This window comes from Capsicum annuum, chromosome 8 (genome assembly GCF_002878395.1).
Source record: "Capsicum annuum cultivar UCD-10X-F1 chromosome 8, UCD10Xv1.1, whole genome shotgun sequence".
NCBI lineage: Eukaryota > Viridiplantae > Streptophyta > Magnoliopsida > Solanales > Solanaceae > Capsicum > Capsicum annuum.
In genome coordinates, this window is record NC_061118.1 from 13,003,901 (window position 1) to 13,148,079 (window position 144,179).

The 144,179-nt window shown below is 34.8% G+C and overlaps 1 protein-coding gene and 1 pseudogene across 1 annotated transcript; one reads left to right on the top strand and one right to left on the bottom strand.

Moving 5' to 3' along the window:
* Positions 1–899: 899 nt before the first annotated feature.
* On the bottom strand, positions 900–27,664 carry LOC107838961 (annotated as a pseudogene).
* Positions 27,665–40,714: 13,050 nt separating this feature from the next.
* On the top strand, positions 40,715–52,911 carry LOC124886560. Its single transcript, XM_047395382.1, has 4 exons — positions 40,715–40,733; positions 40,863–40,977; positions 41,536–41,732; positions 52,427–52,911. Exons 1-4 carry the CDS (start codon positions 40,715–40,717, stop codon positions 52,909–52,911), a joined length of 816 nt encoding a protein of 271 aa, XP_047251338.1.
* The last annotated feature ends 91,268 nt before the right edge of the window (positions 52,912–144,179 follow it).

The following is a 144,179-nucleotide window of genomic DNA, read 5'->3' on the forward strand; positions in this document are numbered from 1 at the left end:
TTTTCCTTCATTTCTCTGGGTAGTCCGTTACTTGTAGTTTCAGACTACAGGTTGGCTTACCTACTGGTGGATTATAGTATGTGTCATCATAACCTAAGAAATTGGGTTGTGAGACGAGACATGACGCGACTTCAAATTACAAAGAACATGATCTTAGCTAGGAGGGTTTGGAGGACTCGTATTTGGATAGAAGGTTAGTAGGTAGTGGAGTTTTATCTTGCTTCTCAAGGGCTTAGGTTGGTTGGTTTGTGTTGGTCACTTTAACCACACGATTGTAGTTCTTTTTTTTATATATATCACTGTTTAGTGTGTTTTAATCACCACATTATTTTGTTGTTTTTTCTTGTTCCTTTTTTATCTTTACTATTTTCTAATTCTTTGTACTTGAATCTGCTACACGAGCCGGGGGTCTTTTGAAAACAGCCTCTACTTCCACGAGGTAGTCATATGTTCTGCGTACTCTACCCTTTCCATACCCCACTTGTAGAACTTCACTAGGTATGTTGTTTGGAAAATTTGTTGTTTGGAAAATTAGTTGGGGGGGGACAAATCAAGGTAGGTAGTTTGCTTTTAGGGGTATTTTATGCAGTGTTCCCTTGATTTATTGCTTCGTGTAATGCAAAACAACTCAATTCGAACACGAAATCAATGAATAGAAAATATCTAGTAATCTCCCAAGTCAAATAAGAGGAGAAGGGCAGGCGGAGCAGCCTGTCTGAAGTAACCTAATACTAGGTACCAACTAAATATTTTTTTAAAAAAAACGTGGGTATAGGTCAAAATGAAGGCAACCAAATAGGGGATCTCACAAAAGCCATGAATATCGCGATGGTGAAGATTCTTAAATAGTGTGATAAAGTACAAATTTGGTACTGCCAAAGGGGAAAAGAGTGAGGAGCTTGAGAAAAAAGGCGAGAGCAGGCATAGGCCAGCAAACACAAAAGTAAATTGACAGAACAGTCGAACCGAAAAGGTTATTGGTACACAGAAGAGTCTTCATTCCTTTTTTGCTTTTTTCCACACAGATAAACCCAATATGCTAAGAAGATATTATTTTTAAAGTAATATGATACGTAGATTTACAGATGTCTGCGAAATCTTCCTTGCAGTTTACTTTTCTGCTCATTAAGTCACTCTATTGTTCTCCCCTGCTTTGGGTTCCACAAGTACTTTTGGGTCTCCACGGATGCGCTTCTGCAGATGCTCCAAGCTAGCCACTCGTTGCATTGAAGATGTTCTGCCAATCTTGTTGGCCTCGATTGCTTCTGTTGCAGAGTTCTGGTGTACATTTCCTATAGGAGGGATATCTAACATGGCGTTTTGCATTCTAGAATCATGGTTAGGCATATGACTATTGTCTGGCGCCGGATAGTAGTGACATTTCAGGTCATCTTGTTCAGGAACACCAGCATCTGCTGATGAGTCAAAAGGACTACCAGTGAAAGATGGCAACATTATTGTCGATATCTCAGTCATAGCTTGGAATAGCGGATTCAACCCAGTAACTCTTTTAACAGTTTCCTCAGCCATCTTCACCTACACATCAGTACATGGAGGAATGTTATATAGGTTTCTAATAGCAAGACTTCAACAATGAGGAAAGAGTGAAACAGAGGATGATAGCACTAAGCCATAATACATGAGCTTGCCCTTTTAACTTGGCCTCAACTTGCATCTATGCCTGCAACTTTGGGTAGTGCATAAGTAGGTACTTACACTTGTATAAAGTTGAACAAGTGGACACACACGTCCTATGTGGAATCTACATGGCAATCACACGCGAATTGCCACATAGATGCCACATAGAACACGTGTGTTCACTTGTGCAACTTTATGCAAGTTTAAGTACCTACTTATGCACAACCAAATTGGAGGGCATAGATGCAAGTTGAGGCAAAGTTAAAAGGCACAATTATGTATTATGCCTAGCACAAATGACTAAAATTCTTTATCCCCAAATAAAATCCCAAGAAGCTTGATCTATCTACTCCACGTTCTCTTATTTAGAAGAAGGAAAAGAAAAACTAACACGGATGGAGTATTCTTCTGAACAACTACTCTAGTCTCTATATCAGTTAGGTTTTCCTAGGTAGGTGCCAGTAATACAAGATAAGCTTGTGTCCAAGTGTAATTTAAATAAGCCAGGTAGACTTGATTAAGAAGCACATGAGGCATTTCACCATCTCGAAACATGGAATGGCAAACAAGAAGAAGTGTAGCAGGAATTTTAAACTCGTTTAACTTCTGATCAATTGATAAAATTGACCACACCATAAGGTATCCTTTTCTACTATGTTTACCTCACTTTTCTCCAACACAAACAAAAAGAATTTTGTTGAACCTGCTTTCTCCAAACACTGAAAGTAGCCTACCTTTGCTCTCAATGTCTCAACATCTGCTTTCAATACTCTATTGTCAACTGCTGCTTCATTGTGTTTCTGGCTTATGTCAGTCAAGCGTTTCAATAAAGAGGAGTTCTCTACTCTTACTTGAGAGACCTAACATGAATAAATTTTCATTAAACAAATAGTTGAAGAAAGTAAATACTAACTGAAAGCATGACCCAGAAACATGCCTGTGTCTCTAATTCTGTCAGATGGGCCTGCTTTCTTCTTCTAGAGCGTCTAGCTGATTCTCTATTGGACAGCATTCTGTAAATGTGTTGGTACAAATTATTAGGATTATAGCCAGTTAAACTCGCCAAAAACATATCAAGAATAAGCCCAAAGAATTTGTTACAATCGACATGATTTTAATTAGAAAAATATTACTAAACAAAATCAAGTCCAAACAAATATTCGTGACTCCACCCCTAACCATATCATATTCTGAGGACTTCAATATTCATTCTGCATAAATCAGAATAGTAATCTTGTCATAAATGACACCTTCTCATCGAAGCTCTTTCCTACAGAAGCAAATCAGAAAGATCCATTTGTCTGTGGCAGCTGCAATTGGTAGTTTGATTCTGTGTTCTCTGAGATGGGTACAACCTGTGCTTCAACCCAAGAACATCCTAATTGAACTTCGAGCTTTTAGGCCTTTGGCAAGGTCAAAGTATCTCCGTGTACCTCTTTAACTCTACGTCTTCCACTTGAACTGTAGACACAGGTACTAACATACCCGGTGAATGGCATTTTTCTTGTTCTAATATACAAGAACTGAGGATGCAACGATAAGGACAACTTACCAATCAGAAAAATAGTAAGGGACAACGTGACAATGTTACCACAACATCTGAGGATGCAAAGATAAGGACAACTGGACCATCAGAAAAATGTAAAGATAAATGTAACATCGCAGTATCTTACCTTCGTACTCATTCACTATATTAGCAATTCACCGAAATAACATGTCTTAAATTGAAGTCATTGGAAGTGTATAATTTATTTTCACACAGTAACAGAGGACTCTACAGTTACGTCATATAGTAATGCAGTTGACCTCTCAGAGCATCGTGTCCTCATAAATTCATAATTCTTTGAACAGGCAAGAAGTGATTATATTGATAGAAAAAAAAATCTAGCACTAAGTTGCTGCTGGTGCTTACAAAATTAGAACTCCCTAAATCCAGCACTAAGTTGCTGCTGGTGCTTACAAAATTAGGACTCTCTACACAGAACAAAAAGAAGGATTCTTTCTATACAAGTTCCTGTACACAACTTCAACTCTAGTCTCTAAAAATTTAATATATTGAAGATTTAAGTTGTTCGGATTCGGGTGGGGATCTAGAGGTCGGATCCTTCATGATCTCAATTTTTAAGATTCGGAGATATGGATCCAGGTATGGATACGGGTGTGGGGATTCGGTTAAATAATTCAAATATCTAAAAATAGAGTTGCAAAACCTAAATTATGAGATATTATGTGGAAAACTTAAGGAGAAAATATTGATCAAGAGGAGAATCCAATAAGGAGAGAAAAGGAAAATATGTGACATAGAAATTTCTATATGCAAGGTATTCCATTTTCTTCAGTTTTTATTCCATTTTCTTCAGTTTTACTTTAGTTTTTGTTTTGATTACAGAAATCATTAAATATGTTAGGACTTTCCCGGTCAAAGTACCCAAAATTGGTTGACACTTCCGTGTATGAATCCCACACCCATGTTGTGTCAACATGGCATCGAAAGTGAAGAGTCCGAACAACTTTGTTGGAGATGGTGAAATTATTTTCCTTGAAACTGGTAACCCCTTGTATTCATAACTATGTAGAAAAGTAGTACAAGGGTTGTACTACAACGGTATTTACATAATCCTATGATCCCACGTCTACAATGAATCTAGAACATCAATAATGGAGACAGCATCATTAGACCAAATCTGATTACACCAAATGCACCGAGTCAAGATACAATTTAACTTGATTTGATGTATAACTATTCTTTAAATTCTCAAAACACCTAGCATTCCTCTCCCTCCATATAGTCCACCATTTACTAGCTGGTATGATTCTCCATCTACTCCTGTTTTTAGCCAGTATCCCTATCTCTTCCCAGCTTTTTCTGTGTGATATTACCTGGCATGGACCAGGAAGTACCTCTCAAGTTTAGAAACAACCTCCAGAATTGTCTTGTAAACTTACGGTGCAAAAAGAGGTTGATTACAGTTTCTGCCTTCTCCCCACAAAACAAGTACCTCCGGCATAAAGTTATCCCCTTCTTCATCAAGTTATCCTGGGTAAGAACTGCCTCTTTGGACAAGAGCTGTACAAAACATACCACCTTGTAAGGAATTTTAATCATCAATATGCTCTTCCATGACCAGTTGATGCTCTGATTGTAGGGGAAGTTTAGTTTCTTGTAAGCTTTGCCAACCTCGAAAGAACTTTTCTCACTGCTCTGCCGCCATAGCTATCTTCTCCCTCTTGTGTCCCATTGAACTGGCCAATAATGTTGAAAAATTCTGCCACTCTTGCAATCTCCCAATCATTGAATTGTCTCCTGAATGTGATATTCCACCCTTAAAGTTTCCACAGTTTTGCAATTGTATTGTGTTGTTGTAGTGCTATATTATAAAGGCTTAGAAATAGATTTTCCGAGATGCCTGTCTCATGTCACTCCTCTTTTCAAAACCTTTCCTTTCCCCCATTTTGTACTTTGATCTTGGTGTTACTCTTTAATTCATTCCACAGAATTCTGATTGCCCTCCATAGATTTACTCCTGATGGTGTAATAACCTCCTTTGTCATCCACATATTCTCTTAGACGTATTTTGCTTCAGTAACTTTCCCCCACGGTAGTTGTTTGTCATTTGTATACTTCCACAGCCACTTCATTCTAAGTGCCTTGTTATGATTCTTCAGGTTCTTTATTCCCATTCCTCCTATCTCTTATCCATAATCACCTCCTTCCACTTAACATGATTGTACCCCTTTCCTTTATTAATTTCCCTGCCATAGAAATTTTCTCCTAATTTTATAGAGTCTGTCAAGAATCGAGTTGGAAATAATGACATCATGTATGTTGGGATGGAATCTAGCACAGAATTGATTAGTGTGACTGCCTCCAAAGGGACAATTGATTATTGTTCCTTCCGTTAATTTCTTCTCACATTTTTCAATTACACTATTCCAAATCTCAAATGATTTGGATTTGGCTCCCAAAGGCATCCCCAAGTATGTGGTTGGGAAGGAACCCACCTGGCCACCAAGTATTGTATTCAACACCTCCAAGTTATCCACATTGTTTATAGGATATAGGTAACTCTTTCTCTAATTGATGGGCAGCCTCGAAATCCCTTCAAAAAGCATCAAAATCACCCGCAATTACTTGAGTTGCTCTTCTGCAGCCCCACAGAAAATGAGACTATCATCTGCATATTGTAGATGAGTTACTTCTAAGCTTTTTCCTTCCCACTCAAGCCATATCAAATCCTCTGATCCAACAATTAGTATTAGCAGTCTTGACAATGTTATTTAAACTCTCCATTACTTGCAGAAAAAGAAAGAAGAGAGAGGGTCCCCGCATCTTAAGACCTCTTTGAGCTCTAAAGAAGTCTGCAGGTGCCCCATTAACCAACACTGAAAAGCTTACTATTGAAACACAGTATTTTATCCAGTATCCACCTTTTGCCCAAATCCTATCCTCTCCAGGACTCCCAATAGATAGCCCCAGTTCACATAATCATAGGCCTTCTCTATGTCTAGTTTATACAAATTCCTGTTTTTTTTCTGACCGAGTCTTGCTCCCACTGTTTCATTAGCAACTACAACTGCATCCATGATTTGTCTATCCTTGATAAAGGCCATTTGTTGTGAATTACTGCCTTCTCCATAACAACTTTCAGCCTTTAAGTAAGTACTTCGGAGAAAATTTTATAGACACCTCCAATCAGACCGATTGGTCAAGGTTATTGCATCTTTTGTGAGCATTTGCCACTGTGGAAGAATTTAGTGTCCCTATCCCCTCCTTCAACCATAGGGCCCTTGATCTTTGTTTCCAAGCCACTTCTTCTCTTTTGAGCAACTCTTCATATTCCAATAGCTATGCACCCTTTCTAGAAGTCTCATACTCTGTTAGTATCCTGCCTCTCATTACTGGTTCAACCTCAAATCATTTTCTCTAGCAATCTTTTCTCTGTAAACCCAAGTTCCTTTGTGTACTTCTGCTCCATTCCTTGAGTTGACTTTTCAAAACTTTTATTTTTGCCAGCCAAAATGAAGTCAGGCCTTCCCTCAGATTTGAAACTGTTCCACCATTCACTAACTTTATCAGTGAATCCTTCAGTATCTAGCCATCAGTTCTCGAATTTGAAGTACTTTCTATTTACGTTCCAAGTACCTCCCTGTAAGGCAAATAATTCTTTGCAATTAGATCTGTTTTTAAATTGTTGAAGCTTTCATCCCATTCCTCAAATATCAATATTCTGTCAATTCAAGTTGTTGCTTCATGGTTCTCCTTTATACCAGGTGTATGTTGCATTTTCCATTTGGAAATCAATTAGACATAGATCTTAATTAGAGATTTCTTTCATCTCTTTTGCCCAGACCCCACTAGGTGGGAATACACTGGGTTTGTTGTTGTTGTTTCATCTCTTTTGTTCTTCTCAAACAGTTCCACTTTTCTGATATGAACCTGCAGACATTAAAAAACCCACAAACTGCCCATGGCCCTAATTGTTGGTAACTAAAACATTAACAAGAAAGCTCAAAAGTATTGGCATTGACCAAAAATACGTAAACCACTTGAAGGTAGGGAAAGAAAACAATCAACCAAGAGGAGAAATCAAAAGATTTTAATAGTGCTATCGTAAGGTGAAAGTCACCTAATGTACTTGACAATATTATAAATTTATACATTTGTAGGGTATCCACATTTAATATAATAAAAGTTTGAAAATAAGTCAAATCTCCATATCAAGTGGTTGAGGTCTGAACTCCAGCAGAGAATACGTGTCAAGACGCGTTTGCTACAACACAACACGGGTCGATATGCATAACGCCTAGTATCAATCATTTACGGCTAAGGACGATTGGGTATCTAATCCCATTCACTTCCCTAACTTTTGTCTATCTGTGTCAGTGTCAGCCCATCAGAGTGTGTTCGTCGTTGATGTGCTTTCTGATCACCGCTCCTCCAGAAATTCCCTCTGCCCCTACTGTACTCCATCTTGCTAGTTTCCACCGCATGTGAGACAGCAAACTTGAAAAGCCTCGTACAGACGTTTCACGCCGAATCATTCTAGACAATGCTTGCATCCTCGCATTACCACGGCTACTAGCATAGAGTTAGTCGATGCTTATTCCCTAGACTAGATACCTTCATTGCTTGTTCTCCAGGAAAAGAAGTCCACCACCCATACTCTAGGGATTACATATTGTGCCAACTTCTTCTGCTACCTCGCTCTACAACAAGATAGTTTTCATGGCACTAGTTGAATTACTTGGAACCCTAAGAAAGGATAGATTCTCTCTCGCTTTACTATACCGGTAAAGCAAACACTTCTCTCCAGTATAAAACATAAAAAAAAAATCATAAATATATCATGTATTTACATTCTTAAATATCTTATCCAATACAAAGCACCCAAAGAATTTTAATCTGTTATATTTACCTAGGTAGTATGGAAATACTAATTTGTAAGTTGGATAGATTTTGTTCAGATGTTGTTCCCTTGCAATTTAAATCTTAAGTGTTAGAGACTATTAACTGGTAGAATCTTAGTTAGGGGTGGGCATTTGGTTTAGTGATTTAATATCGGTTCGATTTTTCAGTTTTCGGATTGACGAAAATGACAACCGTAACCAAGCCGAAATAAATTTGGTTTGGTTCGATTTCTATAAATTCGGTTCGATTATTTTGGATTTTTATTTCAATTTTGAAGATTAAAGTAGTGAGTCATTCTTTGTCATGACTGGGCATTTAAAATTGGTGATTTTTTAGAAAAACTATTTTTTTAAACCTATTTTTTATTTTCAAATAGAAATAACTCAACATGGATGAAATGAAATAACCGAAAAATATTATTTCTACTGAATATATAAAATAAAAAATATATATCTAATTTATATATATAATAAAAATATAAATGTTATTTATATAATTTTGATTTTTCGGTTTAACCGAATTTTTTTTTGAAAACCGAAAACCGAACTGTTTAACCGAATTTCTAAAATTTGAAACCGATCCAAAAAACTGAAAATCCAAAAGCAAAATTAAATTTCGATTTAATTTTTCGGTATTTTCGGTTTGAACCAAAATATGCCCAACCCTAATATTAGTAATAAAGAGCTACCTACGACCAGGGAAAAATTTAAAATAAGTTGCCAATTGTATTACCTCCTCACACGTTTCACATCAGTTGGATCCGTTGATTGAATTGTTTCTGCTTCTCCTTCAGCTTCATCATCATCTGACTGCTCCCCAGATGAACCACTGGTTGTTGACCTTACCTGCATACCAGGTTTCTTCCGCACTGCAGGCAATGGGGGTATTCCAACTGGCTCAGCAGCATCCTTATCTTGAACTTTTGTCAATTCTTGCCCAAATCCTACCCAAAAGAAAAAAAGGGGGAAACTGAAGAATGAAGATACAACCTCGTTCAGCATACATGTATCATCTCTTTTTCCCTGGAATTGAATGGATATCTATGTTCATTAATCATCTTGTTTATTATCTGCACATAACATGCTTTGGTGCTGATGAGATGCTTGCGTTCTTTGATAAAGAACCCTAGAATAGAATTTCTGGTCCTTTAATTATTGAAAAGTTCAAATTTTGTTTTTCCTATACTTTAAGTATATTTGAATTTCAATTAATTTTGATATGTGCTTTTGATCCCTCCCTCCGCTGATGGACTCCACAGATCTGTTGGGTTCTTATTGGATGAACCATAAATTCAAGGAAAATATAACGTTTAGCTGATTTTCCCTTATATTTGGAGGAAAAGAAGTTTTATTCTAATCACATTATATGTAAAATATAAGAATATAAGTACTGAAATAACACTCAATCAGCATAAAATATGATAGTTGAGTGAAACTATTAATAGAGGGAACAAAGGCACATATTTCCTTTAGTTGAATTTAATTATGCCTACCAAAATAAGAGCGTATCAAAAATGGGGACACCAAAAGCACAATTTTTCCTAAGAACTAGGTCATATGAACTCATAAGTAGTTAAGCACATTGAGGAACAGAAAAGAGAGGGAATGGAGAGGAGAATCAAGCTGTGCATTAGTTTGTCAATCAACTAATAGGGTGGAAATGAAGATCGCAGATGAAGAGAAACTAACTGGAAAGCTTTTGTTTTTTTTTTTTTTTTCAGAAATAGAAACTAACTAGAAAGCTCTTGCATAGGTTTTTATGAGTTAGGGGGTGTGTCGATTGGCTTTTAAAAAGTAACTTACAAGCTAAAAGCTAAAAGCCAAAAGCCATAAATTGGTACTACCCTACTTTTGGCTTTCGACTTATTTTGACACTTTTTAACTTTAAAATAAGTGCTTAAAAGCACTTTTTTACTTTCCCAAACACCACCAAAACTAAAAAAAATGCTTAAAAGGCAAAAGCACCTAAAAATAAGCCAACCCAAACACCCACTTAGACAAGCCTCTCTAGCTACTAGACATGAGAAGCACAAAATCTTAGAGGATGCAATAACCTTCCAAATCTGTTTCCATGGTCATTATCGACCCTCTTGGTTATTCCCCATAAAAATTGTATAGGCACACAACCGCAGCTTTTATGGGGGAAAATAGAATCTAGCTGCAGTCTTACGATATCACCAGGCTTGCAGCCAGAGCTGAAGTTTGGTTTGAATGGGTCGAAAGAAGGCAGAATCTTATGGGCAGAACAACTTTCAGCAAGAAAACAATGGAATGGATAGTCTTTGTACCACGAGAAGCCTCAAAAAACACTGGCACCCATATGAGAAGGTGGAAACAAATGAACAATATTCAAATTTCTTTTGTTCCAGAAAACACACCAAATTTGGGAGATTTATAAGCATTGTAACAGTACAAAGAGGGAACAGATCGGTCATTATTATCCCAGAAGTTACATTTAATGCAGGATGGAGAGACATAGCATTTACGATTGATAATTTCATCAAAAAACATAAAGGAACATTTATTACAAATATTGATAGGAGGGCAAATCCAAAGGTTCCTTATGCAGAATCAGTCAGGGCTAGCAAATGGCAATCAAAAGAAGAATCTGAATCTCTGGTCAGCAACAAGATGTCCCCTGATTCAAGGCTACTCAGAATATTTAATTAAATCCATACATGTTTGGACTTAAATAATTAAATTCAATTATATTAATCGCATATTTAGTTGGGACTAATATATTTTGAATTTAATATAATCCTAATTTCGTATGGACTTTAATTTAATAAAATTTCGTTGCACACAAGATGTCCCCTGATTCAAGACTACTAAGAATATTTAGATATTTGTAGACTAGTGTAGGGAATTACTAGGTGGGGGTTTTATTCCTGTTATGATTCCGTGTCCCGTGTTCCATGTTTCATTACGAATCTGTGTGCTTTCCTCTGCTCTCCTCTGTTTTATATTACTTATGGGTGCCGTATTTATGTTATGTAATCTGCTTCTGTGCTTTACTATGTGTTTGTGTGGTATCTCATGCCTTGAGTCGGGGGTCTATCGGAAACAGCCTTTCTACTTCTTTAGAGGTATGGACTGCGTACATCTTACCCCTCCAGACCCCACTAGGTGGGAATACACTGGGTTTGTTGTTGTTGTTGTTGTTTGTAGACTAGGTTTGAAGTATTAACAAACCATTGCATTGAATTTGGTGTGTATAAAAATTGTTATTACTGCCAAGGATTCCATTTACTACAAATAGTTGACTTTTTTTTTTAACCAATTGTAGTAAAAACAAATAGTAGTAATATATATATACTGCTGATGTAGCTGGAAACACGACACTTTTGATGCTTAAAACCGTGAATTTATGTGTGAACTTAGGGTTTTTTTTAGATATGATGCACTTTGGTGTGCGTTGCAGGTAAAACAGGTTTATAACAGTATTTGAATGAAAAGAGGAGAAAAGACCAACTCTGATCAGTATACGAGTCTGCCCTTGAATCGTAACCATTCGTCACGACTCGTATGCTGAATCGTATGAGGAACAAAACCAAAAGCCAAATCAAGAACCCAAGTATGAAGAAGATACGACTCGAGTATCCCAGTCGTAAGCTAGGGTACGAGTCGTATACTGAAGTCGTGAGCATAACAAAACCCAAGCTACTACCCAGGAATTGAAGTATCAGAAGGATACAAGTCGGAAGTCTGAGTACGACTCATATAGGGATGTCGTATCCCAACCAGTGTTCAAGACCTGAAAAGACTGAAGTCCCAGGTGAATACGGATCAAGGGCACGAGTCGTATACGTAGTTACGACTCGTAAGATGGAGTCGTAAGCTGATCAGAGAGTTGAAGCTGTGGGAAGATTAGACACTGGACTGGTTAAGACAAGGCAGGGTACGACTCGTAAGCTGAGGATACGAGGTGACGACCGAGTCGTACCGACTGCCGACTTAACTTTACCTTTCTCGTTTTTGATAGGATTTTTATGTTATTTGAGATACTATAAATACCCTAGGGTTTATCTTTTATTAAGTGATGCATTGTGAAATTAATTTGCACGCAATTACTTATTACATTATTTCTTAAGATTTTAAGGTTTTATTCAATTAAAGACTTTGGAGTTTATTCATCTTCTTCTTGTGCAATTGATTTTATGTATTCTTCCATTGATAACCATGATTTCTTGCACAAAAATGAGCGGCTAATCTCCTCAACTAGGGTTATGGGAAACCTGGCGGATTAGCTACGTAAAGGAAGTGGGAGATTTAAGTGTTCTAGGGTTTCTGTATGTATCTTAGTTCTCCTTTGTATTAATTAGCCTCAAGTAGCTGCAGACACTTGAGATAGCCTGTATGTATTGGTATCCATTGGATAACCAAGAAGCTTGCGATTGGGTAGCGGGAATTAAGACAGTTGTACGATAACCAAGTATGACTGGGGCCATAACAAGGGGCAACAAGGCGACACTTTGAGACGATAACCAAGTCAACAAGTGAAATTTTTCGTTTGGTAATACCTAACTTGTAAGCTTTGCATGCAGCACAATAGAATAATTGGGTTGAACACAAGAAATTTACGTAGTTGAAAAGCCAGGGGAACACATTCCTAGCTTTCGTCTTATATTGATTTCTACTAAACAATACTCAAGAGTTGGTTACTACTTGCTACTGATAACAAAATTCCCCCATTTACTTTCCTGTACTGCTTGTGGATTACATCAAGTCTAGCAACTGTTCACGTCTTCCCTGTGGGATCGACCCCAACCTTGTTGGTTTACTATATTTGCAATCAACCGCATTATACTTCTAGTGAGGCGTAGTTTTGGGCCACATCAAATTTTGGCGCCATTGCCGAGGACAGACGGTTTGAACTGTGAATTGAATTGGCGAAGTTCACGGGTTTTTAATTTTTCAGTTTTTTATTTAGGCATACGGCGGTGTATGCCAAGCACAAGGAGTAAAGGCAGTCCCTTACTCGGCAGTCCCTTACTCCCTTTTGATCCAGAACCGGAGAGAATCCTTCAAACACTAAGAAGGATGGCAGAACAAGTTCATGACGGGGTGCAAGATCCCCCACCTGTGGATCCAAACGCGGTACTCCCGCATGTTCCAATTGATCCACAACATATGGCAGACTTACAGACACAGCAACTGTTGGAGCAAAAACGCAGAGAAGCCGAACAAGCTAGAGCTGCTGCAGAGACAAGGGTAGCTAGATTGTTGATCGTCGAGTTCAGAGAGGCAAAGCTCCGTTTGTGCGGGCACAACAGTACTTAACCATATGAGGACGAAGATGATGAAGATTTGGGTTATCTTGAGCCTGCAGAATGGGGAGCCATTGTTCCTCCAGTGTTAGCCCCTAATGTGCAGTTCGATATTACTAATGCTATGATCCAATTGCTAAATCTGAAGGGTGTATTTTCTGGTGCAGCTAAGGATGACGCAAACATGCATCTTACAAACTTTGTTGGGATCTGCACAAACTATAATATTCAAGGGGTTAATCAGGAGGCATTGAGATTAAGATTGTTCCCATTTTCTTTGACGGGAGAAGGATCTTTATGGCTAGGAGAACTTCTTAGAGGATCTATCACTACTTGGTACGAGTTGAAAAGACAATTTCTAAACAGATTTTTCCCTCCTGCACAGATATTACAATTGAAGGACGAAATTTACAATTTCAGACAACTACCTGCAGAGTCCATGTATGAGGCATGGTTTCGGTTCAAGAAGAAGCTGAGCGTGGTACCAAATCATAGAATCAGAGGATCTCACTTGCCTGAGTTCTTCTACAGATCGTTGAATGAAAGTTCAAGAGCTATGATAGATACAATTTCAGTAGGAGCATTCATGCGTCTTCGTTGGGAAGCTGCACAGGAAATGCTTGATGATATTGCGGTTACCAACAGAGGATGGCATACTCGAGATTCGGAACGTAGTGGTGGTACATATGCTATTGGTGCATCAAATGCGCATGGAGCAGCAAATGACATGGTAGCTCAGGAGGTTGCACAGCTTCGTACAAATATCGGGTTGCTGACAAAACAGTTTGCTTCAATGAGCGCTGAGAAAGTGAAAGTAGTTGCTACACAGGGGACAACATCCAAACCATTTGAAATTGAATCTGAAGAAGAGGCAAATTTCCTTAATCGTAGGTTGGCGGATTTCCGAGCTCAAGGGCAGGGAAATCAAGGGATATAGAGATAAAGATGGTGATTGGCGGTGTAAGGATGACTATAAGGAGAAAAGTGACAAGTATATTCCACCAGGAAGTCAAGATACAGAGTCCAGAATGGAGGAGTGAAACACTCCTGGCAAAGCTGGTCAAAGGGCAAGAAAGTCATGAAAACTGCTTAAAGGATATCAAACCAGAAAGTTGAGTCACATGCTACAGCAATCAAGCAGTTAGAGCAACAATTTGGTCAAATGTCAGCCGCAGTGGATCAGAGACAGCCTGGCACTCTTCCAACCAATACAGTGGTAAATCCCAGAAATAATAGTCAATGCCATGTCATTACCACTCGGAGTGGTAAGGTTACTACAGATCCACCTATACCCACAGCTGATGAGCAGAAAAGTGAGGAGGAGCCGATTGATGTGGGGAGCAGCAGCAAGCAGAATGAAGAAAAAGAAAAGATTCCAGAACCTGTGTTGAAACCCATTCCAAGACCACGTCCTCCCTATCCGCAAAGACCGAAAAAACAACAAGAAAAAGGTAAGTATCAGAACTTTTTGTCTATGCTAAAAGAATTAACTGTCAACATACCACTTGTAGAGGCATTAGAGCAGATGCCAGGATATGCAAAATTCATAAAGGATTTGATCACCAAGAAAAGAGCAGTTAGCTACGAGCCAGTAGATAATATTCATCATATGCAAAATTCATAAAGGATTTGATCACCAAGAAAAGGGCAGTTAGCTACGAGCCAGTAGATAATATTCATCATTGCAGTGTTGTGGTTACTAGATCTCTGGTAGAGAAGGAGGACCCTGGCGCGTTCACAATACCGTGTACAATCGGGTCTTTCAACTTCACTCGAGAACTATGTGATTTGGAGGGTAGCATCAATCTCATGCCCTTGGCCGTATTCAAGCAGTTAAGGTTGGGAGCTCCCAAACCAACCACTATGAGATTAGTTATGGTTGACAGAACAGTAAAGAAGCCTGTTGGTATCCTTTATGATGTTTTGGTAAAAGTGTCTTTTTTATATTTCCTGCTGATTTTGTTATATTGGACTGTAAGGTGGACTTTCAAGTCCCTATTATCTTGGGAAGACCGTTTTTGGCTATAGGTAGGACGTTGATTAATCGGGAGAAAGGACATCTGATGCTGAGACTCAATGACGAACAGGTGACATTTAATGTATGCAAATCTATGAAGCAGCCTGACAATTTAAGAGTGATGTCTGTGATTGATGTGGATGATGAAGAGGCAGATTCATTCCATGATGTTGATGATGGTTCTAATGCAGTTGTTCCTATTGAAGAAAGATTAGGTGTTAAGGCACTTGCAGCTGTGATCATGAATTTGATTCTGAAAGTATTGAGGAGTATGAGGAGTTGGTAGGTGCATTGCAAAGGAGTGGTTATAACTATGCACCAAAGAAGCTTGATTTAGATTTGAAAAATAGAACTACTTCACCAGCTCGTCCGTCTATTGAAGAACCACCGGTGTTAAGAGTTGAAAGCCCTCCCATCTCACTTGAAATATGTATTTTTGGGGGCCAACAACACCTTACCGGTTATTATTCAGCTGATCTGAGACAATCAGAAGTTGAAGCATTGTTGTCAGTATTGCAGAATTTCAAGAAGGCAATTGGATGGTCCATTGCAGATATTGTTGGTATTCCACCTGGTTTGTGTACTCACAACATTCAGCTTTAACTGGATTGTGTTCCGTCTATTGAACACCAGCGTCAACTTAATCCTCCTATGCAGGAGGTGGTTAAGAAGGAAATCATCAAGTGGTTAGATGCTGGTGTGGTATTTCCTATTGCAGATAGCAAGTGGGTTAGCCCGGTTCAATGTGTTCCAAAGAAGGGTGGAATAACTGTCGTGCCTAATGAGAAGAATGAGCTAGTGCCTTTAAGACCAGTCACTGGATGGAGAGTATGCATGGATTATAGAAAGTTGAATGCTTGGACTCAGAAGAACCACTTTCTGATGTCGTTCATGGATCAAATGTTGGACCGGTTAGCAGGCAGAGGGTGGTATTATTTTCTTGATGGGTACTCGGGTTACAATCAAATCACTATTACACCGGAAGACTAAGAGAAGACCACTTTTACATGTCCTTATGGGACTTTTGCATTCAAATGAATGCCATTCGGGCTATGCAACGCCCCAGCCATGTTTCAGAGATGTATGATGTCCATTTTTTTCCGATATGGTTGAAGACACCATTGAAGTTTTTACAGATGACTTTTCGGTTGTGGGGGACTCTTTTGATAGATGTCTAAAGCACTTGGCAAAAGATTTACAGAGGTGTGAAGAATGCAACTTGGTACTTAATTGGGAGAAGTGTCATTTCATGGATAAAGAAGGAATTTTGCTTGGGCAAAAAATTTCAAAGAGAGGCATAGAGGTTGATCGAGCAAAAGTGGAGGTGATTGAAAGATTACCTTATCCAATTTCGGTAAAAGGAATTCGGAGTTTTCTAGGACATGCAGGTTTTTATAGACGATTTATCAAAGACTTCTCGAAGATTGTTAGTCCACTTTGCAAGCTTCTTGAGAAAGAGGTAAAGTTTGATTTTGATGAGGCATGTAAGAAGGCTTTTTTATTACTGTGTGGGTGTCTTATCTCTGTTGTGCCATCTTGTTTCATGCTTTTATTATGAATTTGTTTATTATTCTTTGTCTTGAGCCGAGGGTCTATCGGAAACAGCCTTGCTACTTCTCTGGAGGTAGTGTTATGGACTGCGTACATCTTACCTTCCCCAAACCCCACTGTGTGGGTTTGTTTTTGTTGTTGTTGTTGTATGTAAAAAGGCTTTTGAAAACTTAAAAGAGAAGGTATCTGCTCCAATCATTGTGTCTCCGAATTGGCCTTTACCTTTCGAAATTATGTGTGATGCCAGTGGATTGGCCTTAAGGGCTGTACTAGGCCAAAGGAAAAAGAGGATCCTTCATCCCATCTACTATGCTAGTAAGGCACTAAACCCTGTTCAAAAGAACTATACAGTGACGGAGCAAGAGTTATTGGCAGTGGTTTTTGCTTTTGAAAAGTTTAGATCTTACTTGATTGGGACAAAGGTGATTGTGCACACCGATCATGCAGCACTGAGGTATTTAATGGCTAAAAAGGATGCAAAGCCAAGGCTTATACGGTGGGTGCTGCTGTTGCAAGAATTTGATTTCGAGGTAAAGGGCAGAAAAGGCACAGAGAATCAAGCTGCGAATCACTTCTCTAGACTAGATGAGGAAGCTATGCAGAAGATTGCTAAGGGTTTGGAGATTGATGATAGCTTTCCAGACGAACAGATATTGGCAACTTCCCAAGATTTGATTCCATGGTTACTTATAGCAAGTGATCTAGTCCCCGAAGAGCTTTCATATCAGCAAAGAAAGAAGTTCATGCACGAGGTAAGAACTTTTTCTAGGATGAACCTTATCTAAAGATTTGTGCAGATGGAATCATTCGCAGATGCATACCTAAGGTGGATATGATGAGCATACTTGAGGCGTGTCATTCATCACCAGTTGGGGGTCATCATGGAGGGGCCCGCACCGCTCATAAAATCCTGCAATGCGGATACTATTGGCCTACCATATACAAAGATGCTCATGACTATGCAGCTGCTTGCGATCAATGCCAACGACAAGGTACTATTACTAGGAGACATGAACTACCTATGACCCCTATCATAGAATTGGATGTATGGGGCATAGATTTCATAGGACCTTTTGTGAGTTCGTGTGGCATGAAGTACATACTTGTAGTTGTTGACTATGTGTCGAAGTGGGTGAAAGCAATCGCACTTCCTAACAATAAAGCAAGAAGTGTCACAACATTTTTGAGAAAGAATATCTTTTCTTGATTTGGTATGCCACGTGCTACTATTAGTGACGGAGGGCCACATTTTTGCAATCATCTATTCAAGAGTCTGCTTGCAAAATATGGAGTAAATCACAAGGTGGCAACACCTTATCATCCGCAGATTAGTGGATAAGTTGAAGTATCCAATAGAGAAATCAAGTCCATATTGGCGAAGATCGTGAATGCCAATCGAACCGATTGGGCAAGAAAGTTAGAAGATGCGTTATGGGCTTACCGTACAGCTTACAAAACCCTCATAGGTGCTTCACCCTACCAGCTTGTGTATGGCAAAGCTTGCCATTTACCAATCGAGCTTGGGCATAAGGCACTATGGTCGTTGAAGAAGCTGAATTTTAACGTGGAAAGATACAGCCAAATCTAGGTTGAATGGCATAAATGAGTTGGATGAATTCCAGCTTCGGGCATACGAAAGTTCAGCACTTTACAAGGAAAAGATGAAGTTGTATCATGACCGAAAGATTGAGGAAAGGGTATTTGAAAAAGGTGACAAAGTGCTACCGTACAATTCTAGACTTCATTTGTTTCTTGGAAAGCTAAAGTCTGAGTGGCATGGTCCATTTACTGTGACAATAATGTATCCCTATGGTGCGTTGGGAACAATGAAGGATGGCTCAAATCCATTCAAGGTAAGCTGACACAGAGTAAAGCAATATATAGGAAATATGAAACAATTAAAGGAGATAGCTGATATTGACCTTCATGAAGTCTGAGTAATCAAGGCAATTACGTAGTGCCGCGACGTTAAATCAAGTGCTGCATGGGAGGCAACCCATGAGGCTAGTTGGTGAAATCTGAGTAACCAACCTAGCTACATTGTGCGACGACGTTAAATCAAGCGCTGCGTGGGAGGCAACCCATGGTTTTGTACTTATTTAATTTATAGGGTAATGTGTTTGTTCAATGTGCAGGACTAAAAGAAAGCAGCTAAAATCCAGAGAAGATAAAAGGGTATCATACGGACTCTTTACAAGTCATATCTATACGGTACGACTCGTGAGTAGAAGTCGTAATGACCTGGGAGATCAATCAGAATAAAAAATTAAGTTCTGAAATGAATACGACTCTCGATACGAGTCGTAGCCTCTGGTTACGGGTCATGATCAAAGAATTGTATCCACTCTAAAACCCAGGTAAGCTTTCAGGCAATACGAGTCATAAAAATGACCCGTAAGCCTGGGTACGAGTCGCATACACCACTCGTACCCTGGCTTACTAGGTCAAGTCTCGAGTTTGACCCGGCCCAGACCTATGATTTAGAAAAGGGAAATTAGACCCGATAGGTCACCCGAGAACCCTAACTCGTACACGCAATTTTCCTCCAAAAATTTTGAACTTCAATCTGCAAAATCAAGTTGTTCCCAACTAAATCTAAGTACCAACAACTTCGAATCGATCACTTGGTGCGATTTTTAACTCGAATTTGAGGCCACTACGATCGAAAGTTGAAATCCTCCATTCTACACTGACAAGTAAGTTTTCAACTTATTTTTTAGGCATTACAAAGTAAATTGAGTAGGCTATGTTATGGTATTCATGGGTAAAGTACAATTTATGCATATATTGGGTGGATTGATAGCATAATTTAGATATTTGTGTTGAAACTTGTAAATGGGAATGAACTAAGGTTTAGAAATGGGTTTTTAGGTGTTTTAAGTATTGAAAATGTTGGATATAGCTGAATAAAGTAGTGGGTAGATTGGGGATTTCATCGGAGTCAAACTTTGAAAGTTGGACTTCTATGTTGCAGTGGATACGGGACTCCTTACGACTCGTACCCACTGGTACAGGAGTCATAATGAGACTCGTACCCACTGACAACATGGAAATCTGACAAATTCAAAGTTCTAGAATGGATACAACTCAACCTTACGAGTCATATACAAACCTTACGACTCATACATATATGTCGTACCCACCTGGGAAGAAAATAACTTGAACAAAAGTTTCTGACCAGCTTACGACTGTTGGACACGAGTCATAACCAGCCGCTACGATTGGTGAGGAGTCATAAGCTAGCCAGTAAACAATGATCATGCACTGTTTAGTTTACGACTTGTGTATACGAGTCGTATCCAATGGATACGACTGATACCCACACTCCTACCCAACTGAAACAAGGCACATTGAATTTTCATTTTGAATTTTGCTTTTCTTAGTTACTAACTTTAGTATATTTGCAAGAAAAATGCCTCCAAAGACTGCGTCTTCATCCAAAACTGTGGCAAAGAAAGGAAATAAACAAAAGCCAGTGGAAAGTGAAGAAACCAGCGTATCCGTAAGCTGGACTGAAAGCAGCGGGGAAGAATATACTGGGACTACATCCAAGAAAGTTGCACAAAAAGGAAAAGCAGCAGCTAGATAAGGGGAAGAAAGCAGCTCCTCAAGATTCTGATACTCCACCACCTTAGGGTCTGCGACGAAAGAACGCAACTACCTCCCCACTGCACACACCACAGCCTGAGGACGATGATGAGAAAGCTGAATCAAGTTCAGCTGAGGAGAGTTCAGATGAGGGTCAAGGTCCCGAGGTAGAGGCCACCCCGATAGCCAGACAGGACCCCCCACTCGCACTAGCCCCTACTCCGGTGCCTATTTTAGAACGATGGGGTTACCCCGGCACGCAAGCGACGTTTAAAACAGGGTTGTCCCAGCTACCGGGTGGAAAGATTAAGAGTCTTATACGAGGAGAGACGGATGACTACTACGGGCACGGCTGAATTGCCTGAATTCGCAGAACGTTTCAGACAGTATGGGTTTGACTGGATGATGAGAGCTCCGGGATGGTACAGTGAGATGATAGTCCGTGAGTGAGAGCTTCATTGATAGAGTGAGAGGAAAATTCCGACTAAGATAGATTTGTGTGAGTAAAATTCAGAGTTGGATTGCAAAGTAGTCTGGGTTTCCCTTCTTGAGAGTCTGCTTCATCTTATGCTTCTGATTCTGTAATTACCGAAGCACTGACCATAGAACTTTGTGGTTCATCTTCTTCTAAAACCATCAATGGTATAGAGAGGGCATTAAATCTATTGTAATATGGGTTCGTCTTGTGGCCCACTACTTTCCAGATGGTCTTTCCTTTTAAAAGCTTTGACTCCTTTTGGGCTTTTCTAATTGGGCCTTTCTTATAGAAGGTTTTGTCTAAAACTTGGTCGAATTGTTTATTATTTCCCCTAGGAGTAGCCGCCCTATTTTTATCTAATGGACAATTTGGCAATCCAATTTTCAAATTATAGATGTTGCCCTGACATCCCACGTGCCTCTAAGACATGTCTACAAGACTTTGAAAAAGTCGAGGTTTTTGCTATGTCAGATGGTTGTTGCTCACATTGTTTTACATCCTTACCGCTGATGGGTTTTTCGATTGATCTTATGGTAGCATGGTTGTCTTCATAAATCGAAATTTCGAAGACCTAATCTCCTCTGATGATGTCTCTCTTTGCTGGCAGTTCATTCATGGAGTTCCGAATGCAAATACAAACCCAATAGAAGTGTGTCTGATGCTTCGTGTCTTCATCAGTGTCTATGAATCCACCACATTTATCACCGATGAATTTAAATGTTTCTGGAGACCATGCATGAAGAGGGATGCCCAGTGCTTTGACCCACTTATGTTCTGGAACTAGGCCTCTTGTCTTGGTCCCTGACACAGGAGACCACCATTCCAATGTAAGCTTCCTACCATTCCAGAACTCACCGGCTTTGACCCTTTCCGCCTCTTGCCTGGATGGGAGATCAAATAGGAACAGGCTGTGATTAATGGGCGTGACTTTAAGGCCGGCAGTGACTTGTCATCTAGAGACGAACCATTTTGGTATTATTTTTGGCTTAGGGCTATGGTGGAAAGGGTCATTGAACCGCCCAATAAGACACTTTGAAAGGAAGTGTTCGTTGCCGAGTTCCTTTGGGTCTGAACCTCCTGCCCCCTTACTGGTGTTAGACCTTGCATTTATTGGCCATTATGGGATCTTTGGAGCATCTGTATACGACCTAGAATGATTTGTGTATACATTAAATCTTGAATTGATCCCCTTCCCCAGAAAACCTTGTATCTTTGTTGCTATATTACTCCATCCCTTGTTGTAGCTTCCTACTGGAATAATGACTGTTGATTTCTTGTCGCCAAGGATAGCTTTTATTCTTATGAATCTCCCATAACTATTAAAATTTTGGAACACCCTAAAGGTGTATGTCTGGACTTTTCTTCCCCATCTTCTGCATTTGTTACCTCTTCCAAGTGAAGCCTGATGAAGCGCTTCACAAACCCAATGTAAATTACAATCATCAATTTTGACGCTGTTGTTGAACCGCCTGCTGCTTTCTGTAAGGACAAACCATCTAACTGGCCCTCTGTTAGCTAAATAACTCAAAAGACTTATCCCCCAAATAAAAAGAGAGTTTCCGGTCCATGATTTTTAAGAAGAAAAAACATTTACTGAACATGTATCATGTGCCTCACAATAGTTATTGGGTAGTGGTTAAGAACGGGTTGTCTCGAATAATGCCTTTGCACTTCCTGGATGGTGAACTCCTTTCCCATATCTTGGAAGCTTTATGTTTTGCACCTAAATCCAAACTAAGACAGGTAGTTGGCAAGATGCAAATCACGCATGTCAGAGTGCCTGCTAGGATGTGTAATTGAAGAACTATGTCTATGGGAAAATGTTGGCTTTTTGCCGGATGCCACGAAGGGTTGGAGTGCCTTCAAAGGCGGTGAGGATTACCCGGAAGTGTTCCAGTTGCTCAACTTTAGATTCACACAGATAAGAGAGTCAACAACATCTAGTAGATAGGATAAGTTTGGTTTGCAGCCAGGACTATTAAAAGCCTTGAAGCCACATATCCATCCATTTACCCTGTCTAAGACCTTTTTAAGGAAATAAGTCCTCAGGAGAGTCATTTATCAGTCCAGAGAACCTAACAGTAACGATGCAAAACCAGATCCAATTTAGACCAATTACTCCCAAAATCCACGTCCTTCGTAGTTTTGATCAAATACTTCCAACTGACACTGACATGGTCAAAATCCTTCTCTAAATCTAATTTACATAGAATTCTAGGTTTGTGACTCTTCTATCTAAAGTCCAGACACTGATTTGTTATTAGAGTTGCATCCTGAGTTGTGGGGACTCTTCACGTTTGATGCCGCACCCGTGTCGAATCTCCAAAAATACACTAGTTGTGGAGAATCCGACACACACCAATTGACATTTTTGATGAGTCCGAGCAACATAGGTTGCATCCAATATCTGCCTCTAGTTAATGAATGCAATTTGTTGCTCATGAACTATTTAATATATGATTGTTTTAAGCCTGAGTCAAAATCTTAGAAATGATCTTGTACACACTTCCAATGAGAGAGATTGGTCTAAAGTCCCTTAGCTCCTTTCTTTTGCATTAATACTTTCCTCGAGGCGTTCCTAAGAATAGAAACTTTTCACTGTCTTCATTCTGTCAGTCTCCCAGCATTTGTGGAAAAAACCCCATGGAGTACCCATTCGACCTATGTTTGGCCTTTGTTTGGGTTGGAGTCTTTCCTAAATGGGGCTTAATATGGTATTTACTATATATACCCCTTTACTAGTAATTTAGTTAGATTATGGATGAATTTAGACTTAGGAGATTTAAAAAAACTTTTGTAGATCTTGAAGAACATCTTAGATTATAATTGAAATAGAGTTTCTCCTTATAGCAATCCTCTATCTTTCGTATCTTTTAATCTATGGTTTTAGCTAGGAATTTTATGGAGGTGATAAGTTTCATATACTAACATCTGCCTTATTAACCAAGCCAGGGTCATAGATCATCTCAATTTCTCTTCCACCCATTTAATTTTTTTCCTCTTCTACTATCTCTTTAATTACTGTAATTGTGTGTAACCCGGCTGTTATAACTTTGGAACAACCAAATATACAGCAAACAAGTTCATAACCATACCGCGGATTATTCATACTTGTAGGAGACCAAGACCAAATGATTAGGAGATTCTGGAAATTTTCACAAAAGTACCATCTGTTACACAAGTTAAGACACCCTTCATAAAATCATCTTGTGTTAAGCACACTTCTCGGTAGCAACTCATCCAGAAACAAGAAGCTTTACGAGAGCTTTTGTTTCCTAGATCAGGTATCATGGCCACTTCTCTTCAGTTTCTTCTCCTCTGATTAGCACTATGGAGTAAGACTGACCATGAACCTTCCATCATTTCTTGCTTTCTTATCAAGTTCAGCAATCAATTTCCATAGACCACTTATATATCAAAAGAACTGAGCCACTCTTTATATTTTACACGGTCCACTTTTGTCTTTGAACTATGCAATTATCGCTTCATTGGTCACACCAAAGAAATTACCCACCAAAACCTGATAGTTCTTCCATTCCCCACTTTTCCACTTAATTAGGTTATAAAAGACATCCTTGCAACTACTTAGAGCCAATATTATAAGCAGTAACGTATTTGGTGCTCCATTGACCTTCCATCTCATATTTAGTACATAGTACCAGCTTAATTGTCTTTCCTGAACAAAATTGAACCTCCCATTTGAGTAGATGGCTTTCGCTCAGTACTTTAAGATTTTTAACCCCTAAATCTCCATTTTGCTTCATTTCTGACTATGGTCCAGTTCACTAGGAGAATATTGCTCTATTCTACATTGTCATCTCTGATGGAAGTCTCTTCTCAGTTTGTTTAATTGCTTTCAAATTTTGTATGCATTTGTATCAAATGTATCATATCACTATCCTCACTACAAGAAGAAGAAAGCCTTTAGTGTGCCATTTATTTGGAATATCTCATTGTGTTGATGCAAATCTTGATCCATGTTAATCATCATTCCTCAATCCTCAATCTTATTTGACAATGGGCCTCAAACCCCATAGTTGCCATTGTTTTCCGTAGGAAATACAAGGTCATAATCCTCTCCCGTTTGAGTTTACGAATCATTCCTTGTCCCCCCTCATGAATTCAATCGCCTGTTTGCAACAAAACATTTATGGTTCATTTGCTGGTATGAAGGCATTTTCTGAAATTGGTATTACCTTCCCCATCACTTTCTTGTATCTTTCATGTAGAACTCTCCAAGATAGTGTACCAGCTACTTACAAGGTTAACATGTCTAAAATCCTTTCAAACATGTGGCTTTTTCTTGACAATGAGAGGTGCATTCAAACTTTTTTCTAGAATAGCCTTCCAAAAGTAAGTGTTTAAACTTGGCCATCATATCTTGTTCAAGATAATTTAGCAACTCTAGACAAAGGATGTACAAAAACCTCTCGCATTACTTTTTATCACCAACTATACCTCCTCTTCGCAAACCTCTATAATCATTCACTAAGTTTTGTAGAGACGGTAGTATTTTCTTGAAACATTCATAGAATTTTCAGGATCGTCAGAGATTTACAACCAATCGATGTTGTATCTTCGATTTCTATTCATTGCCTTCTGGAAAATTCAGTATTTACATCCCTCTTCCATGGCCATGAACATGTTGATCTCTGTATCCAATCTCCTAGTATCTTCTAGTTTCCCAATCTCCTCAAACAAACTGACTTCTCTTAAATTCCCAAAACCTTAATATTATTCTGACAGCCCACAATTTATTTGCCAAAACTACATCATCCTTGTCCTGAACATTGTAGGAGGTCCACCACTCTTTTAGTTGGACCACAAAACCTTCAAAATTTAACCATATATTTTCCAATGTAAACCATGAATTTATCTTCAACTCCAACCTACAATATTAAAGGGTCGTCACAAGATTTTGAAAAGCACCCTTTGCTTTAGCAATTTGAAAGAATCGTACCATTCTGTTGAAACCAGAAGTTGATAAATTCTTTAGGCATATTGGTTCAACGTTCCTCTGAACCAAGTCAAGGTACCTCCATGCAGTGGCAGATTTAACAATTCCATAATCTTAGGTCTATAATTTTCTTGAATTTCAAGGTTCTCTAGCGATGTGAAGTGAAGGGGAGCCTTGGAGTAACTGGTAAAGTTATTGTCATATGACCAAGAGGTCAGGGGTTCAAGCCTTGGAAACAGCCTCTGGCAGAAATGCAAGGTAAGGCTGCGTACGATACACCCTTGTGGTGGGGCCCTTCCCCGGACACCGCGCATAGCGGTAACTTTATGCACCGGGCTGCCCTTTTTTTCTAGCGATGTGAAGTAGATACGAAACCTGAGAATGCTAACTTGCAGAAAAGACCAATCAGTGGCATTGACATTATGTAATACGCACAAAATTTGCCTCATCCATGGAATTACTGAAGTTATTGGTGTTTGCAGAACATATGCAAGCAACAGTAATGATCACCAGCAATTAAAACCAAAACACACTCATCTCAAACAGCAAAAAACTATCAACCAAAAAACACTCATATCAAACAGCAAAAAACTATCTTACAAACATTTTATAGCTCTTTGGACATCCACCGTGTTTTTTTAAGTGATATATGGCTCACTCCTAAATATCTATAGACTGCATACTGTTAGACATAAACCAATGCTAGAAATATCATCCGTAATATAGTCACTAGAACGCGGTGACACCAGCATCTGAAAACCAGCGTGATTCATCAATGAAAAGAAAAAAAAACAACTGGAAAAGGTATTTGGCTAATCGGTAAGACTAACCTCTGGGGGGAACCTGAGATGCAGAGACCGATGCATTAGCTGCCAGTGATCCTTTTTCGGGTGGCAAAGAAGCCGAATCTTGAGATCTTACATAGTTTGCCTAAGGAAAAAATTGCAATTTACTTTTTTATTAAATCCTAAATGTGGAAAAAGTCCAAAAATGAGATGACGTAACAAAAGCCCCCCCCCCACACACACACACAAAATAAAAAGTAAAAATCCCCTTGCAGTCTCCAAATCACTAGGGATTGGGTCCAATGATTCAATTAAATTAAAAGACAAAGGAGTTGGTTTGCAGGTTTCGTAATCACTTTTGAGATTGGAAGCGAACATATGGAATTTAAATGAATAAGAAATATAACATACACGAGTCAAAGCAAAGACAGCACACGCCAAATCAAGACGTCTTTTGAGGAAAGCCTGGTACTCATCGGAATCAATCGGAATATTGGAAGGAGGTTCAGAGGCAAACGATGCGGTATTAGACATAGGCTCGGATTGATCAGCAATTAAATTATGATCCTTGATCTGCTGAGAAGTAGTATCGGCTTCCTCAAGGAAACGCTGAAAAGCCCACTCCGACGAGCTCCTGTTCATCATCTTCGACGACGAAGTGGCAGAGGTAGAAGAATCCAAGTCATGAGATAAACGCATCGGCGGCGGCGATGACCATAATTGATCGGCAATGTCGTCCACCGAAAACACGCTATCCATTCTTTCTCTCTCCTCCCTAGTTAGAGAGAGCCTGAAAGAGTTAAATTGCTAATGAGTCTTTCAGGCAAAGAATTAAATTGCTAAATCTGAGAGTTCTGACATACATCTATGCTCCTATGGGATGGTTTGTTAGAGCTATTAAAATTAAGACAAAAGCGTTGTCGGAGTTGTTATAATTTACTTGAACACCTAATGCAACAGAGCTTTGTACGAGAAAACGTGGCAAATAATAATATATATCTATATCTATATATGAGTCTATAGTGTATTATGAAAAGTGTGAAGAGGTTAAAAGTCATTTGAACTTTTTGGTCTTCTTTTAAAGTTTGATAAAATAATTTTTTTAATATTTAAGAGTTAAAAACTAATTAAATATATTTATGGTAAAATCTTTTCTTAGTATCGTCTTTTCACTATTTTTCTAAAATTTAAAGTTAAAAATTAATTAAATATATTTATGGTAAAACTTTTCCTTATTAGAAGTTATCAGAATTAATGATCACTAAATACTTTTTTCATTAGTTTAAAAATTTGAATAACTAAATTTGATTTTAAGAATATTTGAAAAATTTATATCTATATCTATACTAGTCATCCATACGTACCCGTGAGATGCACGGATAATATCAAAATATTATTTCTAATAATTCATATTGAAAGGTCTTATTCGGACATGTTTGATCAAATTATCTTTTAAAAATTCAACTATCATATTATTTCTTTAAAAATTCAACTATCATATTATTTCTCAAAGAAATGCGAATAAGAATAAAAAAGAAATATTCTACCCACCCACCATCTCCAAACCCCATCCCACTAGCCCCCCACCCCTCTTCCTTCAATTCTTTTAATAAATTCTAGCATGTTGAATTCTATTATGCTGACAAAACAGTGAAAAAGTTGAGGGTTAGAAAATCAAGCATCTACCAACCTAGACATGCAATCGAATCAAGTTAGATGAGCATCAATCATATTCTCCTAATAGGCAAACCGGTTTGTTCTCTAGTGTAACGTACATCTCAATATTTATAGAAGTATTTCCTTAATAGAGTCATATTTAGGAGTACTATTCTAATTGAACAGTAGAAAGAAAAATATTAAGTAATTCACCCACCATATATTTTAGAAGCCTCATATATTTTAGGAAGTTTAGTAGAAAGGAAAATATTAATTAATTCTCCTACCATATATTTTAAGAGTCTCATATATTTTAGAAAGTCTAGTTATACCATTAACAAACTGGAAAGAAAGCAAAACTCATATCCCATAACAAATATCTCCCTATTCCTGATATTAATTAGACTCCTAAAATATATGGGACTCTTAAAATATATGAAAGAAGAATTAATTAATATTTTTCTTTGTACTGATCAATTAGAAAAATATTCCTAAAATAGGATTTTATTGAGGAAATACTTCTATAAATATTGAAATAAACATTAAACTAGAGAAGTAACTGATTTACTTATTGGGGAAATATGATTCATGTTCATCTAACTTGATTCGATTGTATGTTTAGATTGATGAATGCTTAATTTTCTAACCCTCAACTTCTTTACTATTTTTGTCAATATAATAGAATTCAACGTGTGTGTATATATATCTTTTTTATTTTTATTCAAGTCAAATTTTTGCTTAGACAAGAATTATTTCATCAAAATTGAAGCTTTGTGATCAGTATTGTATTATTTTGTTGTAGTTTACTGGTCGTAGATCAATTTACAGGTGGTAGATGAATGTCAGTCGGTTTTGAGAAATTTTTTTAATTGTATTGTTTTTATATCTTTATTTTGAGATTTTTTTGGGTGTAAAGATAAAGTTTAGTTGTATTATTTTGATATCTCTGTTGTCATATTATTTTGTTATAGTTTATAGGTGGTATATGAGTGTCGGACGACTTTGAGAAATATTTTTTGTAAAGGTTAGATTTAATTATATTGTTTTAATGTCTCTATCATTGTATTGTTTTGTTGTAGTTTAGAGTTGACAGATGAATGTTGATCGAATTTGAGAATTTCTTTTGGTAAAGGTTAGGTTTAATTGAATAAATTCTCCAAAAGATATTGAATTTAATTATTGTATTCATCTTTATTATCTAAACAAATATTCTAACATTTGAACTCAATAAAGTGAGGTACACGCGCGAGACGCGTATCAAACAATGAAAAATTACGAACAATAGAACAAACTTTAAAATTTTAAAATAAAATAAAAATCGTATGTGCTTAGTTTTTGAATTGAGAGTGGTGAAATTTAAAATTGAAATTAGAAGTTTTGTAGTTGATACAATTAAATACTTTTAGTGTTTGAATTGAAATTCAAAATTAAATCTTTTAAGAAGAGTGTTGTTAGTTGTTGCGGTAGAATCGATAGAGAAACTAATTATTTACCTCCTTAATTTCGTTTTGACTGAATTTAATTCCCCCTAAAAAATGGAGAACCACAAATACAGTGGGAGGTGGTTTACACGCCTCTCCACGTGTCAATTTTTTCCAAAAATATTTTCTAAAGTTATTTTTTTTCTTTTTCATCCATCAACTTCAATTTTTTCTTTTTCATCCATCCATCAACTTCAATTTTTCTTTTTCATCCATCAACTTCACGAGAATACACACCCAGATACACTCCTCTCACCACAGACCTACACAGACATATACTCCCCCAATTTCCATGGAAGAGGTAGAGAGCAACACAATACACACGACACATACATACGCACAAATATTGATATATACACACACAGAACAAAAGGAAGAAAGGAGTAAGCTGACTCACTCATTTTATATACACAGAGAGAATTCATTCACTCACATAACAATAGGAGAATATGCACACACCAAAATTTGAAGAAAAATAATCAAGAATAGTGGTAGATAAATATTTGGGTCTGATTTTCCTGTGAAATCTAGCCGAAAAACGTCATCCCACAATCACCCATCATTTCTTTCCAGTCTGAGTTCACCGGTGAAGCTCACCAGAGCTCCACCATAGTCAAATCCATCGAAAAATGTCATTGACAGCGACCAATACCTCAAAAAGGTAAAATCGACGAATTCCACCAAAATTGGTTCCATCAGCAAGGACTGGCGTAGTCGATTTTATCAACGCACCATTGACTACTCTTTATCTTCTTCATCATAACTACCACCAACTCACAAATCCACCACCACTCTTAAAACCATATTTGTGGTCGTTATCTTCATATTACCTATCACCAAGGTCCAAGAGCAATACAACCTTCATCTTCGTCAATTTCTAAATCCCCACCATCATCGTTAATATAATTCACCCTCGCTGACAATTCCATAATACCCAACAACAACAACAACGACAACTAGAATTAAAAGAAATTAAAGAACAATAGCAGGAGATGGAATGTAGGTTGTGAGTGAAAAGGTTTAACAGTGCCGCCACCGATTTCATTAAATTCGCATCAAATCGTTCAATTTTCTCATGAATTAAATTTCAACTTCTTCATGAATTGAATTTTAATTTCTCCATGAATTAAATTGAATTTTCTCATGGATCGAACATCTTCCTCGGAGTCTTAAGATGTAATAATTATATTCACCTCTATAGACACCTCCGACAAGTAATTTGTCCTATCACCTATGTCAAGAAAATCCGGTGGAATAGAAGATGTGGGGTTGGCGATGATGGAACAATGAAGGATGATATACGGTGGTGGGTGGAAAAATAGTTTGTGATAGAAAAAAAGGGTGGAGAGAGAAAAAATATAAAAATTAATGAATAAATTGGAATTTTTTAATTTTTATTAATTTTTTTGTTCCTGCACACGTGTTTTGGAGAGTGAAAACACTCTCCTTATTAAAGGAGGTGTTAAATTCACTTAAAACAAAATTAAGGGGTTAAATAATTATATATAAAGTTAGAGTGCTAAAGTAAGTTGGAGTGATAAGTTTAGGGGGGGTTTGATGCATTTTCTTTATTATATATATACATATACATACATACATATATGTATAGCACTTGAAGTTTTAATGAATCATATTGCCGTAATCAAATTCATTTACAAGTTGAATTATAACAAATTTCTGTGATATATTCTATTTTTTACATAAAATATGTTGGCTCAAAAATATCACCAAGGTCAATAGCGTAATAACGGAATGATTTTCAAAATTTAATAGTAGTGTTAGTATGTAGTAGTAGTAACATAACATCAACGAACTTTTACTACTTTTATAAATGTATATTTTCAAATGCTGCATAATAATAATAACAATAATAATAATAATAATAATAATAATAATAATAATAATTATTATTATTATTATTATTATTATTATTATTATTATAATAACAATATCTCTCTATATATAAACCAAAACTAAAAGCAAGACAAGAAGCCAAGTGACAAGATATTAAAATGCCACGTGGCAGTTTTTAGGATAAGGTTATAAACATTGTAATAAAAAATTGAATTAAAAAGATTAAATATTTGAATTTGAAATACATTATCCTTTTTTTAAAAAATTATTATCTTTTTTTTTGGTCACTGGCGTAATAACGATATTAAAAAGCCATATGGCAGTTTTTAGGAAAAGGTTATAAACATTGTAATAAAAATTTTGAATTAAAAGATTAAATATTTGAATTTGAAATACATTATCCTTTTTTTAAAAAATTATTATCTTTTTTTTTGGTCACTGGCGTAATAACGATATTAAAAAGCCATATGGCAGTTTTTAGGAAAATGTTATAAACATTGTAATAAAAATTTTGAATTAAAAGATTAAATATTTGAATTTGAAACACATTATTTCTTTTTTTTTTTAAATTATTATCTTAATAAATAGAAACCCATAGTTGAAGAGTTGTAATAGGCTTTTACTTTTTCAAACCTATATCTTATAAAATTTAAATATTATACATTGATCGATTTAAACCTATAACAATTTTAAATAGCACTTGAAGTCTTAACTAATCATATTGCCGTAATCAAATTCATTTGCAAGTTGAATTATAACAAATTTCTGTGATATATTTTATTTTTTACATAAAATATATTGGCTAAAAAATATCACCAAGGTAGCTGGCGTAATAGTGGAATGGCTTTCAAAAATTTAATAGTAGTGTTAGTATGTAATAGTAGTAACATAACATCAACGAACTTTTACTACTTTTCATAAATGTATATTTTCAGATGCTGCATACTACTACTACTACTAATAATAATATTAATAACAATAACAATAACAATAACAATAACAACAATAATAACAACAACAATAATAATAACAATAATAACAACAATAACAACAACAACAACAACAACAAGAAGAAGAAGAACAACAACAATAACAAGACAATAATAATAATAATAATAATAATAATAATAATAATAATAATAATAAAATAAAAAAAAACTAAAAACAGACAAGAAGTCAAGTAAAAAGATATTAAAAAGTCACGTGGCGGTTTTTAGGATAAGGTTATAAACATTGTACTAAAAATTTTGAATTAAAAGATGAAATATTTGAATTTGAAATACATTATCCTTTTAAAAAAAGTTATTACCATAATAAATAGAAACCCATAATTGAAGAGTTCTAATGGACTTTTATTTTTTCAAACCTATATCTTATAAAATTTAAATTATACACACACACAAAGATATATATATTGATCAATTTAAACCTAGATTTATTTGAAATAGCACTTGAAGTCTTAAAGAATCAAATTATCGCAATCAAATTCATTTACAAGTTGAATTGTAACAAATTTTTGTGATATATTTATTTTTTACATAAAATATGTTGTCTCAAAAATATCACCAGGTCACTGTGTAGTAGCGGAACGGTTTCTAAAAATTTAATAGTAGTGTTAGTATGTAATAGTAGTAACATAACATCAATAAACTTTTACTACTTTTCATAAATTTATATTTTCAAATGTTGCATAATAATAATAATAATAATAATAATAATAATAATAATAATAATAATTATAATAATAATAATAATAACAACAACAACAACTTTAAAAAATTACATAGCTAAATTATATCCATTTGTGGTGAGTATTCAAACCTCACATTTACTTGCAATTATTTTAAAATTAAATATAAATTTTAAATTATCTAAATTCAATTTATATTTACTTTTCAATTCATTTAGATACCTAAACTGCCAATTGATTTTCAAAAGCACACTTTTGGGCACATCTTGATTTAGAAAAAACAAAAAATAGAAAGATAAAAAAGAAACATTGTCTCTTATTATTTTTCAAAAATAATTAAATTAATTAAATGAGTTGAGCTCCTAATAAAATGTTAATTGCTTGTGTTCTTCAAATTTGAAAATGATAAAACTACTCACAATAGGAATTAGCATATTACGTATTAGCATTTTGGTAAAATAATGATACAATTTATCTTTCCTATTTTACCAAAATAATTAAATGCTTGAGTTGCCAATAAGATGATTATAATTAAAAATATGCTTGAGCATATTATGAAAAGAAGAAAAAACGAGAAAAAGAGGGGGCGCGAGGTGGTGTAGGGTGGGGGGCATAGGATTTTGGTAAAATAGGAAAGATAAGGACAAGTAACAATTTACTCCTCTTTTGTTGCTTTATTGTTAACTACAAAAAAATATTTGAATATACATGTTATAGGAAAAAGTCACGTTGCATTTTAAAAGAATTAAGGATAAGAAAGATTAAAAATTAGATTTTCTTTAATAAATTGATACGATTTTTGAATTTCAATTTGAATAAAATTTGAGTTGGAATGAAATTCAAACTCCTAAACCTCTCTTATATATGCCCTACTATAATCTTCAATTTTAAGCATCCTTCTCCACACTTCTCTCTGTCTCTCCCTCTCTTTGTTTATTGATGTGCATTTCTTTAAAGAATTCTTCGTGTATTTTCTTTTCTACAAATTCTTTTTAATATATTCATGTTTTGTACACAGATGAGTGATGGCCGTATTACAAGCTAATTTTTTTATACAATATTTCACTCTTAATTCAAGTAAGCAATATTTTTCATTCTGAATTATTTGTTTGATTATTGATAAAAATAAACATATTCAATCATGGAATGAAAATAAAATCAACGTTTATTCAAAAATTTAGTCAAGCCTTTACCTTTTTAAATGCTAACCTTTTTTTGGTACCAGTTTTATATTATTATTTATTAAAAAAAGTGTTCATTATATTTTATGTGCTTTCTACTCGGCCAAGATAAATCTCTATGATTTCGAAATTTAGTTGTTTTGACATGATATATAATTAGATATTATCCTCTAATTTGTGTATTATAATAAATAATTTAAATATCTTGTTAGGATATTGAGTTGGAATTGATGACAACGGAGGAATAACTGTCATTTTAAACTTTCTAAACGGAGGGGCAGAGGGAAGAAGATGAGCTTGGGGGAGAGATGGTCTTTGCCTTATCAAACAACATAAACATTGTTATGGATTGAATATTTATCAGAACAGCAAGAAAGCTTTATGCATTACTAGCAATACACTTTATTTGTTTGGTCGTGAATTTGGAATATGCATGGTATTTTTAATTTCAAGTTTATATGTGTGTGTGAGAGAGAGAGAGAGAGAGAGAGAAAGAGAGAGAGAGCTTGGGGGAAAGATGATCTTTTCCTTATCAAACAAGATAAACATTGTCATGGATTGACTATTTATCAAAATAGTAAGGAAGCTTTATGCATTAGTAGCAAGACATTTTGTTTGTTTGGTCGTGAATTTGGAGTGTGCATGGTATTTTAAATAGGAGCTATGTAATTTGAATATAAATAGGAGATGTGTTGTGTTTAATATAAATCGATCTCCTATAATAGATACTATTTTTTTACTATAATGATGAAAAAACTATATGAAGTTATCATCTTTAGCAATCATTCTACTTTTGTACTATGTCAGGTTATCTAAAGATATCGATACAGGACAACTTTACTTCTCTGAGATAAGAAAACTCAGTTGCTTATACGTGTAACACACAAAAAAAAATTCATTTAAAGTCAAATTAAAATAAAGTAAAGTAATTAACAACCCAATATCTTTGAATTGTGAATAATATAATAAGAAAAAATATGAAACATAAAAATATTTTTACAGCTAAATTATTATTTTTTCGTATAGATTTGATTAGAGGTGGGAGAAAGATCGGCGAGGATGGAGGCGTGTTGGGTGCGGGGTGGCAGTGGTGGTGTGCTAGAATTTATTTATTTATTTTGAAAATTGAAGAAAGAGGGGTGGGGGCTAGTGGGGTGGGAGGTGGTGGCGGGTGGGTAGAATATTTCTTTTTATTCTTATCCACATTTCTTTGAGAAATAATATGATAGTTGAATTTTTAAAAGACAATTTGATCAAACATGTCCGAATGAGACCTTTCAACATGAATTATTAGAAATAATATTTTGATATTATCCGCGCATCTCGCGGGTACGTAGGATGCTTGATTTTCTAAGTCTCAACTTCTTCATTATTTTTGCCAGCATAATAGAATTCAACATGTGTGTATATATATATCTTCTTTGTTTCATTCATAATCATTCTTTAGAGTCAAAATTTTTGCTCAGACAAGAATTAGTTGGATCAAAATCGAAGCTTTGTGATCATTATTATATTTTTTTATAGTTTACAGGTCATAGATAAATGTCGGTTGACTTTGAAGAATTTCTTGTGTAAAGGTTAGGTTTAATTATATTGTTTTGATATTTTTCTTATCTTATTGTTTTATTTTAATGTACAGATGCTAGATGAATGCGGTTCGGCTTTGAATTTTTTTTTTAGGTAAAGGTTAGGTTTAATTGTATTATCGTAATATCTATATTAGTTTGTCATTTTGTGGTAGTTTACAGTTCATAGATGAATCTCAATCGGCTTTGAGAATTTTTTGTGTGTAAAATTTAAGTTTAATTGTATTATTTTTATATCACTTTTATCGTATTATTTTGTTGCAGTTTACAGGTGATAGATAAATATTGGTCGACTTTGAGGATTTTTTTTTATATAAAGGTAAGGTTTAGTTGTATTATTTTGATATTTGTATTATCATATTATTTTGTTATTGTTTACGGGTGGTAGATGAGTGTCAGACGACTTTGAGAATTTTTTTGTGTGTAAAGATTATATTTAATTGTATTATTTTGATGTCTCTACCATTGTATTATTTTATTGTAATTTACAGATGGTAGATGAATATCGATCAACTTTTAAAAATATTTTTGGTAAAGATTAGGTTTAATAAATAATTTTTCAGCTTTACATACTCAAAAGATATTAAATTTAATTGTTATATTCATCTTTATTATTTAACAAAAATATCCTATTTAATGTAATGTTTGAACTCATTAAAGTGAGGTACACGCGCAAGGTGTGTACACCTAAACTAGTAAATATAAAAGCGTTACAATAAGAAAAAAATTTAAGAAGTACCAAATTTTTAAAAGTTTTAAGTACGTACTACGAATGTAATGAATAATTTTGTAAAAAAATTGACTTTAAAAATAAGGAAAGATTTTAAATATTGAAAAAAAAGAAAGAAAAATAATCGTACTACAAATATGGTTCAAATTGATGTGTCCCTCTTAGTCTCTAGCAGTAAGAGAAAAAGCTACTACATGACAAATGCAAAATGTGATAATTCATCAACCACCTGAAACTTTTAATGGTAAAATATACACGTGCTTATACTAAAATACATGTTTATGTTTACATTATTATGCTAAAGTGTAAAGGATCTTTGGAAAGTGATTTGAACTTTTGCACTTCATTAAAAATCGTAGCAACAGATAAAATCATTTAATTTTAAATAATTAAATGTTACACGTGCGAGGCACATGCAGTTAAAATAGTATATGTATATATATATATATATATATATATATATATATATATAAAGCAAGACAGGAAGTCAAGTAACAAGATATTAAAAAGACAAGTGGCAGTTTTTAGGACAATGTTTAATGTTATTGTAATAAAAAAATTGAATTAACATATTAAAAATATTTAAATTTGAAAATACATTATCAGTAACTTAAAATAAATTATCCTATTATTATTATATTATTGTTCTTACTATTATTATGATGATAATGATGTCTAACTAATATATATTTTTGGTGTGTATCCAAACCTTACTCTTACTTGCAATTATTTTAAAATTTTAAATATAAATTAAAATTAAAATTCAACCTATATATCTACTTGCAATTCCTTTATATATCTAAGTTATCACTTGTTTTTTATAAAAAAAATAAATGATTTTTTGACAAACAAACAAAAGAAATGAAAAAAATAAAGGAAAAGAAAACGTAGAAAAAAAAAAGGAAAAAAGTAAAGAAAATCAAGAGTAATAAATTGTTAATTTTAAGTTAAAAATAATCTATATGTAAAATTACATATTAGAAGTGGTTAGTTATCACACTTAGAGCTCTAATTGAATTCTTATTGCTGTCTAATAAATCCTATAAGATATTGTCTATTCTATCAGTTTTTTTTTTTAAATTTGAATTGAAGATACAATATCATCTCAAAGTAAACTTATAATTTTTTTTAAAAAATTAGATGTGTTTATTCATAATAATAATAATAATTAGTAATAACAATAACAACAACAACAACAACAACAACAACAACAATAATAATAATAATAATAATAATTAGTAATAATATTAGTATTAGTAGTAGCAACAACATCAAATTATTAACAACGACAACAATAATCGTAGTAGTTTAAATAGTAATTATAATATAATAATTACAATAGTGATAATAATGAAAACAATTCATACAATATATTTTATGATTATTATATTATGTGGTGTAATGGATAAAGTAACTATGTAAAATTTCAAATAGCAATTTCAAATATTTTATCTCAATCAAATATGAATTACAAGATAAATATGTATTGATTTTTTTTTTTTAAAGTATGGATATGAAGAGTAACAACCTAATCTTTTTATAATAACTGATATGATATTTAAATTTGAATTCAAAAGAATTTGAGATGGAATTAATTTCTATCTTCTTAACCTCTGTTATATACTCCTACAATAATAGGTGATGTTAAGCTTCTTTCTCTTCTTTTGTTATTGATCATTAGCTTACCGCCAGCTCTGACAGATCCTGTAATTGGTATCAGAGCCAAGGAACTTTCATGGCTATTATGTAATAGATCTAAAAAATTTAGCATAGATATAAAATTTTCCTACTCATGGAAATGGGAGATGTGAGTACTAAGAGTACTCGACTTGAAGAGGTAGATATACCTCAAAATCTTGACTTGTTAAACAAGTGAACTATTCTAAAAGTTGATATAAAAATCATTTATGATTATGGTTAGTTTGATAAAGTTTTTTCTAAGCAAATGATAAAGACAACTAAACAGTCTTTAACATTAAATTCTTCTGAACAAACGATTCATTTATTAAATAAGCGAGAAATTAATTTGCATAAGAATCATTATAATTTTACGCACATTGGATTGGTTCAAATTGCCTTTAAACCTTTAACTCTTAAAGGGTTACCAGAGACATTTTTAGCAGCTTTTAGAGATGCTAGAAATCTGAATTTCAGACAGCCTCTAATGGGTTTGATTGAATCCATTGTGGCCTATGGTCCAGTTTATTTTAATACTCAGCCAAATTTACAATTATCTTTGACTGACGTAAATATATTTGATGCTTTAACATTAAATGTGAAAACGCATAGTTATAATTATACACCTGGAGATGGACTTATTTGTCTATCAAATAGAATTTATTATAGATTATTAACTACTTTAAATTCTCGATGTAAGTTATACGATACATCGGATTAGACTATATTAGTCGAAACTAATTTTGCAAGGTCTAAGGTCACCACAAAGAGACCTATTAAATGGGATGAGATTTATTTTCCACTACTTGGACCTTAAATTCGGTTATATCTCCGAATCAAGTCACTGATGATTTAACTAATAGTGAATTATCGCATGTGACTCAAAATCCAGATGGTAGGATTTGTATTCAATTCGATGAAAGGTCTACTGTTTATAACAAACATTCATTCTCCACGCCTAAATTATTACCTACTATGCATCATATTTCTCCTGTAGAACCATTATATGGTCCATCTAGAAGTTGTATAGCTTCTTTGCACACAATTGACTCAGCTTCTACAAGATTTGTAGAGAAAGTTAAAGTCAATCCTCGTACAAATATTGTTCAATATAATGACAATATTTCTGGTAAAGATATTCCTACTGCTTCTAAAATAAACTTTGATCCGAATGATATTTAATGATTCCACATCAAATCAATTTTAGTCCTGGATCCCAGGCAAGAAATTATATTAAAAAATTTTTTTGATAAAAAATGAAATCGGTTTAGAACTTGGTTTTTTGAGACTTATAGTCCTGATGAGATGAATAATATTTCTCAAGAATTCTATGAAACGTGTGTATTGCATAATCAAATTATGTATTTTGTGCCTTGATTTATAACCACATACTTTCCATTGTATGTTAAGGTGCTTGAAATATCATATCAAGATAATAGTGGTAACATTGTTAGAACTGTTTACCCTCCCCAAGCTTCTTTTATTTTGCCAAATAATACTGGTATTACCTTTTCTGCATTTCAAAAAATCATTGATAATGAAGTTGCTAAGGTAACTATTGCAAAAATTAATAATTTGATTTCCCAAAATAATTATTTGAGCTTATATGTGAAAGTTTTAGACGAACATATTTCTTCTCTTGATAAAAAACTTGATGAGTTAACTGATTTGATAAAAAACTGAGTATTAGTTCAAACTTTACTGATATTGCTTCTTCTTCAAAAAGTAAGAGAGAAGATTTGACGACTAAAACCAGTATTCAAGGGCCCCTGGATATTGAAGGATTTCAACTTAATCGCCTTTGCATGATTTAGAACTTCTTCTTGATAAAAAGCTTTTTGGTTTAAATACTAGACCTATTGATTTGTCTAACGCCTTTGATGATAGCCTAGAATCCACTCCTGACTTGAAAAATTAGACCAAATTAGAGCTTAATAAGCTTAAAGAAATGATTAGAAAGCAATCGGGTAAAAATCCCAGATATGCCAATTTACCCTGCATGCAAACTTATTACTATCTGCGACACACTCCTTAATATGTTCTAATAGAGGAAAGGAATTGGAATTAGACTAATACGTCTTATAGCGGAGACGATATTTATGAATGAAACCTTGATGGCTTAACTGAGAGGTAATTAACAATCCTCGTTCACCGCATTATGATGTATTCAATGGTGTACAAAGCCACTGGTAATAGAGAAAATAAAATAGATAAAGTTATCTATAAAATGATAGTTGCTGATTTTACTGGCCAACTTTGTGGCTGGTGGGACAATTTTTTGACTCATGAGTAAAGAGAGTCAATTTTTAATGTTGTAGCTACTGCTCCAGAGGTTGATAACCTAGGAAGAGCCCTAGTTGCAAATAGGGAAGATGCTGTTTATACACTTGTTCTTATAATTTTAGAACATTTTAATGGTAGATTCACCAATCAGTAAGAAAACATCTGTACTCTCTTGAATGGGCTTAGATGTAAGACCCTAGGAGAATTTAGGTGGTATAAGGACACCTTTTTAAGTCGGGTTATGGAATTACCCGAAAATAGATATGCATATTGGAAGGCTAAGTTTATAGATGAACTTCCTCCATTATTTACTAAAAGGGTTAGAAAAACTCTTAGAGTCTCATTTGGTGAAATTCCTTGGGAAAAGTATACCTATGGTCATTTGATAGCATCTTGTACACAAGAAGAGTTAAACTTGTGTAATGAGTTAAAATTGTCTAGACAACTTAAGCTTGATAAACTTAGAGAAACATCTCAGATAGGAGATTTCTGTAATCTGTTTGGTATACTTGAAATAGCTTCTATTTCCAGGAAAAAAAGGATATAGATATTCCAAAAGTGAGCAGCGTTATAGAAAAAAGAGATCTAGATATAGGTCCAAAGAAGAACGTGAAACTAGAAAAGCTTATAGGAAATCTACTAGATTTACCAAAATAGGTCTAAGCAAGATCTTGCTAAGATTAAGTGTTACAGATGTGGTAACTTTAGGCATATTTCTCCAAATTGTAAGCTTCAAAAGCTTAAATCTTTAGGTCTTGCTAATGATGTGCCTGATCAAGTTTATGGTTTGTTATATACCTCAGGTTCAAAATCTGATTATAATGCTGAATCTGAATCAGAAAATGATATTGAGTTGCCTGATTTATCTGATAGTGATAACACTAATGCTTGTTTGGATTGCCAAGGTGATACCTGCACTTGTGATGATACATATTATAATTTGCAATCTCAGTTTAAAGATTTAAATATTCAAACCATTACTTTTGATAATGTGTTAGAACTTTTGAAAGAAGTTTCGAATGAGAAACTATGGAAAAAGATTATTAATTTATCTACTAGTTCAAAACCAGTACTTCTAAAACTGCTGATATAACTTTACTCCTAAAACTGCTGATAACAATTATTTTATGCCTTATTCTATATCAGAGGTTAATAGATGTCTTGCTATGAGTTATGCTCCTGGTAAAGATACTTCTTTTGATGATTTAAAATTTGAAGTTGAAAACTTAAAAAAATAGATTAAATCTCTTAAACAAAATCAAATGATTTTTGATAACAAAATTTCGCAAATTGAGAAAGATATTTCTCCCACACATATTTTTAAAGGAAAATAAAAATTTTTCGAAGAAAGTGATATAGATGATATTCAAAATTCCCTTGATTTAAAAAATAATTATTTTTTTGGAATGATGCAAATTGTTACTGCTCATAAATAGTATATTAAATGTACTCTTTTGATTGATAATCATTTTTCAGTAACTAATATTGCTATGATTAATAGTGGAGTAGATGTTAGCTGTATACAGGAAGGGTTAGTCCCTACAAAATACTTACATAAAATCACTCATGTAGTTAAATCTGTATCTGGACAGGCTCTTGATATAGAGTATAAATTACCAAACATTCATATTTGCCAGAATAAAATATGCATACCGCTTTTCTTCTTTTTGGTAAAAAATCAGTTGTACCCACCAATTATACTTGGAACTCCTTTTACAAAGGCTATTTATCCTTATACTCATATTGATGCAAAAGGATTTTCTGCTACTTACAAAAATAAAGAGATATCTTATTCTTTTGTTACAGACCCTGTAACTAGAGATATTAATGCTTTATATGATTTGAAGCAAAAACATGTTAATTTTTACAACTTGAATTACTTAGCATGAATATTTGTGATACAATAAAATTTGCTAAGGTACAGGAAAAAATTAAGTTAATTTTCCAACAACTGGCTGTTGATATTTGTGTTGATCACCCTAGTGCTTTTTGGAATCAAAAGGCATATTGTTACTCTTTCTTATGAAGATAATTTCTGTGAGGATGATATCCCAACGAAATCACGACCTTGTTAAATGAATGCTGAATTAGTTAAATTCTACAAAAAAGAGATTGATAATCAGTTGCAAAAGGGTTTGATAAAGCCTTCAAAATCTCCTTGGTTATGTACTGCTTTTTATATTAATAACGCAGCAGAAAAGGAACGTGGTGTTCCTAGGCTGGTGATAAATTATAAACCTTTGAATAAATATTTAAAATGGATTAGGTATTATATTCTAAATAAAAAGGATTTATTATCTCATTTATACGACGTCAATATATTTTCAAAGTTCGATTTGAAATCGAGATATTAGCAGATTCAAATATTTAAAGAGCATACTTATAGAACTGCTTTTAATATTCCTTTTGGGAAATATGAATGAAATGTCATGCCGTTTGGTTTGAAAAATGCCCCATCAGAATTTTAGAAGATAATGAATGATATATTTAATCCTTATATGGATTCCATCATCGTTTATATTGATGACATTCTTGTGTTTTCTAAAACATTTGAATTGCATATAGAGCATCTTGATATTCTTAAGAAAATTATAATACAAAATGGTTTGGTGATATCTAAGCCAAAAATGAGTTTATTTCAAACAGATGTTAGATTCTTAAGACATAATATCTGTCAAGGGAAGATTACTCCATTCAGAGATCCATTGATTTTGTTTCTAAATTTCCTGATGTTATAATTGACAAGACTCAATTGCAGAGATTTTTGGGAAGCTTGAATTATATTTATCCTTTTTATGAGAATTTATCTCATGATTTAGCCCCGTTATACGATAGGCTAAAAAAGGATTATAAAGGATCATGGATGGATAGTTATACAAATCTTGTTAAACGTATTAAACAGAGTGTTAAAACTTTACTCTGTTTAACTTTAGCTAATCCTACTTGGCAAAAAATCATTGAGACAGATGCATCTAATATTGGTTATGGTGGAATATTGAAACAAGTTACCCCATAATAAAAATGAATACTTGATAAGATTTTATTCAGGTAAATGGACTGATAGTCAGAGAAAATATAGTACGGTAGCTCATAAAATGCCATTGTTAAATGCGTTCTAAAATTCCAGGATGATCTTTATAATCAGAAGTTTTTGATAAAAACTGATGCTCAATCTGTGAAGTATATGTTTGATAAAGATTTTAAACATGATGCTTCAAAGTTAATATTTGCATGGTGGCAAGCCCAATTAGCCCCTTTTGATTTTGATATTCAGTATAAAAAAGGAATTGATAATTCCTTCCTGATTTCTTATCTAGGGAATATCTCAGTTAAAATAAATTTTTATACATCGCTTCTTACTGTAAAAACTTTAATTACCATTTTAAAGGTAATTCCATTATACAGAGACATTCAAAATCTCATAATTGATAAAGTCATCCATGATATGGTTGAAGAAGAATTTTCTATCTTTAATTATTGAGTGGTATGATTTGGAAATATCTGATTGATTGTGCTATTTGCAGTATGGTTACTGACCCTCCATAGAAGATGACCAAAAGAAAAGGACAGGGTAGATCAGGAGAAAGATTAGCCTCCGGTGGAAGGGGAAGATCATCCCCAAATAAATCATATTCTCAGGGATCGTCATACGGATCCTCATCTAATTCCCCCATTATACAAATAGGAAATAGGACTTTGATAAACTCCAAGGTATCACAGAAAGGCGAATCTTCATTACCTACTTCTATCCATCTGGATGATGTTCTAGAAGATAGTCCATTATACGGATAATTGCAAACTTATTTAGCAGCTCAAAAGCAAAGTGATGCATTTTCTTCAATTGCAAAGGATAATGATAATATCAAACCTTATGAAAGGCTAGAAAATAAAGAAATGATATTTCTTATTGAAAACTCTGAGATTCAGAGGCGAAATAAACTGTGGAAGATACACCACAAAGATTTGATGAACAATTTATATTTTTCGAGTGAGTCATACAAAATCCGCACTTATTATAAAACCATTCTCAGTATCACAGGTAGTACAGAATGAGAATATTTCTCAAGTTATAACTGTGAAAAGAATGTTTATAATTTCTCTAAAATTGTTATTAAATGGATTATATCCGTAGAATATTGGGGAATGACCACTATGGAAGAAAAGCAGATATTGCTCAAAGGTTCCAAAATAAATTTCGCTTATTGGGACTATATTCAGACCTTTGATAAAGTCCTTTATTATAATAATGATATACATAAGCATACTTGGTTTATAAAAGTATGTGCAAAGACCTTTGCAGAACCAATTCCAAATTGGTTTTTAAAATGGTGGTCCTATCATGGTCCAACCATTCAAATATTGCCAGATCTATTTTTAAAGTTCTACAAAGAATGGGACAAAATTTTTCCTCAGTTAAACGAATTATATTATGCAGATCATATCTGCAATCTGGATAAAATTGATCAAATATATTTCTTCCTTGATTTCTCTATTCCTTGGATTTTAAATGGGCTCCGAAATTTGGATTCATAGGAGAACAATGTTTATACAAGGTATTTTATAATAATTTTTAGGACAAATTAATGAGAAAGGATCCCAAAACAAAAATATTGCATGGACAGAAACTCTTGGACTCTATTCAAAATAAGGTTCAAGAATATTCAATAGCCCCTCGACAAAATATTATCGAGAAAAATTCACTAAAACACATTGCAAGGAGAATCGCGTACATGACGGCGACAAAAATGAAATGATAGAAAACTATTTGGAAGAAGTCTGAAAAAATCTGATGAAATCAGTTGATAGTTGTAACAAATCAGACACATTAATGAAAAGTATAACCAACGATGATATTGCTGAAGAAGATGTTGAAGACTCACAACCTACCCCTTCATATAAACCTCTGTTAGAAGATGCTATTGCCAGAATAGAGGAATTTTTTAAAAAATTAAAAGGGAAGAATAAAGTATGATATACTATTCCCATATGCCTGCATAGTAAATTCACTATGCATGGGACCCGGATATAGAGTACTATTGGCAGATTCCTACACAGTATATCCATTGTGCATGGGACCCGAATGTAGGACCCATTTTACTAATAGTAGATTCTTTTTCTTTTCTATAAATAGGTGCCTTCATTTGTTAGGGGAGGCAGAAGGTTTTCATTTTTTCTTTTCTCTCTTAAAGGCTCTCTCTCTCTAGTTCTTCATCTCTCTTGTATAATATTTTCAAGTTTGAAATAAAGTCTACCATTAATTACTATTCAGGCCTTGCATCCAGCTAATTAAGGTAGTTAGTTTTTCTTTTAATTTGAGTTCTTTAATACTTTCTCTCCCTCTTCGACCATGACTATGTCTGCCTAAATAATTTTTATATATATGCCGAAGATCTAACTTCTCTTGTATAATAGCCATGAAAGATCCAGATTTTATCAAAATATAAAGGAATTTCTCTATAGTTTGTTGACTTGGTTCCAAAATGGTGGTATAGTCGAAGTTGGTACTGCTTTTGTTGGCTTTATCTTAGTGACTACGTCTAATAAGTTGTGAATCTTTAAGCCCGTTAAAATTAAGGAAAAGGGCGTCCTTCTTGATGGTTAGAACTGCTAAACACATGGGCTCAACTCAAGTATGTATTAAGTTCTGACAGGCCCTTTGTTTGGGTAAAACTTCTATACAGTCAATAAGCTATATGAAATTTTTATATATTTCAGTTGGTTTTTCCGATATTAACTTATAGGTTTGGATGACTGTGTGGATTACCGTCAGTAGTGATAGATCCTGTAATAGGTTTGGATGGCCGCGCGGATTACCGCCAGCCCTGACAGATCCTGTAATTGTAACAACCTAATCTTTTTATGATAACTGATATGATATTTAAATTTGAATTCAAAGGAATTTGAGATGGAATTAATTTCTATCTTTTTAACCTCTCTTATATACTCCTACAATAATAGGTGATGCTAAGTTTCTTTCTCTTCTTTTGTTATTGATCATTAGCTTCATTTACTGTATTTTCATGTTTTTCATTGTTTAAGTTTTTTTTTGGTTTTAATATTTTTATTTTTTATATCTAGATTAGTGATAATCGTATTATAGACTATTTTTTTCTACTATATCCATCTTTAAATTCAAGTAAGTAAATAATTATTTTGATATTGAATTTCAATTTTAAAAATAGTTGAATTGAAATAAAGTTTTATCTTCTTAACCTCTTATATATATATATATATATATCCGATATTGATATATAATTTTAAGTTTTTTATTTTTGTGTTATTTATCATTATATTCTTCACTTTTTAGTTTTTTTTTTAACTTTTTACTATTATATTTAACAGGTTAATTTTAATCTACTGTATTCAAGTCTAAATTCAAGTAAATGATATTTTTACTGTATTCAAGTAAATGATATTTTTTAATCTAATTTTGTTCGTTTGATTTTTGCTAAATATAAATAAATTTGAAAACATAAAAAAAGATCAACTTTATAGAGAATTTTCGTCATGTTGACGTTTATTGAGAAATTAAGCTTCTTTCTTTTGTAATTTGTTTCAAACTTAATATTTTTTAATTAAAATTAATAATTTTGAATTGTATATTAAAAAAAACAGTAAATATATCCACTGGGTAAGAAAATATACCTATTTCCACAAAGAATAAGAATTTTTAAAATAAAAAGTCATAAAAGAGAAGAATCTTTAAAAAAAAAGTGCAACATATACGTTGAATTAATTGGTGGTTGGGTAGTAGTAGTAGAGGATAGGGGAGGAGGATTTGAGAGATCTTAGTTGAATTAATTTAGAAGATATAATAACAAGTATAAATAAAATGCTTAAAATATATTAATAATAAAATCAAATAATGAAAAATTACGAACAGTAGAACAAACTTTAAAAATTTAAAATAAAATAATAAATCGTATGTGCTTAATTTTTGAATTGAGAGTGGTGAAATTTAAAATTGGAAATTAAAAGTTTTGTAGTTGACACAATTAAATACTTTTAGTGTTTGAATTGAAAATTCAAAATTAAATCTTTTAAAAGAGTGTTGTTAGTTATTGAGGTAGAATTGATAGAGAAAAAAAATTAAAATTTGAAATCAAAGGGAAAGATTGCAATTACATGTTTTAATTGATTAATATAAATGTAAATGTCCAACAACAAAATTAATAATTATTTAATATTTTTAAAACTCAACTAATGGAATATAATTATAGAAAATATTAATATTATTATTTTAAAACAAAACATCTAAAATAATTGTAAATTAATTAATTTTGTTATTTAAAAATGAATAAGCTAACATTTGTTAATAAAGATTTTAAAAAAAGGTTCTGCGCATCGCGCGGGTTACCTATACTAGTATATATAAAAGCAAAACTAAAAGTAAGACAAGAAGCCAAGTGACAAGATATTGAAAAGCCATGTGACAGTTTTTAGGACAAGGTTATAAACATTGTAATAAAAATTTTAAATTAAAAGATTAAATATTTGAATTTAAAATATATTATTCCTTTTAAAAAAATTATTATCTAATGAAATAGAAACCCATAATTGAAGAGTTGTAATAGGCTTTTACTGTGTCAAACCTATATCTTATAAAATTTAAATTTATATATATATATATATATATATATATATATATATATATATATATAATATTTAGATTTGAAATAGCACTTGAAGTCTTAAAGAATCATATTATCGTAATCGAATTCATTTACAAGTTGAATTATAGCAAATTGTTGTGATATATTCTATTTTTTACATAAAATTTTTGGCTCAGAAATATCACCAAGGTCACTGCGTAATAGCAATATTAAAAAGCTATGTGGCAGTTTTTAGGACAAAGTTATAAACATTGTAATAAAAATTTTGAATTAAAAGATTAAACATTTGAATTTGAAATACATTGTTCCTTTTTTAAAAAAATAATATTATCTTAATGAATAAAAACCCATAATTGAAGAGTTGTAATAGACTTTTACTTTTTCAAACCTATATCTTATAAAATTTAAATATTATATATATACATACATACACATATACATATATATATATATATATATATATATATATATATATATATATATATCACTTGAAATCTTAATGAATCATATTGCCGTAATCAAATTCATCTACAAGTTGAACTATAGCAAATTTCTATGATATATTCTATTTTTTACATAAAATATGTTGGCTCAAAAATATCACCAAGGTCACTAGCGTTATAGCGGAATGGTTTTCAAAATTTAATAGTAGTGTTAGTATGTAATAGTAGTAAAATAGCATCAACGAACTTTTACTACTTTTCATAAATGTATATTTTCAAATGCTGCATAATAATAATAATAATAATAATAATAATAATAATAATAATAATAATAATAATTATTATTATTATTATTATTATTATTATTATTATTATTATAATATCTCTCTCTCTATAGACCAAAACTAAAAGCAAGACAAGAAGCCAAGTGACAAGATATTAAAAAGCCACATGACAATTTTTAGGATAAGGTTATAAAAATTGTAATAAAAAATTTGAAATAAAAGGTTAAATATTTGAATTTGAAATATATTATCCTTTTTTTTTAAAAAAAAATTATTATCTTATTTTTTTGGTCACGGGCGTAATAGCGATATTAAAAAAACGGATGGTAGTTTTTAGGACAAGGTTATAAACATAAGGGTTCAATTGAAACCACTGTGGCCTATAGTCTAGTTTATTTCAATATCAGCCAAATTTGCAATTATCTTTGACTGATAAGAACATACTTGATGCTTTGACATTAAATGTAAAAACGCATAGTTATAATTATACGCCTGGATTTGAACTTATATGTTTGTTATACAGGATTTATTATAGATTGTTTTCCACTTTAAATCCTCGATGTAAGTTATACGACACATCAGATCAGATTGTCTTAGTTGAAATAAAATTTTCAAGGTCTAAGGTCACCACTAGGAGACCTATCAAATGGGATGAGATTGATTATCCCACTATGTGGACCTTAAATTCTGTTATATCTTCAAGTCAGGTTACAGATGACTTAACAAATAACGAGCTCTCTCATGTTACCCAAAATCCGGATAGGCGGATTTTTATTCTGTTTGATGATAAGTCTACTATTTATAACAAACATTCATTTTCTATGCCTAAATTATTGCCGGCTCTGTATCATATTTATCCTATAGAGCCATCATATGGTCCAGCTAGAAGCCGTGCTGCCTCTTTGTATACAATTGATTCTACTCCTACAAAATTTGTAGAAAAAATCAAGATCAATTCTCGAACAAATATTTTTCAAGATAATAATAATATCTCTGATAGAGATATCCCTACTGCTTCTGAAATGAACTTTGATCCAAATTATTTGGATGATTCCACATCAAATTAATTTTAGTCCTGGATCCCAGGCAAGGAATTATATTAAAACATAATTTTTTAATAAAAAATGAAACCAGTTTAGAACTTGATTTTTTGAGACTTATAGTCCCGATGAATTGCATAATATTTCTCAAGAATTCTATGAAGCTTGTGCCTTGCATAATCAAATTATACATTTGTTCCTTGGTTTATAACCACTTATTTACTTTCATACATAAAGGTTTTAGAACGATCTTATAAAGACATAAGCGGTAATATTGTTAAAGCTATTTACCCGCCACATGTACCTTTCATTTTACCTAATAATAAAGGTATCACTTTCTCTGCTTTTCAGAAATTCATTGATAACGAAATTACAAAAGTAAGCATCACCGAAATTAATAATCTAATTTCTCAAATAATTATTTGACCTTATATGTTAAAGTCTTAGGAGAACATATCAGTTCTCTTGATAAAAAACTTGATGAATTAACTAATTTGGTTAAAAATTTGAGTACTAATTCAAAATCGGCTGAAATTGCCTCCTCTTCAGGAAGTAAATCAAAAGATTTAACAACTAATACTAGTATTCAAAGGCCTCCTGATATTCAGGGATTTCAAATTAGTCCGCCTTTAAAGGATTTAGAAGAGCTTCTTAATAAAAAGCTTTCTGGTTTGAATATTAAACCTATTGTTTATCAAATGATTTTCCTGATCAATTAGAATCAACTTCTGATTTAAAAAACCAGACTAAATCAGAGCTTAATAAGCTCCGAGGGATGATTTGAAAACAACCGGGTAAAAATACCAAATATGCTGATTTACCCCATATGGAAACTTAATACTATCCAAGACCGACTCCTCAAGATGTTCTGACAGAGGAAAGGGACTCGAATCAGACTAATACGTCTTATAGTGGTTCTGATAAATATGAATGAAATTTAGATGACCTAACTGATAGGCAATTAACTATTCTTATGCACCGCATGATGATGTATTCAACAGTGTGTAGTGCGACTAGTCAAAGGAACACAAATAAAATTATTTGTAAAATGATAATGGCTGGTTTTACTGGCCAACTTCATGGATGGTGGGATAATTTTCTAACTACTGAAAAAAGGTTGCTTTTTTCGATGCCAGAGCTATTGAGGTAGGGGTTGATAATCTAGATAAAACCCTATCAGCAAATAGGGAAGATGCTGTTTATACTCTCGTTCTTACTATTTTAGAAAATTTTAATGATAGATTCACCAATCAGTATGAGACTGTCTGCACCCTCTTAAATGGTCTTAGATGTAAAACTCTAGGGGAATTTAGGTGGTATAAAGACACCTTTATGAGTCGGGTTATGGAATTACCCGAAAATAAGTATGCTCATTGGAAGACTGGACCATAGGCCATAGTGGATTCAATTGAACCCATTAGAGACTGTCTGAAATTTAGATTTCTATCACCTCCAAGAGCTGCTAAAAATATCTCTGGTAACGCTGTAAGGGTTAATTGTTTAAAAGCAATTTGAACCATTCCAATATGCATAAAATTATAATGTTTTTTTTTATGTAAATCAATATCACATTTATTTAATAAACGAATCGTCTGCTAAAATGAATTTAGTGCTAAAGACTGTTCAATCGTCTTTATTATTTGTTTAGAAAGAATTTTATCAAACCAACCATAATCATAAATGATTTTTATATCAATTTTTGGTATAGTCCACTTATTTAATAAGTCAAGATTTTGAGGTATATCTACCTCTTAAAGTCGAGTACTCTTAGTACTCACGTCTCCTATTTCCATGAGTAGATAAATCATATCTACGCTTAATAGTTCATATCTATTACATAATTACTATGAAAGTTCCTAGGCTCTTATACCAGATTGACAGGATCGGAGGGTTGGCGGTAATCCTTCTAGCAATATGCTTAATCGCACTGTCCTAAAGTAGATTTCTTTTAACTTCTTCAAAGTATTTTTCTATAATTTCAATTCTATCTCCATCTAGGTATGATCATTCGAAGACTAAATTTATAGACAGACTTCCTTCATTATTTGCTGAAAGGGTAAAAAAGGCTCTTAGAGGTTCTTACGGTGAAATCCCATAGGAAAATTAAACCTATGGTAAATTAATAGGAGTATGCACACAAAAAAGATTGAATTTGTGCAATGAATTAAAGTTATCTAGACAACTTAAGATTGATAAGCTAAAGAAACGATCTTAATTAGGAGATTTTTGTACTCAGTTTGTAGTACCCGATCCAACCATTTCCAAGAAAAAGAGTCATAGATATTCTAAGGATGATAAACCTTATAGGAAGGAGAGATCTAGATCTAGATCCAAAGAAGAACATGAAGCTAGGAAAGCTTATCGCAAATCTACCAGATTTATGCAAAATAGATCCAAGAGAGATCTTGCTAAGATTAAGTGTTACAAATGTGGTGAGTTTGGGCATATTTCTCCAAACTGTAAGCTTGAAAAGCTGAAGTCTTTAGAACTTGATAAAGACCTTCATGGTAAAGTTTATGGATTGTTATACACCTCAGGATCAGAATCTGATTATAATTCTGAATCTAAATCAGACAATGAAGTTGATTTGCTTGATTTATCTGATAGTGATAAAAATGTTGATACTACTTGTTCTGATTGTAAAGGTCATACCTGCACTTGTGATGATGCATTTTATAAATTGCAATCCCAATTTGAAGATTAGAATATAAAAACCATTACTTCTGACAATGTTTTGGAACTCTTAAAAGAAGTTTCGGATGAGAAACTACGTGAAAATTATTAATTTTTCCACTAATTCAAAACCTAGTATGCCAAAGACTACTGATGGCAATTTTCTTGAACTAGTAAATAATTCTGATTATTTTATACCCTATTCTTTAACAGAGGTTAATTAGCATTTTTCAATAAGTTCTGCCCCTGGTAAAACTACTTCTCTTGATGATTTAAAAACTAAAGTTGAAAACTTGAAAAGAGAGATTAAATCTCTTAAACAAAATCAAATGATTTGTGATCACATGATTTCGCAAATTGAGGACGATATTTCTCCTACTAAAATTTTAAAAGAAAAAGAAAAAATTACTAATAAAAATGAGGAAAATGATATTCTTCAAAAATCTCTTGATTTAAAAAATGATTACTTTCTAGGTATGATGCAAATTGTTACTGCTCATAAATGGTACATTAAATGTACTATTTTAATTAATAACTAGTTTTTTATAATTAATATTGCTATGATTGATAGTGGAGCAGATGTTAGCTACATTTAAGAAGGGTTAATCCCTACTATATATTTTCAAAAGACTACTCATTTGGTTAAATCTGCATCTAGACATGCTCTTGATATAAATATAAAATATCGAATGCTCATATTTGTCAAAATAAAACATGCATTCCGCATTTCTTTTTTTTCGTGAAAAATCAGTTATACCCTCCAATTATATTTGGAATTTCTTTTACTACTGCTATATATCCTTTTACTCATCTTGATTGTAAAGGATTTACTGCTACATACAAGAATAAAGAGATATCTTATTCTTTTGTTATAGATCCCGTAACTAGAGATATAAATGCTTTAATTGATATGAAGCAAAAACATACTGATTCTTTACAGTTTAAACTTCTTAGCATGAATATTTGTGATACAATGAAATCTACTAAGAAATAGAAATAAATAAATTAATTTCTGAACAAATGGCTGTTGATATTTGTGCCGATCACCCTAGTGCTTTTTTGAATCGAAAAAAGCACGTTGTCACTCTTCCATATGAAGATAAATTTTCGGAGGATGATGTCCTGACCAAATCACGGCCTTGTCAAATGAATGCCGAATTGGTTGAATCTGCAAAAAAGAAATTGATAATCTGTTATAGAAGGGTTTGATAAAACCTTCGAAATTCTGTTGGTCTTGTACTATATTTATGTTAATAACGTTGTAGAAAAAGAGCCTAGTGTTCCTAGGTTAGTAATAAATTACAAACCTTTGAATAAATATTTAAAATGGATTAGGCATCCTATTCCAAACAAAAAGGATTTACTGGCAAGATTATATAACGCCAACATATTTTCAAAATTTGATTTAAAATCTGGTTATTGGCAGATTCAGGTATTTAAGGAATATACTTACAGAACTGCTTTCAATGTTCTTTTTGGGCAATATGAATGGAATGTTATGCCATTTGGTTTGAAAATGCCCCTTCTGAATTTTAGAAAATCATGAATAATATTTTTAATCCTCATATGGATTTCATCATAGTTTATATTGATGATATTTTAGTATTCTCCAAGACATTTGAATTGTATATTAAGCATTTAGGTATTTTAAAAACATTATTGTACAAAATGGTTTGGTGATATCTAAACCAAAAATGAGTTTGTTTCAAACAGATGTTCGATTTTTAGGGCACAACATTTTTCAAGGGAAGATTTCTCCCATACAACGATCCATTGATTTTGCATCTAAATTTCCTGATGTTAATACCGACAAAACTCAATTGCATAGATTCTTGGGAAGCTTGAATTATATTTCCCCTTTTTATAAAAATTTATCTCGTGACTTAGCCTCTTTATATGATAGGCTAAAAAAGGATCATAAAGGTTCTTGGACTAATAGTCACACATATTTTGTTAAACGTATTAAACAGAGTGTTAAAACTTTGCCCTGTTTAACTTTGGCTAATCCTATGTGGCAAAAAATCACTGAGACAGATGCGTCTAATATAGGTTATGGAGGAATACTGAAACAAGTTAATCCCAGGACAAATTTGAATACTTGATAAAATTTCATTCCGAAAAATGGACCAAAGCCCAGAAAAAATATGCTACTGTGGCTCATGAAATGCTTACAATTGTCAAGTGTGTTTTAAAATTTCAAGACGATTTATACAATCAAAAGTTTTTGATAAAAACTGATGCTCAATCTATAAAATACATGTTTGATAATGACTTTAAACATGATGCTTCAAAATTGATATTTGCAAGGTGGCAAGCGCAATTAGTCCCTTTTGACTTTGAAATTCATTATAAAAAAGGAATTGATAAATCCCTGCCTGATTTCCTATATAGGGAATATCTAAATTAAAAATAAATTTTTATACTTCTTTTTTTACTGAAAAGACCATGATCACCATCTTAAAAGTAATTCCGTTATACAGAGATTTACCAAATCTTATAATTGAAAAAATTATCCATGATATGGTTAAGAAGAATTTTATGTCAATGATTTTGAGAGGTTAGAGAAATGTTTGATGAACATGGATTCGATATATCTACCTAAAAATAATTATTTTATTTGCTGTATGGATCCTCCATGGCAATTGGCCAGAGGAAGAGGAAGAGGCAAATCAGGAGGAAGAAAATTCTCTAGGGGAAGATCATCCCCAGGAAAATCATATTCTCAAGGATCGTCATACGGATCCTCATCTAATTCTCTAGTTATACAAATGGGAAACAAGAGTTTGATAAACTCTAAAATGATGTAGAAAGGCAAATCATCGTCATCTCCTTTAATTAATCTGGAAGATATTCCAGAGGACAGTCCGTTATACGGACAGTTGCAGGCATACCTAGCCTAACAAAAGTAAAGTGATACATTTGCTTCTATAGCTAAAAAAAGACAATAATGATATCAAGTCTTACGAAAAAATAGAAAACAAAGAGATGATATTTCTTGTTGAAAACTCTGAGATTCAGAGGAGATATGAACCACGGAAGATACTCCAGAAATATTTGATGAATAACTTATATTTCCTGGGTGAGTCATACAAAACCTGTACTTATTATGAGACCATTCTCACTTCTACAGGTAGTGTAGATTTTGAGCACTTTACTGGGTATAATACAGAAGAGAATGTTTATAAATTATCAAAGCTTATTATTAAACGAATTACATCCATTGAAGATTGAGGGATGACCACAATGATCGAAAGACAAATCAATCTTAGAGGGTCTCGTATAAATTTTACTTATTGGGATTATATACAGGCCTTTGATAAAGTTCTTTATTATACTAATGATCGACATAAACATACTTGGTTTATGAAAATATGTGCAAAGATATTTGCAGAACCAATTCCTAACTGATTTTTAAATTGGTGGTCATACCGCAATCCAACTACCAAGATATTGTCGGATCAATTTCTTAAGTTATACGAAGAATGGACCCAAGTTTCTCCAAAGTTAAACGAGCTATATTACGCAGATTATATCTGCAATCTTGAAAAAATCAATTAAATTAACTTTTTTTTTATTGAATTTTCAATTCCATGGATACACAAATGGTCTCCAGAATTGGGATTCACCGAAAAGCAAATCCCTTGTCTATACAGGGTATTTTATAATAATTTTTGGGACAAACTAATGAGGACAGATCCCAAAACAAAAATTTTACATGGACAAAAACTTCTGGACTCTATTAAAATTAAAGTTCAGGAATATGCAGCATCCCCTCGAAAGGATATTATTGAGGACAGTGCGATTAAGCACATTGCTAGAAGGATTTTCGTGCAAGACGGAGATAGAATTGAAATAATAGAAAAATACTTGGAAGAATTTAAAAGAAATATATTTCAAATCGTTAACCAATATGACAAGTCAGACACTTCAATAAAGAGTATCACAGTGATAATATCACCGAAGAAGATGCCATTAGATGAATGGAAGAATTCCTTAGGAAATTAAAAGGCAAAGACAAAATATAAGTTATACTATTTACACAGTAATTACACTTTGCGCGGGACCCAGATGTGGGACCCATATTACTGTTCATACTATTTACACAGTAATTACACTGTGCACGAGACCCGAATGTGGGACCTATATTGCTGTTCATAGATTCTTTTCTTTTCCTATATATAGACGCCTTCATTTGTTAGGGAAGGTAGAAGAAAAAAGTTTTTTTCTAAGAATTCTCTCTCTACTTGTAAATTGCTCTCTTATTTTGGAGTGTGAATAAAGATCACTGTTAAATACTATTCCGGCCTTGCTTTCGGCCATTAAAGGTATTTTATTTGTCCTTTTACATTAAGTTATTTACTTACTCTCTCTCCCTCTCTGGCCGTGACTATGTCCGACTAAATAGTTTTTATATCTATGCTAGAGATCTAACTTCTCTTACATAATAACTTTGAAAGATCAAGACTCTATAAAAATATAAAGAAATTTCTCTATAGTTTCTTGGATTGGTTCCAAGATGGTGGCACAGTCGAAGTTAGTACTACTTTGTTAGCTTTGTCTTAGTGACTACGTCTAGCAAGCCGTGACTTTTAAACCCGTTAAAGAGAAAGAAAAGGGCGTCCTTTTCACAGTTAGAATCACTAGACACATGGGCTTAACTTAAGTATGTATTAAATTCTGATAGGCCTTTTGCTCGGGTAAAAGATTAATCCTTCCATACAGTCAATAAGCTGTAAGAAATTCTCATATATTTTGGTTCTTCCAATAGTATAGGTCTGGATGGCTGCACGGATTACCGCCAGCCCTGCGATCTTGTCAATCTAGTATTAGAGCCTAGCACTTGAATTCTTAATGAATCATATTGCCGTAATCAAATTCATTTGCAAGTTGAATTATAACAATTTTTTGTGATATATTCTATTTTTTACATAAAATATGTTGGCATAAAAATATCACCAAGGTCGCTGGCGTAATAGTGGAATGATTTTCAAAAATTTAGTAGTAGTGTTAGTATGTAATAGTAGTAACATAACATCAATGAACTTTTACTACTTTTCATAAATGTATATTTTCAGATGCTGCCGCTACTACTACTACTGCTACTGCTACTGCTGCTGCTGCTGCCTGTTGCCTGTTGCCTGCTGCCTGCTGCTGCTACTGCGGCCGCCTGCTGCTGCTGCCGCCGCCTTCTGCTGATGTTGCCGCCGCCTTCTGCTGCTGCTGCCGCCTGCTGCTAATAATAATAATAATAATAATAATAATAATAATAATAATAATAACAATAACAACAACAACAACAACAACAACAACAACAACAACAACAACAACAACAATAATAATAATAATAATAAGAAGAAGAATATCTCTCTATATATTAACCAAAACTAAAAGCAAGACAAGAACCCAAGTGACAAGATATTAAAAAGTTGCGTGGCGGTTTTTAGGATAAGGTTATAAACATCGTAATAAAAATTTTGCATTAAAAGATTAAATATTTGAATTTGAAATACATTATCCTTTTAAAATTTTTTTATTATCTTAATAAATAGAAATTCATAATTGAAGAGTTCTAATAGAATTTTATTTTTTCAAACCTATATATTATAAAATTTAAATATTATACACACATAATATATTGATCAATTTATAGATCAATTTAAATAATAATAATATATAGATCAATTTAAATAGATCAATTTAAATATATATATATATATATATATATATATATAGATCAATTTAAACCTTTATCAATTTGAAATAGCACTTGAAGTCTTAAGGAATCAAATTATCGCAATCAAATTCATTTACAAGTTGAATTGTAACAAATTTCTGTGATATATTCTATTTTTTATATAAAATCTGTTGGCTCAAAATTATCACCAGGGTCACTGGCGTAGTAGCGGAACGGTTTCTAAAAATTTAATAGTAGTGTTAGTATGTAATAGTAGTTACATAACATCAACGAACTTTTACTACTTTTCATAAATTTATATTTTCAGATGCTGCATAATAATAATAATAATAATAATAATTTTAAAAAATTATATAGCTAAATTATATCCATTTGTGGTGAGTATTTAAACCTCACCTTTACTTGCAATTATTTTAAAATTAAATATAAATTTTAAATTATCTAAATTCAATCTATATTTACTTTTTGATTCATTTATATACCGAAACTGCCAATTGATTTTTAAAAGCACACTTTTGGGCACATCTTGATTTAGAAAAAACAAAAAATAGAAAAAAGAAGAAGAAACATTGTCTTTTATTATTTTTCAAAAATAATTAAATTATTTAAATGAGTTGAGCTCCTAATAAAATTGTTAATTACTTGTGTTCTTCAAATTTGAAAATGATGCAACTACTCACAATAGGAATTAGCATATTAAGTATTAGCATTTTGGTAAAATAATGATACAATTTATCTTTCCTATTTTACCAAAATAATTAAATGCTTGAGTTCCCAATGTTAAGATGATTACAATTAAAAATATGCTTGAGCATATTATCAAAAGGAGAAAAAATGAGAAAAAGAGGGGGCGCGGGGTCGGGTGGGGTGGGGTGGGGGCATAAGATTTTGGTAAAATAGGAAAGATAAGGACAGGTAACAATTTACTCCTCTTTTGTTGCTTTATTGTTAACAACAAAAAATATTTGAATATACATATTATAAGAAAAAAGGCATGTTGCATTTTAAAAGAATTAAGGATAAGAAAGATTAAAAATCAGATTGTCTTTAATAAATTGATACGATTTTCGAATTTCAATTTTAATAAAATTTGAGTTGGAATGAAATTCAAACTCCTAAATCTCTCTTGCATATGCCCTACTATAATCTTCAATGTTAAGCATCCTTCTCCACACCTCTCTCTCCCTCTCTTTGTTTATTGATGTTCATTTCTTTATTGAATTCTTCATGTATTTTCTTTTCTAGAAATTCTTTTTAATATATTCATGTTTTGTACACAGACGAGTGATAGCCGTATTACAAGCTAATTTTTTTTATATAATATTTCGCTCTTAACTCAAGTAAGCAATATTTTTCATTTTGATTTATTTGTTTGATTATTGATAAAAATAAACATATTCAATCACGAAATGAAAATAAAATCAACGTTAATTCAAATTTTTAGTCAAGCCTTTACCTTTTTAAATGCTAACCTTTTTTTAGTTCCATTTTGTATTATTATTTATTAAAAAAGTGTTCATTATATTTTATGTTCTTCCTACTCGGCCAAGATAAATCTCTATGATTTTGAAATTTATTTGTTTTTACATGATATATAATTAGATATTATCCTCCAATTTGCATATTATAATAAATAATTTAAATATCTTGTTAGGATATTAAGTTGGAATTGATGACAGCGGAGGAATAATTGCTATTTTAAACTTCCTAAAGGGAGGGCTAGAGGGGAGAAGATGAGCTTGGGGGAGAGATGGTGTTTGCCTTATCAAACAACATAAACGTTGTCATGGATTGGATATTTATCAGAATAGTAAGAAAGCTTTATACATTACTAGCAAGACACTTTATTTGTTTGGTCGTGAATTTGGAATGTGCATGGTATTTTTAATTTCAAGTTTATATGTGTGTGTGTGAGAGAGAGAGAGAGAGCTTTGGGGAAAGATGGTCTTTTTCTTATCAAACAACATAAACATTGTCATGGATTGACTATTTATCAAAACAGTGAGAAAGCTTTGTGCATTAGTAGAAAGACATTTCATTTGTTTGATCGTGAATTTGGAGTGTGCATGGTATTTTAAATAGAAGATATGTAATTTGAATATAAATAGGAGATATGTTGTGTTTAATATAAATAGTTCTCCTATAATAGATACTAATTGTTTACTATAATGATGAAAAAATTATATGAAGTTATTCTCTTTAGCAATCATTCAACTTTTGTACTATGTCATGTTATGTAAAGATATCGATATAGGATAAATTTACTTAGCTGAGATAAGAAAACTTAGTTGCTTATACGCGTAACACACACAAAAAAATCATTTAAAGTCAAATTCAAATAAAGTAAAGTAATTGACAACCTAATATCTTTGAATTGTGAATAATATAATAAGAAAAAATATGAAACATAAAAATATTTTTACAATTAAATTATTATTTTTTGTATAGATTTGATTAGAGGTGGGAGAAGGGTCGGCGAGGATGGAGGCATTTTGGGTGAGGGGTGGTAGTGGTGGTGTGCTATAATTTATTTATTTATTTAAAAATTTGAAGGAAGAGGGGTGGGGGGCTAATGGGGGTGGGGGGTGGAGGTGGCGGGTGGGTAGAATATTTCATTTTATTCTTAGCCATATTTCTTTGAGAAATAATATGATGTTTGAGTTTTAAAAAGATAATTTGATCAAACATATCCGAATAAGACCTTTCAATATGAATTATTAGAAATAATATTTTGATATTATCCGTGCATCTCGCGAGTCGTATACTAGTAACATATTAAAAACTATCGAAGCTATTTACAAATATACTTAAAGAATAAACCCTAACTCATTTTTTTTAATTTCAAATTACCTTTTTTCTCTCTCCAACTTTTTCCCCCTCCATTCTTACTAAAAGCTTATTGTTTCTTCAACTTTCTCCTTTTTGAAGCTAGTATTTATTGTAATGCCTTGGGTTTTTGGTCCTCAATTTTTTTTTGAGTTCTGACCTTTCTTCCCTGGCAACGACTCATCTAATGAGTCGTAATATGTTTTGACAGGTCAGGTGACCCTAGTCGTAAGGTGCATATTGAACAGTGCTTGAGTTATTGTCCTGAGTACGACTTGGTGGTGCAAGTCGTTAGAAGTCTTGACGAGGCCTATGGACCCAATCGTAACCACATAAAAAATTAAGTGGCTAAGTTATGCTTTGAGTACGAGTGACTTACTATGATCTGTAAGGATTTGTTACGAGTTGTTGGGTTCAAATTGTAGGATGTCCTCTATTTACCCAATTGGGTTCTGTGTTGACTACGACTGGACCCTACGAGTCATAGGGTCTCATTACGAATTGTATCAGTTGAGTCATAGGTTCAACAGTGGGTTGGGTCCTAGAGGCTATCTTGGTTACGACTCGCAGTGACGAGTCATAAGGAGTGGCTATGAGTCAACGGTTGACCCGTAATCAATGGCGGTACTTTTTCAGCTTTTAAGTTAAGGGCATTTTGGATATTTGCCCTCTTACCCAAATTAAAACCCACGTCTTAAAAACACTTTAGGGTGTCACTAGCACTATGAAACAAATCTAAGTAACTTCTTAAACACTCCAAAAGACTTTCTAAATTCCCTTAAGCAAGTCAAGCTAGGGTTTTATCAAGTTGGTCATCTAAGGGCTCAAGGATCGATTTCTCTCCAAATTTCTTGGTGTTTAAGACATAATACTCTTTCCTCATTGTTAATGTGTTAAAAGCATATATTTTAAAGTATGATTCATGAGATATTTATGTTGGTTTTGAAACAAGGATTGAGGGTTTTTGAATGCTTCTTGTTGAACAATGTTTTCCCATGGTTTACATGTGATTAATCATGCTTTAATTATGGTTTTGAACTTGTGGGTGCATGGGTATGGTGAATGAACTAGGGAAATTGTGTTTTTCCCAAACTTGTGACTTTTGAAGTGGTTATGACCCCAATCCTATAATGTGAAATTAATTTTTAATTATGAGAAATATGAGAATTTGTAAAATGAAGCAAAGGGGGTTGTGAATTTTCCCCAAGTAATGTAATTATTTTGGCATGTTTTTGTTACCTTGTAAGTGCAGTTGGTATAACGATACCAACAATGTATGCCTAAATATGTATTATGGTTCAATGAATGAGATTGTATGATAAATGTTTTAATTAAGCTGTAATGGGGGTTATGTAGATGAGTCATGAAAGTGGAGGTCCGACTGACCGATAGTGGAAACCGCATTTGCCAATGCAGGGGTCAAACTGACCAGAGAGGTTCGAGTTCCCCTCATTATTATTACATGATTAGGGAGGTTTGAGTCCCCAGTAAATCTTCACATAATTGGGTGCTTAAGTCACCTCAGTATATGATCCCTATACATATATATGAGATTATTCTCTAGTTCATGAGGCTACATGCACTCGGGCCTGACCAGGGGGTGAGAGCTGGGGCTCACATAGCCCTAGGGTACATGTTATGACGGTTGAGATACACAAGCCAAGCTAAAGTTTGAAGCGCATGTTAAGCCTTGTTCCCTATCCCGGCATGTAATTTATATATGTATATGCATTTGATTATGTGCATTGGTTTTGAATTATTTTGAATTATTGACTATGTCATTATGTTAACTTTATCCCTGAGTTTCATGCTAGTGCTCCAATCGCTAACCATCTTCGAATGCTGTATCCCCATGCGATCCAGGAATTAGTTATACTTCTACTCCTCCTGCTCAATGATTAGGATTCGAGATCAGCTCATGAATTGACATTGAAGTGGTGAGCTTTCATACATTGAAAGTCTACATTTCATGTTTTGGTCTCTAATGTCTTAGACTGTTTAGATTTATTTTTGGCTATAGTCGGGGGCATGTCCTGACACTTTATTGATATTCAGTTTTGGTTCTTTGTTTAAAAGGCTTTGTTTGGATTAATTTGGATATTAGACGGTGTCGGTTGATGTGCTATAGAAATATAGCACTTTCGATGCTTAAAATGAGAAAAATATGCAAGTTTCTGAGGCCTTTTTGTTAGTTATGAACCGTTTTAAGTATGTTTTACAGAAAACCATGATTTGGATGATAAGTTCGTGAAAATGGTGAAAAAGGTATTTTGGCTACTTTTGGAGTGATTATGGATGATTAGGATGTTTTCCAGCTTGATCGTGATCAATGCATGTTTGCGATTCAAAGTAGAGTTGAAAAATTGACTCTCGGTACCTACTAAGTCAACCTACATACCAGGTGTTGACCTATAGACCGCATATAGACAAAGTGGGTAGCAGAAAGTCCAAAATACTCAGAGCTAACTTGCATGAAATTTCCCATCCGGTACTTGCGGTTGGTACCTGCGCCCGGAGCAGACCACAGGTACAACATGCGACCATGACTAAACCGCAGGACCAAGAAGCGGGTGGCCACTGACCCTGTTTTCTCCTATTTTTGTTTGGGCTTCATTTTTAGGGTTTTCTCTTGTACTATAAATACCCCTTATGTACTTTTTCGTAGAGGTGACACACTTTTAACACTTAGAAATATATTTTGATATCAAGATCCGTCTTTGATTTTGGGATTCCATTATATTGACTTTGATTGATTATTCAGTTTACGGTTGTGGGATTTCTTTCATCTTTATCATTGTGATTTCATCTTTGCTTTCCAATTGAATATTATTGATTTCTTTACAATCATGAGCGGCTAAAACCCATAACTAGGGTTGTGGAAACCTTGGCAAATTGATGAAGTAGGGGAAGTACGATTGTTGATAGAAACCAATACCCATGGCATGCGTTGATTTATCTTCGATATGATTGATTTCTTAATGGGTGCACACATTAGTATCCCACCTAGATATTATTGCTTGCTCTAAAAAAAGGGTAGTAACTAGGAAAAGATAAAAACAACAGTAATTTGGGAGCTAATAGTCGATCTGCTGCAACACAATGGTATATCTGAATGATTATTAGCCTTTATCTAATAACTTGAGACTTAAAAGATGATAGTTAACTTGGACCAGGGTAAGGGTTAGTAACGCGACATCTTGAGACTCAATAGGAAAAAGGTAAAATCCTTTGACTTGTCCCAAAAACTGTAAGAGGTACATAACTTATTGGTTCTGCATGCAAGGTATTGGGTTGGTTCAACAATGCACAATAAACCTATAGAGTTAAGATGCAAGGGGGAAACAATCCTAGTGTTCACTTACGATTGATTTTCAACCAAGTTAATATTGTTCTATGTTCTAGATGACTATGAAAAATCCCCCCATTTACTTTCCTGCGTTACCCATAGACTACAACCACTGAGATCTGTCAAACCACGTGATCCCTTGGGATTCGACCCCAACTTTAGTTGAGTTACTATATCTTGACAACGACCGTACTACCATCTAAAATGAGGTGTTGCTTGGACGTCATCAAGAAATTAACGCCGTTGTCGGGTAACACGGTGTTGATTTATAGATTGAGGTTATCACAATTTTGGGCTTTAGTTTTTCTTTTTTTTTCTTAGATGGACATATGCCGGTGTATGCCTAGAATACAGAGTAGAGGCAATCCCTTACTCCCAATAAATCTGAATCTAGAGAGGATCCTACAAACACCTGGTAGGATGTCTGAGCCAAAAAGAGGTGATAATCTTGAAGGGATTCGTGATATCGTACCTCCTACTGAATGGGTACAAAATATTATTGAGCGTCAAACTGGTGAGCTTTTAGCTCAAACTGAAGCCGATAGGAGAGCAGCATGCTCAGAGGATAGCTAGGGATGCAGATCTAGCTGAACAAAGACAAGCAACAGACCACCAAGCAGTACTCAGTGGGAATCAAAATAGAGCTAGAGGTGATTGTGTTCAAGTTATCCCAGCATATTAGTATGTGCAACTATATATTGATGATGAGGAAGATATAGGATATGTTGAACCGACAGATACTGGATCCATGATACCTCCTGCTTTGCCCCAGGCATCAAATTTGACATTACGAGTGCCATGATCAAACTTCTAAATTTGAAGGGACCGATGATGCAAACTTGTACCTTGCAAATTTACTTAGGATCTATTACTCGTATACCAATCCAGGGGTAAATTCGAAAGTACTTGGCTGAGGCTTTTTTCCTTTTCACTTTTCGAAGAATCATCTTTATGGTTAGGGAAATTGTTAAGAGGCTCTATCGCGACTTGGAACGAGTTATGCAGGAAATTCTTAAACATGTACTTCCCTCCGTTAAGGATGTTGCAGCTTAAGGACGAGATCTATAAGTTCAGGCAATTGTAGTCAGAATCCATGTACGAGGCTTGGTTCAAGTTTAAGAAGAAGCTGAACTTGGTGCCCAATCATCAGTATTTAGGAAAAACTTATTTGAGATATTCTACAGAGCCCTGAACATCAGTTCCAGAGCCATGAAAGACACCATTTCTGGAGGAGCTTTCAGGAGACTATGTTGGGAGGCAACTTTAGAGATGTTAGATTAGATCTCATTCACTAACTGAGGGTGGCAAACTCTGGAGGCTGAGAGGGGATCTGGTACTTATGTTATTGGTGCCTTCTGTGACCTAAGGTCAGCTGATGATGTAGTAGAGAAAAGTTGCATTACTAAGAACTAATTAGGAGTGCTAGCAAAGCAGTTGGTAGCAATAAGTTCTGAGAAAGTGAATGCAGTAGAAGCACAAGGGTCAGCTTCTAAAGCATACAGTCTTATTTGGAAGAGAAAACTAATTACCTGGATCGTCAGATGGAAGATTTTTTAGTCCAAGGGCAAGGGAACCAAAGTTGGAACTATTATGATAGGTAAAGAGACTATATCAGAGAGCGAGATAGTAACTGGAGGAAGAAGGATAACTATAGAGAGAAGGGAGATAGATATATTTCACGTGGTAGATGCGATGCAAAATCTAGAATAGAGGAGATGCTAGCTAAATTGGTGAAGGTTCAGGAAAATCAGGAGACCAGCCTTAAGTAGATTAAGGCTGATATTTCAGGATTGACCCAGAAGGTTGAGTCACATGCCACTGCTATCAAGCAGTTGGAGCAATAGATTGGGCAGATGTCAACAACTCTAAACCAGAGGTAGCCAGGTGCCCTTTCGAGCAACACAATGAACAATCCAAAAAATAATAGTCACGTAATTGCTATTACCACGAGGAGTAGTATTACTACTATGGATCCCCCAATGTCTGCTATAGAAGTTATTGATATTGAGACACTTGCTATTGAGTCTGAGAAGAGAGCAGATGATAAAGGTATAGTTGCTAAAGATAAAGGTAAGGGTTCGATCATTAAGCCAGAGGTAAGATGAATTTTGATACCACCCCTACCTTTTCCTCAATAACTGATGCATAAGAAAGAGGAAGGTATGCTCAAACAGTTCATTACAATACTGAGGGAATTGAGTTTAAGCATACCTCTTCTTTAGGCCTTAGAGCAGATGCCTGGATATACTTGGTTTATGAAATAGTTAGTCACAAGGAAGAATGAGCAACTTTTGAGGATGTTGAGGCTGTGCAACACTACAGTGCAGTCATGACTAGGTCCTTGGAGCAAAAAAAGGGTAACCCCGGAGCGTTCACTATACCAAGCCCTGTTGGGTCATACAAATTTTTCCGAGCCTTATGTGATTTAGGGGACAACATTAATTTGATGCCACTAGCTATGTTCAAGCAACTAGGATTAAACCATTCAAAACCGACTTCGATGTGACTATTGATGAATGACCACACAGTGAAGAAGCTTGTGGGAATCTCTTATGATGTGATTGTTAGGGTGGAGAAATTTAGTTTCCCAATTAACTTCATCTTCTTAGACTATGAGGTTGACACCGAGATGCCCATTATTATGGGAAGACCATTGATGGGCATAGGTAGATCTTTGGCTGACATGGAGAAGGGTGAGCTGAAATTCTAAGTCAACAGTGAGGAGGCAAAATTCAACATCCAAAAGTCTATGAAACAGCCAACCGACATGAGGGTAGTGTCGATGATTGATTGTATTGATGACCCTGGTGGATATTTCTATGGGTATCTTAATGAATTCTGAGTAGTCAAGATACTGCATCATGCCACGATGTTAAATCAAGCGGTGAATAAGAGGTAACCCATGGGTTTGTTGGAAAGTATGAGTAACCAACATAGCTGCGTCGTGCCATGATGTTAAAACAAGCGCTGAGTGGAAGGCAACCCACTATATTTTAGTATTTACTTTTTTTATTAATTTTGTTTTTGTAGGTTTGTAGCTTTTGAACCTTTCATGGAATATGACAAACATTGCTACATTCATCGATTTCTAGGTAAGGGGACTGTGTGATCAGCCTAACATGGTCACAAGTTCCACACAGTAAGTTGAGTAGAAAGCTGAAAAGTTGAAATTTTGAGGATAAAAAAATGGTAAGTTATGGTCTTTGGCAACAAATTTTACTTTTGGGACCTTAAACTTGGGTTGTGGGACCATAAGTATCTAGAAAAAAAGTTAATATGCCAAGTCCCAGTTGTGAAAAATCCCAGCACCTACGGGCCGCAGGTGCTACCTGCGCCCAGGACCCGACTGTGGGTATAGGGCACAGATACAAGCCACGTATAGGTCAAATTTGTGCCCACTTTTTAATTAAAATTTTGGTCCCACCAACATTAAATATGACCTATTACAACCCCCACCTATATAAAAACATTCTAACCCTCATTCTAACTAATTATAATCCTCAAAACTTCAATTTTCTCTTTGAATTCAAACTTTCTACTTTAAACATAAACCAACTCCACACTTAAGAAAAGACAAAACCGACACTTGTTTGAGATACCGACTTGTCCAAACACGCTAGAAACAAGTTTCAACTTTGGTTTTGCTTGAGATCTTTATTATTCTCTTCCAAATTTTCATATAAGAGGTAACTTTCTTGGCTCCTAATGGTAGTATAATGTTTTATCAATTGTTAAAACAAGTTGATATGTGTATTTAATTGCTAAAAATTTAGAAACTATCATGCTTGTATGAGGGAGCCTTGAAATAGCCTAAAATCATAATGTAGGGCCTTGTTTCAAGCTAAAATTCTAATTCAGGCCCTAGCCAAAAGTTGAACTTGAATGAATGAAAGTAATGCCACGAGTTGAACATGTTTGTTTGCTTTGAAATTCATGATTCTTGGGTACTGTGTATACATTGGACTTGTTGGGATTTCAAATAGGTTATAGGGGTGTGAAAAGTGAGGACAAATTTGAACTTTTTAAATTTTGAGTTTTTCTTCAACTTGCACTATCCCTCACTTTTTTTGGAAGCTAACAACTAGTTTTTCAGGTGTACATGGCACCCAAAGCAACAAATAAGAAAACAGCTAGTACTTCAAGAAAATGATCAGGTCTCTTGAGCTTAGTGGTTTGGTGGAGAAGTATCCGAGACAAATTCATGTTGATGCTATAGTTGCAGTAACACATAGAGTCATGTAAGGATAGACTCGCCAGGTTTCTTAGTTAGCCGCAGCTCGAACGAGGATGAAGTCCGTGAGGATATCACTATCACATACTCCTCTACCCAATGATGATGATAATAATGAGGAGACAGAGTTAGAAACAACTCCACAAGCTGATACACAGGACCCCAGTCTAAGGAGGGATCCTAAGATTTTTCTGAGGAGATTGAGCAGGAGTAGTCATCAGTGATACCCCAGTCTAAGGAGGGTACCACCACTTGTACAAAGCAGACAGAGGTACCATAGTCAGAGGAGGGTACAACACAGGCATCCCATATTGCACAGTAGGCACCCATACCCGCATATTCCCCAGATACACCTCTCGAGGAGGGACATCTGAGGTGGTGTGTGGAAGAGATATGATATATCTATGAGCTTGATAGCACTATCTAGAAGCTAGTCATACCTACACGATGTATCTATGAGGAGCGTCGGATTGACTTATCGAAGCTGCAACAATTACGAGAGCTGAGGTCAATATTTATCAGGTATCATCTTGGGTAGATGACTAGGCCACTCAATTCTTATATCCCGACTATAGTGAAGGAGTTTTATGCATCTTACAGAGCCACCATAGTCCTTCCCATATGCCATCATCCAGGCTTTATTAAATTTACATGGTAGCCACAACTTGATCACACAATAGTTAGAGGGGTCAGAGTTGATGTCAGAGAGGAGACTATCTGTAGAGTCATATTTGGGCCAAATTATATTACTCCTACATCTATAGTAGAGTACGACCATAGATTGAGGATCTCATGGGATTGTCATATTATTCGAGAGGTTGAGCACCAGACTGAGAGGCTCAAGATGGCCAGGTAGATAGCCAGTTATATTTCACCAAATAGTGATGAGGCCCCATGGATTTAGGGGCCAACTGTGATAAAGAAGGGCCTATTGACACTAGAGGCCTGCATTGGTTGCCTGCTTGATGGATGGTTATGATGTTGATTTGTTGCCATTCTTAAGTTTGAGCTACACAATAGAGCATTTGGTGGGCTGAATAACCTGCTATTTACTTATATGATCTAGAGGCTATGTGATGAGGCAAGTGTGCTTGAGTTACCAGATATTGATGAGAATGTGACTGTTACTGCTACTACACAGATGAGGAACCTGAAGGGTCTGACATGTTCAGGAACTTCTAGGAGACCTAGACAGCAGTACCACAGGCCCAAACTGAGGGCCCGACAGTTTCCACAATACCTGATGAGGCACATATAGATGATGCGGGTGTTGGTATAGATATAAAGAAATGGGAGCAGAGAGATGCTCCAAATTTGAGTACTCAGGGCAAAGGGACACATGCTACTTTTTCTTCAGCCCCGACTTTGACCTCAAAGCTGATTGGTGCATCTATAGAGACTACTGTATCCAGTGAGTTTTTGCACAACCTAGTGGATAGCCAGAGAGCTATAACTACTCGGTTGAAGATTATTGAAACTGAGATGACTACACTCTTTGGGTAGGTAAGATTAAGGATCAAGACTATATTTGAGTAGGCCAATTCTAGATGAAAGGCTTCTCAAAGAGCCACACCATCAGAGTTGCATATCGATTTTTAGACATAGATTGATAAACTGGAGAGAAGGGTTACATCTTGATATATAAAGATAGGTATGCCAGATTTAATTTAGATAAGGGAGGATTTTAATATCCAAAGAGCAAAGGTACGCTCTCTTGTAGAGAGAAGTATAACATATACTCTCTCTATGATATCCTTTATAGTCTAGATATTATCTTTGCGTGCACTGAGATAGTTTGACTTCTTCACAGAGGATGATGAGGTGGTCTTAATAGTTGGGACCAGGAGAGGTCACTTACATGATTTGCAGGATCATGTTTTGACAGAGAATGAGGTCCTTAAAAAGGCTAGACATGATTTGTAGGAGACTACATTCATAGATAGGCAGAGAGGTGATACTATAGCTGCGGGTGCATCATTCAGTAGTACATCTCCATCAACAATGCCTTCGCTAGATTTTATGCCCCTATTTAAGAAGGCTCCTGACTCAGGTGCTTAGTGCGTCCCAGGTATGTTCTCACTTCCCTTTGTGTTGTTATGTTTTAGCGCATTGAGGACAATGCACAATTTTTAGTTGGGGGTGGGCATATTATGTAGATACAAATTTTTGTTACCATGCTTCTTTTTCTATCGACCGCGATATAGTTGTAGAATCGATATGTGTAGGATAATTATATATCATATTGTGTTTTTTTGTATTGTGATATTTTGTGTAATTAGGTGATTTTGAGTATTTAGGGCAGTAGTCAAATTTTGGCTGATTTTGATATCCCTCCAAAAATTTATGTTTTAGAATTGTGATAGATGAACATATGTGTAAACTTTATGGATCTTGTTTTGACATTAGTGTTAGGGACATGATAACCATTTGTTAACAATTTCATGAACTGAATAAATAACAGTCAATGATATTGACTCTGTGCTATGTAAGTGCGAGATACTGCTTAGTTTTTTTTATATGTTAAATTTAGAACTTACTTGGTTAGTCTTTCTTAGGTTGAATGATAGTCGGTTAGGAAAGGATCACAGGCAGTTTTTGGTTTTATTTAACTTTTAGCTCGATTGACCTTCCATGTGCAAATTGTATCCCTTGATCCCTGTTTTGAGCCTTGTAAGCCTATTTTCTTGTTTTCACCATTCTCCTTCCTATTTGTGTTACAATTTACCTATTTTGGCCCTGTTCCTTCTTAGGCAGTATACACCTTAACATAGGTAAAAAATCTAAGTTAAAGGTGGCTATCATAGAGGTGCATAGTATAGAATAGGATGGAGAAGGGTAAAATAGGAGAAAAATAAAGTAGGACCAGGTGTGGTGAAAAGAAAAAAAATGAAAAAGAAAGAACAAAAGAGAGCAAAAAATTGTGAAAAAGTGAAAAAGAAAGAATAAAATACCACACCCAGCCTGAATGTTCATAAAAGAATAAAAGAGAGAATAAGGGTGGAGGAAAAGAAAATTGGCTAGTAAGTGAGACCCCAAAAGTTAGTGTAGTGCAAAGGAGGCTTAGTCACTTTAAATGTCCATATCTATCATACCAACCCCTAAGCCTACATTACAAGCCTATAAAGTCCTATAGTGATCCTGACTTAACTATCTGAATGCTTAGGTAAAGAAAATAAGGGCAAGCCTATGGTATTTGACATGTATTGATTGGAAATTCTATGTTTGAGTATGAGTGTCTCTTGACCGTCCCTGCATTGACATGCATGATTTCATATGAGTTAGTGGGACATTCTTGTTGTGAGGGCACTTGAGTCATGTTGCTAGCTATATGCTTGTTTTGGGTAGTGTAATTTGTACATATGAGTGGTTGTAATTGCTAATGTAGTTGCCATACCTTGATTCCTTTGTGTCACATTGTTGTGCTTCATATTCATACATAGTTGGATTAAAAAAAAATATAAGAGGGAATATTGTGATTTAAACTAAATGTGATGCCTGCCTGCCTTGAATATCTAGAGTCTCTTAGTAAAGCGTCATTTTTGTTTTGTTGTGTTTCTGCTACTCAATGACATAAAAATAAGGTAAGTTTAGGGTGTTGATGTGCTATAAAAATATAGCACTTTTGATGCTTAATATAAGGAAAATATGCAAGTTTTTGAGGCTTTTTTATTAGTTATGATTCATTTTGGGTATATTTTGTTGAAAACCATGATTTGGATATAAGTTTATGAAAATGGTGAAAAAAGGTCTTAAATATCCTCTAATTCTCATGTGTTTATTTTTTAGATCATGCCTCCCAAAAAATTTGATACCCGCAACAACTCTTCTGTTCCGTCTGAGGATAATATGAATGGAGCTTATCCTACTCTAGGGGTTCAGACCCGGTCTAGGGTCATTGCTTCTGATTGCCCTAAGGAAGCTCCATCGATTTTCTCTATCTCTCCTCAAGAACCCCAGGTTGGAGTGTCTAATGCTGAGTTTCGCCAGTCAATTTATTTGCTTACCTAGTTGGTGGCCTCCCAGACTGAGCGTGTTGCTTATATTGCTCCATCATCTAAGGTCACTAGAGTTGGACAATTCATGAGGTTGAGTCCTTCTATTTTCACTGGTTCTATAGTTGAGAAAGATCCTTAAAACTTTATTGCTAAGATAGAAAAGATCTTTCGTGTAATGCATACTACTGATGTAGAGGGTGTAGAGTTCGCTGCTTATCAGTTGAAGGATGTAGCATACCAATGCTATGAAGAGTGGGACTGGTCTAGGGGTGATGATGTTGAGTCTGCTTTGTGGGATGATTTTTCTAGTGCTTTTCTTAACCACTTCTTTCCCCAAGAGTTGAGGGAGGTGAAGGCTAAGGAATTTATGAATATGAAGCAAGGTAGGTTGTCAGTAAATGAGTATGCCTTGAAGTTTCATCAGTTATCGCGTTATGCTCCTAAATTGGTGTCTAGTATGAAGGCTAAAATGAGGAAATTTTCTTTTGGGTTGTCCCGTGAGTTGATCTTGTTGAGCAAGGCTACCTTGGTTCACAAGGATATGGAATCTCTAGACTTGTAGTGTATAGGCAACAAGTAGAGAAAGAAAAAAAGAAGCAAGAAGAGATGAGTGAAAGGTAGAATAAGAAGTTTTGCTTCTCGGGCTAGGGTAGAGGTTTGCAACAAAGTGGTAGAGATGGTGGGAATGGTCTAAGAAGAAGTAGGGACATATCTAGCTCCTATTCTACGTCTACTGCTCCTTATTCGAAGCAGTTGGTAAACTGTCATTCGCAGTATAATAGTGGGTTTAGAGCACTAGGAGCCCAGTCGCTAGCCAGTGGGGCCCAATCAGCTCTGTCATATCCTCATTGTAGATTTTGTAGCCAGGTGTATCATGGTTTTTGCGAGAAAGATAGGAATAAGTGCTTTAAATGTTGCCAAACTGGTCATCTCTAGAGGTATTGCCTATCTAAGGTTGCTTCTGGGGAAAATAAGATTCCTGTTGCTATGTCATCCACTCCTATACCGAAGGGTGCCACTTCTTCTTTCGGCTCTGGCATTAGTTAGAATCGTCTGTATGCTCTTGCCACTAGCTAAGATTCTGAGGCATCCCCTGATATTTTTACGAATATGCTTAAACTCTTTTCTCATGATGTATATTATATACTTGATGCTGGGTCTACTCTCTCGTATATGGCCCCTTATGTGGCTATCCATTTTGGTTTTAATTCTGAGTGTATTTTGGATATTCTTATCCACCCCGATGGGTGACTCTATTGTGGCTAGGAGAGTCTATAGGAAATGTGTGATGTCGGTTCATAGTAGAGAGACCTTAGAGGATCTAGTAGAGTTGGACATGTTAGACTTTGCTATGATTTTGGGGATAGATTGGTTGTAATCGTGCTAGCGTCTCTTGATTATCGGACTCGAAGGGTCAGTTTTCATTTCCCAAATGAGCCGGTAATCGAATGGGAAGATAGTTCCCTAGTACCTAAGAAAAGGTTTATTTCATTCCTTAGAGCCCAAAAATTAGTTTCCAAAGGGTGCCTCTATCACTTAGTGCAAGTTAAGGATTCTAGATCCAAAGGTCCTTCTTTGTCGACTGTCCCTGTGGTCTGTGAATTTCTCGAGGTGTTCCCTGATGATTTCTTGATATTTCTCCCAATAGGGAAATTGATTTTGGGATTGATCTTCGTCCAGAAACTCATCTTATCTCTATTCCTCCTTATAGAATGGCTTCGGCTAACTTGAAGGAACTCAAGGAGCAATTGAAAATCTTCTTAACAAGGGTTTTATCTGCCCTAGTGTGTTTCCGTGGGGTGCTCTTTGTGCGTAAGAAGAATGGTTCCCTTTGAATGTGTATTGATTACCGCTAATTGAATAAGGTGACCGTGAGGAATAAGTTTCCACTTTTGAGGATCGATGATCTCTTAGATATGCTTCAAGGTGCTAAGTTTTTTTTCTAAGATTGATCTTTAGTTTAGGTACCATCAGTTGAATATTAGGGAGACGAGTCTCTCTAATACTGCCTTCCAAACCCGATATAGACATTTTGAGTTTTTGGTGATGTTTTTTGGCTTGACTAATACCTCGGTAGCATTTACAGACATTATGAATCAAGTTTTCTGTTATTTCTTAGATTTGTTGATGATTTTATTTATCGATGATATTTTGGTGTATTCCAAGAGTGAGGAGAATCATGCTGATCACCTTCGCCTTGTATTGCAGACCCTAAAGGATCAATATTTGTATGCTAAGTTCTTAAAGTGTGAGTTCTAGTTGAATGTTGTGACTTATCTGGGTCATGTTGTATCTAGTGAAAGGATCATAGTGGATCTACAGAAGGTTGTGATAGTTAAGAAGTGGCCTAGATCCACGAATCCAACCGACATTCGGAGCTTCTTGGGTTTAGCCGGCTACTATAGAAGGTTTGTGAAGAGTTTCTCTTCTATCGTTACCCCATTGACTAAGTTGACTCTGAAGAAGGTGAAACTTTTGTGTTCTAACACTTGTGAGGGTAGTTTTAAGAAGTTGAAGGATAAATTGACTTTGGCTCTGATCTTGAATCCACCTGAGGACATAGATTGTTTTGTGATTTATTATAATACATATCGTGTGGGATTAGACTGTGTGTTGATGTAGCATGGCAAGTTGGTTGCTTATGTTTCCAAACTATTGAAGGTTCATGATATGAATTATCCGATCCACGATTTGGAATTATTAGCTGTAGTATTTGCATTAATGATCTGGCAATATTATTTATTTGGGGTCCATGTTGATATTTATTCTAATCATAAGAGCCTCTAATACGTGTTCACCCAGAAAGAATTGAATCTTAGGCAAAGGAGATGGCAGAATTTCTCAAGAACTATAACATGAGTCTTCACTATCATCCAGGTAAAAGCTAATGTAGTTTTTGATACTCTTAGAAGGTTGTCCATGCGAAGCTTGTCTCATGTGGATGAGGAGAAATGGGATTTGGTGAAGGATATTCACCGCTTAGATAATCTTGGAATTTGTCTCTTGGATTCCGAGGATGGTGCTATGATTTTTCAAGAGGTGTCGAGGTCATTTCTTAGTGCTAAAGTAAAGGAGAAGCAAGAGTTAGATTTATACTGATACAAATCAAGAAAGATGTAGGTAGGCAGAAAGTGATAGTTTTTGAGATTGGTTGTGATAGAATCTTGAGGTACCTAGGCAGACTGTGTATTCTTGATGTTGATAGGTTGTGAGGAAGAATTTTGATCGAAGCTCATTGTCTCATTATAGGATTCATCCTGGTTTGACAAAAATGTATCACGATCTTATAGAAATTTATTGAAGCAGAATGTGGCTAATTTTTTGGCTAAGTGCATGGTGTGTTAGCAATTAAAGGTGAAACACTTGAGGCCCGGTGGTTTGACTCAAGAGATTGAGATGTCAGTATGGAAATGGGAGATAATTAATATAATTTTGTTACCGATTTTCCCCGGTCTCGCTAGAAATTTAATTCAATTTGGGTCATCGTGGATAGAATGACTGAGTCTGCTCACTTTTTTCCAGTCAAGATTACTTTCTCTTTCGAGGATTATGCCAAGTTTTTCATTGAGGAGATCATGAAGTTGCATGGTAATGCAGTCTCCAGCATATCCTATCGGGGTGCTTAGTTCCCATCTCACTTTTGGAGGTCATTCCAACGAGGTTTGGGGACTAAGCTGACCTTTAGTACCATTTTCCCCTCATAGACTGATGGGCAAGTGGGAAGGATGATTCAGGTCTTGGAAGACATGCTCCGGGATTGTGTGTTTGATTATGGTGGTGGTTGGGTTGACCAATTGCCTCTCATAGAATTTGCCTACAACAACAGTTATCACTATAGCATTGGTATGGCTGCATTTGAGGCCTTACATGGTAGGAGGTGTAGGTTACCTAGTGGATGGTTTGAGGTTGGTGAGAATAAGTTGTTTGGCCCTGATTTGGTTCACTAAGCCATGGACAAGGTGAAGATGATTCAGGATAGACTTTAGGCCACCCAAAGTTGACAAAATTCCTATGCGGATGTGAGGCAAAGAGAGTTGGAGTTTAGTGTCAGTGATTGGGTATTTTTAAAGGTGTCTCCCATGAAGGGAGTGATGCAGTTTGGTAAGAAGGAGAAGCTCAGTCCCTGTTATGTTGGTCCGTACGTGGTTTTGAAGAGGGTTGGTAATGTTGCATATGAATTGGAGTTTCCCTCTAATTTGAGCTCCATTTATCTGGTGTTTCATGTTTCAATGTTGGGAAAGTACATGGGTGATCCTTCGACGGTTTCTACTTTGGAGAAGGTGGGTATTTCAAATTCCTTTTTCTACGAGGAGGTACCGATTGAGATTTTAGATCGGCAAGTCTGTTGGTTGCAGACGAAGGATGTGGCTTCGATAAGGTTCTTTGGAGAAATCAAAAGCTAGAGGAAGCTACTTGGGAGGCCAAAGAGGACATAAAGTCCAAGTACTCGTTCTTGTTTCCCGTTTTGAATAATCATGCTTGAGGTATGTGTATTCCTTGACATCTTTGTTTTCTGACTTTGTTAAAAGAAATGGTAATTTCCTTTGAATCTTTGTTTTCTATCTTTGTGAAAGGTAAGAGTAGTGGTGTGTGGAGTCAAATCGTGCTAATAAATGCCTTGTCCTATCATTCGAGGACGAATGATCCTAAGAGGGAGTATGTAATGCTGTGGGTTTTTGTCCTAAAAAATTTTCTAAGTTCTCTGATTTCTGCCCTAGCAATGACTCATCTAACGATTCGTAACGTGTCTTGATGTGTCAGGTGAACCTAGTCGTAAGGTGCCTAGTGAATGGTGCTTGAGTTACTGTCCTGAGTACAACTTGGGGGTTTCAGTTATTGGGAGTCCTGATAGGTCCTATGGACCAAATTGTAACCAAATCATAAATTATGTGGCTAAGTTCTGCTCTGAGTACGAGTGGCTCACTATGATCCGTAAGGACTTATTACGAGTCGTTAGGTTCAAATTGTAGGATATCAAGTGTTTATCCAATTGGGTCCTATGTTGACTACAACAGGACCCTACAAGTTGTAGAGTCTCATAACGAATGGAATCAATTGAGCAGTAGGGTCAACAGTGGGTGGGGGTCCTAAAGACTATCTTGGTTACGACTCATGATGGCGAGTCGTAAGGAGTGGCTACGAGTCAACGGTTCACCCGTAGTCAATGGTGACACTTTTTTAGCTTTTAAGTTAAGGGCATTTTGGATATTTTCCCTCTTAACCAAATAAAATCCGACATCTTAAAACCCCTTTAAGGTGTCCTTAGCACTCAGAAACAAATCTAAGTAACTTCTCAAACACTCCAAAAGGCTCTCTAAACTCCCTTAAGCAAGTCAAGCTAGGGTTTCATCAAGTTGGTCATCTAAGGGCTCAAGGGTCGATTTCTTTCCAAATTTCTTGGTGTTCAAGGCATGTTACTCTTCCCTCATTGGTAATTTGTTAAAAGCATATGTTTTAAAGTATGGTTCATGTGATATTTATGTTGGATTTGAAACAAGGGTTGAGGGTTTTTGAATGTTTGTTGTTGAACAATGTTTTCTTATGGTTTACATGTGATTAATCATGCTTTAGTTATGGTTTTGAACTTGTGGGTGAATGGGTATGGTGAATGAACTAGGGAAATTGTGATTTTTCCAAACTTGTGACTTTTGAAGTGATTATAACCCCAACCCCATAATGTGAAATTGGTTTTTAATCATAAGAAATGTGGAAAATTGTAAAATGGAGCCAAGCGGGTTGTGAATTTTTCCCAAGTGATGTAGTTGTTTAGGCATATTGTTGTTATGTTGCAAATGTAGTTAGTATAACGATACCAACAATGTATGCCTAAATGTATATTGTGGTTCAATGAATGGGATTCTGTGATTAATGTTTTAATTGGGCTTTAATGGGTTTTTTCATGCCTCAAATCCTATTGGGGTGGACAGACACCCATAGACGTGAAGGCCCGAGAGAACCAATTCATAACCTTGTACTTCTTATGCATGTAACTATAATAACCAAAGGTTTTTCCATACATGGATATAATGCATTGATGAGAAAATAAACGAAAAGCCCAAAACTATATATACCAGACTTGTCCGTTGGGGCCATAACATCTCAGGGACAAAAAACTATCATGCTTAACTTTACATTGTTCTACAAAGCCTCTAAGAGATACCTATACTCTTAGTTAAGGTCGGAACAAACCTCACCTTACTATAAACTATTGTACAATACCAAAATATATAAAGCCGACTCGAAAAGCCCTAAATCAACCTATGGCTCACTAATAGCCGCTGATACCCTAGGCTTCTACTGAGAAGGTGTATTAGCAGAAGCACCTGTGCCTGTAACATAAAATACAGGTCCCCTATAAGGGCATCAGTAAAAAATATGTACTGAATATGTAAGGCTGAGAGTAACCACACATGATATAAGAGCTCAATGGAAATTAGATACAAGTGTACAAATAGTGCTCATAGACCACCTTTATATATTCTTGTAGGGTCAGGTACATTACATTCTTTTCTTCATTTTTACCTTTCTTACTTCATAATCTTTGTAATCCGTACGATACAAATGACTAGCTGATTAGTGGTAAATAGATAAATCAGGATCGGCCCATGTTAGGCTTACTCCCCTAAGCTGCCACCCATATATAAATATTGGGATCGATCCCTGCTAGGCTTATGCCCCTTAGCTACTACCCATTCAATTCATATTTGCATTACTTAGTTTGTTTAACCTTTGAGATTGTTACTTTGGTGGCCATAACATTCTGGTAACTTGAAACAATAATCTACTAATAAGAGACATGTAAATGGATATTTAATGCAACAACAATAAGGTCAAGAGCTGTTGGCACACAAATGAAGGTCATATTTAAAAGAATGACCTCTTGAGCTAAGTCTTGTCTCTATGGAAAGAGTTATAGAGTGTATCATAAATTAACACATAATGAAGTAGTGTTAACTCTTTCCCAAGGAGAGTAACTTGTTATTTTGGGAGGTCCTTAGGCTAAATCTTGGCAACATCTCAAAAGTAAAGACATTTTTTTTCAAAAGGACCTAGAGAGGCCTTCTATTAAAAAAACCAAAATAGGTACACAAAACAGTCTAAATCAATCCAATAACAGGACCAAATTCAGACAAAATCCAAAACAACAAAAATCTGAAATGAAACAAAAAAGAAAAGCTAAAAGCAAAAGATAAACTATTGCGTCACCTAAGTTGCTCCCTTCTCATAGTTGCTGAAAGTCTCTTCCCTGTCACCTCCTTCGACAACTAGAAGGATAAGGTCATTGCTAACCAAAAAATAAAGCTTCAACTCTATTGAATCAAAGAGTAATGCCTGATTTCACATTAGATATTTTCAACTCTCATAAATGCCATGAAATCGAACCACAAGAAGACTTCTTCACTCTTCAACATAGATCAAAGCTGTGTACTCTCAGTTATGTCAGAAGCTTACCCCCAGACCCTCAAAATCCTTATTATCTATTGAAAGCTTTCACCATTTACATGCATCCTTTACAAATAAAGTTCACAGAGAAACTAATACCACTGTCTAAGGGTAGCAACATCTATGATTTAACTTCTAATAGATAGGTAAGGAAGTTCTGATTATCATCTCTAATTTTTGTGTCTTGGATCTAAACCTTTGTTCAACAAAATCTTCCCCATCATTTTCTATTTCAGCCATACATAGACTGGAACTTTTACTAGGAAAGCTAGTATCAGATTTACAACCAGGTATTTCTAATTCCTCTCTTGTGTTAATCTTGTGAAAACTCCTTATTAAATCTTTCTTGTTTTTCTTCCCTATTTGATGTCATATCTGTGACCTGAAAACACTTTTATATATGAAAATTTTCATTCCTGCATCTCATAATATTAATTTTTGGGATTTGCTGTTTATCTAATTCAATAATAGATCTGCCTTCATCTGATAAATCATGAATTGAATCGTAATTTACTTCTAATATACCTGCAAAAAGAAAATTTATTAGCTAATAAATCCACCACCTTATTGCCTTCTCTCAGTGTATGTACCACCACAACTTGATTGTGTTCTACTAGACTTCACATTCTCTTAATTTCAATACTTATCTTCCATGGTACCTCCCAAATGCTATCTATCTTATTCTTGAGAATTAGTGAGTCTATTTCCATGTTAATTGGTAAATAGTTGTGAGCAACACAAAATTCCAAACCTCTTAGCATAGCTTTAGTTTTAACCTCCAAACCAGTTAAAAAGCCAAAGTGGGAGGATGTTGCCGCCTCTAAGTCTCCTTCATGATTTCATATGCAAAAGACACCAGAACTAGGACCTAGATTGTCTTTTGAAGAACCATCTATATTGCATTTAAACCACCCCTCAGTAGGTAGAGTCCATTTCACCACTTTAGCTTGAATTGATGGCTTATAGACTTTACAGAATTTGACCAATATAGGCCAACTGTTGGGCGTGTTTTTTTAGCCATGGATACCTACCTTAGCAAAAAGACATATGTTTCTATTCATTTTCGGTAACATACCATGATAGGACTGACACGATCCAAACTAGGGCCTTGTCGTAATGGGCATCCCAAGTTCAACCGGGGATGAGACCACCCCCGTTACCCAACCTAACCGACCTACGCATATCCTGAGTTGGATGAATTCCAAACATATAAAAATATAGCGTTATTACATAATCCAAGACTCTGGTATATGTCTATATCCATAGATACACAAACTAGTCCAACCGTACGATACCCAATCGATAACCAATACAAACCAAACCATAAGCCAAACCTGAACCATATGAGTTCCATAATAATTATATATAGTCCCAAAATAAAAGAGGATAGAACAGTGAGAAATTTAGTCCTACAGTATCAGCCCCAATACTAATGCCAACACCAAGGCTGACACCAATACCGATCCCGCCCATACCAACTCATAGTAGTTCCAAAAAAGTCTCTAACCGAAAGAATACCAAAATCCAATTGGGACATGCCCCCAACCATAGCCCAAACCAATATCCATAAATAAACCAAAGTATATCAAAAATGTCCATAACATGAAATGAAACCTTTCGAAAATATTGAAGCTCACCACTTCAATCCAATAGTTTATCCCGAAGTTCGATCGCTAAGCAGGAGGAGTAGAACAATCGGTTCCTACATCGTGTGGGGATACAGCCGCCCAAATATGGGTTAGCGGGTGAACGCTAGCCTTAACTCAAGATAAGGATAAAATAATATCATTCAACAAGACCAAGTAAACCATCCATATGCATACAAACCATATATATAAATATTTATATATATATATAAAACTGTGCCTGGAAAGGGAATCGAGTTTAGCATGCATTTAAGACCATTAACCTGGGTATGTGTACCTTAACTATCCTTAACCACCAACGGGCTATATGGGTCCAGTGTAACCCCCTGAACGGGCCCCGATGCAGGTAGCCGCACAAACCAGAGATACCATAAGAGTAAGGGATTCCCAATTATCCTTCACCCTCCATGATACATATGTACAGTATACTTATAGGATTCCTGTGTAACTCGTAGTATCATATAAGGTCGCCATGACCTACCCCTAATGTCGGCAAACATGAGTTTTCGATGTTCATTCATTGGACTCCCACCTTCACGGTTAGCTATCACACCCCGCCTTTATTTCCCAATTAAAACCATTTCCAACCAATCAAACTATTGTTATTAACCGAAGCTATACATAGTGGTATCGTTATACCGACTATAACTTACATATATTGTCCTTAGCCAAACCTTTTAGAGATCAAGGGATTGTACCCATAGGTCATATTATCCAATTAACTTGGGGGAGTCCCATGTACCCCACAAGTGTTCCATTATTATGATTACTTGGGGGATTCCATTGTACTCCACAATGATGATTGTTAAACCCAAGACCATTCCATTTTGATCATTCCAAACCATTTAACCATTTGGGGTTCCATTACTAAGTTTAAACCATGCATAAATTCCATTAAAAATCCAACAATATAGTGAAAACATTCTCATAGGCATTTTATCAAACACATTGGGGGCATAATATTTCCAAAACCAAAGCCAATTCCCAAATAACCATTCCTATGCAACCAATTATCCAAAACCACCATTAAAGCATATAAAAGCATAATTAAAACATGGGAAAACCATAACCAAGCATTTATAACCAAAACCCCCAAATTATATTTGAAAACCCAAAGCCATACAATAATCAAGCCATGAAAACACTGTATCAAACTATGCCTTTAGTTGGAACTAAAAATGAGGGAAGAGAACATGCCTTAAACCAAGAGGATAATGGAGAGAAATCACCAACACCAGCCCCAAATTAATCCTTAAGATAAAACCCTAACTTCTTTTGCCCTAGAACATTGGAGAGGATTAGAAAGTGTTTACTAAGTGTTAAAGAAAAAAATAACAAGGCAAATAAACTCCCAAGTAAGTTACAAGTCATGGGGACTTATTTGGTTAAGTAGGGAAATATCCAAATTGCCCTCACTTAAAATACACCAAAATCCCATCAGAGGGATACGATTATCCCTACCAGTTGTACCCTCTAATATGAGTGGTACCCACTACTCGTACCTAAGGACATCTCCTTTGGATCCAACACACTTCCCAAGGTATGACTCACCCTAAACTATGTCGTATCCATACATACAACTGGTACCCATGATCCATACCCCTGGTAGAATAGAATCTAAAGAGGATTGAACACTACCCACCATACGAGTCCATGGTACGACTCATACCCTCACTTACAACTCTTGGTGAGCCACTTATACACAGATCCAACTTAGTCTACTAAGTCTAAGATTAAGTGAAGGAAATACCCAAACCAAATGACCTGTGTCCACCGATATGACTCATACCACCAAAGTCGTATCTATTCCAGAAACCAAATCCAACCCACCAAATAACAATGGTTAATATTCGACTAACCCATACCGCTCATAACCTAGTGTACGAGTTGTTTCCCCTAGTTGTATCTTATCCAAAGACCATAAATTCAGGAAATTTTGTAAGGGCCAGAAACCCAGGGTGTTTTAGGCTCCTCTACAAGGAATATTCATCCTCGAATGACGAACAAGGTAGGGTAACGACAAGCACAATTCATTTGCATTTCAACTATTAATCTATCCTTTAACCAAGTTAGAAAACACAGATGCAAAGATATTAATCTTTTCTTTAACAAAGTTTGAAAACAAAAGTATGTTGAAGAACACATACCTTCCACACGAATCCCTGGAGCAGAAAATAAATGCTGATACTTGGACTTCATGTCCTCCTCCAATTCTCATGTAGCCTCTTCCACCTTGTGGTTCCACCATAGAACCTTAACTGAGGCCACATCCTTGGTTCATAACCAACAAAACTGCCTCTCCAAGATCTCAAATAGGACCTCTTCATAAGAAAGAGAATCCGAAATACCCAAGCCCTACAAATGAACCACCTAAGAAGGATCACTAAGACACTTCCTTGACATATATACATAAAAAACCCGATGAATAGAGCTCAAACCAAAAGGCAACTCCAATTCATAAGCCACATCACTAACCATTCGTAGAATCACATAAGGAATAATAAATTGGAGACTGAGCTTCCCCTTTTTACCAAACCACGTTACTCCATTCATGGGAGATACCTTTAGAAACACCTTATCCCTAACGTCAAACTCCAAGTCTCTATGTTTTACATCCATATAGGACTTTTGGTGACTTTGGGAAGCCTTAAGCCTATCCCAAATTACCTTTACCTTTTTCATAGCCCGATAAACTGAATTCGGACAGAACGTATCTGCCTCACCAAGCTCAAACCAACCAATAAGAGATCTGCACCTCATACTATATAATTCCTCAAAAGGGTCTATCCCAATACTAAAATGATAGCTATTATTGTAAGAAAACTCTACCAAAGGTAGATGCTTAACCCAACTGCCACCATAGTCAATCATACATGCCCAAATCATATCCTGTAATGCTTGAATAGTCTTTTTCTCTTGCCCATCTATTTGAGAATGAAAAGCAATACTCAGACTCACTTTAGTACCTAATCCCTTTTGAAAATACCACTAGAAATGAGATAAAAACTGCATAACACGATCACAGATAATCAAAATAAGTACCCCATGCAACTTTACTATCTCATGAATATACAACTTTGCATAGTCCTCTGCCAAAAAAGTAGTCTTCACTGGCAAGAAGTGAGCAGACTTTATCATCCTATCCATGATGACCTAAATCAAATCAAATTAGTTTCGAGACCGAGGAAAACCAGTAACAAACCGCCTATAATACCTGGCCAAACCCAAGAAGCTCTGAATGTTGGTTGGAGTCATGGGTCTAGGCCACCTTTTAACCACAACCACCTTTTGAGGATACACCATGATCCCCTCTCTAGAAATTATATGACCAAGAAAAGTCACAGCGATCAACCAAAACTCACACTTGGAGAATTTGGCATACAACTGCTGCTCTTTCAAGGTTTGTACCACAACGTGGAGGTAATTGGCATGATCTACCTTACTTTTAGAATACACCAAGATGTCATAAATAAACACAATGACAAAAAGATCTAAGAACCACCTGAAAACCCCGTTCATCAAATCCATAAATATTGCTGAGGCATTAGTCAAACCAAATAACATAACCAAGAACTCAAAGTGCCCGTACCGAGTGTGAAAATCTATCTTAGGGATATCCTCCTCCCTAATCTTAAGCTGATGATACCCAGATCGAAGATCTATCTTAGAAAAGAACTTGGCACCTTGCTACTGATCAAATAAGTCATCTAACCTTGGTAGAGCATACTTGTTCTTGACCATTACTTTATTCAACTACCGATAGTCATTGCACATCCAAAGGGAACCATCCCTCTTGCGCACAAACATGACTGGTGCATCCCATGGGGATACACTAGGACAAATAAAATCCTTATCTATAAGGTCTTCAAGTTGCTCCTTGAGTTCACTCAACTCAGCCGAAGCCCTTTTATAAGGAGAAATAGATATTGAACAAGTGTCTAGAGCCAAATCAATACCAAACTCAATCTCTCTATCTGGAGGAACACTAGAAAGATCATCTAGAAATACCTAAGGAAACTCACTTACCACTGAAACCGAATAAAAAGAAGGACCCTCCAAGTTACAATCTTTAACCCAAACCAAGTGATAAAGGCACCGTTTGGAGATTAATCTTCGAGCTCTAAGATAAGAAATAAACCTTTCCCTAGGAGCTAGAAAACCACCCTACCACTCTGTAACCAGTTCACCAAGGAACTAAAGACAACCTTATGGTTCTGAGAATCTAAGGACACATAACAAGAGTATAACCAATTCATCCCTAGAATAACATCAAAATCCACCATATTTATCTTAAATATATCTACCAATAAATACGATTGGTACCCATGATCTATACCCCTGGCAGAATAAAATCTAAAGAGGATTGAACACTGTCCAACATACAAGTCTATGGTACAACTCGTACCCTAGCTTATGACTCACGGTAAGCCACTCATACTTAGTCCAACTTAGTCTACCAAGTCTATAATTAAACGAAGGAAAGACCCAAACCAAATGACCCATGTCCACCAATATGACTCATACCACCAAGGTTCTATCCATTCTAGAAACCAGATCTATCCCACCAACCAGCACTGGTCAGCATACGACTAACCCATACCATTTGTATCCCAGTTTACAAGTCTTTTCCTTTAGTCATATCTTGTCCAGAGACTAAAAATCCAAGAAATTTTATAAGGGCCAGAAACCCAGGGTGTTTTATTGGGATAAGATATCCTTAGAATGCAGAGTGTTGTACTAAACACCCTGGGTTTAAACATTGGGATAAGATATTCTTAAAATACCCTGGGTTTTTGGCCCTTATAAAATTTCCTGGATTTCTGGTCTCTGGACAAGATATGACTAGGGGAAAGGACTTGTTAACTGGGATACGAATGGTATGGGTTAGTCGTATGCTAACTAGTGCTGGTTGGTGGGTTGGATTTGGTTTCTAGAATAGATACAACCTTGGTAGTACGAGTCATATTGGTGGACACAGGTTGTTCGGTTTGGTTATTTCCTTCACTTAATCATAGACTTGGTAGACTAAGTTAGATCTAAGTACAGTGGCTCACCATGAGCCGTAAGCTAGGGTATGAGTCGTACCATGGACTTGTATACTGAACAGTGTTCAATCCTCTTTAGATTTTATTCTACCAGGGGTACAGATCATGGGTACCAATCGCAAGTATTGGTAGATCTATTTGAGATAAATATGATGGATTTTGATGTTATTCTAGGGATGGATCAGTTATACTATTGTTATGTGTCCTTAGATTATCAGACCCGTAAGGTTGTCTTTAGTTCCTTAGTGAACTGGTTATGGAGTGGTAGGGTGGTTTTCTAGCTCCTAGGGGAAGTTTTATTTCTTATCTTAGAGCTCGAAGATTAATCTCCAAAGGGTATCTTTATCACTTGGTTCGGGTTAAAGATTGTAACTTGGAGGGTCCTTCTTTTTATTTGGTTCCGGTTGTACGTGAGTTTCCTTAGGTCTTTCTGGATGATCTTCCTGGTGTTCCTCCAGATAGAGAGATTGAGTTTGGTATTGATTTGGCTCTGGACACTTGTTCAATATCTATTTCTCCTTATAAAATGGCTCCAGCTGAGTTGAGTGAACTCAAGGAGCAACTTAAAGACCTTATAGATAAGGAGTTTATTCATCCTAGTGTACCCCTGTGGGATGCACCAGTCATTTTTATGCGCAAGAGGGATGGTTCCCTTTGGATGTGCAATGACTATCGATAGTTGAATAAAGTACCCAGGGTGTTTACCACCATCTTCTTCCTTAGGCAAACATACATCATTCCAAGTAACCCGATGCCTACTCCTCCCTATTTCCTTGAAATTCCATAGAATTTTCACAAACCTCTATGAAGATAATGAATCACACATTTTGGGGTATTAAGGCTGATAGTTGATAAATAGGAATGCCTTGCAAAACATTATTAACTTAAACTGCTTTACCCCAAAAGATAACAATTTACCTTTACACAATTGAAATTTGTTTTGTACCTTCTTCATCATCCATAAAAAATGATTTTTCCTCTTCCAAACATGTACAATTGGACATCCAAGATAAGTAAGAGGAAATTTACCCCTCACAAAACCAGTGTAATCTGCAACCACATGAATTTCTGCTGCAGCAGCGTTGCTATATATTCTTGTTGATGTTTTTGCCTGATTACTTTTTATACGATTTCCATAATTAAGTTCAAAGTGTACTTATATGCAGAAGAAAAAATAATAGTATCATTAGAATAAGATAGATGATTTATAGTTTCACTTCATTTAGGTAAGCCATAGTTTCTAATTTTTTTTTGAAAACAGACAATTCAGCCTCTAGACAAAACCTCAGCAGCAAGAATAAAAAGAAAAAGGGATAAGGGATCCCCTTGTTTACCCCCTGGTAGAATGAAAGAATCCATAAGCTTGGTCATTTACTAGTATTGAATACCAGTTAATTGTAATCATTCTCCAAATCATATCAACAAAACCTTAAGAGAAACCCATATTTTTCCAGAACAACAATAAAAAATTTTCAGTCCACCCAATCATAAGCTTTGGCCATGTCAAGCTTTATCACCACATTAGAAGTCTTACTTCTTTTTCCAATATAAAAAAATCCGCTGTGTAAGAAGAACATTTTTAGTGATGCTTCTACCCATGACAAAATTAGATTGATTTTGAGAAATAATTTTAGGCAATACATGCTCCATCCTGTGATGCATAACTCTTGAAATAACTTTGTTTAAAAAATTTCTCAAACTAATAGGTCTAAGATCAGAAAAAATCACCACCACGACCCGAACCAGGGCCTAGTCATGTCGGGTGCCTCAAACCCAACCTGGATTGGAGACCACCCCAATACCCAACCATAACTTCCCTACACCTTATGTCCGATGAATTCAGAATATATATATATATATATAACATAACAAAATAGAACAATCATAAATCAAATACAGCCAAATGGTGTCAGCCCTAATACCAATACCAATGCCAAGGCTGACAACAATATTGATACCACCCATGCCAACCCAAAGTAGTCTCACAAAGATCTATCCAAAATTAAAACATCATCCGATCAGGACATGTCGACCATATCCAAAACCAAAGTCTAAGAAATGATAAAAGTATGTAGAGAAGACCATAACATGAAATGGAGTCTGTCAGAGTATGGAAACTCACAACTTTAATCCGATACAAAGCTATCCTCGAATCCAAGTTACTTAGCAGGGGAAATAGTGTGGATGGTTCCTGCATCACGTGGGGATACAGTACCCGAAGACGGGTTTGCGGGTGAACACTAGCATGTACTCTGGAGTAAGGATAAAATAGTGCCAACATTTAAAACCAAGTAAATAACCATGTGCAATTACATCCATCCATATATATATATATATATATATATAAAATCCATGTCAGGAAATGAAACCGGTTTTAGCATGTATTTAAAACCTTTAAACTGGGTTTGTGTAGCTTTACCATCATAATTAACCCACGGGCTATATGGGTCCAGTGTTACCCCTGAATGGGCCCCAATACATGTAGCCGCACGAACCAGAGATATCACAGGGGCCGGGGATTCCCGTGTACCCTTTGCCCTCCATTATACATATATACAAGTATAAAATTAGGGGATTCCCCTGTACCCCACAAGTATAAAGTTGCCATGACCAACCCTCATGTCGGCAAACATGAGTTTCCAGTGTCCGCCCATCGGAATCACACCTTCACGGTAAGCTATCACAACCCGCCATTATTTCCCAATTAAAACCATTAGCACATAACCAACCACCAATTCTAAAAGTTATTAACCAAGGCATTATGAAGTGGTATCGTTATACCAACTATAGCTTGCAAAGCATTATCATTAGCCAATACTTAGGGGATTCCCATGTACCCCACATGATTTCCAATTTACTAAAACCATGGCCACCAAGGCCTTACCAAATCATTTAAAATTATTTAAATCAATTTAGGTTCCATAACCATATTATGCAATGCAAAGTTTTCATTAAAAGTAAAACTATGTGACAAAACCATTCTCATAGGCATTTTATCAAACATGTAGAGGGCATATAGTTTCCAAAACCAAAACCAAGAACCAAATTACCATTCCCATGAAACCACATGTTCAATTCCACAATTTTAACATGAAAAACCATAAGAAAACATGGGAAAACAATATTCAACCATTAACAACCAAAACCCACAAAAAATAGTTCAAAACCAAATAATACCCATAATTAAACTATGAAAACATTCATTAAAGCATGAATTTAGTTGAACTAACTATGAGGGAAGAGTAACATATCTTAGATACCAAAGTGTACTGAGAGAAACCATCCCTTAGAGCCTTAATTGATTGCTTTAAAGAAAACCCTAGATTTTATTGAACCAAGAGCCTTGAGAGGGATTGGAGAGTATTTAAAGTGTTTTTGATTGTAAATAATAGGGTAAATAAAGTCCCAATAGGGTTTTAAGTTGTGGGGTCAAAAGAGGTTAAGAGGAGAAATGTCCAGAATACCCCCAACTTAAACTATAAAAATCACCGTAGGAGGGTACGACTCCTCCTTTAACTCGTACACACAATATACAAGTGGTACCCACCACTCGTACCCTAGACAGAATGTTAGACATTACACACTGTCCATCATATGACTCCCCCTGCCCAAATCGTATCCATACTATATGACTCATACCCTCGAACTGTAACTAAGACAGTATCCAAGGGGTTGGACACTAGTTAACATACGAATTAGACTATACCACTTATATGACTTATATGGAGTCTAGTCGTACATAGGATAGTACATAATCAAGAACACACTACTTAACATATGACTCGGCCCCCCTAGGTCGTACCTACATTATACAATTTGTAAGATAAGTCATGTGAAGTCCAGAGAGTTCAAAACTCAGGAAATTTCTAAGGATCAAACTCAGGGTGTTTCAATGCTTCCCCACTTGGATCATTTATCCCTGGATGATGGAACAAAGTAGTACAAGCACGATTACACCCCAACACCTTAACTCTGATCTTTAACTAAGTTAGAAAACATAGACCCAAGGAAATCAATCTTTTCTTTAACTAAGTTAGAAAACAAAGATGTGATGAAGGACACATACCTTCCACACAAATTTTCAGAGCAGAAAATAGGAACGAATACTTGGACTTTATGTTCTCTTCTGCTTCCCAAATAACCTATTCGGCCTTGTGATTCCTCTATAGAACCTTGAACGAAGCTACATCCTTGGTCCGCAACCGACGAACCTATCGATCCAAGTTCTCAATTGGGATCTCCTCATAAGACAAAGAATCCACAATACAAATATCCTTAATAGGCACGATTTGAGATGGAATACCTATGCATTTTCTCAACATAGAAACATGGAACACCGGGGGAGTGGATCTCAATCTAGAAGGCAAATCCACTCATACGCAATATTTCCAACCCTTCTCAAAATCGAGTAGGGACCAACATACTGGGGACTGAGTTTCCTCTTTTTCCCAAACTACATTACTCCTTTCATGGGAGACACCTTTAGGAACACTCTATCCCCAACCTTAAACTCTAACTCTCTTTACCTTACATTTGCATGGGATTTCTAGAGACTTTGGGCGGCCTTAGGCCTATCTCGAATAACCTTCACCTTCTCCATGGCTTGGTGAACCAAATTTAGACCGAATATCTCTGGCTCACTAACCTCCACCTAATAGGAGACCTACACCTTCTACCATATAAGGCCTCAAACAGACCATACCAATGCTAGAGTGGTAGCTATTATTATAAGCAAACACCATAAGAGGTAAATGCTCAATCCAACTACCACCAATGCAATCACACAAGTATGAAGCATGTCCTCCAACATCGAAATAGTCCTTTCTGCTTGCCCATCCGACTATGGGTGGAAAGCCGTACTAAGACTCACCTTGGTCCCCAAAGCTTTTTAAAATGACTGGCAAAAGGTAGATGTAAACTGCATACCATGATAGGAGATGATAGAAATAGGTACCCCATGAAACTTAATAATCTCATAGACATACAACCTCGCATAGTCCTCAGCCGAGAAGTTAGTCCTCACTGGCAAAAAGTGAGTAGACTTTGTCATCCTATCCATGATGACCCAAATTAAATTAAATTGATTCCAAGATCAAGGAAGACTGGTAATGAAATCTATGTTGATCACTTCCCACGTAAACTCTAGCAACTCAATTTCTTGATATGAACTTTCGAGGCTTATGTGCTCAACGTTCACTTGTTGACATACCATACACTTGGACATAAAATTAACCACATCCCTCTTCATATTGTTCCACAATACATCTCCTTAAGGTCATTATACATTTTCATTGAACCAGGATCAACGACATAGCATGACTCATGCACCTTAGCCAAGATCCTCTCTAATAAACCATCGATGTTGAGAACACATAACCCCCTAATTATCGTAAGGTACCATCACCACTATCTCAAAGTTCATCACTTTCTGCCCACCAACATCAACCTTAATCCTTATCAGGACAGGATCTAACATTTGCTTCTCCTTGATTTCAATATATAGAGATGATTGTGCCACTTTCTAAATGAACACTCTACCATTCTCAGAGTCCAACAGACGACCTCCAAGGTTAGACAAATGATGAATATCCTTTACCAACTACCACTTCTCATTATCCATATAAGCTAGACTCCCCATGGATAACTTGCTAAGAGAATCAACAATCACATTAGCTTTACCTGAATGGTAGAAAAAACTCATGTCATAATCCTTGAGCAGCTCAAGCCACCTACTTTGCCTGAGGTTAAGCTCTTTCTGAGTAAACACATACTGTAGGCTTTTATGATTAGAAAAGATATCCACATGCGCTCCATACAAATAGTGACTCCTAATTTTTAATGCAAGCACCATAATAAGCAATTCCAAATCATGAGTCGGATAATTTCTCTCATCCACCTTCAACTATCTAGAGGCATAAGCTATCACCTTACTATGCTGTATCAAAATGCTCCCAAGCCCCAAATGGGATACATCACAATAGATCACACACCCATTAGTGCTATTAAGCAAAGTCAAAACTGGATCCAAATTTTTCTTATCCATCGCTTCTCAACACTACCCTCACAAGCGTCAGACCACATGAACTTTACCTTCTTCTGAGAACTTAGTCAACAAGGCATCTATAGAAGAAAACCTTTCAACAAACCTCCTATAATAACCAGCTAAACCCAGGAAGCTTCGAATATCAGTTGGAGTCATGAGTCTAGGTCACTTCTAAGCACTGCAACTTTTTGTAGATCCACCTTGATCCCTTAACTAGAAATGACATAACCTAGAAAAGTGACAACGTTCAACCAAAATTGATATTTAGAAAACTTGGAATACAACTGCTGTTCTTTCAGAGCTTATAATACAACATAGAGGTGATTAGCATGATAAACCTTACTCTTAGATTATACCAATATGTCATCTATGAACATAATGATGAACAAGTCCAAAAGCTGATGGAAAACCCTATTCATCAAATCCATGAATGCCGCTGGGGCATTGGTCAACCCAAAAGACATAACCAGAAACTCAAAGTGACCATACTAGGTATGGAAGGTAGTCTTAGGGATATCCTCTTCCCTAATCTTTAACTGATGATATCCAGATCGAAGATCTATCTTAGAAAAAAACATAGCACCCCACAACTGATCAAACAAATCATCTATCCTTGGAAGAGGATACTTATTTCATACTGTTACCTTATTCAACTGTCGGTAATCAATACATATCCGAAGGGAACTATCCTTCTTATGCATGAATAACACTGGTGCACCCCACGAGGACACACTAGGACAGATGAAACCCTTATTATAGAGATTCTTTAATTGGTCCTTAAGTTCCTTCAGCTCATTCAGAGCATTTTATACAGGAGAATAGAAATTGGACGAGTGTACAGGACAAGATCGATCCTAAACTCAATCTCCCTATCAGGCGAAACACCAGGAAGGTTATCAAGAAAGACCTTAGGAAATTTATTTACCACTGGGATAGAATGCAAAGAAGGACCCTCCAAGTTAGAATCCTTAACCCAGCCAAGATGATAGAGACACCATTTGGAGATTAATATCCGAGCCCTAAAATATGATTTGAACTTCATCTTAGGAGCTAGAGAACCACCCTCCCACTCAATAACTGGCCGTTAGGGAAATTAAAGACAACCTTATGTGTCTGACAATCTAGAGATGCATAGTATAAGTGCAACCAATCCATCCCCAATATAACATCGAAATCTACCATATCTAATTCAAACAAATCCACCAAAGTTTCTTTTATTCCAATAGATACTATACCCCCATAGACTCGCCTAGAATCACAGAGTCACCTATTAGGGTAGAAACAAAAAAGGGTCCGAAACACACTCGAGACCAAAACCAAAATACGCAGCCACAAATAGGGTAACATAAGAGAGAGTGAAACCTAAATTAAGTAAATAATATACATCAGGGGAGAAATATTTCAATATACTAGTCATGACATCATGTGATACCTCAAACTCCTGGAGAGTGGTGTAAGCATAAAGACAGTTCTAACTAGTGCCAGAGCTAGATGGTGTACCCTTTGGTGTCAGAGTTGAAGAAGATGCAATGGGAACCTTGTTTTCCCCAGAGGCAACCTTACCAGTAGGATAGTTTCTAAGCATATAGCATGGATGACCACAGTTGATGCACCTGTCCCTCTCTTTATCATAAAACCCCCATGCAAATGACCACAGAACCTACAAAGAGGATTTGATAGAGATGATTGGGCCCCACTATCTTGAGACAATCCCGAAGTGAACTTTCTCATTCGAGTGCTCATACTAAAAACCAAATTTGGAGCATACCGCCATAACTGGTGAAACTTTAAGGTATACTCCTTGACCGATATCTTACCCTACTTCAGATTAACATACTCTTCTGCTTTTGCTTCTACCAACTCCCAAGGAAATAAGTGGTTCAAGAAAGCATTAGAAAAATCCTCCCACAGAAATGACTCAGCACCATCACCCCTTGACTAATCCCATTCCTCATACCATTGGTATGCCACATCCTTCAGCTAGTAGGCGAAAAACTCCACGCCGTTCATATTTGTGGAATGCATAACTTGAAAAATCTTTTCCATTTCATCTATAAAACGTTGAGGATGCTCCTTAACCTTAACACCCATAAGGGTCAGAGATTTCAACCTAATGAACTAGATAACCCTTGTGTCCTTAAGAAATGGAGTAACAGGAGCACCACACTCAGACTGAGTATTTACCAATTGTGATAACATGTGAATCGACTGACGAAACTCAGCGTTCATTACTTCAGCCTGAGGAGTTTGAGATGGACTAGAGAGAACCGGTGGAACTATAGAACAATCTAGAACTAGACCCCTAGAATGGGTATTGATCCCATGATTAGAGTGTGTCCCATCAACATTATCCCCAGTTGGGACAAAAGAGATTCTATGAACTTCAGATCGCTGAGGCATAATCTGAAAAGTAAACAAATGGGAATTAGAGAAGTGTTTAGGGCTTAGACTGTACAACTTAATAACAGAATACAAGAAAAAAAACATTCCTAAATTCCTTGTAGCCTCTCCCTTATGAGTGTGGCACACTACAACTCTTAAAAGAGACTCTATGCGACATGGGTTTGTCGACTCCCAATTGACCATAAAACAAGGGATTTGATACCAATCTAACATGACCTGAAAAAGGGCCTAGTCATGTCAGCTGCCTCAAGCCTAACAGGGACTGGAGACCACTACTAATACCCAACTATAATCGCCATACACCCTATGTCGGATGAATTTTGAATATATATAACATAATAAAATGGAACAATCATAAAAAAAAATACAGTCAAATGGTGTCGACCCCAATACCAGTACCAATGACAAAGCTAACACCAATACCGACATCGCCCATGCCAACCTAAAGTAGTCTCACAAAGCTTCTATCAGAAATTAAAACATCATAAGGTTGGGAGATGCCCCCGACTATAACCAAAAACCAAAGTCTAAGAAATGACAAAAGTATGTAGATAAGACTATAACATGAAATGGAGCCTTTCGGTGTATGGAAGCTTACCACTTTAATCTGACACAAAGTGGTCCCCGAATCCAAGTTACTGAGAAAGAGGAGTAGTATGGCCGGTTCTTGTATCGCGTGGGGATACAGTGCCCGAAGATGGGTTCGCAGGTGAATGCTAGCATATACTCAGGAGTAAGGATAAAATAATGAAAATATTTAAAACCAGGTAAATAACTATATGTAATCATACCCATCCACACCCACACATATATAATCCATGTTGGGAAAAGAAATCGAGTTTAGCATGTATTTAAAACCCTTAGCATGGGTTTGTGTAGCTTTACCTTCATAATCTACCCACGGGCTATATGGGTCTAGTGTTACCCTCTGAACGGGCCCAGTACATATAGCCACACAATCCAGAGATATCACAGGGGTCAGGGATTTCCGTGGACCTTTCACCCTCCATAATACATATATATAAGTATAAAATTAGGGGATTCCTATGTACCCCACAAGTATAAAGTTTCTATGACCAACCCCATGTCTGCAAACATAAGTTTTCAGTGTCCGTCCATCACACTTGCACCTTCATAGTAATCTATCACAACCCACCATTATTGCATAATTAAAACCATTAGCATATAACTAACCACCAATTCTAGAAGTTATTAACCAAGGCATTATAAAGTGGTATCATTATACCGACTAGAGCTTGCAAGTAATGTCATTAGCCAACACTTAGGCAGGACTATAATGCCAGAGCTATTTTCTTCCATGATGCTAGAGCTATTTTAGTCCTTTTCATCTTTTGCTTCAAAATCCACTAAAACATCATTTGAAATATTACTTATCTAATTTTGTAGGACAACCTCCTTAAAATCATCTTTTGCAGACTAAAATTTCCAAAACCTGAATGGTTTATGAAATTGATGAGTCTGGTTGCCACAAGATAATAATAAAAGAGCATGATCAGACCAAGTTCTAGCTAAATTTTCCACTTTAACTCTTCTAAAAACTCCAAGAAAGGCTTTATTAATGACAATTCTATCCATCCTTTTAAAAATACACTATTTGTCGACCCTACTATTCCATCAAGTAAATGGACTGCCTTTTTAGTTTATCTCAAATAAATCACAAGAATAAATATAGAAAGCAAAGTCCTTAAATTCATTAGGATAAACTGGTAGAACACCAGTTTCTCATTATTAGACATGATAACATTGAAGTCTCCCACAACCATCCAAGGTACTCTGATATTCTGACTTAATGAATAAATGTTATCCTATAATTTAAGTCTTTGATCTGTATCACATTTTGTATATACTACTATAACCACAATGTGACTTCTATCTTGAAATGACAATTAAAAGGAAATTTATTTCTCAAAATCTGCCAGCACGACTACCTTTATATGCTTTTATACAAAAATCTATATTTTGCCATTTATGTTGTAGTTTGCATACTGCATCCTTAATCTCCTCACGTATCTCTGTAAATGCCTTTTATCTTGAAATGTCTCAATCAATATAATTACAGAAAAATTATGATGTCTATGTAATATTTTCAATCTATGAAATAAATATTGAGATTTGACTAATCCGATATTCCAAGAAATTCCTTCAAATTCATTGAATATTGTCTCTACCATCTCTTCTAGCACTGAATCTAGTTGGCTTATTAACCTTAACCTTTCCTCTTTTCCCTTTTGTATTTGTGTGTGGTGAAATGCCTACGTCTTTCATAACCTAGTTAATGTTTACCCAATTATCACCTTTTACCCTATCTTTTATCATAAATTTTATTTTATCAACATTTTTTTATTCTATTTCCTCTTGTATTTTGTGAGACACCATGTCATACAATATTTTGCCTATTTTTAAAAGAATGACCTCTTGTTACTTCTAATGCTGCAGCCTGATTGACTATCTCTTCTTATTTTTCAAGTGCATAAGCCTCTATTATTCTCATTAATTCATACTCACTCATGGTCCTTACATCATAAACTTGTAAAGGCTTATGACATATGGCTTATGTTAGCAATATCAACAAATCTTTAACATCCAGTACATTAGGTAACACAGTGTGCACTACTTTTGTTCCTTTATTGGTAAATCCTGAGTCCCCAAACATTCTTTAATCTTTTGAGGCATTCTTGCTGGTGTTAATGTTGATTTGTTACTTTCATATTCTTCCTTACTTCCGTGTATCTTATATCTTTGGTGTTCCATTGAATTCTCTATATCAGTAGTTAAGCTATTTTGTACTATTGCCTTATCATATTCACCATCAACTTTATTACCTTGAACTTTTAAGAGTTGTTATCATCCGAACTACTGCAAACCTTGTTCCCATATTTTTGCAGACTTGGTATTTCAAACTTCTCTTATTTTGTTGCAGTTGATTAACATCTGTACCTTTTTTGCAATTGTGTACCATGTTCCATTATTATGCTATTTTGAATGACTTTCCAAACCTTGTGTATTATTCTTCTTTGCTTCTTTCATATTTTTTTGAATATATCTTCCTTGTTGACATTATTGTCCTTCACCCCCTCCTCTTTGTATATTTATTTTGTTGATGTGATTATTTGATGATCTCTCTATATTTTTATAGGACGTCCAAGGGATTTTGTCTACATACTCTTTTATAAGCCTAGGGTGCTTTTTTCCCTTTGTACTCCAGAGATCCCTCATCAGTTAAAGGTATGAGTTTATTAGTACCTTTTTCAAACCTAAATATTTTATTTATAGAATTCCATTCAGACCAAACCACCTTACCACTGATAAATCTTCTTTGCACAGGTGTTGCACTAGAATATTGATGGTTATCAACATCATTCTTCTTCTTCTCCTCCGTAAAAAATGATTTCAACTCAGGATGAAGACTTCTGCATTCTACCTCTCCATAAACTTGGAGCTTGCAATTAAAATAATACTTAGGAAACATGTCATATTGGATTTGGATGGATTGTATCTTTTATTCTTTAGTCTTACTATTCACCACTTTTATTTTAGTTTTCTTGCCAAATCAACTTGACCTTTCATTCTCTTACAACTCAGATGTGTTTTATTTGCTATAGCCATATCAAGATGGATTGGATTTCCAACAACTGATGCATAAGAAAAGAGTGACACTTTCACAAAAAATGTAGGTAGCAGATCATGAAAGGATATCCATAACATGGCTTATGTGGTTTTCTCATCGGGCTTAAACTTGGTATTATATATGAAAGACCTCATTTGATAAAAAATCCATAGGTAGTAGTGACATAATAAACATTTTTAGACAAAATGTTCACAAAGTCTTCCATTAGAGAGAATCTCATCTATATATGCCTGTTTCTTAATATACTAATCCTATAATCTCCTTTGAATTTGCATTGCTTGGGAATTCAAACTCTGAGGTCCTCAATTTTTGTCCACCCTATGAGAACTTTCCAATTATAGCAAAATAGAGCTCCTCTATGATATTTGTCTTTTGAACCTCCTCTGGAACACCATTATTGAACTCATCGATTTTATCTCAATGGATTATATCTGATTTTTTTATTTGATGGCATTATAATATTAGGGCTACCAATATCAACATATTTTAATATTGTTGATCCTTCTACCACCGTGTTACTTTGCTCCTTATACGCAGGCTTCTCAATAGGCAAATCTTAAGGATTGATAGGCAAACTAGGGTTTGTTTTTTGGGTGAGTTTAGATTATACAATTCATGAAAATTCAATATTATTGTAATAGAGAAGGTTTGGTCAATCACAGTAGGCTGACCGTTGTCTAATCCAGCCATGCCAATGTCGGAAAAAGGCTAGGGTTTTTTGTCTTTCATGCACAAATCTTAGCAAGTTAGAAACAAAAGTTAAATGACTATGCACTTTGATGGTTAAAAACAACTCTATCCATTCTTAGATTGTTTAAGAAAATTCTCCTTTATTTCTTTTAGTATGTACACTGCTCCAATCAAAAGTAAAGACACGATGTGTTAGTATCAACTCTTGCCTATGTGACGTAACTTGTTGTTTGAAAGTTCTTAGTCTTTCCTCTAAGACAGGGGTTATAAAACACCTCTAAATCAAGACAGAATGTGTATACTGACCTGATTTGTGAAATTTTACTTTTTATGTGATTTAACCATTTTGCCCTTATCCATAATTGCTACATGTGGATTTTGAAGTGTAGGGAAGTTAGCACAATTCTCAATGCCTTCTTTAGCACAATTCTCAATGCCTTCAGAAGGATTTTGGGAGAGTTTGAGGTTTATAGAGGCTTTAAAAGTCACTATTGTTGACTTTGGTTAATATTTAATATTCTGAGTGTCGGGTGGCAATTTGAAAAGATTCCATTATATCCAAAATGTTGATTTTAGGTTAGTAGCGGTGTAGGTTTTGGTTCAAAACCTTATTTTGCATTTTGACGCTTCGCTTGAAAACTTATTGAAGATAAGATTTTTGGGGTTCTGGGGGTTAAACTATTGAAAACAATCATTTTTAGAAAATCTAATATTGTTGTTGAGTCTGAAACATCAAAAATAACCTAGTAGCATAGTTCATTTACATTTATAAGATTTTGAACAAATCCTGAGAGGTCGATCGATAACTTTGCAACATAGCAAAGTTGGTGAGGCAGCTGATTTTTGGTTCAACCACTTTAGCGGCAAGGCACCGCTTTAGCGGAGGCTACTTAAGCAAAGAAGGAGTCGCTTAAGCAAAGGCCAACCATACGTGGCTCGATCGCTTTAGCAATGTCGCAGCCGCTTAAGCGGTGGTCGCTTAAGTCACCTTCGTGTATATATACTCTTTTTTGTGATTTTCACTATTTTTGGACTTTTGAGTTTCGAGTTTGGATAATTTGTGGGGTTTTCATAACTATTTGAGTTTGAGTAAGCTCCAAAACCTTATTTTTATTACTTTACATTGATTATATCCTCAAAAACACTCTTTATCCTGATTCCAAAATGAGATTTGAGAATTTTTCTGGTAAAACTTATAATTAATTTTTCTTTGACTTGAACTCATTTTTAACTTGTTTTCGTATGGGTTTTAAATTGTATATTCTTTTAATGTTTATATTTCTAAAATAAAATTTTAGTTTTACCCATTTTACCTCCGAACACATTTTTTGAGTCCATTTTTAAACCGTCTTAAATGTAGTTGATATGGTTATCATTAGCTTTCTTTTAATGCATAGATGCTATATTTGAATGTTTGGTTGATTACAAGACCGTTCGAAGGAGAAAGCTATGTATTTAATGACTTTAGGCTTGGATTTCGATGCTTCGAGGTAGGTTATGGATTAACTTTCTTCAGACTGGGCTAGACATAAATAAGTAAAGCATGCTATGGGTTTGAAAAAATAACTATGAAAATTATATTTTGAGATTATTATTATTGTTGCGTGTTGTCCGTGTGAGGGATTTATTTGACATCATTGGACTTATTTGTGCATTCATATGCTTTATTCTTAATGTGATGCCCGTGCGGCGACTTGAATAGATATTGTAGGCCTTATTGAGTATTATTGGTCTTTATCATGATAAAAATGCTCGATTTATGGGTTGGTATGATATTAATGATGTCTTACATGCATATTTATTCCAATTATACCAAACTAGAACTGATATCATGAAATATTGACGTATTAAGTTTATTTCTGAGCTCACATATACTCGTGTTGAATGGGTTGGTTTTCTTCATACCGATTGATTGTTAGTTTTACATCCTCATTGCATAAACACACATTCATAAGATATCGGTACCATTGAGGAACACTAATTTTTGACAGAAAGTGAGGCACTTTTAGAAATGCCTAGATCGAGGGATATGTCGGTTTGGTGGATTGAGATATGAGATTGAGATTGATGAAAACTTTGAGATAGTATATGGGTTGTAAACCCCCCATGGGTCCTATTTTGGGAGCATTGAGGCTCGATCAGTGCATACAGAAAGTCATATGAGGACTTTTAACTATTCACATCATTATTCATTGCCCTACATTTGCATATGCATATTACAAGCTTATTTTATATATTTTCTTGATGTGAAACTAGTTCCTATGTACTTTTGTGGATACTTGGTTTTATTGATTTCATTTATATATTAGAACTTTTAGTGGAGACGGTGTGAGATATCATTTGGGAACTCTTCTATTTGTAGGCGACATACTCATAGTATTTCTTTACTTGTATTATTTTATACTTTTCTTAGTCGGCCTATGATACTTACTAAGTACAAGTGGACCGTACTCATCCCTTTTGTGCCCTTTCATGTAAATTCTAGATCGATTATAAGTCGTGACAGTTGAGTTCAGATGATGATTATCTGATACAAGCAAAACACTAGATTTAGAGCTAAAACCCGAAATCAACACAAAGAGAAGATAAATGAAGAAGAGGACTCAGATTCAACATAAGAACAACACACGGATTGAACAGAAAACAAAAGAAAAGTGCATAAATGAAAAGGATAGATAGTGAGACATATGCCCACACCAATGAATAGCACCAATATGTGTATCAAAAAACAAGACACACAACACCAATGGAGGATAACACCACACTCTTAGGTGGACATAAAGGGATAAACTCCTCAAGCACCCATCTTTCTTGCCAAAGTGTCAACAAGAGTGATTCCACACTCAAACATGACCCAAGTTCAATGTCTTTTCCAATACCTACACTAAGATAGCTTTTTCAAGCCCTACACTAAGGAAAGAAAATACAATTTGAGTAATACTCAGTCAATTCTTCAAAACTAAGGAAAATAGAAGCTAAAATGCCTATTTATAACTATTACAAGACAAAGAATAAAATGCCCTTAAAGAGGGCTTAGGAAGCGCGCCTCTTGAGTGTAAATTTTTGGATTGTAAAGTACAACATGAACTTAATGAACATGCGCCTATGTGATGTAGAAACTCCTCCTTCTCTCGTCAATTGAACAAGGCTTTGTAATAGTTCCAAAAAGGTCTTCAAGCACTTGCAAATCCGAGGCTTGAACCTTTGTAAATCCAAAGCTTGAACCTTTGACAAGACCTTGTAATCCTTGTGATCTTTATTCTTGTATCATCCTCTCCATGTTGAAAGGAATTTGTCCTCAAATTCACACCTTGCAAAACCAAAAAGAAAGGAAAACAAGCACATAATCCTCATAGTAGGAGGGTTAGGGTTAGTGTAACAATTGATATAAGCACACCAAGGGGGTACACTTTGATATACAACCAGCAATTCTTTGTTTTGAAAATGAAACATTTAGTATGAGCATTAGAAAGGATAGGGATAAGACAAATATCAAGGGGGAATGAGCACAAACTGAGACAATTCCTTTCCCACCCCACTAGTGTACCGGGATCAAATGGATGAAGAAGCCAAGGGCATAAGCCGAGACTAATCATCCCTTTTACTAGAGGATCCAACTCACAATCATTCAAGACATTACACACACCTATTCCATACACAATGTCACTATGAACAAGGCTAATACCATGGTTTTCAACACACAAGTTCAATGGAACACTTCAAGGGGGTACACATTTGAAATATAACCAATAATACTATGTTATGATCATGAAATAGTTACTACAAGCATCACAAAGGACATGGTTAAAAGTGACATAAAGGAAAAATAAATGCAATCCGAGACAAAAACTTCCCTATCCTAATAGTATACCGGGATCAAATGGAAGAAATAGACGAGGATCTAAGCCGAGGTTAGCCATTCCTTTTACTAGAAAAACATGCTCAGATTTACCCAAACAATCACCCTTAAGAGAAAGAAATCATTCAAGAATAAAGGGTTATGGCCTAAAAGTCCTATCTTAGGAACAAGAACACCTTTATTAATAAGTTTGCCAAACACATAATCATCATGAGCAAAACTAGTAGCACGGTTTGCATCATACAAGCTCAAAGGGTCATGTCCAATACCATGGTCAATATTACAAGAATGAACTTTAACTTGAGGATTTTGAATCATATCACTCACATGATCAAGTAGTGAACTATCCTTAAGAGAAAATTGACCAACATATGCAACAAGAGAACTACCAAGGAAAGATTCGTGCCTTTCTACACTATGTAAACCCGAAGCAACTTCACATAGGCTACTACTAGACTTATTACAACATTTCAAGCCTAAGGAAGTGTAGAGTGTAGAAATGATACCTCGGTGTATGCCACGACAGTCCACTTAATTGGAGCTCTCGGCCAAGGGTACCACTAGCTCATTTCCCATGTTTTTGTATGGAACTCTTTTTTTATCCTTCTTTGATAGCATATGAACTTGAACCTACAAATAAGAAGAACCAATGCTATTCAAAGTGCTAGCATTTGGGTTAGTTAGTAGCAAAGATCCCTTATGGGAAAATCCCACAAACATGTTTCTTTCCCTTTTCTATTTCATTACCCACGGTTTCCCTTTTCCTTTCCCTCTTTTCTTCACATTCTTCTTGTATATCACTACCAAATTTCTCTCCTTATTAAGGCTTGGTCTCATTCTTCTTGGATCCTAACTATCCATCTTATTCTACTTAGATAGTGTGATTTTAATTTAGTAAATCTTAGAGAGGAGGCGTTGGATTTTATGGAGTGTAGGATCTTTGGCCTTGAGGTGTTTGGACTTAGTAGTTTGGATTTTGAGGTAGAAGTTGAATATCTAGTACATCTTGTTGGACTTGGTTCAATGGAGGGTATAGGGGTCTACTTGGCTCTTGGATTAGTGAACTTTGGGTTTGGGTTTGTGGAGGCTTTGGTGGACATAATATAACTAAACCCACATTCATTCTAGTCAAGTCACCTTTTATTGACCATAAATCTGTTCGTATCATCTTTATATCTCGGCCAAAGAACTCAAGTTTTGCCAAGATTGCACTAACAACATCATTTCCCAATGTTTGGGATGTAGTACCCTCAGGTTTCATGTCAAATGTACTTAACAAGAAGCAAAAACCTACAAAATGAGCAAATAAGTTAGTTCAAATATCCTCACCAACTCTCTCACTCTCGAATTCTTACCTCATACTTCGTATCACATATGTGGATACTTTGGCATGTACTTGCAAGTGAGTGAGAGATGATTCTACTTTGGAATTGATTTTTGTTTGAGACGACTCAAAGAAAAATAGCTTTTGGACTTGAACCAACAAGATACTATGAATTACAAAATGAACAAAACACACAAAGAACGATGACACAAAACAAAAGGACTCTAAAGTAATTATCAACCTAGTAGGTAGTTACTAGTTTGCTAATTAGTGATAGAATCAATACAAAAGAAACTAGAAACAATACATTGAAACTTAGAAATCTAATTTAGAACTCAATTCAGCTAGTTACCAAAGTGATGACGTGGCACAATGCACTTGGATGTCACTTTTCAAATTTTTAATTCTCTTGTCTCTGCTAAAAAACACCTTGGGGAAGGAGAGTGACAATTTGAGAGGGAAAAATGCAAGTTTGAAGCCTTTTCAAGCTTCAAATTGAAATTGAAATGGAAGTGGTTTTCCCCTTGTACTTTCAATTTGTACTTGCTTTGTACTTGATTATTCCCTTTGTTCCCTCCTTCTTTTGGATGAAATAGGATATGCTAGGGAATATTCTGATGCAAACACTTAGTACACTTTATTTATTCCACCTTTTTGGATTAAACAATCTACTTGAATATTTTTATCCAACAAGATTTGAAGATGATAGAGAACAAGATGAATATTCAAGAGTTGACCAAGGTTTGACCACTAGGCAAATGAACCCTAATTTCAAATTTTCTTTTAGATCTAGGTTCCCTTTGACAAGCCAAGAACAACCAACACAAAATTACCACAAATCAATGTCACAAGCACTAAGGCCACATGGATCCACCCATAAAAGCTTAAAATCACGCCTCAACAATGGTGGATCTTGCTCAAACACAACCAAATCTTGTTTCAAACTTAGATCTAGACTGTTTATGTTCTAAGGAACAAGGATATAGCACTCGAAACCAATAAAACAACACAAAATTTTGTATATCTAACTTCTAACTTTTGGATCTACTACAAGACACACTCAACATTTTTTTTCTTGACTCTAGACTCTTTTTTGTGGAGATTTTCTATGATCCAAGACTTAGAATTGTGGGAACAACTCTAATACATGACTCTTGATACTAAATGATACAAGAAAAATACTAGATCTAGAAGCTAAAACCTGAAATCAACATAAAGGGAAGGTAGATGAAGAAGAGGACTCGGATTCAACATAAGAACAACACAAGAATTGACCATAAAACAAACGAAAAGTGCATAAATGAAAAAGATAGATAGTGAGACATATACCTACACCAATGAATAGAACCAAGGTGTGTATCAAGCACCAAGACACACAACACCAATGGAGGATAACACCACACTCTTAGGTGGACACAAAAGGATTAACTCCTCAAGCACCCACCTTTCTTGCCAAAGTGTCAACAAGAGTGATTCAATGTCTTTTCCAAGACCTACACTAAGATAGCTTTTCCAATACCTACACTAGGGAAAGAAAATAAAATTTGAGTAATACTCAATCAATTCTTCAAAACTAAGGAAAATAGAAGCTAAAATGTCTATTTATAACTATTACAAGACAGAGACTAAAATGCCCTGAATGAGGGATTAGGAAGGGCATCTCTTGAATGTAAACTTTTGGAGTGTAAAGTCCACCATGTTATTAATGAATAGGCACCTATGTGATATAGAAACTCCTTCTTCTCTCTTCAATTAAATAAGGCTTTGTAATGGCTCCAAAAAGGTCTTTAAGCATTTGCAAATCCGAGGCATGAACCTTTGTAAATCTGAAGCTTGAACCTTTGACAAGACCTTGTAATCCTTGTGCTCTTTATGCTTGTATCATTATCAGATTCTCAAGGTACTGGATTTCTCCATGGTTTGGGAAGATTCCAAATCTCTTTTTTTTAGTTGTCTTTATTTCTATTTTTGAAGACAGGCTATGCAATATTCAAGATTTTGAGTTGTATTAGATGTTCTTACACTTGTGACACAACTTCTTGGGATTTCTTTAGGGGGATTTCGCTATAATGTGTATGGTGTTGGAATGGCTTCACTATTAAAGTCTCATCTTATCTGTTATTTCAATATTTCTCTCTTTTTGGGTAATTTTCTTACCTACCAGGGTTGGGGCTTGGTAGTTGTCATCATGACCTTAACTTTTGGATCGTGACAATGTGGCAGTGTCAACTCTTGACCATAGGGTATAACTTATTATTTGCAAGTCCTTGGGATATGTTTTGCCTCTAAGGAAATAGTTATAGAAGATCTCATAATCAAGACACAATGTGGTAGTGTCAACTCTTGACCATGAGGCGTAACTCGTTGTTTGAAAGTCTTTGGGCTAAGTTTTGCCTCTAAGAGAAGAGTTATAAAACATCTTATAAATCAAATCACCATATGGTAGTATCAAATCTTACCCATGGGGTGTAACTTGTTGTTTGAAAGTCCTTGAGCTAAGTCTTGCCTCTAAGGTTTTATAGAACATCTCATAAATCAAGACACAATTTGGTAGTATCAACTCTTGCCAATGGGGCGTCACTTATTGTTTGAAAGTCCTTGAGCTAAGTCTTGCCTCTGAGGCTTTATAGGATATCCCATAAATCATCCCATCTCTAAGCTAAGTCTTGCCTCTAAGACAAGAGTTATAGCATTTGTCATAAATCAAAGAACAATGTAGTTGTATCAACTCATACCAATGGGGCGTAACTTATTGTTTGAAACTCCTTAGACTAAGTTTTGCCTCTACGGCAAGAGTTAAAGAAAAACTCATAAATCAAGACACAATGTGGTAGTGTCAACTCTTGTTCATGAGCATAACTTATTTCTTTAGGGGTTAAGTCTTACCTCTAAGGCAAGAGGTATATAACATCTGCTAAATCAAGACAGAATAAGGTAGTGTCAACTATTGCCCATGGGGAATAACTTGTTCCTTTAGGGGTTAAGTCTTGCCTCTAAGGCAAGAGTTACAAAGCATCTGCTAAATCAAGACAAAATATGATAGTATCAACTTTTGTCAATAGGACATAACTTGTTGCAACATTAATGACTCTTTTTAAATTTAACTAAAAGTATTTACAATAATTTATTTAATTTTTAATCCCACAGTTGGTATTAATTGCAATCTCACTCTCTTTAGACTAAAATCAACATCATTTAAGCTTTTAAACTCAAATCAAATTAGATATTCAATTTTATCACCCAACTAAAGCAACAAATAAATCAAAAGAATATTTTATAGTCTCATTTTTATATCCAAATACAGACTCTTTGTATGTATTGTGAAATTTTAAATACAATCAATTCTCTTTCCTCAATTTAATTTACCTTACTTGCTTAATGAACCACATGACAACTATAATAAGCCACCACTTGGAGACTGCCGCCATTCCCACCAGGGACGAGAAATTAAAAAGAGCAATGGTGTATTTTTAAAATATCAGTAAATGATTGAAGACTATTTTATAACACTCTTTTAATGGGGGACAAAAAAATAAAGTTACTATTTTCGAGGGTCGTTTGTGTAGTTCTCCCGCTATGCACTCCAAACTTAAAGAAATCTATACCTATTAAGACTACTCACTCTATTCTTTTTATATGTTCCCTTGATTTTTCATGAGTCAATTTGACTAAGTTTCAAAGCTAAATTAGATTAGATTAATTAATTTCTTAAAAATTAAAATTTAGATATTAAAAAAATAAATGAAAAATACTATAAATTATAATTTTTCTTTTTACAATTTGATTAAGAAATAGATCTTAAAATGTTGGTCAAAGCTTGCATAGTTTGACTCTAAAAAAGAAAAGAGAGCATACAAAAATGAATGAAGGAAGTACAAAATAACAACCAGTTTAACACATATTATGCATGTATCTCATACGGTAATTTCATAAGAAAACTACGAATAAAATATTGACATATGTCACATGAGCCCAAAATAGTTTTCAATTAAAAAAATGAAAACTATTTTTTTTAGTAAAAATGGCACAATGCATCAACTAATACATACAATTGGCAAACATTAGCCAATTGTTAAAAAATTGGCATGAATTGTCCCTCCGATTGAATAATTAGCATTACATATCTATAAATCATTTTCTTTAAAAATAGTAATATAACTTTCTCTCTCTTCTAACCCCAACTAAAATTTCTCCTTAAAATTAGCAAAAAGTTGAAAAATTGAATGATAACTTCTCTCAGTTCTTCTCTCTCTTTTTTCTTAAAATTATAGAATTTCTATCTTTTTTTTCTAAAATATCTTTATTAGAGATCAATAACGATAGATCTTCACAACACACAACTCAAATTATACCAAATATTTTTTAATTATTGTCTTCATATTTTTTAAAATTTTATTTTTAAATATTCACATTGTATAGTTGCAACAATCATTGTTGTTGTAGACATACTACAAAATCACATTCATCAACTAAAATCTACATGTCAATTTTTATGGATAAAATTACATTTAGCACATTATATTCTTACGTATACATTATGTAGTTGCAAATTGCAAATATATATATATATATTGTCTTCTTTTTTAAATATTCACATTGTGTAGTGGCACAATCATTGTTATTGTAGACATTCTACAAAATCACATTCATCAACCAAAATCTACATGTCAATTTTTATGGATAAAATTTTATTAATACATTGAGCATAGTATATTTTTACGTATACATTATGTAGTTGCAAATTGCAAATATATCTATATCTATATCTATATCTATATCTATATCTATATCTATATCTATATCTATATCTATATCTATATCTCTCTCTCTATAACGTTAGGTTAGAGTGAAATATTCAATCTTAAAAAGAATATTGATGTGTACAATAAGTATATGTATACGTCTTGATTAATGTCAATGAAGTTTGTTAATCTAATATAAAGTATATTTGTTATTATTCAATTCAGGTGTAAGTTTTTAATGAATTTAATATAATACAGACAAAATATGATGTAAGCATTTGATTCATTTATACATTGATAAATTTATATATTTATTTTCACATTAGATTCATATAAAAGAAGAGGGAGGGGGGTATATTTAGAAATAAAAATCATTCATTTTTAAAATACGGGGTAGAGAGAGAAGTAAAAGATAAAGAAAGAAAACATGATTTATTACTTAAATATAGTATTTATTTCTTAAAAAGGGCAACTCTTTATTAGTTGGCTATTTAATGCTAATTAATTAAGGTACTTTTTTTCCTTTTGCTAATCCTTTTTTTTGGCTATTAGTCTGCCAATAATTTAAGAAAGTTATACTTATATGTCAATTACTCGAAATCCTTACATAAAAAATTTTAAAAAATATATTTTCTATTTTTCCCTAAACAACCCCCTTCCTCCACCCCATCCACCCTAACCCAACCTAACCTTTTTATATTATTTGTTTTTCACCCACCGGTCCTCCGACAAGGATGCCATTTTTTTAATAATAATTCATAAAAAATGCTCTTTATATTGAAATTCTAGAAATCTTAGTTGGAAAGTATTTTTTCAACATTATATTACATGAATGAAAATGAATATGATATGGTAGTCCGTCGATGACAGAAAGATGGCAAAAAATTAATTGAAGAAGATATGAAAGAAAAATTGTGGATTTATGAATATTTTTATTTATAAAGAATGAAAATAAATAAAAATAAAAGAAAAAATAAAGGAGAGGAATAGAAATATCACTGAAGATCAGAGAAGATAAGTATAAAATGGAGAAGATAAGTAGGGTAGGGGTGGGTAGTTTTCCTCTGTTTTAAAAAATATGAATTATCTTTTCATGAATAAAAAGTTGCCAAGTGGCGTTATAAGAAAAAAGTGTAGATTTTCTCTCTCTCTCTCTCTCTATATATATATATATATATATATAAGATAAATATAAATATATATATATATATATATATATAAATAAATATATATATATATATATATATGCTTCAGTTACGCGCCTAAAAAAGGTTAGACATACATTGCCATATCAACATTTTTTATGTTCAATAGGTTCAAGTTATGAATAACTTAGTTGCTCAATAGGTACTAGCCCTAGTTAAGGTGTCTAAGTGAATTATCTCGACAATTTTAAGGGGCCTTTGATGACTTAAGCATAGTACATTTATGTATGATGTTTTTTTTTTCATTAAATATGTGAATATTATATTATCTAAGTAGCTTTTTATGTGTAACAACCATAGTTTCAATATTGTCTGCTCACAACTTTGCTAAAGCAAAAAATAATGCCCCGAGGCTACCCCTGGATGTCACACGGTGCTTAGAACCATAGATAATTTCATGTTAACCCATGATACTAGCATAACTCATGAGCAACTGAATAAACTACGTAAAATAAGAAATAATAAACGAAAGAAATATCTTTAACTAACTTATTCAATGCAATACTGTTTGAAAATTACAACACTAGTTATACAAAGGAAACTAAAATTAAATACATCAACTTTGACTGTATGTCTATGAAGCCTCTACTACTACTGACTATAGGTAGCCGGGACATGACCCACGACTACCTCTAATCAATAAAAATGAATAGACATAAAATACTGAATCTTCAAACTGACTAGAGTCCTTGAATAAAGAGAGCTCATCACCTGCTGGCTGGGAGATGCGAACTACCTACCATGATATTGTGGGCTACAACTGATACTTATATTATGAAACAATGTAGCCATACAGACGTATATATGGTCAGCACTTCTTAAATGTACTAAGTAAGTGGGGGTGAATGCAATAAGTAAAACTGAATCAATGCACAATCTTTAAACATGCATAATAAGTGTAAATAGACTCACCAAGAGTGAAATAAATTGAAAGCTGAAGTAGCATAACACATGAATAACAAAGCATAATCTGATAAAGCTGGGTGAGTCACTACACTTAGTTTTTAAAATTATCTTTCTATGGTATAAGTCAAACTGAAGCTAAACATACTTTTAAATCCTGCATGCTAAATGTAAGAGGACTCACCTTAATCTTAAGTAAGACTAGAGGTTGGAATCTCATAAAGAATAACTTACAAAATAATATCTGAACAAAACTTTGAGTTATTACACTTAGTTTCTAAAATCTTATTTTTCAATGGGCGTTTCTTATAACCGACATAAACCATGTGAGCTAGCATGGAGTCCAACGTATTAACCATGTTGAGGAGAGTTGTTCTTTCCTTTCCATCGAAATAGAACCTTAACTTTGAGGGATCACCAAACTTAGTCCAAATGAGGCGAGAAGACACTCTTTAGTGAGGTCTCTTAAATCTATGGTGGCACGTAGTTTCTGAAAAATAGTATGCGCTAAACTCATATTCACCTCTCAGTGCTAAATAATACTCCAAAAATATATACTTATAAGTTCATACTTCTGAAATCCATCTTAAAATAATATATGGGTTTATAAACTAGAAACCAACTATGCTTCTCTTACTTAAATCATATTCATGTAGATACTTGTGCATTTCATGTCTTATCTGCGATCATAAAGTCAAAACTGAACTTTAATAATGTTGTAATACTTGTAACTTGAACTTATAATCTTGAACTTCTTGCAAACTTAGTAACTTATGATTAAACTTGAAATCTTTCATTATCTCATAGAAACTTCATATTAAAATATCAAACTCAATGCTTAAGATCACTTTCATGGATAAAAACATAAGTAAACATGAAATCATATGCGAAATAATGTTTAATTCATGAGGAAGCATCAAAATCTCAAAATATAAGAAAAGTAGGTATAAACCCTACTAAGCCAATTTCTTCCAAATTAATTAAAAATCCAACTTTTGGAAACAAGAACAGAAGAATATCCTTGTTCAAATCTCACATACCTGAACTTGATGAACTTTCTTCAAAGAAACTTGAATTGAATCCTTAGAAGTTGAACTTTGGGAAGAAACACTAATTTGTTTTCTCTTGAGAATGGAAGGGAGAACAAGTGTTGTTAACTAACAAATGATGAGTAAAAAATATTTATAGGGTGATTTTTAAGTCAAATGATAGGGTTTGAGGTAACAAAAAGACCAAAATATCTCAATATAATATTGCAAGAATTTCTCAGTTGACAACTAAGTTGACAACTCATCAGCTTATTGACGGCTCGTCAACCTTCAAATAATTTATGGTCATCTATGCTTAAGGTTGATGACTTAAGTTGACAGTCTATCAAGTAGTTGACAGCTCTTCACCTTAAGTCATCAACCTCTAGCAGATAACGACTCCCAGGTAAAATAAGCGTAACTTTCCACTCCAAAATTGAATTAAGGTAAAATCGGATGCATTGGAAAGAAGACTCAAATATATTTATCATTTTAGGTCTTGAGATCCAAAATTCTTTATATTCTAGAAGTTATTCTCATTTAAAGTTGACCCTTGTAGGCTCGAATACTAAAACTCAATGGATATAAATGTTCTCAACTCAACTTTTCTCTAAGTGCTTCCTTTGACCATAATTGCATAAAAAATATTTACATAGAAGGTGAATGGTCATGACACTTAATTATGGTTTAAAATAATTACTTTTGGGACCTTATACATGTGATGAATGATTATGAAGTTAGCTAGGAGTTTATGGGGGTAGTATAGAAATTTTTCAAATCTTTAATTTATTATGTTGTAGTTTATCACCTTCTTCTCATTGCCAGCCCCACGAGTGATATTTTCCATTTTGGTTCTAGGGTCGCATGCGTTTAAAATGCATCAAAGGCTTTGAGACTTGCTTTCTTATATACTGGAAATCTCTCTCTTATTTTATCGATAAGAGATTGACTAGGGTTTTACATACACTCGTCTTTAAGGACTCAATGTTCTCACAGAGCTTTGTCCCAATATATTTATAGGGTTGCATATGGAGTGGCTAAGATACCATATTTGTCAGATCCCATATTTTCTTAATGTGGAATTTGCCTAGAGTGTTGCATAAACCCCTTCCAACGTTTTGTTTGGGTAGTGGTTACCTATAGTATAATGTTGTATTATTACTAAGAGTATCATATTTTTTTTAATTATTACTTAAAATATATGGTATGGTTTGTTCTATTATAGGTAACCCTGAAAAACCTCAATTTATGTAACCAGTAATCTAGTGGTATCCCATTGTTACCTAATTTCTCTTTCTATGATGCCCTTACTTAATATTATATAATTATATGTACCTTTATCCTATATTATTTAAATCTATCTCAAATATTGCAATATCTTATTTTGATGATCATTTGCTAACAACAAGGAACCAGGTCCCTGGGTCTTCAAATTGCTATATCTTGTCTTAATGGTAAGTAGTTGACAACAAGGGACCAGGTCCCTAGGTCTTCATGAATCTAGTACAGCTGTCACTATCTTGTATAGTTTTTCTTCTAGTGTAATAAACTATGCAGGTGAGCTTGTACCTATTAAGACACCTAGCCCAATCAAATTTCTACCTTAATTATTATTCCACTATAAAAGAAAAAGAATGCTTCTCAATTGGTGAGTTTTTGCAAGATCAGAATTTAGAAAGAGAAAAGAGGCAAAAACTCAATTTTACAATATTGCTTGAGTTCTTGACTTATGTATGTATTGAAAGAGTGAGTGTTCTTGAGTAGAGCCTTGAGTTTGTAATTGAATTACTCATATTATAAGAGTAATGCTTTTACTTATGTTCTTAAGAGTGATTAGGTAGAGTTAACTGAGTTCAATATTGGTTAGAGTTAATCAGTATTAAGGTGCGTTCTTGGCAGAGTTTACAAGGTAGGCTTGTAATAGAGTTATTACAAACTGGTAGAGCCTAGAGTTAGGTTCATTGGAGTGTAATTAAGAGTTTGATTATAGTGGATTATTGAGCACTTGTGAGGGCACGTCGTGGTTTTTCCTCCCTTGAGCAAGGAGGTTTCCATGTTAAATCATTGTGTTCTTTACTTTTCTTTAAGGTTTTTAGTTTCTCAGTGCTTTACTATTTTATTGCTTGTGTCTGACTCTAAGGGACCTGGTCCCTCATAGTGTGGTGCAACCCCCTTACATTCAATCAATTGGTATTAGAGCCAGAACACTCTAAAAGGTTAACACCTAGAGTGATTTGGTTATCATGGCTACTCCACCTAATCTGGAAGAAGGGCAATCTACCACTAGACCACCTATATTTAATGGGTAGTTCAATGGGTGGTGTAAAACAAGGATCTATGAATTTATTATGGATGAGGACAATGAGATAATGGATATGATATTGGATGGTCGTCATGTGCCAGTTAGAGAGGTCAAAGAAGAAGGTATAACTAGAATGGTTATTAAAAGTAGAAGAGAGTATGATGATGAAGATGGAAAGAAAGTTGAGAAGAATTGTAAAGCCAAGAAAATTCTAGTTTGTGGCATAGGACCTGATGAATACAACAAAATTTCTAAATGTGAAAATTCTAAAGAAATTTGGGACTGCTTGAAGACTTCTTATGAAGGAACCACTGATGTAAAAGATTTAAAAGTTGATATGCTGACTACTCGGTATAAAACCTTCACCATGAAAGAAGGAGAAACTATCCAAGAGATGCATACAAGATTCACTTTAATCACCAATGAGTTGCACTGCTTAGGAGAAGTAATTCCTTTGTACAAACAGGTGAGAAAAATTTTGAGGGTTCTTGCTATATCCTGGGAAGGCAAAGTGGACGCTATCATCGAGACAAAAAACCTTAAAACTTTCAAAATGGATGAACTTATTGATAATTTGAAGTCTCACAAGCTCAAGAAGAAACAAAGACAAAACAAAAAGAAAGCAAAAAGAGAAAATCTCAGGCTTTGAAGGCTACAAAGTCTGATTTAAGTAAAAAAGACACAAATATTGCCTATTTGGTGAAAAGAATTCTTATAGTAGTGAATAAAATTGTCCAGTTTCAAAGAAGAGGAACTAGCAGCAAAATGGGAGGCATTGTGAAGATCTTTCACAAATATAGAAGTCTGGATCATTTCATTAAGGAATGTCTATTGAAAAAATGGACTATCAAGAATATTTCATTACTGGAGGTGACAAAGGAAAGAACAGGGACCAGGTCCTCATAAAATCAAGAAGAAAGGCTACAACTGATTTTTTAGTTAGGTAGGCCTTTGTTGTCCGGACGGATTCTTCCAGTGAATCTAAGAAAGATGGAAAACATGAATACGTTTCTATGTTAGCACTGGAGTAAAAGATAGTGACTTTTGATTCTTTATTTGATCTCTGGTAAACACTAAATATGAAGAAGAAAATGAGGTAAATCTTTTTGATGTTAAAGAAAACTTGGAAAAGTATTATGCTAGAAAGATAAAAAATCTTGCTAATGTATTGATTGATTCTATGTGTGAACTGACTGCTGAGAAAAATGCTCTATAATAAAAGGTAGAGAATTAGGAGCTTAAATTAATTGCTTTCACTCTCCAGATCTTTGAAACTGAGGAACAGGTTACTAAGTTGAAATCTAAAAATTCGAGTCTAGTGAATCAACTAGAGAAAGGGAATGATATTGATGATAGAGATAAGAAAAATGATTTAGAAGATAAAGTACAGAATCAGGAGCTTGAATTAATTGCTTGAACTCTATAGGCATCTAAAATTGAGGAATAGTTTGATAAGTTGAAATCTAAAAATCTGAGTTTGGTAAGACAACTGAAGAAAGTAAATAATACCGATGACAATAGGAAGAAAAAAGCTTAAGTATTCAGATTGAGCTTGAATAAAAATTGAGGGATTCTCAAAAGCATCTCATGACTCAACTCTATAAGATTGAAGAGTTAGAAAAGGACCTGGTCTATCTGAGAGAAGAACTTAATAAATCTCTATAATGGACCACATCCTTACATATCCTTTCTAATTTAACTAGTCAAGGAGTGAATAATGGTAAAGGTCTTGGATATCAGTACAAAAACCAGTCCCTTGGGTCTTAAGGCAAGGTTGGTCAAGTTGTTAAAAACAAAGTTCACAAGCCTTTATGTACTCATTGTGGAAAATGGGCACATAAAGGAAAACTGTCAAAGTTGGATTAGAGCTAAAATGAGCAGTGTTAAATATATCCATCAAGAGAACACCTATCCTAAGGGTTCCAAACCTTTGAATAATATGAAGAAGCTCGTATTACCTAGATGGGATAAGAAAGAGTTGATCAGACCTTTGTCTTCCTACTGGGAACTCAAACTCAAATGGGTTCCCCTTGTAGGTGGGAGAAAGGGATTGCATCCAGAACTAGTTTATTTCAAAACATATGACTAGAATGTCTGACTGTATTCTCTCTCTTAAGAAACTTTAAGTTAGAGATGTCTTATTTGGAAAAAACGATGAGGTTAAATTCTTATCTGATGGAAGTACTGTGTCAAGTTGAAGTTGTAAGATTTATTCTCAAAGTTAAGAAGATCAAAAATATATTGGGACATGCTGAAATAGTTGATTTCAAAGGACCTAGTCCGTGGTATGCCAAAACTAAAATTTCCAGACAATAAGTCCAACATAGAGAAGAAAAGAAGAATGTGTTGTCAGTGTGGATGACTTCTCCAGGTTCACTTGGAAAATATTCATGAGAAATAAGTATGAAATCTATGAGGCTCTGGTTATTTTTTTTGCCCAACAAACTCAAATGACGCTGTACTTGTGGGTTATGCCTCATCAAGCTAAGAATATAGAGTTTTAAACAAAAAAGAAATCTGTGTGTTAAAGAAAGTGTGAATATGATCTTTGATGGGTTATGAAAGCAAGTGAATCTAGGTGATGAGGAAGATTCTGACCTTGAAAAACTTATTTCTATTCAAAGGGATGATATTGATGAAGATGACGGTCAAGGAAAAATTAATGTAGAAGGGAATGCTAAAAGTGATGGTGATCCAAGATCTGAGTCACAAACCCCAACTCTAGTTGAAAAACTACAAGAAGGGTCTAGACAAAATATTTAGGGAACTGGTCCCAGTGAAACTTATCTTAAAAGGTTAAACTGGAGGCACATATATTCTCACCCTCATTACGTTTTAACTTCACCTTTGGAGACTAGAGTCCAAACAAGAGCTTAAGTCAGAAATTTCATGGTTTTCTCAGCATTCTTATCCCAAAGTAAGCTAAAAAAATGTGAAATAGGTTCTGAAAATGCTGACTGGTTCAATGCAATGCAAAAGGAACCTTGAAAATTTAAAGGATGTTAAGTCTGAGACCTGGTCCTCAAACCTATTGACAGAACAATTTCAAAATAAAATGGTGTATTGAAACAAATAAGTTAAAGCTGGGATTGATCAAATTAACCCGACCTGCTAAATGAAGCGGTTTCTCTTCCTAAAATTGGCTATGAACAGGAGGCAGGTATCCTTGGTAAAGTAGGTTCATATTGGTCTAACTCAGTACCATACCTTTTCAGGGATACACCCATGGGAACAGTTTTGAGGGAAAATAGTTGAGGCAGACACAAATGAAGAATTCACTCAAGAAAGAGAGGGGCCTAGTCCTATCTCTCAGGTTAGTATCAAACTAGTGTTCTTTAAAAATCATAAATTTTTTATCTACAAAGCCACGTGTCTTTCCATATCTGAGCAAAATCTATCAATTCATAGCAATGTGAAGATTCACACCTATTATAGTCAGATACATCATTTTAAAAAAACACCTTTTAAATTTCAAACGGTCACATCCCTTGATTACAAAATCAAACCCTTTTTATTTCATTCTTCTCCAAAGAAATTTAATTCATCTTTCTCAAACATCCACCACCTCTATATCAAATTGGTCCCATTCTCTCTCTTACTCAAAAAAGTTGAAATAGCAGACATTCCAACTTTCTCTACTCTTATTAACAACCCAGAAGTCAATAAAGCCCCATAAAATCAATCCGAATAGTCCTAAACCAAACTCTTTGATCATTTAACACCCAAAACCATAGAAGAAGTCATCTTAAGTTCTTAACAAAAACCTGTGCTAACTTCACCCACTGAATTCTCTCCAAAAATTCCAGAACCCCTAAGTGTACCTGTTCTTGTCGAAACTTTAGCTTCTATTGAAAACCTTACTGAGTCAGCCATAGAGGAAGATTTAGATCAGGGTTTTGGTTCACCGATTGAATAACAAGTGTCTTAATCCTAAGTTCCTCTTTTCTCAAAAGAACAAAAATTACCTGAAGATTCTCAAATCCCTATTTTTTTGAAGAACCAAAAAAGTCTAAAGTCACAAAAACCTTACAAGAACTTGTTCCCCTAATCACTCAAATTTAAATCCTTTTTTTGCTCAATTGAGTGATGAATAAATAACTTTAAAGAGGTCTGATCTTTCCAGTAGTAGACTGGGTAGCTTAAATTTTTCCTCTGCTTGCATTGAACCCAAGGAAAGCTCTGTTAGTGCAGAAGAGCAAATAATAGGTGAAAAGAATTATGTGACAAAGGATGGAGAAATTAGGCTACCTCCAAATGAGAAAGATGAGGATGAACCACCTCTGAGGTGGTCTATGAAAAACCAAAGACACAGTAAAGGCAAGGAGAAAGTGATTGACTATGGTGTAAAATTCTCTAGATCCTATTCTATTAGAGGATCTAAAAAGAAACTGTTAATGGATGCAATAAAGGCAAGCAAGTCTTCGACCACAAAGAGAAGAAGAATTAAAAAAGCTGTTGTAGTGGAGGAGAAGAATAATGTTGAAGTTGTAGAGGTTTGAGAGGGTGAGGACATTGATCCTGATATTGCTACTGCAACTGATATAAGAAAAGATGTTTATGTTGCTGGAAGGACTAGGTCCTCTAGTTCAAACTCTTGTAGCCTTGCAGGAATGAAAAAAAATAAATTATTATTAAGAAGAAGAAAGTCTCTGAGGGAATCGGTCCCAAAAAGAGAAGGGTTGTTGAAGAGGAACCAAGTAGTGATTCCAAAGGAATAAGAAATGAGGAATAAATGAAGTCAGCATCTAGAGAAGCAAGAAATACAATCTTGAAAACCCAAAAAGTACTGTCTGGTAGAATGTTTGATCCCAAGATTTATGAGAAACCTGGCATGGTGGAGTTCGTAGAACATATCAAACACCAAGGATGGTTACACCTCCTAGAGGAACCAACTCCCATGGTTTTTGAAAATGAAGTTAGAGAGTTTTATTATATAATAGATTTCTTGGAAGATGGGTTATATCTAACTGCGCAGGTATAAGAAAAGAAATAAAATTGGATAAAGAGGCATTGGAAAAAATTCTAGATGTTTCTATAATGGGTGTGAGGATTGTTGGGAAACAACAACCCTCAACTGAGTTCATGATTGAAGCCTCAAAGGTTGGAGGGACTTCAATAGCTGGTGTTAAGACGGAATTTCTCATAAGTAAGTTCCAATTAGTGTTTCAATTTGTGAATAAGGTTATTTACCCAAGTCAGGGAAAAGAACCATTGCTTCTACTGTTGATATATTTTTAATAGAGTGTTTGAGCAAATTCGAGTTAATAAGTTTGCCTTCTCTTATGATAGATCATATAAATCAGGTGACCTGTGAGAAGGAAAAAAAACATAGGGTGCCTTATGGGTACTTTTTGAATAAAGTATTTGATCACTTTAGAGTGATTGGGACCAAAATGACTCCTAGAACAGTCAAATAAAAGTTTAATCTGGCAACATTGGTGGAAAATGAGTGCATAAAAGGAAAAGTAAGAACTGTGTCCCAATTGCCAGAGATATTGGCTTCTCAGGAGAATCTAATTAAGGAAATAGAGGAGATAAGAATTAATTTGGCTGCTAAGGTTGCTAAGATAGTGCACTTAAAGATGCAAAATAAAAAATTATCCTCAAAGGGACTTGGGCCATAGAGAAACTTGCGGTAGAAAATATTGAGCTCCAAATCAAGGTTGCAGAACTCACTTAGGAGGTTCAAGGCCTGAATGTCGAAGTTAAAGAACTCACTAAGCAATTTCTAAATGCTCATGCTGCAGAGAGTTTTAGATAGGAGATATTAATCAAGTCCTTCTCCCCTAAACTCCCCTCTACCTAAGTCTAATCATTCTTGTGTCACTGTGTTAGTTTTAAGTTCTTACTTCTATTTTGCCTTTTGAAGATAATTGTTTTATGGTTATTTAGGTATGGCTGTACCGGTACTAATTTTACTTAACAATATCCTCTGTTTGTATATCCCATCTGTTTCTTCTTTAAAGCCTTCTACATAATAGTGTTATCCGACTGGCCACGAGCTAACTAACGTATGCTTATTTTACTCTTGGTTTACCGTTATCACTTTTCAATGATGACAAAAGAGGGAATACTAAATGTGTTAGGGACCAGGTGTGTATGTTGTATGGTGTGTTAGGGACCAAGTACTAGATATTGAAATACAGATATGTTGAACGACCTATTGACAAGGGGAAGAATGATTGTGAAGAATGAAGGAAGATTGATAGGGGGAGCTATTGTGAAAGGTAGAATAATGAACTGAATAAAAATTGAATGCAAGTATATTGATAGGGGGAACATTGAAAAAAAGTGAATAAGTTGAGTTTTTGATGTCTATTAATAATAAGGAACCAGGCCCCTAAGATACATGATATATATTTACAAGGAGACGCAAGGTGCATAGTGATAGGGAGAACATTCATCGATATTAGTGTTGATCACTCTGATTAAATGTGATAAATGAACATTGATACTCAAAGTCTGTGGTTGGTTTGTCATCATCAAAAAAGGGGAAAATTTCTATATCCTATTTTGATGATGTTCAGCTGACAACAAGGGACCAGGTCCCTGGGTCTTCATAAATCCAGTACAACTGTCACTGTCCTGCATAATTTTGTCTTCTAGTGTAACAAACTACGCAGGTGAGCTTGTACCCATCAAGACATTTGGCCCAATAAAGTTTCTATCATAATTATTATTCCACAGAAAATGGAAAAGAATGCTTCTCAATTGGTGAGTTCTTGCAAGATCAGAATATAGAAAGGGAAAAGAGGCAAAAACTCAATTTTGCAACATTGCTCAAGTTCTTGACTTATGTATGTACTGAAAGAGTGAGTGTTCTTGAGTAGAGTCTTGAGCTTGTAATCAAATTACTCATGTTATAAGAGTAATGCTTTTCCTTTTGTTCTTGAGAGTGCTTAGGTAAAGTTACCTGAGTTCAATATTGGTTAGAGTTAATCAGTATTGAGGTATGTTCTTGGCAGAGTTGTCAAGGTAGGTTTGCAATAGAGTTATTGAAAACTGGTGGAGCATAGAGTTAGGTTTATTGGAGTCTTTAATCAAAAGTTTGATTATAGTATGAGGGCAAGTCATGGTTTTTCCTCCTTGACTAAGAGGGTTTCTACGTTAAATCACTGCGTTTTTTACTTTCTTGTGAGGTTTTAGTTTCTCAGTGTTTTACTATTTTATTGCCTATGTCCGACTCTAAGGGACCTGGTCCTCATAGTGTGGTGTAACCCCCTTACGTTCCATCAAATATCCTACACCAATACATCTTTTGTGTTCAATTGTCTTTATTACTCTTAAAAAAGAATCTGATTATATTTGTTTTTACCTATTTCAATAAAAAACTAGTTTTATTAGAATTTGTACGAATTTAGTAACTTAATAGATTTACAAGGCATACTTGTGACAAATTAGCAGCAACAAAATTGTCTTAATTATTTTATTATCAATTATTAATAAATTTAACATTTATAATAATTTAGAATATTTTAGAAAACTTACCAGTTATGATATAATATGATACAGTCAAACCAAACAATAAAAATATTATCAAACAACAATAAATGATATAGTGTATCCAAACATGATATTTACAATGTAGTACAATACCATATAATACAGTATATTATGAAACCATGGGTAACCACTATCCAATCAAAGTATCAAGGACTCAATGTTCTCACTCAGGTTTGTCCCACTATCATTCAAAGTTTCAAGAGAAGTGACTTTAATAGTATATTTGTCACAACTCATGTTTTCTCGATGTGAGATTTGCTTAGGATGTTACACTTTCTTTGCCAACAAGTATGCCCCTTGATATTATTCCCTAAAGTTATATACCATTTGGGGATTCCTGATGCGGTACTTTCGACACATAAAATGGTAAATATTTGTAAGTACGAGAGTATTCATATATGGGTATAATTTGTTTTTGGGTGTTTGTTGGTCAAATGTGTTCGAAAGAGAAGAATGTTGGATTTTGAAAAAATAAGGCAACTAAAGAATTCATGTGATGAACAGTGGAACCTAACTATGACCGTACCTAGGCATCATAGGAACAAGCAGAGGATAATTCGCAGGAGATGGTTAGACACAAGCTTTCCATATTCGTACACTGATCATATGAACATATGTTTTGATTGTAGGATGAGTGTTTGAAATAGTTCTGTAGGTGTTAAGTCAAAGGGGATCAGATGATGACTTTCTATGATCATATAGTGAAGTCACATTCATACCAACGTGTCATGGGAAGGAAGTCCAAATTTGTAGCTTTCAGAAGTTTAAAGTGTAGGAAGACCAGACGAGAGAAAAGCATTATCGTACCTAGAAGCTATAGATTCGTACTAAGGATCGTACTAAAGAATATCTGAAGACGACCAAGTCTATGAGCGAACCGCATGCACCAAGGGAGATCGTGGAATTAAACCACATCGTACCTTCCATTCATTTGATCTAACCAACACAAGAATCCTTCTATGTTTAGGATAGGATTTATTTTTGTATATAAATACTCTTATTTGTTATTTTGTATCAGCCTATGTTTTATTATAATATTGTAAGGTTCCAATGCATATTCTTGGTCTATCACAAATATTGAATTTTAGGGTTTTTATTCAAAGTGAGATCTTAGAGTTTCTTTTCTCATTATTGGAAGATCATGATTATATTTTTTATTAGATTTATTCTTATGTCCATAAAATTATGAGTAGATAAACACCACCACTATGATTGTGGGAAACATGATGAATTAACGAAGCAGACTAAGTGCGTGGTAATTCTAGACCAGCGTGCATGCATATATTGGTATTTTCTTTGTTATGATTGCTTTCTAACGGGTATGCAATATTAGAACTTGCTCAAATTCTAGATTTTCTTGAGAAAGAAGTATAGATTAGTAAAAGAAAATAACAACAGAGATTAAAAGCTATCAACCTTCATTTAATAACTTGATCCGCAGAAGAGAGACTTAATTTAAGATCAAGAAAAAGGGTTAGAATTACAACACTTGGACATCGAGAGGAGAAAAATGATATTACCTAATAGAGGTTGAGAGACATTTAGATGAACTTATTTTGTTAGATTTTATATGCAACACATTAGAATGGATTTCTAGTAAGAACAACCTATGGAGTTATGAAGTGATGGGGAACATAGTCCTAGAGCATCTGTTATATTGTTTACAAATCGAACAAATCAACAGTCGTTACTACTTACTTAATTACTTACACAATCCCCTCTTTTATTAGAGATTTTTATTGATTTCCTTGACTACATATTGACTGATATTTCAGCCTATTCTCTATAGGATCCAATCCAACCAAGCTTTTGACAACGACCACTTTATATATCATTGTAAGATGTAATTTTGGTGACATTATATTTTGGTGCCATGCTTGGGAATACTGTTATGGAATTGATTTGATTGTGTTTGTTTGGGGTTATTGGTTGTTGTTTCTTGATTCTACTTTTCATTATTTTCAAGGCATACATTGGTATATGCCCAATACCCGGAGTCAAGGCAATCCCTTAATCCCACTTGATGCAAACCTTGAGAGAACTACGAGACAAATTAAAGAATAGTGAATAAATGAGTTTATAATTAAGGAGCCCTGCTCGAGGGGGTTCATGATAAGGTAATCTTAAATCAGCCACCATATCAGCATGATGGTCGGATAATTGTGGAACAAGTACTATTCCATTGATGAAAAAGAACAATGCTAGGAAAGAAATTTCTAGTCAGACAACAAAGGAAAAAAGGTCTAGATAAGATAATGCAAATCGTCTACCAGCACTTGATAAGAGGGACGGTCAGAGAAGGAATAGGGGGCAACAACCTCTACAACAATATCTCCTTCACTATGAAGATCCAGAAGAAGACTTGGAATTTTTATAACCAAATGAGATTGGTGCTAGCATCCCACTAGAATTGCATCTCGGGACTATGTTTGACATTATTAATGTTATGACCTACTTGCCAAACCCTGAAGGGGTATTCATAGGTCTACCTACTGATGATGTGAATATGCATATTATGAACTTTATGGGATTTGCACTTTATATAATCTTTCTAGAGTAAGTCAAGAGATGATTAGACTGAGTTGTCTCCTTTATCTCTAATGAGAGAGGGTACATTATGGTTGGATGAACTAACACATGGATCTATCATTACTTGGAATTAGTTAAGGACTCTATTCTTGGACCAATTTTTTCTACCTTATAAAATATTGTAGTTGAAGCATTAGATTTCCCATTTCAGGCAGTTACATTAGGCGTCACTATATGAGACTTGGTTGAGGTTAAAAAAGAAGCTACAAAATATTCTAAATCACAGGATGACTGGAAGAAATTTGCTTGAGATCTTCTACAGAGCCTTGAACTCAAATACCAAGGTTTAGTAGAAACTATCAATGATGTGGAATTTATGAGTCTTTGCTGAGAGCATGCTTCTGAGATCCTAGATCAAATCATAAAGAAAATCAAGGATGGAATGCACAAGGTGTGGACATACATACAGTCACTTATGCAATGGATCATCTGTAGAGTTGTGAGCATTAGATGAGATAGTATCTTAAGAGGTTTCTCATGAGGACTGAGATTATGTTGCTTACAAAATAATTTTCCATAGTAGGAGTGGAAAAGGGAAATACGATTGGTGCGTGAGGTAAGGTCCCTTGGTATGAATATTTGAATTTAGAATAAGAGGCAAAATATCTTGAAAGAGATATAGAAATTTTTCAAGCCAAGGGCCAAGGGCCAATGGTCTAACCAAGACAATTGGAACTCTTGATAAGGGAATGAAGGTCGAAACTACTATGAATGCAAAAATAGATTATAAAAAGTATAGATGTAAAGATAGAAGTAGGGATAGAGATGGTGATTAAATGAGAAAATATGACTACAAGGATAAGGGTGACCTTTACATTCCACCTAGTAACCGTCAAACTAGTTCAAGCAATTCAAAGATAGAAGACATACTTGTGAAGGTTGTGAATGGGGTAGAGAAAATAGAAGACTACCTTAAAGAGATTAATATATATATATATATATATATATATATATATATATATATTAGGGATTAATCAAAAGTTTGAATCACATGCTACCGCTATAAAAAATCTTAAGCAATAATTTGGTCAGATTTCTGTAGCATTGAACCAACATCAACAAGGTACACTTTCAAGCAACACCATCTAGAATCTACAAATTATGGTCATTACTTGGATATCACCACTAGAAGTGTTAAGATAACCATAGATCTGCCTATGCACATGATTATTGGTGATGAGGTAGAACCAGTGGTAAAAAATAAAGAGAAAGTTGTTGAATCTGAAGACGTTGCAATGGATGAGAATATATTTGAAAATATTTTATTTGATGAACATGAGGCCAAAGAAAAAAATAGAAGAATAAGGAGGTCCCAAAAGTATTAAATCCCCTTCCATTACCTTCTATCCCCTTTTCACAAAAACTAAAGAAGAAATCCAAAGAGGGAATGTACCAAAAGTTTATTTTTATGTCGAAGAATTTAATGGTGAATATCACTCTAGTTGAGGCACTTGAAAAAAATTCCAAGTTACTTGAAGTTTATGATGAATTTGGTGAATAATAAGAAGATGGTGAGTTATGAGCCCATTAACAATATGCACCATTATAGTACAATAACCTCTAATATTTGGTTCAGAATAAGGAAGACCTTAGAGATTTCACGATCCCATGCACTATTAGATCTTTCAATTTTGTTAAAAAAAGTTTCATGTGATCTGGGTGCTAGCATTAACTTGATGCCACTAGCAGTTTATAGGTAGTTGGGGTTGGAGGCACCCAAATCTACTTTGATGAGACTTTTCATGGTGGATCACACTATTAAGAAGTCAGTGAGAATTTTATGTGATGTTTTAGTAAGGGTTACATCCCTCATCTTTCTAACTAATTTTGTCATCCTTGACTGTAAGGTTGATTTTGAGGTTCCCATTATCTTTGTGAGATCATTCCTTGTGATTATACATGCTTGGGTTGATTTGGAGACTAGGCAGATCAAATTTCAGTGAAATAATAAATATACAACCTTTAATATGTGTCATTCCATAATGCATCCAAATGATTATTCGTGTGATCTATGTGATAGATACCATCGATGATGATGACTTAGTAGCTCTTATTGAAGAGATACTTGGAGTTGAGGCCCTTGCAACAGTCATTATGAATTTTGAGGGTGATAATATAAAAGGTTATGATGAGATGGTTAGCGCACTTGAAGGCAGGGGTTCATACAGTTATGCACCAAGAAAGTTAGACCTTGATTTGAAGAATAGAGTGACCCCACTAGCTCGGTCATTTATTTAGGAGCCTCCATTTTTGGAGATCATAGCTCTTTCATCCCATATTTATATGTCTTTTGGGTGCCAATAATATTTGTCGGTTATTATTGTAGCTATTTTGGTAGATTTAATGTTAAGGCTTTGTGTTGAAGAGGTTCAAAATGGCCATTGGATAGTCCATTGCTAATATCATCGGGATTTTACTGGATTTTATGCATATAAAATCCAAATTGAGCCATATTGTGTGCCTAGTATGAGTATCAATGGAGGTTGAATCTGCATATACAAGAGATGGTGAAGAAGGAAATCATCAAGTGATTGGATACAAGTGTGGTTATCCAATTGCAGATAATAAATAGGTAAGCTTGGTCAAATGTGTGCCAAATAAAGATGGAATCATTGTGTTTTCGAAAATAAAGAATGACCTAATTCCTACGAGGCCCATCACTATTTGGCGTATTTGCATAGACTATTAGAAATTGAATGGATGGACCAAGAAGACCATGTTTGATACATTTCATGGATCATATATTAGACCATTTTCCGGGTAGATGATGGTATTTTTTTGTGATGGCTATTTAAGTTACAATTAGATTTCTATTGCTACCTAAGACCAAGATAAGACCACTTTTACTTATCCATATGAAACTTTAGAGTTAAAAAGGATAGCTTTTGGTTTCTATAATGCACCTGCAACTTTTCAATGTTGCATGATGGCTATGTTTTTAGACGTGGGTAAGAATACTATTGAGTTATTCATGTATGGCTTCTTGGTTATTGGTGATTCACTGGAAGATTGTTTAGTACATATAGCTAATGTTCTGAAGAGATGTGAAGAGTGTATATTAGTCCTTAATTAGGAGATATGCCAATTCATGGTTAAATAAGGAATAGTTCTTGGTCATAAGATTTAAAAAAAAAAGGGATTAAAGTTGACAAAAGATTGAGCTGATTGAAAAATTGCATCCATCAATTTCTATGAAGGGCATTTGTATCTTTTTGGGGCATGTAGGTTTCTATAGAGAATTCATCTAGGACTTCTCTAAAATTTCAAATTCTTTGTGAAAATTGTTGGAGAAAGAGGTGACATTTGTATTTGATGAGGCATTTCTAAAAGGATTTGTGTGCCTGAAAAAGAAGTTGATTTCAACACCTATTATTGTGTCTCCTGAGTTGGTCCTTTGAGGTTATGTGTAATGCTAGTGGCGCGGTGCTAGGGGTAGTCCTAGTGTAAAGGTGAGAAAATATCTTACATCTCATCTATTATTCTTGAAAAATGCTAATCCCGCTTAGAAGAATTACACTATGACTGAATAAGAGTTGTTTACTGTAGTGTTTGCATTTAAACATTAATCTTATTTGCTTGGTATAAAAGTTATTGTGCATACTAATTACACAACTCTTAGGTACCTTATGAAAAAGAAGGATGTGAAGTTGAGGTTCATTCAATGGGTACTTCTACAAGTAAGAATTTGACTTTGAGGTTAAGGATCGAAAGGGAACTAAAAATCAAGTGACATATCATTATTCACACCTTGAAGAGGAGTCTATGTTGTAGATGAAAGACGAACTTGTTATTGATAATACTTTTTTGGATGAACAAATGTTGGTTGCATCACAAGATTTGATCCCATGGTTTACAAATTTTATAAATTACTTAGTGAGCGATGTGTTTCATGAGAACCTTTTGTTTCAGCAACATAAGATGTTTATTCATGATGTGAGGAACTTTTTTTTAGGATGAGCCATATTTGTTTCAATTTTTTGCATATGGAGTGATTTAAAGATGTGTTCCTGAGGTTGATATAATGAGTATCTTGGAATCGTGTCATTCATTCTCTATTAGGGGTCATCATAGTGGTAGGTAGACTATGCACAAGATCTTGCAATGCGGATACTATTGGACTACCATTTACAAGGATGCATATGATTATGCAGTGGTTTGTGACTAATGTCAAAGGTAGGGAAACATCTCAAAGGCAAGGTCTTCCAATGACCACTATTCTTGTTCTTGAACTATTTGACATATGGGGTATTGACTTTATGGGCCCTTTGTGAGCTTACATTGTACGAAGTATATTTTGGTATCTTTCGACTATGTTTCAAAATGGGTGGAGGCAACTGCACTTCCATACAACAAAGGGAAGAGTGTGAAAACTTTCTTAAGAAAAAACCATTCACCATGTTCGGTACACTAAGGGATATCATTAGTGATAGAGGCTCACACTTTTGCAATTGTCTGTTCAAAGTATTTCTTGAGAAATATGGTGTGAAATGTAAGGTTGCAATGCCTTACCATCCTTAGACAAGTGGGCAAGTTAAGGTCTCCAATCACGCGATCAACTTTAAATTGGTGAAGAATGTGAATACCAATAAGATGGACTGGGATAGGAAGTAGGGTGATGCATTATGGGCTTACCGAACAACATTCAAGACGCTTGTTGGTGCTTCCCTATATCAACTTGTGAATGAAAAACATACTATTTGCTTGTCAAACTTGAAAATAAGGTATTGTGGACGTTGAAGAGGTTGAATCTAGAATGGAGTAAGGAAAAAAATTTAGAATAGAGCAATTGAATGAAATGGATAAATTCCCTCTCCTACATATGGAAGATCTACGAAGAAGAGATGAATTGTACCATAATTAGAAGATTGAACAAACAAAATTTACCCTAGATGACTTGGTCTTGTTGTATAATTCGAGGCTTCATTTATTTTCTAGTAATTTGATGTCACTACCCAATTAGATATGAATGGAACCCACCCCATTCTTCCATGGGAGAACCAATAACTCTGAAAGCATTAACCAATACTTAGAGAAAAAATAACAAAACTATTCCATTAATAGTTTTAAGTTTATCCAGTCCAACAACCTAAGAAAAAATGGTAAGAAATACTAAACTAAAAACATCTCTAGAATTTGAAAGTCAGTGTACCAAAACATACTAAGAATATCAAGAGGGGATACAACCTCTGAAACCAAAGAAAAGTGCATAATGTCCACACAAGGACCATGTCATAAAGGATATATTCCATGGTAGCTTGAATATGCTACTCAACCTTGAAATCTGGATCACAGCTAGAATCATAACTGTGGTCTTACAGGAGCCGCTGAAATATGCACTGCACTTAATAAGTTAAGAGCAGGTGTAGTACAACACATAAGAACAATAATGTAATAGTAGGATCATTTGGCCAACCCAATATAAGAGTATGAACATTTAACCAAAACACAGTACAACAAGTTAATACATGCTCATTCTAACCTATATCGATCAAATAAATATCAATTAAGTAATTTAGGTTTTTCAATTCAAACCATTTTCAAAAAAATCAAGTAAGGCAAGCTAAGTCAAAGTAAGTTAAGAAAAGATAAGCAATAACTCAAAATATAAATATATTCCCCAATTAACTCATGGAACCGTCAAACTCACTTGAGCCTCGTACATACACGCTATATGTATCACATCCACCCTCTAATTATGAACCATAAGGGACAAATTCCATGCATGTACCAAAAACTCTAGGCACAAGTGTCAACCAACCTTATTCCACCTATAAGCCAAGAGAATGTTCAGACACCGAAATATTCCCCCATATTAACTATAAGGTAGGTCAAAATCATAAAACAAGATAAAATCATTGAATTAAACACACAAAAAAATATATACTAACAAGACATAATAAGAAGTAGTGAACATGAATATATAGTACAAACTGGATTAAACAACAATACCTTCACTTACCTTGACCCAAGCATGCATAACTCCACTAAGCAGGAGCCTTGCCATTTCGTTCAATTCTGCTTGATCTCAGTCTAGAAAATGCATACAAATACATAATTAATGAAATGACCTACCACATTGGGGATTATAACTCAAATCCAATCCCTAAGTCCATGTTCATGATCATTCCCTCCCCATTCTAGGGCTTTTCTACCTTAATTCATCTAAGACTTCTAATTCCATGCATGATTTAGTAAATTAATGGCATACAAGGGTAAATTAACAATAATTAAGCCAAACCCATTGATTTTATACTCAATTTACTATCTTGAATTAGAAACCAATTAAAACCAACCCTTAACCCTCCCTGAATTATGCAAACTAGCAATTCTAAGGCTAGATTATTGATTTACTTGTTTATGGGGATAAATTCCTTACCTTAATGAAACAAAATGATGATTAGCTAATAATTTTTGCCCAAAATCACCTCTACCTTACTCCAAAATGAGTTATAGAAAAATAAACCATTTTGGGGAATTTTAAAAATAAATCAGTGATTTTCACTGCTATAGCGACATACGTCATTATTGCGACACATGTCGCTATAGCAATGTTGATTGAGCACTATAGCAGAAATTTTCCCATTTTTGCGCATGTTGCTATAGAGACATAGGGAATCAGATAACATGGTTTCGCCTAGAATTCCTCTTTTTCACAACATACCTTAATTCCAAGGCATCCCAAACAATATCCTTTATGTTAAGATCAATTTTGGGAGTTCTACTTACCTAAATTCAATTTCATAAAATACTAAGAGTTTCTTATCATCTTATATTTGCAGAAATCAAATCAAGCACCACCAAACTTACCCAATTAATTCCCTAATTTCCCTAGACGTACCTCTCTCCAATTTTATTCAAAACTTGCCTAGCTTGAATTTTATAACTTTAAATTCGAGACAAATTTTTTCATGAAATTTTAAATGAGGGGCTTATATGTAACAACAAAAAAGGTTGTTCCAACAGATGCCAATTTACCCATCTTTCATCCTCAAACAATCAAGCAAGAAAAAAAGGCTAAAATGAGGAGAGAAGGAAGAGTACATATATCTCAAACAATTAGGGGTACTTGTCCACATGTACTTCTTGGTTCCCATGTAGCTTTCTCAATCGGATGATGATTTCTTTGGACCTTAATTGAATGGATTTCCTTTTTCCTCAACTTCCAAACATCCTAATCTAGAATTAACACCGATCCCTCTTCATAAGTCAAATACTTATCAATTATAATTGAGTCCCATGTAATGGTATAATCTCAATCTCTATGATACCTTTTGAGCATAAAAATGTGAAATACTAGATGAACTCCTAACAACCCCGATGGTAATGCCAACCTATACGTAATTGGACCTACATACTTAAGAATCTCAAAGGTTCTAATGTATCGAGGGCTGATCTTGCCCCTCTTATCAAACTTCATAACTCCCTTCATGAGAGACACCATAAGCAACACACCCATAATGAAGTCCATGACAATACACATATTCCTTCTGTCTACTTTGAGCAGCCAAAAACTTGGTTTGAATGTACCTTACTTTTTCTTGAGCCTCCCTCACCAAGTCAGTGCCCAAAGGTTTAACATCTCTAGTGTCAAACCACCTAATAGGTGACCTATACTTCCTTTCACAGAGTGTCTCATATGGTGCCATATCGCAGCTGAAGTGATAGCTATTGTTGTATGAAAACTCACACAATAGAAAAAACTGGTCCCAATAACTATCAAAGTCAATAACACAACCTCTCAACATATCCTCTGGCACCTGAATCATCATCTTCGACTACCAATCAGTTTGAGGAAAAAAAGCCATGCTAAAAGTAAGCCTGGTGCCCAACTCCTCATGTAAATTGTCCTAAAATAAGAAATGATGGTAAGGGGCATCCTATAACATCTCACTATTTTCTTATGTAAATTTTTGCTAAATTTTGGGAGTTGTAGTCTACCCAAACTAGAAGAAAGTAAGATGATTTCATCAATCAATCCATTATCACCCAAATGGAGTCATATTTTCACAAGGTCTTAGAAAGGCCCATCACAAAACCCATAGCAATGTGTTCTCCTTTCCATATAGGTATAGGCATCCTTTGACGTAACCCCACAAGACTTTGATATTCATACTTTACCTACTGATAATTGTGACACTTTTCCACATAATCCACTATGTCCATCTTTAGTTTAGGCCACTAATAAAGTTGTCTCAAGTCACGGTACATCTTGGTCATACCTAAATGAATAGAATAACATGAACCATAGCCCTATAAAAGTATATCATGAATAAAATTACCTACTTGAGGAACATATAAACTTCTCTTAAACCACCACACCCTACTCGCATCAAGAGGGGTGTCTACCATCCTCCCATATACCATTTTATTTTAGAGTGCATTTAACTTTATGTTCTTAAATTTCTTGACCTTAATATGATATAGGAATGTTGACTTCACATCATAATCCCCCTAGCAGAAACCCCAACCTACATGCTCTTATATACTAGAGTTAGAAACTTTTTATCTAAAAGTCGCCTGGACACTCTCAAGAATGACAAACTACCTATATTTACAATGATTTTGCTTAATACATTTGTCACCATATTGGTCTTACCTGTAGGGTACTGAATAGTCACAACATAGTCCTTCAAAAACTCTATCCACCTTTTTACCTTAAATTAAATTCCCTCTGAGTAAACACACACTATAAGCTATAATGATCAGCGAAGATCACACATTTGACATTGTAAAGATAGTGTCTCCAAATCTTTAATGCAAACACTAACTCTGCCAACTCTAAGTCATGGTTGGATAGTTCTTCTCATAAGTCTTTGAATGCCTCAAAGCATATGCAATGACATTCCTTTCCTATATCAACATAACACCCAATTCCATTAGTAATTTTTCACAAAATACTATAATGTCATTACCTTCTATCGATAAAGAAAGGAGAGAAGTTCTAGTCAAGAATGTCTCAATATTTTGGAAGATCTTCTCACATTGATTTGACAAAACAAATGGCACTTTACTTTGGGTCATCCTTGACAAGTGCATTGCAATGGATGCAAAGTTCTTGACAACCTGCAATAATAACTAGAAAGATCCACAAATATCCTTACCTCAATTACTAAACTAGGATGGTTCCAATTATTAACTACCTCAATCTTCTGGTGGTCTACTATTACCCCCTTGTTAGAAACAACATGCCCTAAAAAGGCAACTGAAGATAACTAGGACTCACTTTCAAGAATTTGGAAAATAGCAATTTCTCCCTTATAATCTTCTACACTATACAAAGGTGACATGCGTGCTCCTCCTTACTCTTGGAGTAAACTAGAATGTCATTAATAAACATAATTACAAAGAATCTAAGAATGGCTAAAAGATAATGTTCATCATGCTCATAAAGGATACATGCATATTAGTTAGCATGGAGGACATCACCAAAAACTCGTAATGACCATAACAAGTTCAAAAAAGTTGTCTTTAATATTCCTCTAAGTTAATTTTCAAATAATGATAACCCGACCACAAGTCAATTTTAGAAAATACCATCACATCCTGTAACCGATCAAATAAATAATTTATGCTAGGAAAGAGATATTTGGTCTTGATGGTATCCTTATTCAGTTATATATAATCAACACACATCCCCAAACTACCATATTTCTTCTTAACAAATAGGACTAGAGCACCCCAAAGTGAAGTACTTGGATAAATAAATCCCTTGTCATGTAGTTTCTGCAAATGAGTTTTAAGTTCCCTCAACTCTGATAGAGCCATTCAATAGGTGGAATATATAGAGAAAATACCTAGCTCTAAATCAATACAAAAAAAACAATATCTCTATGTGGAGGCATACCTAGTAAATGAAGAAAACACATCCTGGAATTCAGAAGCCACTAAAACTAACTCAATAGAAGGGGACTCCACACTCGCATCCAAGATGTGAGCTAAAAACACTTAACATCCATCCCCACTAACCTTCTAGCCCAGATAAATAATATGTTTTTCACTAACTTGGCTTTATACACTCTCTCCCACTCTAGTTTATCTATCCTAGGTATAACTAGAGTCACTGTCATAGCATTATAGTTTAAGATAATGCAATATGGAGATAGCTAGGTATAACACCTCAAGTTCTTAGGCTCTAGACCCTCTAAGAGATAAAATATTAAATTAGCCAAGTTACTAAAGTGATGTCAAAACTGCTAGTGATAATGGCCCTGACAATGACTCATTGTCAAACATAATGAGTCATTAAGAGGACTTGTCACCACAATAATAAGGAAGCCCAAGTTTTGGCCCCTTGAAAAAAAGTCCAGGCTACGATCCATTATGCAACACAACGAGTCGTTAGGAGGGACTCATTATCGTAACAGAAGAACACACAAGAGTTCAGCCAATAACCCAATTCTACATGATGACTTGTTACGTCAGATAATTAGTCATAATGAGAACCTCATTTTCATAACAATGAAGGACTAGGTAATTAATCCTTGGGTAATGACTCTAGACCATGACTCATGGTTAGATCTCACGAGTCGTCACCCAATCTGTAATGTCTGTTTCCATACCTTTCTTATACATTTAATTATGGTATTTTCGGTCTTTTACACCCTTCACGCTCTTTTCCATGACTTAAAACACTTAGATGACCCTTTTTCCTTTCAGTTATCAAGAAACCTTACTTTTTCCTCTTTAACTCCCTAGGCAAGAAATATCTGAGTTTCATAGAGAATTCATCATTCAAGATCCAAGCTTTGATTTCTCTTCAAATTATTTGGTATTTTAGGAATATTTCTCATTCTTAACATGAATTTTACATTGTGGAATCTATTTAATCATTATTCATGCAATTTAATTAATGGGTTTGAAATGGGGTTGAGGGTTTTTCATTGATTATTACTTAAATTATTTTTCCTATTTTTAAATATGTATTTCATGATTTTAATTGATAATTTTGGGAATGAATTGGTGCATTGTTTTAATGGTTGGAATGAAGGACATAGGTTTTCCTAGATTGGATATATTTTGTCTTGATAATGGTATTAACCTCTACCCTCTTTACAATCTTGATTTTAAATATGGTTATTCATATAATTTAACTTGTTTTGGAACTCATATTAAAGGATAAATTCATAACAATGGTTTGGAATGCCCTTGGTGGCTATGGTTTTGGTGTTTAAATGAAACTTAGAAGTCTAATGGTTAAGTGTATTGGTATGACATAATTGAATTAGCTTGCAAGTATATTGGTGTGAATATACCATGTTGGAAAATGCGTTAATAAAGACTCCTTGGTTAATGGTTGAGTTATGTGTAAAATATTTAAATTTGGGCTTAAAGGGAATTGTGTAGCTCACCATGAAGGGAGGGACCAATACTTAAAACCACATTTGCTAATGTGGGGGTCTATGTGACCATTTTATTAGTGAACACTTTATATTTTGGATGTCTATCACCTTGGTATCTTTAGCCTTTCATCATTTTTATTGGTATGTGTGCTAATACGCACTGGGGCCTTTCTAGCAATAGGAGTCAGACCCATATAGCCCGTGAGTGCCTTTATGATAAAGCAAGCTGTATAGTTTAGGTTAATAATCTAAACTCTCATATTCATGGACCTTGTCCCTATCCTAGCATACTAAATATTTATATAAATATTGTGCTATGTGTTTTGCTAATCTTTGGTAAGTGCACTATTTTATCCCTTTCCCTCGAGTTACATGCCAGTGCTCGCCCCACTGACTTTCTTTAATTGTTACATTATTTCATGATATAGTTTCAAAGTACTTTTTTGTCACTCCTATGTAGAGTTAGGTGGTATGGTTCGTCGATTGATTTACTGTAAAGTGGTGAGCCTCCATCTTTCGAAAAGCCTTATTATTTTATTAGGTTTATTTTCAGACTTTAAAAATTGTGAATTCCTTTCTACCATAGTCGAGGGCATGTCCTAACTTAATTTGGTATTCTTGGTTTAGAGGCTTCATGATGTTTTGATTTTTATAATTATCACTTGGTTTATTTATCTTTATTATTACTATTTTGGTTGACTTCAAATAGTTTACATTTATGTATTCTAAAGGTTAGGCTTAGGGGGTATTCTCTGGCCCATGGTGGACTTGATATACCCATCACAACTAGACCCTGATTTAGATCATGACAAGCTTTGTATCAGAGTACAGTTTAGGGTCACTGGGTATCCACAAAGCCATGTTGAGTAGAGTCCCTTTTATAAGTGTGTATGCGCCATACGTATAAGGGGGAGGTTCTAAGGCATTTAGGAATATTTCCCTTTCTTGTGTTCTATTTTGAGCTATATAGTCTAGTTGCTATAAAACTTCTTACTCATAGTTTACTCATAGTTTGGATCATACCTCCCCACAGATTTGAGGGTCATGGAATCTTTTCTAGAACCTCTAACCTAACTAGGGAAGATGTGAAGGGAACTCACCCTATTTATGGAGTAAAAACTCAATCTTGGGTCATTTCTCTTGACTGTACCACTCTATGTGGGGTTCTATTAATCCATACTAGTCCTCCTTAAGCTTCCCAAACTGGTGATACTCCTGCTTAAACACCTCTGGGGGATATCTCAAATACAGAGTTTTGTTAGTCTATTTATATGCTTGCTCAATTAGTGGCATCACAGTTTCATCGGTCTGATCATGTTGATTCTATTGTTAGTTCATATGATGTCACTCGAGTTAACTAGTTTATGGGGTTAAATCCCCCAACCTTTATAATCTCTAAGGTTGAGGAGGACCTTTAGGGGTTTATTAATGAGATGGATAAGATTTTTTGAGTTATGTATGCTTCTAATTTAGAGGGTATGGAGTTTGCTACCTATTAGTTAAAAGATGTGGGTTACAAATGGTATGAGGAGTGGGAAGTAATGATGGGTGATAATGTTGAACCAACAGTGTGAGATGACTTTTCAGGTACCTTTATTGATCACTTCTTTTTTAGGGACTTGAGAAAAGCTATGGTAGAATAGTTTGTGAATTTGAAGCAGGGTAAGATGAGTGTTAAGGATTATGCTTTGATGTTTCAACAGCTGTCCTATTATGCTCCAAAATTGATGTCTAATATAAGGTCTAAAATGAGGAAGTTTTCTTTTGATTTATATTTTGATTTGGTGTTAGAGTGTACGACTGCTATGTTGAGTTGGTAGTTTATATACAATATTTAGAAGATGAAAAAAAAATTGGTAAAGATAGGAAAGAGGTAGAATAAGAAGTTTTGATATTCAGAGTTGGGTGTAAATTAACAAAACAATGGAAAAAATAGTAGGTAGTGTACTAAGAAGAAGAATTGGGGAAATTCTTATTCGACAGCTAGTGCTCCTTATCCTAAGCCTTCAGGTGATCGTCGCTTCTAGGCTAGCATTGGTCCTAAGGAACAGTGTGCCCAATCTCAGGCTAGTGGATCTCAGTCAGCCGCCTAATCTCAGGGACAGATTCACCATGGATATTGTGAAGAGGGAAGGAATTTGTGTTTCAATTATGGTCAGCCTGGTCATATACAATGAACTCATCCTATAACTAAAGTTTCCACTGGTGATAATAAGGTATCGATTGACACTTCTTCGGCTCCTGCACCTAAGGGTGTTACATCAGGTACGGATAATGGCTGGAATCATCTCTATGGCCTTGCTACTCATCAAGAATCTGAGAAATCCCCAGATATTGTCACTGGTATGTTACAAATCTTCTCTTGTGATGTTTACTATTTGCTTGATTCAGGTTCCACCCTATCTTATGTTACGCCATACATGGATTTACATTTTGGTTTTGGTCCTGAAAATATTTTTGACCCTTTTTCTATTTCTTCTTTGGTAGGTGAGTCTATCATTGCTAAAAAGATCTATAGGGGTTGTATGGTGTCTATCTTTCATAGACAGACATTGGTAGATTTGATATAAATGGATATGATGGATTTAAATATTATCTTGGGGATGGATTGGCTTCATTCATGCTATGCTTAAATGGATTGTAGTACCAAAATGGTTAGTTTCCATTTCTCTAATGAACTAGTGATAGAATAGGAGGAGAGTTCCTTAGTGCCCAAGAGGAGGTTTATTTCTCATCTTAGAGCTGAATTTTTTTTCCAAAGGGTGTCTGTATCATCTAGTTTAGGTAAAGGATTCTAACTCTGAAATTACCTCTTTGTAATCTATCCCTGTCATTAATTAGTTTCCTGATATTTTCCTTGATGATCTTCCTGAAATTTCTCCCAATAGGGAAATAGATTTTGGGATTGATCTTCTACCGAATACTCATCCTATTTCTATTCCTCTATATATGATGGCCCTGACTAAACTAAAATAACCAAAGAAGCAATTGCAGGATCTTCTTGATAAGGGTTTCATTCACCTAGTGTTTTCTCCGTGGGGTGCTCCTACACTTTTTGTGTAAAAGAAAGATGAGTGTCTTCATATATGTATAGACATTTTTTGATCTACTTTAGGGTGTTAGATATTTCTCTAAGATTGATCTTCATTTAGGCTATCACCAGTTGAAAATTAAAGAGGATGATAATCACAAGACTTCTTTCCAAACTCGGTATGGCTATTATGAGTTTTTGGTTATGATATTTGGGTTGACTAATGCTTCGTCTACTTTTATAAATCTTATGAATCAGGTGTTCAAGCGATTTCTGGATTTGTTTGTTATAGTCTTCATTGATAATATCTTGGTGTACGCCAAAAGTGAGAAGGATCATGCCAATCACCTCTGAAGCTAAGTGCTATGACCTTTCTCGAGCATGTTGGTTTTAGTGAAGGGATCAAGGTGGATCCATAGGAAGTTGTAGTAGTTAATAAGTGTCCTAGACCCATGACTCCAACTAATATTAAGAGCTTCTTGGGCTTGGATGGGTACTATAGGATATTTATGGAGAGTTTCTCATCTATTGTTTCTCCATTGACAAAGTTAACTCGGAAAAAGGTTAAGTTTTTGCGGTCCGATGCTTGTTAAGGTAGTTTTTAGAAGTTAAAGTATAAGTTGACTTCTGCGCCTATTTTGACCCTACCCAAGGGTACTGGCGGGTTTGTTGTGTATTGTGATGCCTCCAGTGTGGGACTAGGTTGTATTTCAATGCAACATGGCAAGGTTGTAGCTTATGCTTCTAGGTAGCTTAGGTTTCATGAGAGGAATTAACTCACGACCTAGAGTTGGTGGTTGTGGTTTTTGCTTTGAAGATTTGATGTCATTATCTATATGGGGTGCATGTGGATATTTATTCAAACCATAAGATCTTGCAGTATGTATTTATATAGAAGGAATTAAATCTCATGCATAGGTGGTGGATCGAACTGCTTACGGATTACAACATGAGTTTACACTACTATCCAAGTAAAGCTAATATCGTTGTTGATTCTCTTAAAAGGTTTTCCATAGGGAGATTATCTCATATTGAGGTAGAGAAAAAAAGGTTGGTAAAGGATACTCACAGTTTGGTTAACTTAGGAGTTCATATTTTGGACTTTGAGGATGGAGGAGTAATTGTTTAGAAAGTGGTTAAGTCATCTCCTGGTGCTGAGGTGAAAGAGAAACAAGATTTGGATCCTATACTTATGCAGATTAAGAATTTGACCCATCGGTCAACAAATGGTTATGGCTTTTGAGATTGGGGGAGATGGAATCTTGAGGTATTAAGAAAGGTTGTGTGTTCCTAATATAGATAGGCTACGGGAAAGGATTTTGGCTAAGGCTCATGAGTCTAGATATACAGTTCATCCGAGTTTGGCTAAGATGCATCATGACTTGAAGGAAATCTACTGGTGGAATATTATGAAAAGGGATGCGACAAATTTTATTTCTAATATATGGTTTGTCAGAAAGTGAAGGTAGAACATTTAAGTCCTAGCGGCATGTCTCAAGAGATAGAATTGCCCATGTGGAGGTTGGAGATTTACTTCTTTAGTGGTAGAGGTATGGACTGCGTACATCTTACCCTCCCCAGACCTCACTATGTGGGAAGACACTGGGTTTGTTGTTGTTGTTGTTGTTGAGGTTGGAGACGATTAATATGGATTTTGTTTCCATGGTCTCACAATTAGTACAATTCTATTTGGGTCATTGTGGATAGGATGACTAAGTCTACTCACTTCTTACCTGTGAGGACTAACTACTCAGGAGAGGATTATGCTAAGCTATTCATTCAGGAAATACTAAAGCTGCATGGGGCACCAATTTCCATCATTTTTGATTGAGGTACGCAACTTTATTATCACTTTTGGCATTTAATTCAAAAAGGTTTGGGTACTCAGGTAAACCTTAGCACCACTTTCCATCCTCAAATAGATGGAAAAGTGGACCAAACTATTTAGAGTTTGGAGGATATGATAAGGGCCTGTGTGATTGGTTTTAAAAGTAGTTGGATTGACAATTTTCCCCTTATTGAGTTTTTTTTACAACAACTATTATCATTCCAGCATCCAAATGGCTCTTTTTGAGGCTCTTTATGGTCGAAGGTGCAGGTCTCCTATTGGATGGTTTGAGGTGGGTGAGACTTGGTTGTTTGGATCTTACTTGGTTCACCAAGCCATGAAGAAGGTGAAAATTATTAAATAAAGACTTAAGATTGCTCAAATTCGCCAAAAGACTTATTTAGATATGAGGCAGAGCGAGTTAGAGTTTGAAGTAAGTGATTGGGTGTTCTTGAATGTATCTCCTATGATAGGAGTCATAAGTTTGGAAAGAAGGGGAAGCTCAACCCCCGTTACATTATTCCGTATCAGATTGTGAGAAAAATTTGGAATGTTACTTATGAATTAGACTTACCAGGAGTTTGGCTTCGATTCACCCCATTTTCCATTTGTCTATGCTGAAAAGGTTTATGGGTGACCCTTCTTTGATAGTGCCCATTAAGGATGTGGGTGTTAAGTATTTTTTGTCTTATGAAGAAGTCCCAGTTAAGATATTGGATAAGCAAGCTTATAGATTGTAGATGAAGGATATAGCTTTGCCAAAGGTTCTTTGGAGAAATCCAAAGATGGAGGAAGCCACATGGAAAGCTGAGAAAGATATGAGAGCCAAGTACCATTCTTGCTTTCAACGATCGATGAAAGTGCTTAGGTATAGATTTCATTTACCTCTAGTTGCCTTTTTAATTTTTCCTTGGATTCTATTTTCATTCTTTCTTTTATCGTGCTAACGGTTCCCTAACTTCTTATTCAGTAACAAATGATCCAAAGAAGGGGGGGGGGGGGGGCTAATGCAACACCCCAAGTTCTTGGGCTTTAAACCCTCCAAGAGATGAATATTTGAATTAGCCAAGTTACTGAAGCGATGGAAAAACATCCAGTGATAACGACCCTATGATGACTCATTGTCAAACATAACAAGTCGTTAGGAGGGCTCGTTACCACGACAATAAGGAAGACTAGGTTTTGTTCCTACATAAAAAGCCTAAGGTACAACCCTTTGTGTGACATAATGAGCCATTAATTGGGACTCATTTTCACAACAGAAGGATACCAAAGAGTTCAGCCCCTAATCACGATTCTACATAACAACTTGTTACGTCAGATAATGAGTCGTTATGAGTGGTGACGCCCAAGCTACACCTCCATTCTAAAGATGATGTGGTCACTGCTAAATATAGTAACCTAGCAAAGGTTGGGGTCAAATCCCATAGAGTACGTGGAATCATGGATCTCAGCAATTGTAATCAACAGGCAGAACTGAAAAAATAAATGAAGGGTTTTGAGTAGCAATATCGAACAAGTGGCAAATATCAACTTCGGTTGTAATCAGTTTTAGGTGAACACTAGGATTGTGTTCCCCCTGTCTTCTCAACTCCGTAGGCTTATCGTGCTTTGTTGAACCAACCCGATACTTTGCATGTAGAATCGATAAATTATGTACCTTCTACATCCTTTTAGATGAGAAGAAGGATTTCACCCTTTACCTTTTGAGTTTCAGAATGTCTCCTTACTAACCTTTATCTTGATTATAGTTAACTATTACCTTTTGAGTTTAGTTATTAGACAAAATCTAACCATCTTACTTAGATAAAACCTAGTATCGTGGATCAACAGTTAAACTCCAAATTCCTATTGTCATTATCTTTTCCTAGTCACTACTCCTCTTTTGGAGTAAGTAGCAATAATCTAGGTGGGATCCTAACATTTACAACCGCCAAGATGACTATTAATGTAAAGATAACACAATGCATGCATGGATATCAGTTCAAAACAACAACAACACTTCCCCTACTTCGTCAATCTGCTAGGGTTTCCATAACCCTAGCTAAGTGTTTTTAGCCGCTCATGCTTTTGAAGTAATCTACAACATTCATGATTTAAATCATAAGATAAAATCACAATAATCACAAGTAAAAACCTAAAATCTTAACTGAATAAATCGACCAAAATTAATACAAGAGAATTCCAAGACCAAAATTGAATCTCAAAATCAAAATGTAATTGTAAGTATCAAGAATGTGTAACTTCTACTAAAAACACATAAGGGGTATTTATAGTACAATAGAAAACCTTTAAACCAAAGCCCAAATGATATAGGAGAAAAAAGGGTCGGTGACTATATGTGGTCACCACATGCAGCCTGGCTTTGGGCGCATGTGGTACATGCGACCTGCAGGCTAGGTGTATGTAGTGACCGCATGTGCTCAAACCAAAAATTTTTGTAGGTCTGCTCTTGGAATTTTGGACTTTTAACACATGCTTTGCCACACGCGGTCCACATGTTCTACATGCGGTCTGTATGTTGACTTAGCAAGTGCCAGAAGTTATTTTTTAAGCTCTTCTTCAATTCCTGCACATGTTTTGGTCACGAACAATCCAAAAAGTATAGTAAACATCCATTATTGATCACATAAG

What these genes read in the sequence shown, in the direction of transcription:
- LOC124886560 (XM_047395382.1), top strand. An exon ending in AATGGTAGATTCACCAATCA is followed by an intron (nt 40,978 to 41,535) that starts GTAAGAAAACAT and finishes TGGTAACTTTAG; the next exon opens with GCATATTTCTCCAAATTGTA. An exon ending in TGCTTGTTTGGATTGCCAAG is followed by an intron (nt 41,733 to 52,426) that starts GTGATACCTGCA and finishes GATCTTAATTAG; the next exon opens with GAGATTTTTGTACTCAGTTT.